Source organism: Oxyura jamaicensis, chromosome 8, assembly GCF_011077185.1.
Source record: "Oxyura jamaicensis isolate SHBP4307 breed ruddy duck chromosome 8, BPBGC_Ojam_1.0, whole genome shotgun sequence".
NCBI lineage: Eukaryota > Metazoa > Chordata > Aves > Anseriformes > Anatidae > Oxyura > Oxyura jamaicensis.
In genome coordinates this window covers 22,250,266-22,355,540 of record NC_048900.1, presented here as the reverse complement: position 1 = coordinate 22,355,540, position 105,275 = coordinate 22,250,266, and the positions used below count along the sequence as shown (strand labels likewise).

Genomic DNA, 105,275 nt, shown 5'->3' with positions numbered 1-105,275 from the left:
TTTTTTTTTTTTTTTTTTTTTTGTGTGTGTGTGTGTGTGTTTTTTTGTTAGGTTTTTTTTTTGGTTTTTTTTTTTTGGACAAGCCATGTATTTCTTCGCTTCTGCTTGAGAACAAAAACAATGCCCAGTTGTCAGGTTTCTGCACATCAACAAGGCTCAAGCACAAACTGGAAGTCTAGAGTCAGCAGACTCCTAAGCAGAAGTGTCTGCTAAACTGGCAGAGAGCTGTGAACAGATTCTCCTCTGTCCTAAAAACAAGGATCAATGCAAGGGCCAAAGAACACCCAAATAATTATATATTGTATATTCAGTTACATATAATAACTGAATGCATAATTTAACTTTTATGGTTAACTATTTTTGCCATCATGGTGACACTGCACTGGTCCACTATAAGTCATTTGATTTGTTCAACACACAAACAGAGAAAAAGGCTACCTGTAGGTCACTGCCACCAGCTACATCTCAATGTTTAAATGCCTAAATGCCTTTGGTCACTGCATTAACTTTGCAACTTGTTTATAGCTTCCCTCATAATAGTGACCATAATTTATTTATTTGGACACTTCACATCAGTTCTGACCACTTGGTTCAAATTTCAATAGTTAAATAGTACTCAAATAACTTATTTTGGCTTTATACTGTTAAAAATGTTTATGGTGCATTACTTGTGACAACATATAGTAAAAAACATTAGAGCAAATGTTCCTATATAGACTGTTCGTGAAGATGTGTATACTGAATCAGAAGTCAAGTTTCAAAAATTCTTGAATTTCCCACAGCTCAACATTTATCTCAGCACCCTAATCCTATCAGTGGTATCTGCTTCTGGAAATTTAAACAACTACATGGAATGCTTTAAAATTTCATCTTGCTCTTACATCTGTGAAAATCCACACTAGCCAATGTCTTCAGAAAATATTTAGTTAGGTTTTTTACTATAGGTATAATAATGAATATGTAACTATATATTATAGGTATAGCATAACAAAAAGTACAAGTATTTACTACACAATTCTAATAGCAGAAGAAAAAAAAAATGTTTATTTTGCCTGTTATTTTTCTTTTTCTTGAAAAGAAAAAATGCATTAGCCTATTTTCCACATAATGAACTACCACCAATTTCAGAGCAATTCCAAACAGCAAAAAAAAATAAAAACTTACGAGCTAGACAGCCATTTTATTATGGTATTATTATTATTGGGTTTTCAGCCATCCGCTCTCTTCCCTCACTGCAACGTAGCATGTATTTATAACAGAGTATTTTAAAATAATTTGATTGACTACTAGATTTGCGATTCATGAAACCTAAGCTTAAGTCAGACAACACACTATCACAAATACATAGCTTAGAGAAACAGCAAATAAAAAGCAACATGTTTTAAAGCAGGTTTTATAGGCAACAACACAGCTACTTCATTACAAACCAAACAAGGCCTTTGGAGCTTTTTAATACACTGAGATAACACAGAGCATCAGTTTCCTATAGCCAAAGAGTGGCACTTAGCAAGGCACCAAAAAAAAAAAAGATGTTGAATTCTCCTCAGATGAAACAGATTTTTGTACTTCCTCAAAAAAAGGCAGGTTTCTGATTGGCTACGGACTTGGTTTCTTCCTCTAACAATCAGCATTTTGATCAGGCTTCCAATAGTACTACATCACCACAAAAAGACTAATCACAGCACAACATAATTTGATGTGGGAATCAAACTGTATATGATTTGTCTACTTAACTGCTGTGGTTATTGAGGAACAAGTTTCTGATGGGTGATAAAGGTTTTTGGTTTAGTCTCATACAGCTCACTAAGTCGGCAGTCTTCACTGCTTCCTGAGCTTTGGCTACTCAGGTTCCGTGAGTAAAAATTAAAGAGTGAAAAAAAAAAAAACAACTCATACATACATAGTTTAAATAAGCACCTATCATCATACCATATAATAATTCACTGCATTTCTTAAAAGCACCAAAGCTATCTTGGCTGATGGAGCACAACAGGTAATATTTATTGCCTGAGCTGCCTATTGGGGAAAAATAAAGAACTGCCTCTTCTAGAGCCTCTTAAGAACTACCTCGTCAGGCAGGACAACACTGAAATTGTTTGCTCTGCAAGAAGACAAGTGAGCTTGCACAACAAACAAGCCAACTTCTAAGCATACAGTTAGTAACACACACCTATTCCTTCAACACAAAACACCTGGATGTTACCTGTTTTTTCAAAGCGTGCAGTCATTAATATTTCCACAGTCTTTCTGAGGCTTTTGTAGATGCCTAATCCTAGCCTTGGACATCATCTCACTTAACTTCAACTACTCTGTATCAAATACTAAGTAGCAGCAGTTTTTCCCTTCAAGCTAATAATTGTTTATGACCACAAAGAGAAGTAGTCCCACAAGAAAACCAGCCACTACTGATGAAGTCTTCTCTTGACTCCTTCACATGTATACTCTTTTGGTCAAGGAATACAAGGAACTGCTGAATTTAGAAGCAAATCATCAGCAGTATGAACATCAAGTGTGAACATATATTCTTAAGTCTCTCTGCTGTCCACTTAGCTATTCTAATACACAATATATTAATGTGGATAGTGCACAATATTTGTTCTTATTCTTCATTAGTGACAGGCAATTTAAACCTCACATGGGCAAGCTGAATCATCTGTGCTGATGATGCAATGTCTACCCACTTATCGATTACAGAAACAATTTACGCTTGTCCATTAATATGCAACTTTGAGGGACATTATGTTTTTATGGCACCAGACCAGAGAGGTGCCGTATGCCCTTTGGCTCCACTTTGCTATTATCTAACAAGCCCATAGCAGAATCAGTCCCTTTACAACATTACCTTTTGCCTCCTTTTAGATGAGTCTTTTCTTCACTTTATTTTCTTTGCTTCCAGACATTAGCATGAACACACAAGTGAACTCAGAGTGCTATGTTGCCAGCAGCTGCCATTGCTGCCTGACCAAAATACAAAAAAAATCAAAAAAAAAAAAATGGCTAGTGAAGACAGTGAGCAGGAGTGGCTGTGGCATCAACAAGAATCTGAAGAGGGTTCAAGAAGAATCAGCTGGTGGAAGGTGGTGACACGTACCTACAGAACACAGCGGGGGTTTGTTATCTGACTCTTCTCACTTCCTCAGAAAACGGGAGAACAAACAGAATCATGCATATTGCAGGGAAGAGCTCCCTCCTCCCTTGCTATGCTCTGGCTTCTTCACTACCTTTATTTTCCGACAGAGGAGTGGATAAATTCAAGAAATTAAACTCTGAGATGAGTAAGAACTCCCGCCAAGCAACCATACAAAGAAGCTGCAATCTGGTTCACCGTATTATAAGCTTTATGAGCTAGAACTTGGCATCTTCTCAGATCAAAAACAAAAAAAAAAAAACTTTTTTGTTCTCCTACTAAAATGAGAAAAAGTTCTGTAAGACAGCAAAGAAAGGAAGATGGGAAGAGGAAGTCTGAGGTCTAGAAAAAACAACCCTGAGTTTTTAATGGTAAGTCATGTCGACAGCTCATAATTTGGGAGTCTTTACCAATGTCTTCTGCAAGTATTTCCTTTAGCTTCTCTGATGAAAAAGACACAGGACAGAATTGCCCTGAAATCAACCCTAAGCAGCAGGAACATCCCAAAATTTGCAGCTAGGTGTATTTCCGTAACAAATGGTTTCTGATCTTCTAGCATTCAGCAAACACCATCCCTCCTTTGATAAGATGGGGCAACAATGTTCATAGAACATATCTGGCTATTTTTAATCTATATTTGCCTTCATGGTATTTGCAATGTGTATAATAAAAACTGCATTGCTAGTGGTATGTCCACTTGATTGTTTGCTTGCTTGGATTTTGGAAAAACTTTCACCTTCTTCACATCAGTTTCAACCCACTTTTACATTTCGATATGAAATTACAATTTAGTGTGTTGTGAGCTATTAACCACTGGGTCCATGGCTGACAGAGCAGAACAGCAGTTGCAACAGAGCCCTTAGCAGCAGCCTGAGAGACAGAGGAGTATAGAAAGCTTGGAAGCAAAGCGCCTACTGAACTCCAAAAGCTTGCTTCTTCACCTAGCAAGCAAAAGGGAAGACCCATAGCAAAAATAACCAAAGAATCCTGAACTGATAGGCAGTCTGTATAGGGTTCATCACAACAGAGGTACTGCCTCTAATAGCACTGATGGTACATAGAAGGAAAAAAAAAGAAAAAAAAAAAAGAGAGCAAAATAATTATGTTTGAAGCACAGTTTCTGATTAGGAGAAGAAAGAAAGATCTCTTCAATTTCCAGACTTGCCACACAACAGGGAAAGCATGGTAACAGCTTATTTGCAGCTGTGGAGGCAAAACAAATCTGACTAGGACTCTGGGGTTTGGCCAGTTTCTCCCTGCTGGTTACTGACTGCTTTCCAAATAAATGAACAGGATAAGAAGTCAGTGGAAAAGATCCTTTGCTGTTCCTTATTAAAAAGAAAAAAAGAAAGAGACTACATGAAAGGCGGGGGAATAAGTTTTCCAACTTATTGTTTCTAAGTAGTCTTGGACCATTTTGCACAATGTCCTGAACACAGAGAGTAGAAATATCCACATAGGCATAACGTTACAAAACTTTCTCTCCTATGACACACCCAACTGTGGTAATGCAATCCCTGAACTGTAAAAAGACAAGTATCAAAGAGTAGTTGAGAAGTAACCTCGCTTGCGATCGCAGTATTCCAAGCTGCTACCAAACTCTGCCTACTTCTGGTGCACATGCTCCAAAAACAAATAGGGGGAAAGCAAAAGAACTCTTCTTCTGTTCCAACTTAAGCTAGATTTTATATTTCAAATACTTATACATGGAAAAATTATCAGATAGTAGAGACTTTTTACTGCCTATGCTAGCACAGGCATATTCCACCACTGAAAGTTGGATGTTAGACAAAACAAGCCTTGAAATAAGATGTGGTTTAGTTTCCTAACTGCAGGAATAATTAAACATTGGCAGAGGTGACAGACACACCATGATCTAAGCTTAAGATAAGATCAATTTCTAAGAGAGATTTTTAAATTTCTCTCTCGGGAAAGTTCCATGGCCTGGGCATGTGGAGAAATCACACTTGATAGCCACAATAACCCATGTGGGCTTTGGGATCTATAAAACTACAAAGCTGCAAAGATGTGGAGAGAAAGGAATACTGCTGCTACTCTCAAAAGGTTTGTAGTGTTACAGTTCCAAATGACTGTAACAGTTAAAAGACTTGACCTTGTTCAGAGGTCAAGAAACACTTTCCTCCAATGCAGAAGTGACAAAATGTGTTTGTCTGGGGAACGCACAAGGTCTCAATTTCTTTGGTCACATCAAAATTTACAGCTGGAAATAGCCTACTGCACAGACTGCCATATACAAAGTAATCTCAGAACATAAAGCTAACCAGGAGTAAGGAGGTTTTTCATCTTTCTCTATTAGGTATGTAGCTTGCCTGCTGGCATCAACTGAACATCTCCCATACAACGAATGCAGACATAGCAGAGGAACTTCAGGCTTTAGCAACATTTCTGTCTGACTCCTGGTCAGCAGCAGCCAAGTTAAACTGCATACAAGACCAAGGGTCCATCTAACACAGAAGGCTCCCTCTACAACTCGCAGTCCCTCTATCAGCCCCTTGAATTATTTGTTCAGATTTTGCTACTGTATTCCCCTTCATCTCTTTATTATCCTACCAGGCCACATAAAGTCATGGAATCTACTCATAAATCTCCTGGCCATGGTCATCCAGAGTACGAGAAGGAAGCTTGACAGAAGTGAAGGTGGAGCACTGACAAGCACGGGATCTGCTTCTGTTCCCTTATCCCCGCATATGTCCAAGCCAAGCACCCACCAGCTCCCTGGATACATTTAGACAGCAGTGCACACTCTTTGTGGATACTCAGTACTCAGCATCCTTGATTTTTATTCTTGCAATGCTCAACCTCTACCCTTCTATACTCTCCACAATACTTCAGCTTTCCTCACATCTGTTTATCTTCCCCCTGCTTTCAGAGGAAGACAGGATTTAGTTTTGTTAGGGAGAGGCTAACACCCACTCCTCCTGGAAATAAAACATACAAACAGCGACAGTCATTCCCAAGTAAAAGTCAAGTAAAAGGAGGCATCGTGTGCTTGCTCTGTTCTAAAGTTCTCCCAGACTCTAGTTAATTGCAGCTCAGTTTTCCTCAGTAGGATGCAGTCTACCTATTTAGTGATCTTCACTACACCCTTCCCCCAGCACTTGAAATCTGAATGCTTTTTGCATCCATAATTTCCATTGGCAAACAAAAAATCATATGCCCATCACTATTTGCATGAAGATCCACCTCTTTTTTTTTTTTTTACAAAAAAAAAAAAAACCTCTGACTAGCTTAATACTAGTGGAAGCATTCAGCTGCTGCATGCTACCTACGCTCTACGTACCAACCATGATCTTGTACACCTTCATCATAAGCCCCTCAGTTCCTATCTTCTAGACACTGAAGACTCCCTTATGAGAACTTTCACCTTTGATTTCTACCTGAAGTAGAAAACAACAACAAAAGAAACACTGACAAACACTGACTACAGTTCACAGATGATCTTTGACAATAAATATCACAGTGTCTCAAAGTAATTATGTAGGCATCATATAGAAGCAATTTAATGCTTGTAATATGCCTCTGGATGGAGGTGACTGTCATCATTCTTAAACAACATTAACTTTTACTTCAACTTTCTATTCTTCTATATAGTCAGTAAACATATGATGAGTATGCTGATACAGCCCACTTGCATTTCTGTAGTCTTTGACAAAAATGCCTTCAACGCAATGAAACAAAACTGTCATTGGATAGTAAGGACAATTCAACTACGAATTGACTGATCAACAGATAAAAAATAAGAGGCTGGAACAACTAGCCTTCTTCACAAAAAAGAAGGATCGCCAGTGGAACTCCACAAGGATCTGTTTCAGGTTCAATACCTTCAGCATTTTAAAGCAAGATCTAGCAAAGAAGCTTAACGTTTACAAGACAAAGTTTGCTGACAATGCTTAGTTTTCAAGGTTGCAAAAGTGATGGCCAAAGATCTGAAGATGACCTTAATGATAATGTTTGAGTAGGCTGTAAAATAGCAGGTAAGATTAAACATAGATAAATACAGTTAAGCAAATAAAAAAAATTACACTAAATTTATGTACACAGTGAGAAACTCTGAACCAGCTATTACCACTTAAAGGAGTGTTTGTGGAGTTATAATAATTCCTCAAAAGTGCCCACTCAATAGTCAAAGATTGTCAACATAAAGAAAAAAAAAAAGTACAGACAGAAGATTAAAGAATAAAACCCAACAAACTATATAAATGTACAGGGTGTTATATGCTGAAATACTGTATCAGTCCTGGTTATTGTTCCCCAACCCTGCTCCTCTGATCATCATCGTCTCCAAGAAGGAACAGACCTGCAAAAGATGCAGAGTACACAGGACAATGACAAGGACAGTCACCTCTTTCTAGAACTCCTCTGGAAACAAGGGACTAGTAAGTAAGAGTTATCAAGCCATAAGCTACACAGAAGAACGTGGATTCTTTTTTTCCACTGCCTCTTCCAATACAAGAACTAAACAAGGGATGAAACAAACAGGTAGAAAGTTGGAAAACAAACAAAAAGGGGATGGTTTTTCCCCACACAAGTTGTGCCTAAGCTATACAACACTCAGCCAGCGGATGTTGTGGATGCTACAAGTATACATGGCTTCAACTACTGATTGGACAAATTCATAGAAGAAGAAACCCACTGGGGGCACTAAAAACAAGTATCACCTCCAGTTCCGGAAATCAGAGAGCCACAAATTACTGGAGGCTAGGAAAGGTATTTCCTCAACATACGCTATGCTCTTCTCTAAGCATCTGCTTTTGGCAGCTCAGAAAGGCACGTTACTGGGCTAGCGGGATCGGTAGCGTGACCAAGTACGGTCATGTTAATGTTCTTATATAACACCTAAAAAGAAGTGAAAACATTAATTGTATGTACAAGTCAAATCTATAAGCACAGCACATTAAAGGATCAGATTTTCAAAGGCCCAAAGGTCAGTACAGCGATTAACTACCATGGTCACAGTCTGATAAGTACTTTTTCCAACACTAGAGTAGCTTAGTCTTCCCCAGCCACAAACTTGTGAAACTGTATGGCAAACAAACTGTGAAATCTGAATTTAATCCCCAGCAGTTCCCTGCAGCTGTGCACACTGTTGCATTGGTCCTGGCTCCAGACAAGAGCTACTTAAAACAGAAGCGGCCCCCAAAGGAAAGATTTGTCAAGTTGCATCAGTGGAAAGAGTATCAAGCTTTCTTGAGCATCTCCAAAGGCCCTTTCCACCACCCCCTGCACTAGCAGCTCCTGACCTTTAAAGAAATACTGAATTATTGAGATTAAAGACAGATTCTGTGAGAGGGATCATTTGCTCTGTTTATTGAAGTTACCCAACATGTCTACTTATTCCCAGTTGTTTGCTGCATTTACAAAACTTCTACCACTTCAAATGGAAGACCAAAGGGAGAGGGGCTGAGACGTTCTCCTTCGAAGCTTGGGGTTTCTTGCACAGATCAAGTAGAAGGTTTCCAAGTTTTAGCTGCTCATCTCCTCAAAGGCTACATCCCACCAAATACTTGACAGCACAGAGATCTTGTTCCTGCAAGTCATATTGGTATGAAGGTTTAGTCAGAGTACCTGAACTAAAAACACACTGCCAGCATCTCCCATTTAAAAGGCTTGTGAATCTCAAATATTGGTGTTTCTGAATTTGCAGCCCTGTTTTGCAATAATAATGTTGTTCTGATGCAGCTCCCTGAGAGGTCGATACAACATGATACAGTACATAGCACATTCTGTATCCATGGTTTGTAACAAGTCTGGTTAACAAGTACCAAGAATAGAAGCAATTTCCTCCAATTTCCATGTCAATATACCATACACACGGTGTCATAACAGTACAGCAAGCACCTTGCTGTTGCCTACAAGAGTTCTACCAGCCGCTATTTTAATGGGCAGTTTAGAAGAGAAACGGTCACCTCTTCTGTTTTTAAGGCTTTTATTTTGGCCTGAATAAGCACATCAGCGTTCTTCAGTTATTTCAGAAAGCAATAAGCATCAGAGGCAGCAGCACCTCTGCCCTCTTAAGTACCTGGTTTTATAAGGCACTAGTGAATAATATTAAATGGAAAAAAAAAATCACTACACTAGATGTCCCTTCTTCCAGATCCCAGTCCAAGAAAGTCTATATTCAAGACACCCACCAGTCAAAACTAAAATGCAAGTCCACTATGACTGAAGGCAGTGTCTGGTTTCCAAGACTCCCAACAGCATTTTTTCTTCTGGAAGGTCAGGACAGGTTCTGAGCTCAGCAAGACTGCATACATCCCTGGGGCTTCTAGAGCAGCCTGACATTTGAATACTTCTCCCAGCTAGCAGATCCCTGATAACCAGTTAAATCCAGAGGAAGGCTCACAGTTTAACTAAAAAATAAAATTTTCCAATAAAACTAAGCAAGTATTCATGTTTCTGACCTAGAACTCAACAATGGTCATTTCTGTTCTGAAATAAAGTTTCTCAAAGTATCCACCTTTCCCACCCTTCCCCATTTAAATACACCCAAGTACAACTTTCACATAGCTAGCAGTGGGAGAACAAGCATCAACAAATGCTGGTCTCTGAGTTACAGAGACCAGTAAGTTAGGAAAGTTGTCCTGTACAACAGTTACTAATATATAATCTTCCCAAGTCTTTGCAGTAATTTCAAATGAACCAACGGCAGTTAGTATTATTTCCAGCGCTTACGTTCATAGTGCTGTATAGACATGAAGTCACCTTCATGCGCATAATGCAGCTCTTCCGGAATAACCTAAGAAATTGTTTTAAAAAGCTACAGAGTAAACCTGAGCATCCGAAATAATGATGCAAACTTAAGACACCTTTTTGACAGGGAATGTCAAAGAACAGTTCTTCTCTTCGCTCCTAAAAATGGCAAAACAAAGCAATGAATTACTGCATCGTGGGAATCCTTATACTTGTGATGCTTTCTTCTCAAAAAAAAAAAAAAAAAAAAAAAAGGCATTGGTTGTCACCTGCATTTTTAAACTGCTAAGTCTCATCTCACATTTTCTTTCATCTAAAACGAGGAATATCAAAATGTATCCAAAAGAAAGCTTAAGATCTAGTGGGTCTCTCATCCCTGCAATCTTAAGTAGCAACCAGGAGATCCTTTTCTGCAGGGGTGAAAGATGTGAGTGTATGCACTGAACATAAATGCTCTTATTTTTAATAAGCATATGTATTTTTAATAGCTACAAAATTTAGACTTCCCAAATAAATCACTTCTTGTGTTAAGAATGAAGACAAAAACGCTAAAACATGTGTCACAAATAGTGTTACGCTGAGGAGTGACCTGCGGGAGGTTCCCAGGAAGGGTTCCGCACTAACAGCAGCCAGCACATAACACCAGCTAGATGTCACCGCATCCTCCCTCCCTCCATCAGCACGCAGGCAGGACTCCGGGCACGGGAAGCCTCGGGGCAGCCCCCCACCACTTCCTCCGCCTGCCTGACAGCCCCCAGCCAGCCGGCGAGCGCCAGCTTCACCCTTTTTCCCCCTCCCCGGGCCGAGGAAACGCGCTCCACGTGGAGAGATGCCGGCAGGACGCCGTCCCCACGGAGAGCTCAGCCTGCCCTCAGCCCTCAGCACCTCGACCCCCGGCCTCAGCCCCACCCCCGGCCCCCAGCCCCCCTCGTTGCCATGCCAACGCCCCCCCCGCCGTTACCCTGTCCGGCGCCCCCGCGGCCTCCGGCTCCTTCCTGCCGCCCCCCAGCAGGGTGGCTCTGCGCTCCGCCGCGCTGGCGGCCACCGCCCGGCCGCCTTCCCTCCGCGGCGGCGGAGGAGGAGGAGGAGGAGGCGCCGCCGCTTTGTCCCCCCGGGAGCGGCCCTTCCTCATCGCGGCGGCGCCTTCTCCTCAGCGGCGGCTGCGGCGCGGCTCGGGCCCCATGGAGAGTCACGGAGAGCCGGGGCGGCGCCGCCGCCACCGCCGCCACCACCGCCGCCGCCACCACCTGCGTGCGGGGCGGAGGGACATGCCCGGCCCCCGGCCGCCTGTCACGGAGCGCGGGCGCAGCGGCTGCCGCGGCGCCGCCCCCCCCCCCGGCGGCCACCTCCTCCTCCTCCTCCTCCGCCTCCTCACGGCCCGCCCGCCGCCGCCTATCGCGAGAGCAGCTCCCTCAGAGCGGGAACAGGCGCGAGATCTGGGTGGGGGGGTGGGAAGGGGACGAGCGCGAGACTCGGCCACGAGGGGCGGGCGGGAAGGTGCGAGGCGGGAAAGGCGCGCGGGCCCCTGAGAGGAGCCCCGGGGGTCGCTGCGCAGGGGCTGGTGCCTGGGATAATAAAGACATTTAGAAACATGGATCCATTCCGGGTGGAAAAGACCTCCAAAAGCATCTGGTCCAACCATTCCACCGTTACCCCTACTAACCCATGTCCCTAAGCACCACGTCCAACCTCTCCTTAGACATCCCAGGGACGGTGATGCCACCACCTCCTGTTTACTCATGGGCAACGCCATCTCCATCGAGTCCCTCCATGCACTTTTTAGTTGGAATGAGATCACATCAAGGAGCAGATTAAGGTGTAATTCACTGTCTCCTCAGTAGAGGAAGACAAACCTACAGATTCATTACCTGAAGGAGTAATCAGAGCATGTATCATCTTGTGTTTCATCTCTGTAATTCACACCCTTGCTGCATTTTTGCCTTTGCAAATCATTTCCTGGGGGTGTAAGTTACCAGTTTCTGCATCCATTTTTCACAAAATAACTTCAGAGTTGCCTTTTTCCTGACTACATAAGAGAGAAACTTTGCCACTACTGCAGGAATATATATATATATATATATATATATATATATATATATATATATCTGTTTAGCAAGACGAAAAGATTCATACATCCTTCAAGCAGAAAGTCTGATTTTATAAATTATTTATTAATTTTGTACAAGCAAAGACAACAAAACTACCCTTTTAAATGATTTATTGATGTACATGAGTGGGAGCATTTTAAAATAATTATTGAGAAAATTTAAATTATTGCTGAAAACCATTTGAGGATGCTGGATTAGTCACAGAGATCTTTTTCGATTATAATTGTATATGAGGGAGATGGACAATCATGTGGAATTTCCCAGCTGGGAATCCTGCCCTAAGTAAATGTAAATAATGCAAATTTATGGAATCTTGGCATCCGCGATAATGTCAGTCTATTAGGATGGCACAGTGCCTCGTCATAATTTGGCTGGATCTTTTCCCTGTTGCAACAGAGATGCCAATTAGTTATGTGTTGGTTGTGGCCTGTGGGCCACCTTGCACTGGCTCACACCTGTTCTCTTCATGTGCCAAAAAAAGAATTCAGAGGAAGAAAAGTCGCAATGAGAATTTGAATAACGCAACCTGCCTTTGAAACATATTTAAAACAAATCTTCACTTGTGACTTTTAGACAGAATTATAAATAATTGCCTTCTGGTCTTGTATTTTTCTCAAAACAATTTTAAAATATGTTTTATCATCCTGGATCAAAAAGCCACTTGGGGTTTGATAGGACATTTTGCTTGTAAAAGATTGTGTTCAGTTTGCTTTGGGATTATTTACTTCTCAGTTTAATCCCTGTTTAGTATGTTGGACTCAAGGTATCTTTTCAATATTTTTGAAACAAAAGAACTGAGGTTTCATGTTGAATGAGTAGGAAAAATACTCATTGTACCGATTTTCTCATATTTTTTCAATTTAAACTCTTCACTGAAGATGGCCTGAATCTGCAGACCAAGCTGATTGACCTGACGTTTCTTTTCCATATGAGCTTTGTTTGAACTTTCTTCTTCCAACTTTGGGTAAAACTTTGAGGCTTAGCAGGGAAAAAGGTAAGGATGAATGAGGCAGAGCATGGTGCGTACCCACCTGTGCACACACTTTTTGTCTCCAGCGATACTTCATCACATACAAAAAGATAGAAGAGTAATTAATGAAGGCTTATGAAGGGGCTGATTCTTCACATTATCCAGACTGTCTAACATAGAGCAAAAGCAGGGGACCACAGAGAGCCAGCGTGGCTTACTTACAGATACTCACCTAATTAAATCTGTTTCTCTCTGCAGCTCCAGATTCTTCCTTGCCCTGGCTTCCACCTTCTTTTTCAACCATACAAAGAATGTCTGAACATGATTTTCCAATTCAGAAGGTAGCTGGAACAGTGCTATCCAGGAAGAATTCCCTTATGTTCTCCCCTTGCTGGTTTAAAGGGACTTTGCTATGACAGAACACAAAATCCAGTCCAGCTTATTTCCTAATATTTTCAGAAAGGACAGAAATCTATCTGGAGCAATTTTATGACTGCTGAGCACACTGCTCCAGTAGTAATTCCTGGAGCTGGAGTAGAAATACGCAGTTTGCAGCTGCAAGTTTAAAACCTCTTTATTCCAAACAGAAAATGCAAAATAGTAGTGTTGTTAGGGTGCTGCTGAGCAAGAGAATTTCCTCTGCAAAATGAAATACTTTACCCGATCATTTGGATTCCTGTTAAAGTGAATTCCAATGTTTAGCAAAACCAGTGCAGCACAACAGCCAGCTGATCACCGATTTTCACTGTTTCCAAGGCAGAACTGCATCACTAATGCCACCAAACGAGTATATTGTTAACGCCTGTCATATGTCATTCTCCTCACGCAATATCCATAATCTTCACTCTCAGTATTTCTGCTCTGTGTGAGATGGAGGAAATGGCTTTAGCTGTTCTGCATGTTAAGCTGTCACGCACCTTCTGTTAGTGACCCAGTTCTAATGGTATTCACAGTGAAGTTTTGGTCTTTACGCTGGAATACTAATGTTTGGCAATTGGCAATATGCTGCCAGCCCTGAAGACAGCACAGTACTGTGGGATATGTTGTACTATACCTGCGCAGAATGTCTGTAATGACAAGTAATTATGCAGGATGCCTGTCGTCAACGTGACTCCTGGCTATTTCCTTAGCTTCACCTCTGTGACAACATTCTTTTTTCAAGATTCACTAGGAAAACAGCATGATACAACTACATACCAGTGGTGAGCAAACCAAAGAAATTAGGATAAAAAAATGTAGTTATGTAGACCGCAGGAAGAGTAAGAGTTGCTAGGAAAAGGTTTGACGAAGGCTAATCAGTCTTTATAGAATGATGCCCCACTTTGTTCAGCAAAAAGCAAGACACCAGTGCCAGCTCTGCCAGACTAGCCAAGCAATACATGCTGCCTGCACAGCTCAGAACTGCAGCCAGAGTACAGCTCCCCACCACTAACCCCAAACTCCAGGAAAATGGTTAAAAATATAGGATTTTCCAAAATAATGCAGGAGATTTTTTAAGTACAGAACTTTGACACACTCTAGTCAAAATTTATTCATGATCTGGATCTAGTGAAGTCTGCTATTTGAGAAGTTCTGCGTTAGACTTTTGTGTAATTAATAATTCTCATAATTACATGCAGACTGTTTTTACAGGAAAGATAAACACTCATAAGGCAGAAGCTATTCTGCCTAGAAGCTTAGTTCAGTCCCTGAACTAAGGAAGAGTAGGAAGGAATTTCTTACAGGCAGGCTATTCCATAAGATTATATCATATATATTGTGTCTTTACTGGAAACTAATACTATTATTCAGTCCCTGAGACTGACTAATGCAGTAAACCAACTGACAACCTGGTCCAGGATGGCAATTGCTGGATCTATATATAGAAGAAGTTGGGTCATAACACAATATGATTTCCTTTCCAATTGTTATTTTCCTTCTTTATATACTGTGAAGGACATTTATCCTTGTTTACAGTGATGCAGTATGTCATAGTGACAGCTTTGCACTGCTGTAACCTTGTTCTAGATACCACATTTACATCAGGTAAGGAGCTAGAAGATGTAAATACACAAAACCTGTGAGATTTAGGGAGAGCTCAGTGCAGTAGCTAAGTTAACAGCACTTCTTAGCAACAAAAACTCAGCAAACACATCACAGCTTTAAGGAGACGGATAGAGTCCAGTGAATACACTGCCTTTGCAGTCGGCTTGGACTTGATTGTACAGCAATTGCCACAGTGGAGCTGTTACCCCTAGGGCTAACAGAATACAAATTCCATATGTGTATAAATATGTATATTTGTGCGTATTTCTAGAAGGTCCAGAGAAGGAAGCACGTGGGGAACAGAGAGATGCTGGCCAGCAGAAGTAGCATCAGATCCTATCTGTCGTCACCTTCTCTTTGGGCACCCAAAGAAAGATGAGTTTTAAGGAGGGCTGGAGGAGGATGACACAAGGTGATACGGCTGTTTATAGAAATGCCTCCCAAATATGAGATGGCATACAAGAAAGTAAGTCATTGGAATCCAACAAGTGTGCAGTGGAGACTGGCGCTGCAACACTTCTAGGGACTTAACCTGTCTGTATTGAAAGAGAAGAGAGAGAAAGGTTGTAGATAAACTACGAAGGGATTGGAAATGAAAGAAGTTTTTGACTGATAGAGAGGAGCCATTTGAGAGATGCAGAGAGAGAGGTGGCAATGTAAAGAAACAAACTGTGAAAAAAAAAAATACCTTTTCTGGGAGTTCTGTGGTCAATTTTCTAACCAGAGATTCACCACTAGGTAATGAATGAGCAAAGCTTTCTAGAACTAATAAGGCATGCATGGGAGTCATTCCTCACAGAAGTCAGCAGAGACGCTACAATGACCTCAGCTGTGTCCTACTTAAAACTCATCCCTGCTCTGATGCTAACAGGAAAAGCTCAGCAATGATTAATCTGGTGGTTTCCTGCCATCGCCTTTAATATGCTGACCAGTATGAGCTCACTGTTACCTTGTGTTTGCATTGTTTCCTTTATAGACCTGTCGGCTCTAAATTTTGATTACAAGGTGTGAAATGTACCAATGAAGAAAAAACAGAACACTCACACAATGGGGCTCAGAGGCTGGCAGTTCTGACTTAAAGTACTGCCAGTCCTACCCGGCACCGTTCGTCTCTCTCATTGTGATATACCGCCCTTTCCCTCACAGCAACACAACTGTTTCTACAGCTGTGCTATAAACTGGACTGGGAAATTGATTTGGCTAGGAACACTGGAGGCGGGGAATTGCTGGATTTTGATTTTTTTTTCTGGATCAGTTCCCCCATCTGCTTGGGAGCACAACCCTATCTGGGTTGTGCCAGCACAGTGAAGGGAATGGGGCAGCACAGGGTGAAGGTACAAAAGGGGGCTGTGGGACGTGGCCATCCATCACCCAGTATTGGCACCAAGTATTTCCAAACGCTACGTCACAACTTTACTCAGGGACATCTATTATTACCTCTTTACACTCATAATTACAAACACTTATAATTAAGTGTAAATTTAAAAAATAGTATTCATACTCTTCTGAAAAGAAATACATCATAAGTAATTGCAGACAATTCAATCAAATAGTAACAGTCTAAACCAGGGACAAGATTGCGATTGGTGAATTCTGGAGTGTAGGTCAAGCTGGACCCGCATTTTCTTTGTCACTTGTGAGAGCCCACATCACAGCACACAGTCAGTCAGTAGCTATCCTAGCCAGAGCCTACTCTTTGTTAAAAAAAAAAAAAAAAAAAAAAAAGCAATAATTGCTAGTGGTTCAAGGAACCTCACAGTAACAGACGAGCAGAACATGAAAGGCAAATGAAAGACTAGGGTAAAGGAAGAGCATTCAGTTAGGCTTTCAAGAGGTTCTCTCAGCTCAGCAATAAGGTAAAATAAGAAGGTTTTTGTCCCCTTTAATTTTGAAAAAAATCTAACATGGGGCTTAAAGTAACATTTTTATAATGATGATTTTGTTGTTTGGGTTGTGATTGGTTTTTAAGCCTACTATTCACTGAAATCTCTACTTTTTTTTGCCTTTTTTCTTCCCCCACTGACTCACTCTCTTGGTTACATAAAATTACTGGTGCTTTTGTCATTTCTGTGCTCTTTTGGAGAACTAGCACAACAACATTTGTGTACTCAAAACAAGGCAAGTAAACCTTACTTCATGCCATAATACAATATTTACACAGGCAAAATAAAAGGAGAAATACTGGCCCCACTGAAGTGAACAGAAACAAGTTGCACCTTGAATTCAGCAGCGTTAAGATTTGACCTCAGCTTTTTGTTTCAAGCCAGGAGTGCCAGACTGAGTCCATCTGGAGTGTCTCCTTTGGCATTCAGCTTGACTTGTGACATGATGCGTTCAGCAAAGAGTTGTGAATATGAACCCACAGTTCTGAAGTCTAACAAAATAAAAGTCAATAATGTACACTTAACTGGTCAGCAAATAATATGCGACTTATTGCAACTTTAAGTGCAGTTCTGCAAAGGAGCTTCAGGAATGACATTAAATTAGATAACAACCTGTGTTCCTCATTACATTTCTTGTTGCAGTTAATGAGAAAAACACTTCCATCTTCTGAGCGTGCAGGCTCATACTGAGATATGAGGAACAAGCAGATTAATTTCATTAACACCCACTGCAATCTATAATAAATTTGTAACAGGCCAAATACTCTCCTTTTTGCTCCTGAAACTCCATCTCACTCCAGACCCTGTGTTGTTGCACTTTCAGGATGCCAAAGAGGGAAACAGATCTGGCAATTGTCACAGGATGGATGTGCAAACAATTTTCCCCTTAACCACATAAAACTTTGCAGAGTTAAAAAGAATATAAAACCGTAAAAGCTTACTTCAGTCACTAAAGAGATCTGACTCACTAAAAAGGAATTGCTCTGTTGAGTTAGGAGACGTCAATTGACATACTTACTAAATTGATAGCCAGAAGCCAGGAAGATAGCAGCTAGCTAGAGTTGCTTTATTTCTTATACTTTTTTAACCTAATGGCCCACAAGGCTCTTGCCAGAAGAAATTTACTCAGGTAGATGGCTCCTGAGCCCTTGCATAGCAGTGTTGTGATTTTGGAATAGATACATACTTCTACTAGTGTCACAGGCCGTTACCAATCAGATCACCAGCTGATAATGGAATAATAATAATTTAATGTAGTATTGCCAGAATTACTGTCTGTAGCGACATCTTTAACATCATACATGCTTTAACTCTATATAGAAACTTTGAAAAGATTAATAAAAGTTCACAGGGCAATATTATTAACATTAAAATTAAATGGTAATAGAAATAACCCATTCAAGTATGGGAAGGTGTAAGAAATTCACTTTATCAAATCTCTTAGTATAATGCATCACAGAAAACTACCCAGAGCGTACTTTAAGAAAAAAAGAATCAAGATTCTTTTCTCAGGTGATGGAGATGTATAGCTGAGATCTCTAAAAGCCCCTGAGCCTGAGCCTGCTTACATGAATTGCTAACCAAACCCAAGTCTGAGAAATCACAAACATATGACAATTTTCCTTCCTGCTGCTAGAAACTCTGCCTAATCTCCCAGCAAGTGGTCCCATTTGGCTCGTATTCCAAGCCTGAAAAAGATCCCAGTTTCCTATAGTTTAATATAATTTGTATGTCAATTCTGTAAACAGAGGCATGAAAAGAAACCTCTGGCATGCTAACACCTTTACAAGTGTGCACGCATTTCAGGCAAACCACGGAGAAAGGCACAGAATATGTACTATTTCTGTGCCTTTTACCAGGCTGGTGAGTCCACCCATTCATCCCAGTGTTTAAAGTGAATGTTTATATTGCACAGCAGTCTTCATTTTGTACGAAGACACAGAACAAAATACCAAGAAGTATGTACAAGTCCTTTACGTTACAAATGAGCAAGGAGCAAGGAGCTCCTTTAGTTTCAGCCAACACAAGGTCAAGCCACTTGAGGTGAAGGCATAGGTAATAAGGTAGCAGATTTACTTCAGTTTTTTCTATAGTTACTTTATGCCTCTTTAAACTTGTCTTAGGTGAATTCATTCTTTAAACTTGTCTTAATTAAATTCATTCCAGAAAAAAAATGTTTCAACTGATCTGAAAATAGCTTTTTTAAACCAGCAGCACTTTTGCCTCACAGCACTTTTGCTAGAGCCAGAAAATAGGAATCAATGCTTACAGCTTAATAGAGATTGGTTTATTATCATACTCAGTAAGTTTGCTCAATGAGATTCATCCCACACTTCCACTGTGCCAATCTTCGCAAAAAGGTTTGTAAATACTGACCCCAGAGCATTACCGGACAAACCACTGTTGTGTTTTAAACACAGAAACAAAAGATTTTGTTTATTGAGATTTTGTGCTATTTTCCTTACACACCTAAGTAATTGCAGGGTAGTCAGTGGTGTTAGAGAAGTCAGTGAGATTTGATCAAAGTACAACTATTCGTAATCACCACATCTGCCTCCTGTGATGGTTTATGTCCAGATGCAGAATCCTCCCTGCAGAAGGCACACCTTGCAGGGACATCCAGTCAGGAATCACTATCAAAGAGACAAGCAACAGCTTCTTCCAGTGCTTGTGACCCCACCTGGAAGCTTATATATAAGGCAGGTAGAGCAAGTGGAGTGAACAGCGGCAGGTTAAAAACAGAATCTTTTGAACAAAGAGCAAGGGTCTGGGAATTAGGAGATACGGGTTTTCTTCCAGGGGCTGCAGTAAAATTACTGTGTAACCCAAAGCAAACTGCCGTATCTATAGTCAAAATTAAGCCAGTCAGGCTGAAATATGAAGTGTTGTTCGCAATGTCTCTAATTCAGTGAAATCTGTGATAAAAGCCTAATGAAGCTGGTGTAAAATGAATCTAATAATTAATAACAAATCATTGCAAAATGAGACGGGGGATAGTTGTATTTGATATACAGGAGAGCTGTTGTTTTTCTAATTCAAACCTGTGTTTGTACTTTCCTGTTTATCATGTCCACATTTGCAAGCAATAAAAGGGCATTATGTGCTGGTCATTCCATCTGCTTTTGAGATAAATCTATGTTAGCATTTCAAAGGGTCAAGGAACTCTCCAGGGCAAACAAATTCTGGAGCCCTGATGCCAGATGGTGTGTATATAAAGCGGAAAATGAGAAAAGCAATTTACTCTGTTTCTGTTCCGGGGAGAAGTGTCACCCAGAAGGACAGCAAAAGAGGTGAGAAACTACTGAGGAACTGTACAGGCAATTCCCTTCTTCTGTATCATGTTGTTTTCTTTACATCTGAAAAGTTTAGGTACATACAAGAGCTGTGGTTCTTATTCAGGCAAAACTTCCAAAAAGATACTAAGATATGTAACTAAAAAATTCGGGGTTAAACTAATAACTTGTATGAAGAATTATGCATTAAATTGCGTCGCATGTTCTAGATTTATCTGTATAACTAACTCAATATGTAGTCTTTTAGAGAAATTTTAGTCTTAGACAAAATGGCTTTTATCTTCCATTTTTGACTGAACTCTACAAGAGAGGCAGAAAATAACTGATCAGATTCTTAAGAATAAATTAGCATAGCCTCAATGAAGGTAAGGTGGAATTTATTCACCTCAGGTGCTGACCACCATCTTATAGACCACTGTTAGCTCATTTGTGGCTGTATTAAGTGTTTAATGTCCCAGTGAGCAAAAGAACTGTGCAAGTCTTAGGATTAATCAATCTTTTCTTCAAATCTAGTGAAGCAGTGGAATGTCTCTTGGAAGATAAATTCATCAGTATAAGAAATTTAAAATCATTTTATTAAATGCTGAAAATAATAATATAGTTTTATTAACAGCCTGAACTAATGCTTTTTTTTCATTGACCACAAAATGTCAAAAATATGTAGCAGAAGTTTTTAGACATGAGCAAAGGAAAGGGAGAATGAGTGTCCTAATATTTATATGTGCATCTCTGCAGAGCATATTTTTGTTGTTTGTATGTGTGGCTTTTCTTAAAGGAGACCTTTGACTTTCCCTAGAAATAAAGGACACCAGTGAAGACTTCCCTCCATATAGGAAAAGAACTGAAAAATGATACTGAGGGTTGCTGTCACCATCTTCGCTGTCATAACATCATCTACCTGCCAAAAATATGGATGTCTGGAAGGGGACACCCACAAACTGAAGCCAAGTCCTGAGCCAGATATGCATGACTGCACGCTGTATTCAGAATGTAAGAGTGGAAATGTTTTTGCTGGAGCTAGCCTGGAAGTCCAGCTCTGTACACGCTAATTGTTCTGGCCATTCCTGTAGTTTCTTAAAAACATTTAAGATTCAGTATAAGTTGCATTTGAAAAACCTCCCTCAATGGCATTTTGCTTGCATGCAAATCAAGAATAAGATTCTGGTTCTTAACAAAGTCAGCTGCAAAACTCCCACTGGCTTTATCATCTTTTAAAAAACCTGATGCAGTTTACTTTTTTTATATCTCCATCTGCTTGAAAAACTTTAAAGCAAAGTTGGCCCCCTGTCATTAAGTGTAAAATATATATATATATATTAATTTAAATGTATTTCCCTATTGATTGTACAAGTGAATTAACTGCTGTCCCTATTAAATAATTAAAAACAGCACTCTTTAATTAACTGTAGCAGATTACAATTGTGTGTAGTTTTCCACACCAATTGGAAACAGTTAAATTTCTATCATGAGCAAATTTCATATCATAAGCATGTTTAGTACATTTCTTCAGTTCTCTTTTTCTGTTTGGTAACTTTTAAAACAAGTATCCCTCAGCATATAACATCTGGCAGAATACTAGTAGACTTCATGGGGCTGCCTGAGCACCCCTTTACAAAGCAGTGTTGGTGCCAGTCCCTCTCACTTCTTGTTCACACTGCTGCTTCCAAAACCAAAAATGTAAGAGCCTGGGTGCATCTGGTTAGTACCAAGAGACTTTATCATGTTATGGACCAAAACAATTCATCTTACATTTTTAGTCTTCCAAACATAGCGTTAAAGAAAATCCTTACTGTAAGATCTTTGTTTCATTCCTAACAGCTTCCTGTTGCTATGCAAACTTCACAGAGCAATTGGCTCATTCCCCAGTAATTAAAGTAAACAACAGCTACTGGAACAGATGTGGGCAGCTCAGTAAATCGTAAGTCAGCTTTGATGTTGTCTATGTCCTGGTTCAACAGAGCTGTGCTGTGGCAGCCACACAACGAACGTTAACTCCCTGCAGATGGACTGTCCCTAGGTTGCCCTAGAGAGAATGCCACCCAGTCCCCTTCCCATCACCTCCCCTCTGTATCTGACCAACATCGACCTCTTCTTTTTCTCCTCTCACAAAGCCCATCAATCCCTAAGTACACACTGTTTGTGCAGAGGGATTTATGCCTTTTTATCAATAAAAGGTTATGCTTTTTAAAGTTTGCTTTCAGCATAGAACCAGATCGGGCATTGCAAAGCAGTCATAAACCCAGCAGGTAACAAGCACGCTGCACCTCTGTACCGCTACAACGCAACCGGCACACAGCAGCGAGTGTGAGCCCTTCTCAGCACAGGCCAGGTTCCTCTCCTTGTTGGGAAAGCTGATCAACTAGATGATTAAATCTTCCAAACAAAATTCACAAGGGGACAGAAATAAAAACTTCTGAATACTTAGAATAAAAATTCTTGTAGTCCTGTGGGTTTTGTAACCATGAAGAATGTCTTCATAATTAAGATTTTTAGTACCCTGTTAAATGTTAGAGCTGTGAAACATGGCAAGATACAGAAATGAAAGAATGAAAGTACAAAACAATTAAGCAAAAACAGATGTGCAGAAGTCACAGCTATTGCCTGCCACTCCCAAAAGAGCTGTGTTTTTAAGTAACTTCAGCTGGCTGTGGGAAAATCTAAAGATTAGTGAAACCATTAGACTACGACTTAGAAAAAAATATTGTACTATAGTTTTAAAATATTTTATTATTGCCTTGAATCATCCATGCCAGGAAAACTCAAGGCCTCGAAAGTTTATGGAAAGCGTACACAAATAGGGCTGAAATATGCATGGAAACATTTGTGCAGTCTTTAGTTGGCTGCGGTAATTGCACGGTCAGAGCCTGTACACAATGCCAAAAGAATGAGTTTGGAACCTAGCTACAAACAGGACAAAACGATACTTTTTTATGTTTTTCTCCTAATCTGTAGTATTGTATCCACATCAAAGCAGGACTAGAAAATTGAAGTTATAGCCCTGATGCTGAGAAATGTGTTTATTTGTGGCTTTTCTCACCCACCACAGCTGTGAAGATTTCACAAAGAAAATTGAGTGCTTTTACCGGTGCTCTCCACATGCTGCTCGCTGGATCCATCCCAGCTACACTGCTGCTATCCAGGCTGTTCCACTGTGTAAAAGCTTCTGTGATGACTGGTAGGTTCACCTTGTTATCAAAGCATCTTTATTTAGTTTTAATATGCCTGTGCTATTCAGGTGTCAGAAAGCACAGGTGCATGAAGCACAGACTTCCTGAGCAAGTAGCAATAACATTTTATAGTGCTGCAGCACCTTTATGGCTTTTCACTTGTTTTTCCTGTTTGTTTCTTGTTTGCCATCTCTACCTTTTCTTCTGTTAAGCTACTGCCTCCAAAACAATAACGTCACAGGCTGAATGCAGGATAGAGTCATTTTTTGTCACAGTTTAGTGACTCAGAGACAGCACCACCCTGCTCCCCATGAGGAAGAGTGATGCAGTGGCATCAGAAATGACATGACAGTGTGACGTGAGAGAGCATTCCCCACATGCACAGGCACTAAGAGCAGTGAGGGTCCGTCCACCCCTTGAAATATCTATGTCTGTGAGTTAGCATTTATGCAGTTAGTGTTTTAAGTCTAAATACTTGATCATGAAATGACACGTTTGTGTGTATAAAAATGCACTGCAAAATCATGAAAGCAGCCAGGTCATGTATATTTTAATTTTTAATATATAATTTAATTATATTTAGCTTTTTCTTTCCTTCCATCATCCCTGTCTCTAAAGTCACTTCTAAAGCTTCAATCTCAGAGGAACATGCAGCCAAATAATGCTAATAATAATAACAGTAACGAGCAAGCATAATAGCATTTAATTTTGTTTCCCAAAATAGAGCATCAGGGAATCATGTTACTTTTTGAGTGCAAGACATGTACTGGGACAATGCAGCACGCCTGTCTGTCCTTAGCCTTGGAGTAGGAGCATCATATCCAGGTGGGCTGCTGAGATTTATTCAGTGGTCCGTATCCAGCATGTATCTCTCCCTCCCTCCCTGAGATGTTCCATCATAAATAATGTCATCGTGCCTCATTCAAGTCCCAGCATCACATTCGTGTTGTGCCTACTAACTACAGTAACTTGTCTGTATGGTTAAATTGGTGTGAAGCATGGTACGAATAGCACAGACTGTGATCACACTATGGGATTGTCACTGCTGGTGTCCCTTGAAGGTAGTGAACTGTGAATGTCTGAATCACGTAGGCTGCCCTGAAAATGATGGAAAACTGTTTTCATACTTTAAAAATGTTACCAAAGAGTTCTTGGAAGCACAGAACATACAGAACACATGGTAATATACAGCCACGGTCTCTTTTGTGCAGCTCTGTAGTAAAGCTCATGCAACTTCAATATTATTGATGCATGGATCCATTTTCACTTTCATCTCCTCTCCAAGGGGAAAGTCATGCATGCAACGCAGTATTTTGGTACAATTTGTCTTTAAATATGTCTACATACGCCTTCTGCCAAGGAAGGAAACAAGAAGCATGGCTTGTAGTTGTAATGGAAGATAGTGAGAAGGTCTGGTCTATTTCTCAGCTTCCCTAGAGTTTCCTCTAGTGATGAATTTCATTTCTGTTAGGAAATTCCATGTGCCTCAGTAACAGATGCGTCATGTGCAGTCTTCCTGCCTACATTTCTGGTAACCTTCTAAACTAAATCCAGATTATTGACCTCCTAGAAGATAGAAGACTGACCTTGAATTTGCCTCAGTGCTCAGAATCTTAAACCTCAGAACTAAATATCACTGAAATGTGAATGCATTTGGATATCAAAGCATCAGAGGTGCCATTGGGCTTTAAAGCATACTAACAGGCAAAGTGATAGAACACCAGTATCTAAACCAGATGTATCCTAAGACAATATAAGTAGGATCCACATCAGTAACACACAAAATCATCAAATTATTACATTCAGTGAAAATGTAATGATGAAAGAAAATAGACCCTGTAGGTTTAGTTTGCATCCATTCAAAATCCTTTTCACAATGAACTGGTTTAAGCCAGCCTTAGTATAAATGAGATTTATACCCAAAGTGTACATGGTGGGTGAGTATTACGTCATAAAATCCTCAGTGTCCCCTGGGCATTACCAGAACATCCAGGTAAACAGCATTTTTAACTTTCATTGTTGAAAAGTACGTGTGTATGTGATCGAGAGCTGCTGCACAGGGAAAAGCAGCTAATTTGCCAGAACAGAGAGCCTCCTGGTAAAGAGTAGGCTCTGCTCAAAGTAAATACTGAACAATGATCTATTGCCCTTGCTGGCGTCACAGATGCCTGGCCTGAATCAAAAATGTAAAGATGCCCCATTACTGCGCATGCTGCTTCGTACGCCTGCCTAATGCCAATGTCAAACCCATTCCCTCACCCTGCTTAAGGCCTGAGGCTAGAGAAGAGCTTGGACAGAATTCCTACCCTTTCTGGTGATTTAAAGTACCATTTTTTTTCATGTTCTGTTCATTGGAGTCCCTTTAGCATGCTGTAGCACTGTTAGGGATGTGACCTACTTTCTCTACATGCCGCGAGTGTGCCTGCTGCATACTGTATCTCTTTGTGGCGAGAAATGTGCAGAGGACTCTGAATGAGCAGTGACTTCATTTAAAAGAAATTCATCTGACTGGCTTGAGGCCTTCTTTTTCTTCCTATTGTCTTAGAATTTCTTGCTCCCTCTAGTCCTAAAACTATTGCTTTTAAAAGAGCCTGAGGTACAAGCCATTTTCTGGTCCACCTGTGAAATGGCCCTGTGCCATTTAACAGAGAAACAGCTGATTATAAAGGAAAAAACAAACAAACAAACAAAAACTTTAATATAAAAATATCCTACCCACTGCGCATAGGTTGCTGATATGTTTGGAGAGGATCTTTTAAGTATTTATGTTCATGTTTCTCATGGGTTGTAATTAATGTTTGAAGAAACCACTCATGGATTTTTGGACAGCAGTAATCAGATTTTTCAGAAGTCATGATTTTTCATAAACTTAGCTTCCTAATTACTTCCATAGGGAAAGAAAAACCGATGAAAATAGAGTTATCCCTTGCTACCTACTTATATAACAAACCGCAGAGTCAGGCAATAATCATAATTAGGAAACATCTCATCTGACAATTCTGTAGGTAACAGTGAATAAAAATTCTTTAATAATCATGTTTTATTCAGATTCCCAAGGAAGACAGAGGTATGATATGAATACCCCAGTTCAGTAAAACTCTGAAATTTGAAAAGTACAACTGAATGTGACACTAATTAGAAAGAAGAAAACAAAGGGAAAAAAAAAAAAAAAAAAAAAAAAAAAACAGTTCTGCCCCCCCCCTAAACCCCAAGGGCCGCTCATTCTTTTCCCATACCCTATCCCCATCCATGTGCCAGGAGCACTTTTGAGAGGCCATGAAACATTCCCAGTCAGGGAACCCACGGGGCTGAAAAATACTTAGCTAAATAAAGGAAGGAAACAAAATAAGTAATTAAATAAATAAATAACAGGAAGCCCATGGGAAGGGCACAACTGCTTTCGGTGGAAGTGTTAGTATTAGGCAGCTCATAGTAGATATTGATCTACTTTGCTGAAAAGCAATGGATTTAAGTGCATGAATAAAGTGAAGGACATGCATACGTGGCTTGAAGAATCAAGGGCTAATTGTTGAAGCTGATGCTGGTATGTGGAGAGTTCATAGATGGTGATTAACAAAAAGTTTGCATTGCTGCTCAGAACTCTGGCATGTATTCAAGCAGGTAAAGTGACCAGCACTAGAGAAACAGCTGGCACTGGGGAACTGCCTCTCTCTGTCTTTCTCAGTCAGGCTACCCACATCAGCTAGCAACAAACCAAATATTCTAACAGTCTCTAATTGCAAATCCAGTCATGTCACAACCTGGTAGGATCTGCCTATTGGTATCAGATTATATTAATTTATCAAATTGCAGCCTGTATTTCCAGCAGAGCTCCTAGATCTGGCAGCAGATTCATGGATAAACACATTTGAGCACACAAGTCTCCTGCCCCAGAAACTTCAATGTGAAAATGAGAAGCAGGAATATTTTAATCCTAATGTATGGTTTCTGTGTGCACTGCAAATATACTTAAAGTCACTTCAGCCACCACAGCAATAAAAGCGCTAACAGTTAAGTTCAAATGTGCCTGTACCAGTCTACGCTCTTGTAATTAGCACTTGTACTTGAGCAACACCTGAAGTCCTGGTGCTGGCTGTGACCTAATTTTCCAGGCACTGTGCAGTGAAGGTTCTGCAGATGTACACATCCTCGCCTTTCTGCAACTGTAAATGTACTGCAAGGTCTAGTTCCTGTAATTCTGTGACTATGTGACAACCTCATATGTCACTGTAAAATATAAGGCTGCTGTCCTTGTGATATCAAAGTAGTTTTGGAAACATGACCCTGAAGATTAAAAAAGACAAACGGAAAATACATCCAAAAACATTCGTTACAAATGTTATGTTGAACAACTCTTACTTTTTGAAAGATGTGCTTCATGGTTTTGGCACTCTCAATTACTGGTGTGAATAGTATGCCTGAAGCCATTGAGACTAAATTTAAGTAGACGTTAACTGATCTGCAGGAAGTGATCCTTAGGAAAGGTAAGAGCCAAAAAGCAGAACATAAAAGAAGTGGAAGGAAGGAAGGAAATGATGTAGGATAATGGTAAATCATGAAAACTCTCACCACATAGACCAGCCAGATGCATACATTACTAGTTCCAGGCCACTTACAGGCTTTTCTTTACATGACTGCTTATGACTTAAAATTTAAAATTTTAGAACTTATACCTTACAAGTCTCTTATTTTTCCTCCTGCACTTCTAGTTTAACTTCTTTGAAAATGTTCTTAGTTTATAAGATTTTGTTGTTTCTAGTTTTACCGTCTATCAATGAGCAATCCTCATAGCAATCCTATGCCCAGGAATTATCATTCACCCTTTCCCGTATCAATTCATAAATAGGATCTTTCCCTACTTTCCTCCCAGGTGACAGTTCACTCTTAGAGTACCTGCACTATGCCACGATGCTGACAATGAGCATTCATAAACTCCTTCCCACACACTACTTTCTCACTTGGTAACATCAGCAAACTTACCCAAGCAGAAAAGAGTGTTGCTCCTCAGAATGTGAGCCCTTTACTTACATCTGTGAGTATGAAATGCAGTGGGTGAAGTGTTTATTTTTCATTGGGATTTAGTTCTTCCTGTCCAGTTCAGAGTTTATGTACATGTCAAGCTAAGGTAATGTGCACATTTCTTGCAGAACAGTTGCTGAGATGCACTGTGTGACCATATCATATTGCTAGCATAGCCCCCTAGACTTTTTGAGCTGAATCTCTATTCTACAGTTCCCTTAAAAACAGTCAGGGAAATAACTGTGTCTTCCACAATGATCTCCATGAAGGTTTGAAGCCTGCAAAGATGATTCTACATGTGTTCATAACTGGCTGACCGACTGGGAATGGAATGAAAGTGGAGAAAACCTCTGTAAGAATAAATGTATCCCATACAGTGAGGTAAGAAAACATGGTTGATTGGGGCAGAAGAAAAATGACACCGAGTTATTTTTCTGAATACGTGGGTGTAAAATGAAATATGTAACTTATTTTTACATTAGGAGTTTCAAGCTATACCTACACCATATTTTTCAAATATATACATTTTAAAGAATTTATATTTATGTAGATCTCTCATTAAATATACATACACTTAGTTAATCATCATACATATCACTTGTGATACAAGAATAAATGTTCAAGCAGTGTTTATATGTTAACCACAGTGGGGGTTGGACCATAAAAGATAAATGAACCTTGGTCATACAATAGAAAAAGACATCAAGATGCATTTTATAAGATTCCTTAGATGATGCAGGGCTTTACGTGCCCGTTTTTTTAAACTGGGATGCAAGTTCCCAAATCACTAGGAATTTTTAAGGCTTTTTTTACTTTTTAGACTTCCTTGCCTTTTTCTCTATTTTCCATTCTCATGTTCAAGTCCTTCTCCATACTCCAAATCCCTAAGTCCTTGCATTCTTCTAATTGTCTCCCTTTTATTCTCCATAGACCTGCCGTATCTCTGGTAAGGATTCTCTTTTGTGTCTGCCAGCAGCTAGACAGAGCTAACTTTGTCCTCTTTAACGCTGGAAGTTAATAAGCAGCACAGACAAGCTTTCTGGGAACTCATCCCATCTTTCTGAGAATGTTTGATAGTTAGGATAAATAATTTTATGAAGAAAAATGTATAAAAAGAGAAATTGCAAGACTTACAGGAGCAAAGTTGCCTGGAACCTGATCCACAGACTTTCAAGAGTAAGGAAGGATTTTTTTCAAGTGACTCAAGTAAGTTTAGGATCAGGGCAAGATTATACAGCTCAAAACTGCTACATTTTTTTGAATATTGTTAACAATTGAACTTCACCAAGTATATAAAAACTGTCCAAACTGAAGAAGTGAACAGAACTTAAATGCAGTGCTTAGGGACTGGTAATAAGGCTTGCAGAGATCCCACATTCATTGTTTTGAAATCTGTTCAAGTGCATGTGCTTCCAAAAGTCAGTTCAGTAACTGATATAAGTGGGAAGTCACAGTCCAGTTAGTGCAGGATTGGTGTCTGCCCTGTAGAATTGGCACTAAAAAGTAACAGTGACACTAATCAGCAGGCTCAGGAAGGTGGCCAAAAAACAAATGGGCTGCAGAAAGTTACAGCTTAATTCCCCAGATATGCTAAATCATCTGCAGTTTCAGATGAAGTGAAGGCAAAATGATAATCTCCGGAAATAATCTCCAGTCCCTGTTCAAACTGTCCCTAGTCCAGAGACAGAAGGGTTCATTCAACCTTAAATTCCCTGGTACTTATTTCTTAAAGAAAATATACCATCTGCTGGAAAAAACATGCAGCCAATCCAGAGGTCTTATCACTTGAAGCCAGATGCAGCTCTTCCTAAAATAAGTGGAACCACACCCCACATTGCCCATGTTTTTTACCAAACATAGACTTGCATGGTAAGTAAGAATAAAGATGAAGCTGCTTCAGATCAATTAAAAAAAAAAAAAAAAAACATTTCCCATATGAAAATGAGATGATATACAAACACTGGAGTAACGTGGTTTGCACCCAACTCATGGAAAAGAAAGTTACTGTTATCTGGAAGGCACAAAAGGCTCTTCGATGCCAGAGCACTGTGGACAGACCCTTGCTTTCTTTTGATGCTCTCAGCTCACACGGAGGAGCAATCAGCAGCCCTACATATGACATATGCATGTGGTTGTAAGGACTATTTGGAACAAATGATGAATATTAAGAATGTACAATGGATCGTAGCCAGTTTTAGCCTGGCTAAAGTGAAGCACGTTTTATCATTGCTCTCCCAGTGGAGTGCTTCCCAAGTGTTGTTAATGCACAGACTAGAACACTCTTCAAGAAGCTGAAGAATCAGAAGCCTTTGCAGTAATTTAGGGACATGTTTGTTAAATGGGCTGTGAGCACTGTTTTTTTGCTGCAGCATTCCAGCTATGCTCTGATCTTTACACAGTTAGGAGGAAGGCCAAAATTAAATGACTAATTTAAGTAGAAGAGCATGAATACATGTTACAGAACCTGTGGGAAATGAGAATAGGATGTAGCCATGACTCTTGCATATGGACCTAAGGAAACTCACATGACAGTGTAATATTTTAAGTGTGATTAGGTGAGAGCAGGTAGAAATCCAGAAGCTGGACAGGAACTGGAAGAAAAGGTCTCATGCTGCTTAAAAGCACAGGAATGGCTGGAAAGAAACAGCTCAGATCCAGGTGCCCTAAGAACATGAGAAGAGAACTAGATGCAGCTACCTTTCCATCTCTGACCCTGCATTGTTCCCAGCTGGCAGTACACTAACCAACCTCTGCAGTCCTCCTCCAGTAAATGGAGCATTCACAGAGCAAGCCCTTGCCAGGGCTGGAGTGAACTGAAAAGATGTATTACAGGCTAGAGATTTTGGGGCTTTTTGGAATGGATGCTCCATTATTTGTACAGGATAGATTTCTAAATCAAAAGCAGTGATTATATTTCATCTCATCTGCCTTCCTGCACAGTCCAAGTCAGCATAGTTTTGCACATGGGGAGATGAGGAGACATCTCGTAAGGAGAACTTGCAGAAAATCTGTGGAGCAGAAGCTGCAGGACTACAGATGATCAGTCCCACTTCCATACGATAGATTTAACTGTGTAATATTTAACTGTTTGTTTGCAAACAGAACACCTTCCATGCAGAAGTCTCCTGACAAAGATAGGGCACCTTCTCCTAGATTCACATTGTCAGATCTCTTTACGCACTGCTGCTGCTGATAAACCAGCACACCATCCAGAAATCACAGCACAAAGAGAAATGCTGTCACAATACTGAATCAATGTCATGTGCAAGGACTGCTTGTGCTATCACAGACAAAACATGTCTTCCTGCAGAGAGATCCTGGTGACACGGTCAAGGTGGCAAAGTGAATCAGTGACACAGTCCTGCTGCCTGGTCCCCTGTTTCAGTCATTAACGGTCTCTCTCCTTAACTCCCAAGGCTTGTGCTCCTGCCATCTACATCCTTCCACCCCCATCTTCATTCTTAGCTTTGCTTGGGAAGTATCTAAAGCTTCTTTTAGAAACATAAAAGACTGAACTTCAAAAAACACACGAGAGAAAAGCAGGCAAGATAAAGTATATATCCTGCCTGCTCTGTGCCTGGACATGATAACTCCTAAGCTAATTTTCTTTAGGCAAGCTCAACCTGGGAGGACAGAAGGTTGTCACAATGGGTGCCCGGCAAACAAAAATATCTTTGTTGTATGGCTGCATGGGTCCTGTGATGGAGAGGCCCTACAAAATGATACAGCATCAAGAACAGGATAAACTCACTTGCAGAGAGTGCAAGAAGCTGCAGTTTGCAATTTCTTGAGCCAGAAGGCCCTTTGCACCACTGGATAAAGCACAGGCAGACTGGGGGCCCACAGTTGTATGTCTTCTTTTCATCAAGCAGTTCCTGAGTTATGTCCCTTCTCTCTGTGAGGTTCTGCCTGGTCACGATGTACACTGCAGCAGGCACAGTGTGATCCCACAGAGCTGTGACTCCACTGGGCTGTCTCAAGCCTGTAAATAAAGAGATTCCAGTTTTCAAAACACTCAGTCTGGCACTTTCAGCACTACTCAGAGCCTGAGACATGTCAGAGTGCCCTGACATGCTGCAAGTCACACAGCCTCTTGTACACAGCTTTAGTCTGTCAGCCCCAGAAAGCTAGCTGGGCCAGCAGCCCCACGATGGAAACAAAGGGCTGGCTGTTCATCACATTGCACTTTGCGTAATCACTCACTCTCACAACAGGCAAATCTCTTTTGCCAGTGGTGGGACTGGATAATATTTTAAACTGATGAAGAAGTATGGCACAGAGCATGATAGTGGATGGCTGCAGACTGGTTCTTTATAATGTTGTATCAAATTTTTAAAAGTGATGTTTACCAAATTGATACTAATTGATTTAACTCAATTATTTGTGAAAGTAATTGATGCGTTTCTTACTTGACACACAGATGTATGCAAATGGAACCGACATGTGTCAGAATATGTGGGGGGAATCATTCAAGGTGAGCGAATCCTCCTGCCTCTGCTTGCAAATGAACAAGAAGGACATGATGGCAGTCAAGTATCTCCTCTCTGAAAGCTCAGAGGAAAGCTCCAGTATCAGCAGCAGTGAGGAGCATGCCTGCCAAAAGAAACTCCTGAAGTTTGAGAAAATACAGGGAGAGGAAGGGGAAGAGGCAAGATGAATGTTGGTGGATGCATGTCAGGAGGAGAGAAATCATTGTGGAGGCTGGGCTCAGGGCATCATGCCAACCTGCCTTATCCCTCACTTCCGAGAACACAATAAATCAATGGTTGGTTATATTAATCCTTCTCTGATTTTTTTGCATCTGCATCACAAAGCTCCCAGGCAAGTTAGCGCAGGTGTAATCTTGTGACTTGAACTGGAAGCCTGAAGGTAACATCAAGGGGTTGATTTTCAAAGATGAGAAACACCGGCAGCTCCTGAGGACTTAAGGTGGAACAGTAAAAACCGGAGACCTCTGGAAGGCCGTGCTAGTAATGTACTAAATCTTTAACCCAAACCCTTTGTTAGTGTAGGGACGATCACTCATGTCACAAATTCCTGTGTTCCAAATGCTGCTCAGACAAAGAAGAAGTGCTGAAGGCAGAAATAGATTGTAAGCCTGGACACGGACAACTGAAAATGTATTTATTTTGTATTAAAAAAAAAAAAAATACCACTTGCATAATGGGGGATTGTGATGTATTAGGTAAATCCCTGGATCCATACATGGCCAGTATACAGTTGGTCTGGGCTTTTACCTGAAACAAGAGCGGTACCAAAGTCTCCTACAATATGAATGTGAGCCATAATTTTGAGTGCAGTTAATCCCCTGGAACAACTACAAACAGAATGGTTTCTGACAAACAGAAGTGTCCGGCAGAACCCAATTCAGCTTTTTCCCATCAGTATTTCTGCTTGCCAGCATCACTGCTACCATCAAAGTAAAACTGCGATCTGCACCAGTCCCAGGAGAACTTATCAGGTAAAGATGAATTAAATCCTGCTTTCACTTATGCTTGCATACTTCCTCTGACATCACTGGAGAGCAGACAGGTCCATGCCATTATGTAAAGCCTTTCACTGGGGTATTAACCAGGGCAGTCATGAAAGGATTTAATTCTGAGGGTCAGATTATCACCATGTGAAAACCAGCATCCTCTCAGTGCTTGCTGTGGAGCGAGACACCTTACAACATTTAAGGATCTGGCCCACCGTTGAAACAATAACTTGGCACACCCTGTTGAACTGGGAGGATGTTAAAAATCCATCACACTCTTCACTGGGTTGTTTGTTTACTTTAGTGGTTTCACACAGCTGCAATGGTAACGCTAGACCCATGAGGTCACGCTCTGCTTCTAACCAGCTTCTCAGTATATTTAACAATGGAATAATTCCTACCAGTATTGCATTGTTTTTAGAACGATGCTTTGTCACATCTGTATTTTACGCCTACTCAGTTTGTTAGTTCTACAGTCTAAAAAGTAAGAACAAGAATTTAGCCTTCTGCAAAACTCTGCCAGCCCTTTTTCCCCTTTCACCTCATTCTTTCCTGCCCTTCTTGATTGCAGAGGCACCTGAGTCAGAGCAGAAACTTTCCTTTCTGTTTTGCTGTGCAAAATTAATTCAATAATTAATCATCCCCTTTCACTAGCATAACAACAGCTTCTTCTGTACCACCACTGCCAAAGATTTCCTTTTTATTCTGTTAAATTTAGCACAATTGTCTCTGCCTGCATCTCTGCTCTATTTTTCCCATCCCCCTTTATTCTTTGCTCTAGCTAGCTAAGTCACCCTTGAAACCATTCTCAACAAAGTTCTTCCATGCTTAGATTCAGGATGACCCATGAGACTGGCTATGCATGCTCTTGAACAGCACAGGATCCTACAGCAGCTAAGAGACCAAGACCATTTAGCTCCCTTTCAAAACTTTCCCACTGACTCATGATGTACCTTGAGCAAGACATTTAACTCTTCTGTGACCCTGGTGATTTTGCAGGGCGACTATATTTCCTATAAGCCATCTCTTTTCTAAGCCAAAAAGTCAAGACCTACCCAGTTGTCCCTAACACAGAAACTGTCTCCTGCGCTTTGGTCACTCTGATTCAGATATGTTTTGTTCAAATACAAGTTATCTTCCAGAAAGAGTTTTAGTCTTGATTCAAAACTGCAAACAAATAAGAGTGCCCAATGCACTTGACAATTTGTTTCCTCAGTGTTAAAGATTATTCCTAATTTAATATTTGTTGTGTTTCAGCTTTTTTTTTTGCTAAACCCTTTTGTATTAGAGTTCTTCAATATCCAGCACTGCTTTCCCACTCCGCAGCATATACACTTGACCAAATTGCTTCTCAGTCTTCATTCTGAACAGCTCACTCCATTCAGTTTACTTATCATTACAAGACATTCCCTCTGCCTTCAGATCATTCTTACGTTTCTTCTCTGTACCTGCTCCAGTCATGAATATAGACCCTAAATTGTACACATCAAAACTATACTCCATGGCAGCACTAAGAGTGAGCTACAAAGAGAGAACCACATCCCCGCCTCTCCAAACACTTCCCAAATTGCACAGCCCAAGCCTACAAGAGCATCATTCTGATTATTTGTATGCCTCCAGTGTCTCTGTGTTATGATTTTTTGGCATTATTCTCTTCCAGCTCCCTGATCCCAGAAGTCTGAACAGTGATCCTAACTCTCAGGTGGATTGCTTTGAACTTGGCTATACTACAAAGCCTTTGTGTGAACGGACCAATCTTCCTAAGCCACCATTTGCTCTATCTGCTGTGCACTTTCAGTATCTTACATCTCAGACAATCTCTGTGTCCCTCAGAAATGTTATCAGTGGTAATTTTAGATTTACAAAAAGGTTAGCATAAAGAGAAAAAAATAATACAAACCACTATAAAACAAACTACAAAAATATGCAGTGAAGGTTAACCAGGGAAAAGAAAGATCCAAGCTACTGACGACTGCAGACATCCCCAGCTTATGCTGACTTTATTTGGTGCCTGCTATGCATCACAGCAGAAAAGCACATGCCCTGCTTCCGGACCCACACTAGCCCAGAAAACTGAAACGTCTCTGTATTTAATGACACTACGCTCAACTAAGATCTTTATCAAAATGTCACAATGGAAGATCAAATGCTCAGTGAAACATGTTGTGAAATACGTTTCTACAGTAACCTGTTGGAACAAGTCCTACAAACTTTATCAATAAATTAACTTCCAACATGACAGTGTTGATAACAATAACAACTAGTGCCAATTATTGACTTCTCTGCTACCTGGCCATGCATCAGCTTTTCTACAGTGCTGCTTGGTGTCATGATAACCATAATACAGCTAACTGGGTCACCCTGCTTGTTCCATTTATTTAGTTTTCTTTCCTTAAATATTAGCACAATACAATGAGTCTTCTGAAATTTCACTGAAATGCCAAGAGTTATTACAGATGAGATCTCTCTGGACAAATCCATTAGAGCTCGTTAGTAGAGGTTATCTGAGCCTGCTGCTTAAAAATTATTACTGTTACTTATGATGATGAACCTCATCTTTAACTACTCGGAGACTGGACAGAACTTCATCATCCTTCTGCAATGCAAATATTTAATCCTACATTTATTTCAGTACTAGGCATTATTAACAAAACCTGCCCTCTGCATCTTGTGCCAGTGGAAGGCTTTCTTCATCAATTGTTTTCACGTTCAGTTTAGTTGTGCCAGCCACAATTTCCTGTATTGTCTCTAGAGTCCCCAGTCTATTTTAGAGTTCATAATACTCCATTGATATTGATTGCAATATAGCTTCCCTTTTAAAAAATAATAAGCATCGATAATGATGACATTTTCAACTTCTGTTGCATTTTTCATGTGCAGGTTTCACTAAGAGCATTTTATAAATATTAATTAATCTTCAAAATATACCTGAGAGGAAGATAAGTAGTGAGAAGCAAACTGAGTCACTGAGAGAGAGTCAGTAAGAAACTTATCTGATCACTGCAAGTATTGCAGAACTAGGACTAGCACGTACAAGTTCTAATTCAGAGCCTTATTTCACCCTGCAAATGAAGTTGTGCTTTGTAAGGTATTCCTTGGACTAAAGTTTTTATGTGAACATAATAAAAGAAATTTTATGAAGTAAATATCGCAAAAAAGCTCACAGTAGAACAAGCTATTAAACAAAGTATTTCCATGCAACTTGAATGATAACAAAATTATTAAAAAAATATATATCATTATGAGTTTATTTCAGACAAATAACATCAAAACAGACTAATTTCCTTTGCTGAGATACAACCAGCCTGCTAAAAAATAAAAGAAGGGTGTAGATGAGATACAGCCTTTTAAATGTTTTGATGGCATTTTTAGAACGTTCGATGTGACATCCTGATAAGGAAACAGAGAAAACCAAAGTGCAAACAAAATCAGCATAACAGAGGCACACAACTGGCTACAAATATATTAGAATATTACTGTGAGTATGTTGTCATTACATTCTTTTGCTAGGAATTGCAAAGAATCTGTTCTGATCCTAGTCCATGTTTTTATTCATGTGGACAATGAAGCAGGCATTTTGCAAGCACTTTGCAGGACAAGATTAGAGTAAAAATGACCAGAGAACTAGTCCAAGCCCCCCAAGGTGAAATTCTGTAAAGGAAAATGAAGAATGCTTGCACTGAAGAAAGGCAAATCACAGAAAAATATAATCAGGGAAATAAATGGCAAGGGAACAGCAGAACGGCCAAGGAGCTGGGATGAGTATTAGCCACCTTTACCATTTACAGTTGAAATGTTACACTGTGGAAGTTTTTATCTTTTAAGGCTTCAGTATATGCAGAACCCTGGATGTCCTGACTCACAGAGCAAGCAGATTCAGGACCTGCAGCCATCCTACTAACAGTTACTCACAGAGTTCGTGACATATCTCACATTCCACGGAGGCACTGCTTCTGGAATGACCCCACTACACGCACAGGCCGTGGAACGTGATGGGTATCAGGCAGAGTTTAACTCTATCCATCTTCTCAATGAAATCAGCTCACAAGCTCTGTCAATACAAGTGCAATACTTCCTAGGATAATTACTATATAAAATAAATAAAACTAGTGGAATTTGTGCACATTTTATGGTTATTTTCCTCCCTTTTTTTTCTGTTCAAAAGTTTTGCATAACTGGGATTCTATTTAAAATTTGTCACATGCTCTGGACAGCTCAGAGGTCTGTTGTGTGTTTGCTTTACTTTATTATCCTAGGGAACACGGTGATTTAGACAAGAAGAGTTAAGCAAAGAGTCCAAAAAGCATTAGGATTTGGATTACAATTTGAAACGTGGCCAAACTTTACTAATGGCAAGACTAAAAGTCCTATGTTCCTGAAGATTGACAATTCTCTAGCACAACTCATTTTTCCTTTTGATAAAAAAAAGACTTGCACCTTAGTTAGCAGGTCAGTGTGAAGCTGCAGGACAACTCTAGATAGACAGTGAAAAAAGAAAAAGCCAAGCTATTAAATCAATCATCTACTTCAGGTAAGTGTAAGGACACAGTGAGGATCAGACCCCAATATCAAGCACCTTCCAACACCTCCAAGAAAAGGTTGCAGAGATCCCTTCCTACTAAGATTTAACATTTCAGAGAAATGAGAGGAGGAAACTAAACTCTCCCTGCTGGACAGTTTTGCTTCCCTTTAGCTAATAAAAACATATTTCTTCTGCCTCTGTTTTGATCACCAATTGCTCTCCGAGTTTTAGTATTCTTTTGGCCTCCTTCCTTAGAAATGCAGCTCTCTGTGGAGTTTGCCTTGGTTCCCCTCTCAGACAGCTGTGGTTAATTCAATGCTCAAGCTCTTGAGTTAATTCTCTCATTAGATCACTTTCCTTCTTCATGAAATGATTATTCCCACAGGAGAAATGAGAAAGACTAAAACAATATTGTGCTAGTATCTGACACACTGCATCCAGGATGTTTACTTTAAATCAAGTTGCCTGGAATTGCTCCAGACCGATGGCTTAAACAAGAATCTTCAAACCAGTGGGGAACTAGAGCCACGCATGTTGCACAACACTCCCATTTCACTGGAATTCCTCCAAGCTTCCTGCTAGGTAAGTGTACCCAGAACACAAACCTCTCCACACAAGTAGGTCAGATGACACCATCCTTTCATTGCTAGGGCATACTTTAAGACTGAAAAGTTTTTTAGTTTTTTAGTGTTGTTTTTTTTTTGGGGGGGGGGGGTATTTTGTGTCATACACCAATCACCTTTCTACCCAACACTACTTGCGAAGGTGAATGCTGCAGCACAGGGCTGAAATACTGCCAGTGCTCCTGAAACCACAAGGCATTATCTGTGTGCTACTCACCAGGACTGTCATATTCTCTCAGGAGGCTCTTGCAGCTCGGATGTGCTCTCCAATTCTGCTGTCTGCCGGGTCACTCTGCTGGGCATGGCTGGGCATCAAAGGGCATCGCCCCATCCAACTGGGCTCCAGCACAGCCTGCTACTCTGTACCTGTGGTGCAAAGTGGATGCTCATGAGACTTTCTCAATAACCATTTTAAGAATGCTAAATCTGTCTGGACTGACAGCTGTGATATCAGGCAGTTACTTCAGCGTCACCTTTACCTGAAGCCATGTTACAGTGAGAGTAAGAAAAGCACTTAATTACTAATTCCAAAATAGACAAAAGCATTCACAAAGGCTTCTAAATATAAAAAGGAGAGGAAAGGGAAAGCATGGAGGAGAGGGGAGGTTAGAGGAGGAGAGGGGAGAAATCATTCAGCATGGCACTTCTATGAGCTTTACAATTTCTGTTAACTAATTGTTCAGCTGATAAATGGGCAGAGCCATCACCACCTTGCTGGTCATGTGAAAACTTTGGTTTCATGTAAATAATATATCCTGGGGCTACCTGTGCAGAAAGGCTAGGTTTGAAGGCCCCTCGTGCTCTCCATCTTTGATCAACTCTAGTTCAGCTCTCTACCCTGCACACAGACAAATAATTGTCAGGATTCATTAATTCTCAGAGGAAGAAAGGTAATAGCTCTTGGGCGTGGCCCAAACCTGCCACGAGAGTCTTCTCATATCTGGCTTAAGTCTGGGCAACGCGTTATTTCACTGTAAAGCACAACACCTTTTCCCACGAAGACGGGAAACATCCAGACCCTGAAGGGAAGCTTCTTCAGCCACTAAAGCTTACGTACATCTAAGCAGACAACAGGTTTGTGCAGGTATCTAATTAGAATCTAGTGCCTGTGGCTTATTAGAGGCTTTTGACTGAGAGTAGACAACATGATAACCAGTCCCATTGGGGTGATAAGGGGTTATCCACCACTCTGTCTTTCGAGAAATACCTTGAGAGTAGTCAGGGAACCTCTTCGCTTGTCCATGTTGCATGAAAGTGAACTCCAGGAGCCTCTCCCATCTTACCCTGCCAGAGGCAGCAGACTCATGCAGCAGGTGACTCCACTCCTCCACTAAAAAATCCCACATCAGCAGAGATTGCTGATCTGCATCATCACCCTGTGCCTGCAATGGCATCCAGGGTAAATGTGACACGTGGGCAAGTTTAGTCTTTAACAGAGATAAGGTATTTTAGAAGTGTAAGAAGTGTAGCTTAGTGCACTACAGATATCTCTAGTCCTCATAAACTCTTGGTGGTTCTGTACTTCTGCAACATTGGCTTCCCTGGGAGAAGTTTGAGTTCAAGTTCTCATGAAATGTAAGGAAGTGGAACAAAAATGGTTGTACCTTATGAGGGTTTTGTGACCTGGACACCAAAGCATAAAGTAAGCTTCTTTCCTTTGTAGTGAGGCTGCCCAACACCTCTCATCAGATAGGTCAAGTGTATTAAAATACTGTCAAGTACTTTAAAATACGAGTAGTAGCTACAGTGGGTAACAAAAGAACAGCTGAAAAACAGTAACTGAAAAGGCAGACTGCAACTGGCCATACCACTGAAAGATTACAACAGATGCATTGGCGCAGGGGACAAAGTCCAGATATACTCTGCAGTTTGGTACAGAAAGTTAAGAGTTCATTCCCATTGGAAACGGGGGAGGAATTTGACCTGACAAATTCTGATCGACTTGAGTGGAAAGGGATTCCCTATCACAAAACATCCCACAGGGTTTGTCATACCTGCAAATAGCCAAGGTATGAGTTTCACTTCTCCTCTGCAACAGAAAACTTTAGCAGACAACCCTCATAAGGATCACTTTGGGGATACTGCTTGAATGCTATGTCAAAATGATCCCCAAAGCTATAGGTATCATGGAGAGGCTTTTCACTGGAGGCAGAAAGGCAACATTTCAAATCAATTATCTTTTCTTGTAGGTTTTCTGAGACTAAAAGCTTTCCATCTTTATGGAGTTCGGAAAAAATAATAATAATCTTACCTAACAAAGACCTTCCTGTGACAGAGAACTGCAACACCCACACAAGTAATACCTTTTAGCCACCCATTTTTGCGGCGTGTTCAGAAAGTACCATCCTGTAGAGACAGCACCATCTGCAGGATTTGAGAGAGGGAGCACAGACACCTTACACAGCAGAACACTGCCCCGGCATCTGGAAAGGTTTTTCAGAAAAGCCTTCGGCCAGGGAAATCTGAGCAGCCACAGGACTCTGTGGGATAACGCGAGAAGGACTGCAGTCCTTCCTGGTGCTCTGGCACAGCACAGGTTTTTTGTTTTTGTTTTTGTTTTTAAGAGAAAGCCTGAGTAGCTTGTCTGTCAGATTATTCCCACTGAGGGGTCTTGGTACTGTGATGGCAGCACTTCTGTGCAAGCATGGGCAGTGGTGCACAAAGAGGAGCAGTGAGCATGCCTTTTGTGTCACCTGTCCTATATGTCAGTCAGCACTCAGCTCATTTATTGACAAATATCATGGTAGGAGTCTACTAATTTAAAATTTAAGACATTTTAACTCCACTGCAATAAATTGTCATTCTTTGGTGTGTGTTAATCAAAAGGCTCCTGGTTACACAGTATAATTTTACACTGTCAAATGTACTTTCAGACTTATTCCTGAAAATCTACAGCTTGTTTTAGGAGATGCATAATAGTATAAGGGAGCATTAGCTCCGTCTTGTATGGCTTCTATGTGGTTATAAAAAAATACGCTGAAGCAGTGCCCTCTTCAGGATGTAGAAACATCCAGCCACATTAATATAGTATAGGACAGGCCTTTGGAGCGAAATTAGCAGTCTCAGCAAAGCTATTCTGTGTCTGTAAATTTGGCGCTATGGTGTGAAATCCTAGTACTGGCTAAGTGTCTAACAGCTGACATCAGCCTGCAACTGAGCCACTGGCATTTAGGAGAATTCTAAGCCTTTTACTCACAGGCCACTTCCGATGAATAAAATGTCAGCGCAAAGAGGGGTCTGGTTTCTTTTACCAATTCATCAATGAAAGAAAATTCTCAAAGTATTTATTAGCCGAGCTCCAAATTTATGTTTCCTCATACCAGCACACATCCATCTGCGTGTGCTTGCAAAAAACTTATTTTTCTATCTAGGTCCATATTTTCTGTGAGTATTTTTTAAGGCCAGTTTGAAAGGTAATTTTACCATTCTAACGTCAAGAATGAAATGCTGATGAATGGAGAAACCAACGGTCCCCAGGGAGTATCACAGTTCAGACTCCTTCTAGAAGCACATTTAAAAGTTATTACAATGAAATGCAGAATCATGAGAAAAGCCTGAGGGGCCATGACCATTGTAACTGTAAGCAGACATGTTTTTCTTTCCCATTCTCACAATAAATAGATATGGAAGTGTTCCAAGAGGCTCTCTGATTGCTTTTTGCTTTGGCTGCATGTCACGTTGCTCGAATGGCTGTGGAAAACTCAGGAGGAATGCTTTTGTCTCTGAATCAGTGCTGGCTTTGCCAGACCCACTGACTGTGTGCATGTAACTCGGTTTGTGCTGCTCTTCCCTCAGTCAGTGCCCAGGCACGCAGTGACTCAGTGAATTACAAAAAGATGGAAGTGTGCTGTGCCTCAGGATCAGCTCTGACCCCAGGGACCCATATGGTACTTACTACAGGGCACTGTGATGAAGCATCCATGCCCGTACGAAGAGGAAGGCCCAAACACAGCAGGATGGCACACAGAAAGAAGTGTGCGGACTGGCTGTGCCTTCAGTCAGCGAGCTAAGGACGAGCACTTCCCTGGGCAGGTGCCAGCTGTGGTCTCCCCCCAGCACTGCCATGTTTTTCCCTCACAAGCACACCTTAAACTGGCTGGGAAAGACGAGCCTGAGGTAAGTATGACTGAAGTCAGTGTACATCTGCTGCTCCTCTTCAGCACTACAGGCAGCTCAAACCCCACGCAAGAAATCTTCTCAAAGAGCAGGCAACGAGTCCACGGTGCAAACAGGCTCCAGAAAGCCATATGACAGGGACAGCACAGAACCGAGGGGGCAGACAGATAGACACACCACAACGCCCGCTGAGACAGCGGAACGCCGAGCCTCACAGCCCCTCAGGGAACAGGGAGCGCCGCCGCCATTTTGCGCATGCACCGGGGCCGCCCCTCAGGGCTGCGGGCGGCGGCGCCGCCTCAGCCAGCGCCATGGCGGCCGCCGGGGCGGTGAGGAGCAGCGGGAGCAGCAGCAGCTCCTTTTGCGACCGACACGCCCGCCTGCTCCTGGCCCAGATCAACCGGCTCCGCGCCGGGCAGAGCTTCTGCGATGTGCGGCTGGAGGTGGGCCCGGAGGCGTTCGCCGTGCACCGCCTGGTGCTGGCGGCCAGCAGCCCCTACTTCGCGGCGCTGCTGGCGGGCGGCATGAAGGAGAGCGGCCGCGACGTGGTGCGCATCGCGGGCGTCGAGGCGGACATCTTCGGTACGCTGCTGGACTTCATCTACACGGGTAACGGCGGGGACGGGACGGGGTGGGACAGGGCTGCCGAGGGGACGGGGCGGCCTCCCGCCGGGGGTCGTCGCCCCCGCACGTCCCACAGCGGGGCCCCGGCGCCGTGTGCCTGCCCGCAGGGGTGGTGAGCATCGGGGAGCACAACGTGCAGGAGCTGATCGTCGCCGCGGACATGCTGCAGCTGAGCGAGGTGGTGGAGCTGTGCTGCGAGTTCCTCAAGGGGCAGATCGACCCGCTCAACTGCATCGGCCTCTTCCAGTTCGCCGAGCAGATCGCCTGCCACGACCTGCTGGAGTTCACCGAGAGCTACATCCACGCGCACTTCTTGGAGGTGCAGGGCGGCGAGGAGTTCCTGGCGCTGACGAAGGAGCAGCTGGTGAAGATCTTGCGGAGCGAGGACCTGAGCATCGAGGATGAGTACCAGGTGTTCATAGCCGCCATGCAGTGGATTTTGAAGGATCTGGGGAAAAGAAGGAAGTATGTGGTGGAAGTGCTGGAGCCTGTTCGATTCCCTCTGCTGCCAGCGCAAAGGCTCTTAAAATACATAGAAGGTAAGCGAAAAAGAGCAAGAAGGAATATCAGATGTTTGAACAACATGTGCCTTGCTTGAATACAGAGCTGTTGTATTGTGATGGATTTTGTTAGATTAATATCATGAGAAGTGAAAAGATTGACTTTATTCCAGATGAGTTGTGTCTTTTAACAAAGGAGCACAGCTTACTTTAAAAACAATGCTTTAGAAAAAGTCTTACAAAACTATACAGTCTTAATTCAGCTGCTGTTTTGAGGAGAATGCGTTAACTTTTCTACAGCTGAGTTACTGTCTATTACTTCACCATGCCTTTTCTTAATCTCCTTTTTTCCTCAAGGTATTCCAGATTTCAACCTTCGGGTGGCCCTTCAAACACTGTTGAAAGAATATTGTGAAGTCTGTAAATCTCCCAAAGAAAACAAGGTCAGCAGTTTTCTGCAAGCTTCTAAAGGTCGTCCCCGGAGGAAAGCCAGGAAGTACCTTTATGCAGTAGGTTAGAATGTGGCTGTTTGAACCTTGTAAAACAAATGATGAAGTAGTATCTCACATTACAGTACTGAAAGAGATACTGGACTATTTTCATGTAATGAGAAGATACAAAAAATAGCAATGTTATAGATTGATAGAATGATTTGGGTTAGAAGACACCTTAAAGACCATCTAGTTCCAACTCCCCTGTCGTGGGCAGGGCTTACCTGCTTTCTGTTTAGAATTAGAGCGGGATCGTTCACATTTTATGTCATTATGGCATGTTATTCAAAGCCTAGATCTACCTTTAGAAGTTACTTGCCATGGGTGGAAAGCTGTAAATCAGCAGAGGGTTTGTTCGTTGTTCCCTATTGGAAGCACATACTGGCAAATGCAATTTCATCGTGCTTGTTCTTCTGAAGTTTGAAGTTTTCTCCGTCTAGAACTTTCTGGTTCATTTGATGGGATACATGCAATTTAGAAGTTTTTACCAATGCTATAGTTTTGTATTGAAAGGGTGTTCTCTTGTTTCACCCTGTGGAAAGTAACACCATCTTAAGATGCCAAAAGCTGCTGGCTGCTCTCTGCGTTTCACTGAGGACATGAACAGTCACGTCAGTAGCGATGCAATGAAGTGTAGTAGCCCAAGTTACGTGACCTACAAGGTGACCATTGTGTGTTGAAGGAGTCGTGCAACTTGGAAAAGTCTGAATCCTGCTAACAGTAGCTAATGGCTGTTGCTGCTGTGTTTTTTGTTTGTGGTTGTTTTGTTTATGGTTTAGTTATAGGAGCATGGGATTGAGCAGGAAGCTCTCACTCAGCCGTGACCTTTCTACTTGCTTTCTAGGAGGTTACACCCGACTGCAAGGAGGACGCTGGAGTGACAGCAGAGCCCTCAGCTGTGTGGAGCGATTTGACACTTTCAGCCACTACTGGACCACAGTGTCCTCTATGCATCAGGCCCGGAGTGGGCTGGGTGTGGCGGTTGTCGGAGGAATGGTCTATGCAATTGGAGGTAACAGCTGAAACAAACACGTGCATTGGGAACCTTCATTATGCTAATAGTAGGGCCCTGGCCTGCTGTACAAAGCATTTGTCTACTTCTGAAAAGAAGCAACTGCCAAGAGAAACTTGCTGAAGAATTGGTATGCATCAGAGGCGCTGTCCTCTGTGCAGTGATTTCAGAAAGCTAAATTGATTGTGCTTATTTTAGTAGTACATGCCCTGTAGTGGCATACAGTAGATTCCTGTTTCTTAACTACAGTATCAGAATATGATTTTTGTTATCATTCTGATGGTGTTTAGGTAAGAATTTTTAGATGCAGAGGTTCATTTACTCACAGAAAGTACGCAGGAAAATCTGTCCCTTACTGACTTACTAACTTAGTAGGGATTAGTGTTGTGTGCTTTGGTTCCAGATGAGTTTATTCTTGGGAATGAGCTTTTTCTTTAAAGAAAAACTTGCAGTATTGCACGGGCATAACGTTATACAGTCTAAAATCCACTTTTCCTGACTGAATTTAGGGCCTTCAGAGACATAGGACCTCGTTTGTTATATGGGTACTGGAGAAATTGTAGATGGAGTTTTTCAAAACTGTTTTTCCTGTAAGTGGTATTGAGGAAGCTGGCAGTAGGTAATATAACTTCTACCTTTAATAACGACTGAATTAGGGTTCCTTGGTTCTCCACCATCGCTGCACTGAGTGTGCTAGTTAGGATTCCTGTTTCCTTAGTGAAACTCTTTTCCCTCATGGTATAGCAAGTCACTGGTAAGCTTGTGGACATCTTCAGATGTACAAAGAGGCGTTGAGTATTCTGCAGGCTTTGTGCACTACTAGCAATAGCATCTCTTTCCTCACTTGTAATCTAGTAGAAGCCTACAGCATGAGAAGCAATAGTACAAGACAGCCCACTTGTCTGCCTACCTGGAAAGGCTTGTTATGTACGTTTGCTCAAGGATGTGACATGTAGCTCTACCTGGCAATCATTAAAGAATGTACATGTATACTGTTTTTGTCACCGCAAAACACATTCTTTGGTCTTGAAAACCCTGCCATTTGTGCTATGGAATAAAACGTCCATAGTTACTGTGGTTGTTCACTTCTGTTTTCAGTAGTGTTTCAGAGAACTGTTGATGAAGGCTGTTTCTCGTGATGGTTCAATTCTGAGTAAAATTGAAGTTTTACTAATTTGGCTGTTTGACTAGCTGAAAGAAAAATCATATTTTAACATTGTTTGTCTAGGAAGGAGTTGAATGCTTCTATGTCTGCAGTGCTAAACATTATTCCTGTCTCTGTGCTTGCTCTAAATATGCAGGTGAGAAGGACTCAATGATTTTTGACTGTACTGAATGTTATGATCCTGTCACTAAGCAGTGGACCACTGTGGCTTCCATGAACCATCCTCGTTGTGGACTGGGAGTATGCACGTGCTACGGTGCTATCTATGCTTTAGGTAACATGTTTGTTTTTTTTTTCCTAGGTGAAATTGATTTTAAGTGTTAGTTCATGGAACTCGTGAATCAATTTATCTTAAATATTACATCTTGGTGTTGCAAATGTGCAGATTTAAAGTTTTGAAAAGGAGCTGCTTAAATGAGCGTTACTGCACCGAATATCAGTGGAATAGTTACTGTTCAGTTATAACTTGTTGCCCTAGTAGAATGCATGCTGGATTCTGAATGACTGTTGCAGGACACACCGTGTCTAAAAATGCAGCTAACATAGTTTCATATCACTAATTTTTCCCCAAATTTATTGTGATTTGCAGGAGGTTGGGTTGGAGCAGAGATTGGCAGTACAATTGAAAGATTTGATCCTGAAGAAAATAGTTGGGATGTGGTGGGAAGCATGGCTGTGCCCCGTTACTACTTTGGGTGCTGTGAAATGCAAGGTGAGTAGCTGACTTGTGTTCAAAAACAGTTCTGAGAGACATTAGGTTTTAAAGCTCTGTGTTTCAGTCATGAATTCTTACCCTTGTCTTGTCCTGAGCTGTCAGTTGCACAAGCTTGTGTGTCACTTATTTGTCCTTCTAGTACCTATTTCTACAGAAATTAAAGACCCTAAAGTTCTTTCTGCTTCCTGCCATTTACTTCATGTAAGTAGTTTCCATGTGGCTGTCAGTATGGTTATCCAGCTAATCTATTAACAGCTGATTGTCCTTCTTGGTATTGCTTTTATTTATCTCCCATATTTGTGTTCGTGTCTTTGTGACAATCTGAAGAATTACCACAGGTTATCCTAGGACAACCATGTCTAAAGACTTGATCTGTAGATCTGCTTATTAAGCGTTTGATCCAGGCCTGGTCAGCAATTGCAGCCTCCTGAATTCTCCACCCTGCACTTGATTAATGACTGCTTTCATCAGAGCTTCTAGTGCTTGAGCCTCATAGCTACTTGTTTGAAGACTTCTGTATGCAACTTGAGGACAGGTGGAGGGTTTTATTTGGGATTTGTAATGCAGACTGAAATGGGTGTTGTAAGAAAAAACTTCTGTCTTCTAAACCTTTGTATTATGAAACCTAATAGATGAAAAACTCTGTTTCTATAGGTTTGATTTATGTTGTTGGCGGCATCAGCAACGAAGGAGTAGAGCTACGTTCTGTTGAAGTCTATGACCCAATATCTAAACGTTGGTCTGAGCTTCCTCCCATGGGCACCCGAAGAGCTTATCTTGGTGTAGTTGCTCTCAACGATTCTATCTATGCTGTGGGAGGCTGGAACGAATCTCAAGATGCTCTTGCTACTGTAGAAAGATACTCTTTTGAAGAGGTATGGCAGAGTCCCTTCCTTTCAGAAACGCACGCTGAATCAACTTTGTGTAAGATACTATAGAGATAGGCTGCTTCCTTTCTTTAAAAATATAAAGAAAAATAATTTTCCAGTTTTCCTTTTCACTGCTGGCTGGTAGTATGAGTGAAATAAAGCTTCAGTGACCTCAGGGTCTGTCTGTCCTAACCAGTCTGCAGAATTTTGCTAATCTGACTCCGAGTGGAGTGTTTATGAAGGTTGTATGCATGGTTTTCAGAAACTGAAAGTTAACCAAGCGTAGCTATTCTGTAGCTTGGCAAATACTTGGTAGGGTTAAGGTAGGGAGATAGATTTGCCCCTAGTAGAATCGTCAGTCCTTTGACTAGAGAGAGAGAGAGAGAGAGAGAGAGAGAGAGAGAGAGAGAGAGAGAGAGAACACTGAAAAAGTAAGAGCTGCCCTTTGCTGCAAAAGTTGAGGGTGTGTCTTCTGCATCAAAATTATAATGGTGTTGCACCATGTGAAAAATCACTTTGAACACAAAATTAGTCCTGGCTGTTATTGCTCATGTTTATATGATGTTCTTTGGAACAGTAGCCAGTGTTAAAAGCAGCATATATTCCAGTGTGACTTTTTTTTTTTTTTTTGAGACAGACTGCATTATGCAGTGACAGAAGAAAAGAAAGGGTGCACGTAGACAGTACATGATCTGTTCTTTAGTGACTAGCATGATGTAGACCGATTGTGGAAGTGTTGTCATTACAGTATTGATAATCCTCTTCATGCTGTACACACACTGTATTTGAGCCTGTGATGTGTTTGCATAGTGTTCTCTGCATATGTTTCAATCTTTAAGCTTTAAAAGCTACTTTTATCAGAATCAGGGCATAATCTAAATCTACTTGTTGACTCTTTCACATTCTCGTTAGGAAAAGTGGGTTGAAGTTGCACCAATGAAGATACCAAGAGCCGGTGTCTGTGTTGTGGCTGTGAATGGATTTCTTTATGCCTCGGGAGGCCGAGCTCCCAGTCACGATTTCGCTGCTCCAGTAACCTCTGACTCTGTTGAAGTTTATAACCCGCATATGGACAGTTGGACTGAAATTGCCAACATGATCACCAGCCGCTGCGAAGGAGGCGTAGCTGTGCTGTAATGCACAAGGAAGAAAATTCATCCAAGGAATGAGTAAATACCCGTCTCCTCAGATTTCCAGTTTCATTGGCCAGAAACCTTCTGGCAGCAGAAGCTTCAGTAAAGACAGTGGAGAGTTAGATGAGAGGGCTTTTCCTAGGCAAAAGGAAATATTAAAACTCTTGCCCGTCAAGGTAAATTGGCTTATCCAAAGCCTGTTTCAGGAAGTACTCTGTTAAGGGTAGGAATGTCTCTTATGACTGGCTTAAGTTTAACTTAATGGCAAATTTGCCCTGTAAAAAATCTGAAGAAATAATTCCAGCATACTAGAGACATTAGTCATACTAATTCCCTAAGATGCACTAAAGTTAGCGTCTTTAGCTGGTCGTACAATCTGGAAGAAGGCTGCTATGGATGGTAGGAGTTATCTGGTAATAAGAGCAGATTGGATACTTGGTTAGCATTAGTTGTCCTTTTCTGGGAGAAAACGAGGAAAAGATGAGAGGGAAGACTTGGTACCTCTGCTTGTGACCCAGATGCATTTGAGCCTTTCTTCTGCTGCTGGGCATGGGCATTAAATGTGGATTAGATGTTTACTTCCCTGCCACTCCATTAACTGTGGTGGTAAGTGGCTGAGCATTTCCTGTTCTGTAGATTTTCCTCGCAGTTCTAATAATGTCATTCTGCTTCAGCACAGGCTTTTTTTTTTCTGTCAGTGGTGTCAGCTCTACACTCGCTGCTCCTTTTTTTGTGTAAACTTTGATTTTAAATGGAAATGCCGTTCATTAGATTAGCTGTCCTGCAGTTAGGACTGCTCTGAAACTGAAAATCTAGGGAAAGCCTTTTGCCCAATTTTCTTTTTCCTTACTTGTGTTTTACCCTGTGTGACGCATGCCAAGATTTGGCATTGGAATACATGCAAGGTGCACATGTACATCCTTGCTACATCTTGTATCCTGCCTCTTCCAAACTTTGAGTGGTTGGAGCTTTCCGTGATAGAATTAGCTGTGGTCAGCATTAAAGGGATGCTATCAGCGTGTCTTGTCTTAATGAGTTTGCATTTAGCGTGGATACACTTAGTAGGACAGTTTGAAGTTACTTCTAGATTCATCTAATTAACGTTGTACTTGAAGCTGCTTTTTGCACAACACGATTGCATTGTCTGTACAGCTATAGATGGCTGAAATAAGGCTGCTTGACCTTTGATAGTGTTACTCTAGAACACAAAACCACAACTGGAATGTTACAGAACAGGAAGCCTGCACTATGGAGACAAAGAGGCATTCATGCTGTCAAAGTCAACATCCCGTTTGTGCAATTAACAAATTAATATATGAGCAAAAGCCCCCAGAGTGAGTGTTTCAGGTACTTTAAGAATCAAGGGTTTACATTCTAATGCAGAACTGGGAGCTTGCCAGACTACAAGGTGTTAGACAATGGAGTATTTGTTTTTCAGATCACTCAATTTTATATGTTTTACTTCAAAATGACTTCTTAGGTGCATCTATTCTTTTTTCAAGTTTAAGCTTGTTTTAAACAGTTTTTCATAATAAAATGCATTTTTGTAACTTAGCGTGGAATGCTCTTAAATAAGGTGTTTTCCTATTGTAATCACTGTTGTATCATTGCTACTTTCACCTACCAGGTTGTTTTGTTTATTTTAAGTGGAAATCCCACTGCTTATAAATGTTGACCACTTTAAAGCTGCAAATAACATACTTCTGTAGTTAAATACTCCTGCGTTTTTCTTCAGCTCTGTGCAGCCATCTCTGTGATCAAATGATAGGTAATATTTCTTAAGCTTTTCTTATTTAGGTTTCAGGATCCTTCACGAGCCATTTGAGAAACGTTACCTTCGGTGTATTTTATAAGGGAACTACGTGTCCTCTTCTCATCCCTTTCAGTAAACTTCCTGGTTTAGAGTAGCTTGAGGGAATCTGCTGTTGGTATGAAGTTCCCTTCTCCAGCTTTTATGGTCAGTTTTATGATGTTGCAGTGAAGCGTGGAAATCAGTTAATTTTGGTCTCTGATATTCATCACGACTTTCCCTGACTCAGGCCAAAGACAGTAAGTACTTGTCTGAATCCATTTAAAAAAATACTATGTCTAAGAAAGAATAAAAGAACTGTTTTTATTAACAAACTCACTTTTACTTTGTTTACGGTCAGAGAACACCTAACGGTACTGCCAATTCAGGGATTTGATGCTGTTAACATGTACAAGTCAACAGGGTATGAAAGTCAGATGCTCACATGCACAGCTGCTCTTTCAGTAACAAGAAGGTATCTCTGTCTGGAGGATAGGCAGGTTTCTTAAACCGTTCTTTTGCAGATTGACAAATTTTAAGTTATGGTAGGTGATTCATTCTTTATTGAACAACTATGAAGAACTGTGTTCTAAGGCAGCCATGAGGATTACCTGAATTGGTCCTAAGAGCACGTACAGATGTCACATTGCAACTTTTTTCTTGTACCTTACACCATACTTAGGATAAAAAAGCTATAGTAAATAAATTCACATCAGGTATATGTGGCTTTTTGAGGTAGCTGAGGCTGGAAAAGGAAACTGATGATGTGCCTGGAAAAGGATGCTGTTGATTTTTCCTGTAAGTTGTATTAGGAAGAAAATACACTCCTGCAGTCTTCTTCAATGATCAGTCTGTCACAAAGAATTCACGGGGTACAACTCTATTTGTACCTGCCCAGGTTGCTCAAATAAAACTAAAGTTGAGGAGGGAGGACACACAGACTTTTTTCATATGTATTGTCTGATCCCTTAGTGCTAGCAACAGAGTCCTTGTGTGATAATCATAGCAAGCATCAGCTGACAGGAGGAACACGATGGCTCTTCACGACTGATGTGTGCAGCTTCCTCACTTAAGTAACCCTCCGTCCAAACAAAATCTAGGAACTAAGCTTTTGTCCCTTGTGGAGCTTGAAGATGGTTTTCCCTTCTAGCTGTCCCTACTAAATCACAGCATCTGAATGACATTTTAGGGGAGCGCTGACCTTGACTTGCCACTCAAACAAACCTTGCCTACACCTTGCATATCCCTTCTTATCTGACTAGTGCTTAATCACACAGCATTTAAAATATCTCAGCTGAAATAAGGTAGAGAAGTTTTGTCTCTCTTTTCTTGCATTTCCACAAAATAGGAATTGAAAGTTATGTTTCTGCACCATTCCACTTTAAATGCTAAACTTACGGCATTCATCTTGTTGTTTAGAACACATTCACGACTATACAGTTGTTCTCCCTACCACAGAATATTAGGGCATGTTAAACAAGATACTTTATAATCATTCAGAGTAGAGCAGTTCATACCTGTATTACATGAATCACCGTATTAAATCCATATGACAGTGACATCTTACCTCACTGAAGAGTGAGGCGTTGTTCTACAGGCAATAGCAGATTCATGCCTGCCTTGGAAGTGATCAGTATTTGCAATCCTTCCTTCCTAAATTTGCTATGAACTTCCTTGCTTCAAAATAAGCATCTCGATTAATGCCATTTCATGACATCTAAGCATAATTAAGTCTTCCCATGGATCTCAATACAAATACCTTATTAGCAGATAAATAGCTTTTTCCTCTTGCTTTACTGTTTTGGGTCCTGCCATCTATTTCTGCTGATAATCAGGTTCTTCTCTGAGTAAGCTTTCAGTGCTACAGTAGCTAACAGTGATAACGCCGCCACCACTGTTGCCACTATTCTCAATCCTTTAAACCAAAGAGGGTAAGTAGGAAGAAGGGAAAGGTCATAATGTAGTGCTATCCCTAAGCCCATTACCAGCATTATTGCACCATCAGTGATATCTTTAAAAAGCAGGGCTTGCCAGGCAATTAGAGGAGGAACCATACTGTTAGCCAGGTTCATCCAGTCTGGCTTGGCTGGGCTGTTTTCCGGGACAGCAAACCCCCACCTCATTCCTCCTAGGAAAGAGACGATTACAGCACCGTAGGTAACCTGAGCGAACGCCAGCTCTGGGTAGTAGGTCCCTTGGACGACCATTGACAGCGGCACAGAAACAAACGGAATTAGCCCCGCCAGGCTTAAGTAAAGGGCTGGCTTTGGAGAATCCTTCAGTGATTTCATACTTCGTCGAAACTGGCCCAAGTCTTCGGTCTCAGATTCTTGGGGGGGCTTTTTCTTTAAGAGAGGAAGAGAGGTGTGAAAAGCCTGGAGCTTGACTGCGAACACTGATGCTCTGTTGAGGCTTGGACACCTGGAGAGAAGACAAGCATCCCTCTGTAGAAAGAGGCTCGGAGAAGAGCGAGTTGTCTTATTCTTTCCATGCAGTAGTAGTCTGGGACCAGTTATCTTCTGGACCTGCAATTATAAAATTTGTTCTGAACACATAACAATATAGGCCTCCTGTCCTACAGTTAGAGTATCTGTGAAATACTGTGCTGAGTAGCTTTTTTCTGCTCAGAGAACTTCACTGAGGCCCTTCCTCTTGGCTTTCAGCTGCTTTTAATTTAACAGATCAATCTGATACAGCTTTCACAACCTAGCTGACAAAGAGCAGCTAGGCTCTTCACGGTGAACAAGCAGACCATGCTCTCAGTGAAAGGTTTGTACGTGCACTTGTTCTTCCACCCACACAAGCATTCCTTAAGCATTTTTGATTTAACACGTATCAGGCCTTTTCAGAAAAGAATATGAAGCAATTACAGAAGTAGGGCAATATGACCCCAGAAAATAGCTGCTATCCCCTCACTGCTCTGTAACAATAATAATAATAGGAGAAAAGGGATTTAGACACCAAAATTTTATTTTAAAAAAGATAGCTTTGGCCAAAGCCGTTCTAAAAATTAGGAATTTGCTTGGAAAACGTAACCGTGATAAACGTGGCTACTCTAACTTGTAAGTCACTTTTTTCCCCAATGGTCCGATCGTGATTTTTGGGACTTTAAAGAGAGAGCAAAGAAAGCTTCAGAAACTTACTCTGAAGGGTGTGTGGAAGCAGCAGCGTTGCATGAGGTGAAACATATTTGCTTTGTGGAGACCCTAAGAGAGGAAAGCACAGGCGATGGCCTGAAGCTGATGAGAAGCCGAGCTCACGCTGTGCCCGGTACGGGCCCAGGCTGGTCTGTCACCCGGCTGCCAGCCCCTTACCGCGGTGCGTTTAGCAGTAAGCGCTTCGGGCACTCTCCCATCCCTCACCCACCGCAGGACCGCTTCAGGCCGCCACCACCACGGCTCCCAGGGCAGCCGCCGGATATCCTGCGGCCCGGGGCAGCGCTCACCGGGGCTCGGCCCCGGCCGGGAACGGGTACGGGGCGGTTCGTTCCGCCGGGCGGGGAAGGGCCCGGGCGTGCGTGGCAGCGGCCGAGGCGGGGAGCCCGGTACGTGCGGGGCCGGAGGCGGCCGGGCTCGCCCGGCGGGGCAGGGGAGGCGGGCGGCGGCTGCGGGCCGGGCCGGGGCAGGCCGGGGGGCGGCCCCATGAGGGGAGCGGCGAGCCGGGCCTCAGGAGGCGGCGGGGCCGGGCACAGCTCGATGCGGCCGCGCTGCCCCGCGGCTCCCGGCGGCGAGGGAGGCGGAGGAGGGAACGGGGCGGCGGCGGCTGCCCTGGCAGTGCCGACATTTTGTCAACACGCGCGGCGAGGTGCGGCGGGCTGGGACTACAACCCCCAGCATGCCGCGCGGGCGCGGGGTGGCGGCGCGCTGCCTTGTGGGTCTCGTAGTTTCCCGCTCCGTGCGGCGGGCTTAGAATCGCTCCGCGTGGCCGGCGGCGGCGGAGCCGGGGGGTGGGCGTGTCCCTTCCGCCTCGCAGGCCCCGCCCCCCGCGCTCGCAAGCCCCGCCCCCTCCGGCCCCCGGCCGGGCAGGGCCGGGCAGCCATTTTGGGCAGAGCTTTGTTATGGTTCTGGGGCCGCAGCAGGCAGCGAGAGGGGCCCGGCCGGTGAGTGCGCCGCCAGCCCGACCCCCCCCTTCTCCCACCGCCCCCGGCTCCCCCTCACACCCCCGGGCCCTTCCCCGAGCCCCGACCCGGCCCCTCCGCACCCCCCAGCACCGCCTCGGAGCGGGCCGGGCTCGGCCTCCCGTGGGCCGGGCCCCCGCTGGCGGCGGGGAGCGGGGAGCGGGGCGGGCCGGGGGGGAGGCTCCGGGCAGCGGGACCCCGCTGTGGTCCCCTCCCGAGCCCTCAGCGAGCGGCTCCCCGCCGGGCAGGGCCGGCCGGCCGGGCCGGGGCAGGGCCGAGGCTCCGTGGTTATTGTTTCCTGCTCGGCCGGAAAGTTTGCGGCGCCTGACACGTCCCCCCCATGGCCGAGCTGAGGGGGTGGCTCCCGGCTGGCAGTAAGGGGGCTGCGGGGCCGGGGGCGGGGGGGGGGGGTCGGGCTGGCGGCGCACTCACCGGCCGGGCCCCTCTCGCTGCCTGCTGCGGCCCCAGAACCATAGGGGGGGGGGGCCCCGGGTGGCCGGTAGGGGGGGGGGGGGGCGGGGGGGGGGGGGGGGGGACCTGTGGGGGTAAAGTCCCCGTGGGGCCGGACTCGGGGCTTCCTGCTGGGCGGAGCGCCCGGGGCTGCCGCTGTTTTGGTGGCGAATTGGAAACGAAACTGGGAGAGCCGTGCTTGGTGGGGGGGGGGAGGAGAAAGAAGGGGGGGGTCGTCGGGCTGTCCCCGGGCTTTCTGGAGGGCTGGGGGGGGGGGGGGGTTGCCACCCCCACCCCCCCTCCGCTGGCTGCACGCATCCCCACGCGTGCTCCGGGCAGCCCGGGCCGGGTGCCCCCGGCTCGCTGCGGGCTGGGAAAGCCGTCAGGTGTCGGCGGAGCCCCTCGGGAGTGCTGCTCCAGGAGCCAGCAGCGAGCAGGAGGTGGCTTCTCTCGGCGTCCTCCACCCGGAAAGTTATTTCGGGGAGCCTGGTGCCTGCCCAGGTAGCCTGAAGTCTTGGTGGTTTCACGTAAACAGCGGTGTCTAGGCTCTATCAGGGCAGCTGTGCTCTCGCTTATCTTTTCAGACATTTATTTAAGGCTTTAAACCGAGTTCGGTTTAATAACGAGCCATATTGGAGCAACTTCAGCGGTTCTCGGCTGTCTGTTCGAGCCGTGAGCTCTTAAACAGCTCTGGCTGAGCAGTTGCTGTTGAAATCCTTGTAAGCGATGGCAGAATCTTTTTTTAAAGCATTGCTGCAAAATCGCTTTATATTAATATGACCAGGTAAGTCAGCGTTTCCTTCCCAGCCCCCAAGGTGTGAGTGACACAAGTGTTAGTAATGCTGATAATATTCTGGAAGGTTGGAAGTGGCTGAGTGAAGTATGTAAACAGCAGAGGGGGCGGGAGGCACGGAGGTGAGAAAACACCTGAGATAATTGAAGAGCCATCACAGATGAGTTTACCGGGGAGTTACATCGCTGCTGTAAGAGTCTGAGATGTTTATGAAAAAGGCTTGTGCAAATGTTACTTCGTGAATGAATATGCGGGTGGTATTTCAAGCGAAAGGTTCCCTGTGCGCGTGTATTTGGAGTCTGGTGTTTCAAACTTCCAGTCTCTGACTCAGGAAAGAAACAGGTGGAGAGCCTTGGGAAGAGGAAATAAAATTACTGAATTTCAGACGAGTTGTTCTGCCTTTTGCATTAGTTCAGGGTATTTCTAGAGAAAACTACAATAAAAAAAAAAACTTTTTAAAGTTTTGTGTTAAGAATAGAAAAGCTTTAGGTGATACTTTCCTCATTTTTTCACAGCTGTTTGTAAGGAAGCGCAACCTCTTCATATTTTATACATCTGGTTTGTAGCCTTAATCCTATATGACACAGAAGTTTCCATTGCAGATATTATACTAGGACTTGAAGTGAAAATATGCAGGGAACAGATGGCATTAGAAAAAAAAAAAAAGGCCCTTTTTATTTCTACAAATGTCTCTGAAATAAGAAAGAGGAGCAGAATGCAGATGTGCTAAGTATCACAAGCCAAATGGACGCTTCCTGAGTTACTAGAAAAAATGCATTACTTTGAGAACATTTTTGCAGGTTACGGTCACCTTGTCTCACAGATGTGCTTTGTACTTGGTGTTAGTGCCTCCTGACTTTCATGTTTTAAACTAGGAAATCAAGTCACTGAAGAAAAATGATCTCCGCTAGCGTTTTTACAAATGTTAAAAACATCTCAAGAACTGTGGATTTTTTTTAATAGAGAAAAATATTGTGGTTGGGTCTGTGAATTCCCTCCGTGTGGGATGTCAGTGAAGTTCTTGTCTCTGCTAAAGAAAAAAAACTTGACTGAATAAAAACTGTTGAATCAAGAGTTAGAAGTAGCTTTTTTAGTTTAATGTTCTGTTCCAGGATGTTTGAAGTTAGCTGTGTAGCTGCTGAATTGGTTTGGTTGTGAAGAGTACTTCAGGGCATGCTTTATTCATTTGCCTGAGAAGATTGGAAAAGAGCTGGTTATGTTCAGCAGAGCTAAAACATAAAGCACCTCTCTTCAGCAGAGTGCTGCTGCTTCTTGCATGGGTACAGCTTTCTCTGCCTGCTTTGTAAAAACACAAACACGGTACGATTGTTGCTGTAACTTAAACAGAGCAAGGTCATAGTTACTGAATTTTGCAGCGGGTAGGCAATCTGTGTAGCGGGGAGTTTCTCTGGGATTTTTTTCAATGTATTTATTTGGAATTCACGGCTTTTGTGATGAGGCAGGGGTGGTTTTGATTTTGCTCTGCTAACGCAGCAGTGTAGGTAGCTGTTCCAGTGTCTCTCCTGTAGTGACCAGGATACCAGCTTGGTAGTACGTGTCTTTCCGTAAGGGCAGTGCAGGCGCGGGTTCTCTTTACTTGTCAGATCTGATGAAAGGCAGTGAAGTTGGCAGAAGCGTGGTTCTGCTCAGAATCCTCCACGGATGCCAGGCTGTTGTTTAACTTGTGCTCTGCAAGGTGGTGTGTTCCTGTTAAAATGTGCCAAACTTTAATGAGTTATTGGATGGTCAGGAGATAAATTTACATTTTGGGGAGTGGACTTAGATAGAGACTGATAGCGGCTAAGCAGCCACCATCCCATGCATGGTGTGCAGTGTGCAGACCTAAAAAATTTAGGTTGAGTCAAGGCCATTAGCACAACAGTCAGCAGGAAGGGAAGTCTGTCGGTTAAATTAACCATATATATTAGCAATGGGACTGTATTACCCTAAATTGGAATTTTTTGATTAAAGCGTGCTTAACTTTTTTTCAGTTCCTGCCACCTCTAGCTGGGCTTCAAAAGTGTCTGGCAAAGAGAAGAATTTTAATACTTTACACTTCTCAGACCTTTCTGTAATTAGGCAGCAAAAAGACTTTGTGAAGTGTTGCTGTGTGCAGTTCCCTAAAATGACTAATCTGAAATAGTTGCACTCCCAAGGTCTGGCTTAACAAAAATCCTTTGAACCAGTGCATCCAGACATAACTGAGGTTTTATCCAGTAAGTGATGATCAAAACCTTTTTTTTTTCTTTTTTTTTTTTTTTTTTTTTTTCAGTGTGTGACCCTGTGCCTCTGGGGCTGTTGTACACTAGGGGGCTCACCCGGAGCTACCGGAGTTCTAGGATTTAGGGTTGTTCCAGCAAAAATGCTAGTATATTTTTTTTATTTTTTTTTCTTGGTTCTCTCCTTGAATGTTGTGATCCCTTCATATTTGGTGTTTTTGTTACCTTATCTTCCACCTTAAAAGACTCATCTCAGCTTCATGGTGTGATGTTGGTGGCTCTCACTAAGCAAAGGCATGCGCACCTAGCATGTGTTCATGATGTTGTCTTTAATGTCTTTGGTTTTAGGAAGAAGTGAAGTATTTTGAATGAACTTCCCATGGAAATCTATTTTCAGTGCCTGTTCTATGTTCAGGTAGGCAGTGTCGGGGGGACAGAATGGTATGGCCAAGACAGACTGACAGGGGACAGGCTTAGCGTGGCACAGGCTGCATTCCTGGATCGCTGTGACTCTCAGGGCATGGTTGCAGCATACGGAGCATGTGACAGTGACCATTGTGCTCTGGAACTTTGTCATCCTTCATGTGTGGTGAGCAACTCTCTTGTAAATAAAGGGCTGAGCCTGCCGTGGAGGTGTATGGTGTTATGATGGGCACGGAGATTATTGTTCTCCGCAAAGTTGCTGGTGCACTTATGGCAAGGCTTACAGCAGGTCTCCAGCCTCTCAGCAGAAAGGAGCGTTTTGCCATTGTGTTCCAGTGCCCCATCCATCATCGAGGGATTAATCAGTGTTCACGTGGGGTGGTCTGAAAAGGCCTGTGATGCTAGTCTTTAAAAACTCGGTGGGGCAACTCTGTTACCCTGCAAATGTTGAATTTCTTATGATCTTCACTTCTTGTTCTGGAAAACCTTCCTCACTTTGAACTCAGTTTAAGTAGAGAAAAACGTCAAAGACGACTTAAATGTCTTCAGAGTGGCTAGGCCTGATGGCGTGTGTCCTACAGCATTTAGGGAACTGAGAGCCTGCCTGGAACGGAAAAGTTGCAGAGTACTGAAAAGCGGTGAGGAGCACATCCACTCCCAGCCTTTAGAAAAAGGCAGGACTTGGGTGCGTTCAGCTTATCCTCACCCCAGGGGGACAAAAGAACTGAGCATTCGTATCAGAGTCTCTCCTGGGTCACAAAGTGTTTGGTGCTTCCACTTTTGTGTGTTGAGGTAATACTCTTACTAAACACACGGATTGTATGCTCTTGACAAATTCAAGAAGTGCCCTGAAATCAATACAAGGCATTTTAGTGTAGATGGGGTGCGGATTGTGTTTAGGAATATTACCTTACACAGAATTAACAGCTGGCTTGGCAGCAGTTCTGTGAGAGAGTATCTAGGGTTTATAGTGCTTCCTAAATGGTCATGAATCAGCGGCACCGCTGTCGTGAAAATTCACTTGTCATACTGGAATATGTAAAAGAGTTGTAAATATGGTAATGAAGCAGCTTTCCTGTTCTGCTGGGGAATGGTTGGTCTCCAGCTAAAAGTGACTTGTTCAATTCGTGATACTGTCATGCTCTGAGTAAGTTATGGCTAGGGAAAAAGGTCTGTAAAGAAGATAAGGTCTGGAAAGATATCCCCTGCGTGAAGGTTGAAAAATGAGGTTGTTTAGCTCTGGAATGGTTTTGTACAACTTGCGTTTCATCAGATGTTAGCAAGTAAGCTATAAAACAACTTAAAGTTACCTGCAGGTGCAAGTGGGAGCCAGCTCTGACATCCTGGCACTGTCTGCAAGCTGTCAGGCTTGGTAGCTGGGTCACATTAGTTTTTATCATCCTCAGTACTTTGAACCTAAAAGCTTACAGCTTCAGCAATAAAATTGGAGTGTTTGTGCCATTTTTTGTTTGTTTTTGGAAAATGTGGCTATGTTTGATCCCAGAATGTGCTGTTAACATCCTTTTTCTGCTGCCAAGCAGTGCTAGGATATGGGGTGGTCTGTGGGACTTTCCTTCTTTCCCTAAAAAAAAAAAAACTATTAGGATTGTCTTTTAGTCAGGGAACAGTGAAGTACTGACCTGGAGAAAGATGTTTTCCAAGGTAACTGCAGAGGGAGGTTCGGCAGCTTGCCCTGTCTGCGGTGAACAGGACAAGCAGCTGGGGGCTGAAATGGCAACCAGGGATATTTAGGTTAGGCACTGGGTGCGGGGACAGGCTTTCAAACCGTAGGAATAACCAAAACAGATTGTAGAGATACACTTGGAGAGTGCTGATACGGTAATCTTCCATAATTTACAGCTCCCCAAAATATGCCAGTGGAGGTATGAATACCTGCATAATGGCTTCCAGCCCACTGATAACAAACTTGTTTTTCTGATTCCTATTGAGACATTTTAGGATCAATTTTTGGACCTCTGCAGCCTGAAGATGACTGCACAAATTCTTTAGGGGGACGTTGCTTAATTTGTTTTCAAAGTCATCCGATGGGAGAGGGTAGAACTAAGGTCTTTTAAATCTCAGGAGAAGGGGATGATCTATGAAACCTCTCAAGGTTTTTTCCAGATGTTTTCATAGTATTCCCTAGTTTACTGTAGGACACAAGGACAGGGGAATGGCATTGTTTAACTCTTAACTTGCACGCTGTACCTGCAGCGTACTGAGACAGTAATTCTCTGCAGTAAAGACAAAGCTCAAAGCCATTGGGCAATGTGTTGTCCATAACTCCTTGATTTATTTTGCTGAATGTCTCTCAGAGCTTCACTGCCTAGATCACAGAGCTCCAGCAAAACAGCCTGAACATCCTAAGAGGATATCTCTGCCAGCTGCAGCAAATCATCTCATCACAAGGTTAGGGATCACTCCTTCTCCTTTTTTGTTTTGGAGGCCAAGACCAAACAAATGGAATAGTTATTCATGCGATTTATTTTAGATGTGTAGGCCTTGTTTCAAACTGGACTGTTTTCAATGACATTTTTGCATCAATGTTTGATGTTTTCTTTATTAGAGTGCTGAAAATTTTAAGCTAGTAGAAGGAAAATGATAGCCGAGTGGGAACTTCACAAACTGTGATGCGTGTGCTGTACATGTGCTGGGAGGTGCTGAGTGAACGTGTCTTTGTCAAGTCGTAGTCACAGATAAATAAATATTGGATTTCTTCATATTGTCCTGGACTTGAGGTAGAACAGCTTGGAAGTAATCCAACCGGAGGGAGGGGTGGAGATGGTATGATTAGTCCCACAGTCTTGGGCAGGAAGTAACGATAGCTGGAATGTACTGCCTTGCCCACTTGGTAGTACTGCTCTCGTAGGGCTGGGTAATGGTATCAAGGGGAAGTAGTACTGTAATTTTGTTTGGGAGAATGGCCTTTTACTTCTGGATGTCCTTCCATGTTCATTTTGTTGACTCTCTTTTTCAGTTTGCAAGTGACATGCCTTCTTTTCTTATCCTTCATCTGGAATGCAGATTGTACCTCTCTGTACTAGATATATAGCCTGTTTTGCCTTGAAACAAATGTTTGGTATAGTCTGGTTGTATTTAATAATCTTTAACAAAGGAAATACATTTTTCTCAGCTCCGAAATGAATATATTTAAATGTAAATGTTCTGTAGTAGTAATAACAACACCATTGGGTTGTAAAAGTACTGGGTTTCCTCTAGTGGGAAACACTCACCCTTATTTTTTTTAAGGTACAGGAGAACTTTGTTTCATTTCTGCTTACAGCCTCCATCTCCGGAAGACAGGTAGGCAGGAGGTATGCGGTGTGCAGCAGGGATAAGCCAGTAATTACATACTTGCCATTCTTTCCTTATGATGGGGAACATTATCCTGGTACATGCTGCTAAGAGGTAGGAGTGACTTGGGTCAGGAAGGCTTTGGGCAGGCCACGCAGATGTGCTCTTCATTGCCATTTCACTCTCTCTGTTGTGAGGTTTTAGAGGGGATGGTGGTACCTTTAGAGGCAGCCGTGACAAGGCGTTGTGCTTCGTAAGATTCAGGGCAGAGCAGAGCCCTGCCATGACCTCACATGCTTTCCAAAGCTCTGTAGATCAAAGTGCACTGCAGAATAGATTTTTTCATTCTCTTCTCTTGAAGAGCTAAATAGGTCTTCGGAACTGATTAAAACTAGCAGAATACATCCTCCAGGTTTTAAAATACCTCACTTTGCAAAGTGCTAAAACTGCTGGAAAGTTCATCAGAACATTGTTCACATTTAAACACTCTTTCACGCCCTTTAAATGAAGGGGGGCGGGGTGTCATTTCTTATCAGCAGTGCCAATGCATACCCTTGCTTAATAGAGGTGTATGCAATACCTGGCATCCTGTTTCTTGCAGTAGGGGACAGCAGCGAGCAGGTTTCAGTATTTCAGGTAAATACTGCAGTTCTCTAACAAACTACTACAGACTGCTAAGGGGGCACTGAAAGGCAGTAGACTCCAGTGGCACAGGAGAGGTCCGTCAGGGGTGATAGTATTTTCAGTGGCCGTACGGTATCAAAGCTCCAGGAGTAATTGTTTGTAGGCACTGTATCTAGAAAGTCTGTGCTCTCCCATTCTGTGCACGATGTTGAGTCTTCTGGCTCTTACATGTTTAACATAGCGCTATCTTTGTACTTGGGAGTAAACTCTTCAAAACCCACCGGAATGATTCAGTTACAAATGCCAAGCTGCAAGTTCACACTTGCTTGCTGAGGTTCTGAGCCTTATCATCATACACAGGCTATTGTCAGGGTTCCCCAGAAGCCAGCGTTTCTAAAATGTGTGTTGGGCTTTTGTGCAAAATACAACTTGCTTTCACAGATGAGCTTGCAGGCTCTGTCCTAGAAATCCTTTTTTCTCTATGATTTGGTTGTTGTGCTCCTGTATGTCCTTGCATCTTGGGTTGTTGTTTAGAAAGAAAGAAAACATCTCCTTTCACCAGACCTCGCTGTGTTCTAAAATATCTCTTAAGTATTCACGAGACCAGGTCGTTAAAGGCTTTGCAAGGTATGTGGTTGGATGGATGTGTGTATCCAAGGAACTTTGGGGGAGGTAGGATTTGGTCAGTGTGACCTTCGAGAAATGGGAAGCAAGCAGGTAAATGGAGAGGGTGTTTGTCGGACAGGACTGCACAGGGCACCGGGGGAGGACTGTCGGTACAGCAGAGTTTGAGGCTGTAGCTATGGCCACGTGGACCTTTCTTAACATATTTTTACTTCTCTGAAGTTAGTTATCTGATTTGCAGAAGTGGTCAGACACATAACAGTTGATGATTTTCCCCCACCCCTTACCTGTTACTATGGAAAAACTTTTGCAGGGACAGGCTGCTGGCGTGTTTTCATCTGGGAGCGTATGCATCTGCACTGTTGTTTCTGGAACACAAAACAGTTCTGATGATTCTGCAGGATGGATTAATTTGCTTTAAATGTGAAAAATAAGGTGTTAATCTTTCAGTAATTGTTTTCACAGAAACCTTTAATATCTGTGTGTACTCAGGAAGATTTTTTGATACACGATTAACATTTTAATTCATCATTTGGTGTTCTAATGGGCTCATATTTCCATAATGCTATAAAATCCAGTGAGAGTGCTGGGTGTTTTAAGATACTATTTTTTTTTCAGCAGCCAGATACGATTCAAACAACACTTTTCACGGTATTTTTAATTAATACACCTGTCATTTGTATTTGAGTAATCTGTTGGGGGTCTAGCTGTGATAGAATAGGGACGAGTAGCAGGGGCAGGTCAGAGGTAGTTTCTCTGGCACACACCACCTCAGGCTTGTGAGCAGTACCCGTCGTACGTGTCCTTCTGGAACATCCACATTTGTCCTCTCCAAATGCAGCCGGATTTCAGTAGTGAGCCAGACTGAAGGTGTGTCTAGACAATTGTATTAATGGATACTGAAAGCAAAATGAAAGTTTGTTTTGCAGATACTTTATGTAGGTGAACCTGCCATTATCTGCAGATAAATGATCTCAACTTGGGAAGACTCAGCTCAACAGTTGTTATGACAACTATTGAACCAGTAATGCTGCAGTTGTCTTTTATAGGAAGCCCTAATAATATATGCGAGGCTGAATCAAGATTTATAATTACCTTATTCTAAAAGGGCTTTGTGCACAAATATGATTATCCTATTAAATGGCATGGTTCTCATAATACCAAGCCATGTTCTGGAGTTGTTTTTTTAGTTTGTTTTGGCTTGTATTTTTGGGGGGGAGAACAGGGTAATGAAATGTCATGTTTTTTTGATATGCTTAAGGAAATCAGAAGCATGCTTTGGACTCCTAGGTTGGGCTGCAGGCTGTGACTCGCTCTTCCTGTGCAAGTACCGCATGAATCAAGACCTGTCATATTCCGGTGAAAACACAGGGAATTAATTCTTTGCCATAAACTAGCATACACCTGTTAAATGGCACTCCGCTCTGCAGAGCAGCAAAGTAGAAAGCTCTGTTGTGTGTGTTCAGGCATATCTGCTTGATTTAAAAACGAAAAGAGCTGCACAGAAAGAAAAGTGATGAGGGAAGTAAATTCTGTTCTGCCTTATGCGCCCATTAAATTGTTCACTAATTTTTCTGAATGCTTTTGCAACCCAGCTGACATCTGATCTTTAGGAATATTGCTGAAATCCCAGTTGAGTTTATAAAGATGGGCAGTTAGAAAAACAAATCTTTACTTTTAAGTAAACACGTTCTAGTTAGAGAAATACATAGAAATGCAGCGAAGTGAACTGGGATTGTGGCAGAGAGTGACAGATCCTGTCTGTCTGACCTTCTGTAGTGCTGTTTGCTGGATTGATAAATGTATAATGAAGGGTAAACGTTTAATTTTACCCTGTTTTTCAGCAGAGGCTCAAAGGCTTTGATTTGCTGTTGCAGAAGAGGAGAAATGGAATTAGGGGCTGTAATTAATAGGATTCTCTGTGGATAGCAGAGCTGAAGGGGGACCCGAGGAGGTTTGCAGGGAACACGGAGGCAGAAAAAACATGCAGTCAAACTTGTCTGTTTCGGAAATGTGCGCTGAAATGTGATGTGTGCCCAAACATGCAGTGTGAGCAAAGGTTCAAAGCACTGATTCAGGGCATCCCTGTTCAGAGGGTGCACACTAGGATGGTGCGGTGCAGCAGGAGACCCCGTGTCTGTCCAGCCACTCAGGGCTGCTCTTGCTTCCCAGTGGGCAATTACTTTGTGGGCCAAGGCAGGAGATGGAAGAGGAAGCAGTAAGAACAACATGCCGCTAATCAGGCTGATCTGTGCATTTTCTTAGGGTTTAGGAACATCATCCATTTCTGATTAGCTTGTTTCTCCTGCCTTACGTTCTGGTTGGTATAGGTCATGGCACAGCCTCCTTGGTTCATACAGCCAGGTGTATATGGAAGGCTCAGCTTGAGAATCAAAGCTTCAGAAACTCTCTGGTACCCAGATTAACTCTGGTCGTACCCGTGTTAGGAGTGAAGTGAAAGTTAACAGAAGGATTAAAACAAGAGCACTTTATGAATGGTGTGTTAGAGGATGGTTTTGACCTTAATGTGTGTTTCCTTACCATCATCTTTGTGTCGCTTTTAAATTGAATATGTCTGTATGTTCCAATTTTCATGTTAAGCTTCTAATATTTATTTAGACAAATACACAGTGAAATTTTGTTATATAAAAAAGCATCTGATAATGTTCATTGATTTTGCACTACAGTGGTGGTAGCTTTGTAGCAACAAAAGCAGGAAAAGATGTTGCTATGAAAAAAATAGATGGAACACTTTAGGTGCAACAAGTGGAAATAGATCACTTAAATGGTTTTTAAAAAGATGAATTAAAAGTGTTAGCAAGCAGAAGCCAAGTGCTAATACAGAGTTAAATATTTTATGTACTTATATTACTTGTCAGAAATTTGTCTTACGATCAATGAAAGAATATTTTGGGGAGCTTGATAGACAACTTTTTTTCTTCACCAAAGCTTATTACAGCAGGTTTAATTGTTCTGAGAAGAGGTATGGCTTTATAACGTGTCTCATTTAGTGATATTCTCATTTTCTGCTTTGTATTTCCAGAAATAATTCAAAATCAAACAGCAAGAGAGAGTAAGAATGGATTAAATTTGCATTGATGAGCACCTTTGTTTGATTTCTTTGCTTGGAACTGGGAGCGGCTACTGGGGATGATCTTTGGCCTTGCTGTTTTCCATCGTGAAGCAATTGAAGACCAGATTGGCTGAACCATAAATGCAGCATGGGAAGGTTTGGGAGCTCAGCCTTCAGAGTTTGTGTTTATTCCACACGTGTTCACGTGTGTGATCAAAGAGAGGCAGACCCATATGTACTGTGAGGAATCTGTGCAGTATTCATCACTGAATGGTTGGCAAAGGTCATTTCAGTTCTGCGTGTAGGCAAAAAGAGAAACAATACTAGTTATTAGGAAGAAAGGATAAAAAATGCAGAATTTTGCCAGTGTTTAAATCCTAGGTCTTGAACATTTTATGCAGTTTTGGTGACCTGTATCTAAAAGATATGGTAAAGGTTAGCGGGGATGATGAGAGATGTTCAGAAAGTTTCCACAAGTAGTCTGACTTAGCTTGGAATAGAAATGACTTGATGTGTATGTATGTCATATATAAAAGTCAGAAATATCTTGAAAAAGTGAATGTGGAGTGTTCAGGTACGTGGGTAACACAAGAGTGTCCAGTGTGAGAGTGACGTTTTTATCACCTCACAGTGACATTTGCATAAAGTCCAATTAAACTCTGTCCCCTCATTTGGGAGACAAAAATATATAAACGTGTTTAAAAAACAATTCGACAAATTGGCCCTGACCGATAATTAACTATAATACAAACTGCCTTAAAATTCTGCAGAATGCAGAAAGTATGCTGGAACCTCTGTTGCTATTCGTGCTTGTCCTTGCAATTCTTTCTTAAGAATTTACTGTAAGTTGCTATCAGAGAAGGTTATTGATAGACTTTGGGTCTTGCCGTTATTATTTTCTGATACAGCTGATGTCAGTTATATGGTAGGTTATAAAAGTGGTCTGTTGGTAGGTTGGCCAGGGTTCAGTGCGTGTGAGGAGGCTGGGAAATCTAGCACGTGGGCTAATCCTGGAGGCAAAAATGTAGCAGCAGTAGTATTTACAGCAAGTTTTTGTTTTAACAAAAAGAAAACATGGCATTTTAATGTCACATACCTTATTCTTTTAGTGTTATTACATGCAAGGGAAGATGATGACTGACAAGCAGTTTGTTGGAATAAGGAGCCATCTACAGGCTGTTATTGGCATACAGCCGTCAGTGCCTCGGCTCATGCCAGAAAACACAACTTTGGAAGGGCTCAAGACACAACTTTGAAGTTTCTATCTGAAGCATGTCTTCTGTGTGCTACTTGAAGAGAAATGGGTGGAGATGAAGCATCTTGCTTCAATCTGCAGCAACTTCTATGCAGATTTTCTTAAGCCTCCCAGTAACTGCAACGCCCACAAGTGAGATTGTTTCCGAGTAAAAGTTATATCAAAAGTTATAGAAGTACCAAAACACTTGATAAAGGGTTTGAGAAAATGTGGAGGTTATTCCTTTAACAAGTGTCAAGTTTTCTGATTGATCAGCGCCTGTCTGTGGGAGCTGGAGGCATGAGGCTTATAACCGTAGACAGCAGCCCGACGTACCGTGTCTGCAAGTTGCACCAGGCTGTCTACGTGCATGTTAAGATGTTGCTCCTTAATGAACTGCCCTGGGCACTGATAATCCTAAGGATATCAAAATAGCAGGTTAAGAGGCCTGAATCTTATACATTGGTGGTGGGAATTTTTGCATGGAGTTTCACCCTGGTTTGACTGTGCTGAGATACAAAAACACAGGTTTTGCCAACTGCTGGTACGCTTTCCTTTTCCATTTCTGAAAAGTATCTGAACTTTTTTTTTTGTGAAGGGGATCCTAGGCATTGTACTTCTATGGTGGTTTTATTTTTGTTGTGTATTTTGACCTAGTTCTTACTTCAAATTGCAATTCTGTGATGTACGTTTACTTAGGCACCTTTAAATGAAGGAGGTTCATTAAATCAACATCTTAATGATATGACTTTCCTCTGTCAGTAGCTTGACAGAGCTTAATTGCTCTGCAGTTTGTTCTGAAAAGCATATTTAGTCAGAGGGTGCAGTGATTAATCTTATTTAAATATATCCAACTCTGCATTGCCCGTGTCCCTGTTTTCTTCTGCTTACTACTGAAACGTTTGGTAGCAGCCTCAGAAGGTCACATCTGAAGGAGCTCTGTACCTGTGCTGAGGTCAGCATGGTAGGAGAATTGTGGTGTCTGCAGCAGGTGTGTTTCACACAGCCCTGTACACTGAAAAATTACCCATTCATGTAATGTCTTGAGAGGTTAGCACTTCTGTTGTTGGCAGTGTTGTGACACTTACTAGCTTGTGGTATTAGATGTGATGTTCAGAAAGCTTCCAGGTCAGCATTGCGTATGGCCACACGTCATCTTTCTTCATCTCTGCTGGTACTGTGTAGGGGTTGTAAGGCTTCTTGTTCCCATTCTGCTTCCAGAAATGTGATTGTGGCTCACATCTAAAGTGCCAAAATCTTTCCCTTTTCCAAACTCTCCTACACGACAGTAACATCTATTTCCAGAAAGAAAAAATGATACGAGGGTGAGGATAAAAGGTGATGATTCTTACAGTATCACCTGTGCATGTTTATTTTGAGCTTCTATCAAACAAGTCTTAAACTTGAACCAAAAAAAAAAAAAGCATGCTTAGCAGAGTGAAGAATGGCATAGCAAGTGCAGGGAAAACCAAAATTGTTCAAAGAACGGAACCACATCCAAACAAGGAAAACAAGCTTGACAAGTCAAATATTAAGGCATATAAGGCATGCCTGAAAGGATCCTGAGAAATGTCTGATGGCATAAAAACAGCAACAGAACCTCTCAGATGTTTTAGGAGCAGTAAACCTATCAGGGTTAGCTGGACTTGATAAGGTGGTTGGAGGATAAAGAGACCACAGCAAGAAAAAGCATTTTTTATTGGTGGTGGTGGTGGTGATATTTTCGACAGAGCAGCTCGTGGAATTTCCCAGTCTGGAGGCTCACCTTACAGAGAAGTTGGATTGCCTCAAACTGATGTTTAGAGATTCAGAATAATCGACAGTAAAAAATTGCTAGTGCCATGTGGCATTCATTAAAGAATATTAAAGGAACTTAGACACAAAATCACAGAATGACTGCGGTGTCAGCCTTGGTGGCCGAGGGGCGGGAGATGGTAGACGTGCCCTTTGGTTTTGAAAATGGGAAACCAAAGGCGGGGGTTTGAGACAAATTGTTTTACTTGCGGGCAGGTACTAGGATTGTTGTGGGACCCCTCTAATAAGAAAGGAAAAAAGCTTTGCTGTTTTGAGGTGTTCTGTTAGAAATTTGCAGTCTGCCTGTATCTTGAACCTTGCATAAAAGCCTACCGTCACAAAATGGTTGAGTTCAATGATATGGAGAAAGATGACAAGCATTAGTTAAATTATGGAATAGCATCTGTTCAAGGGAGCAAGAGTAGGCTAGCGTTTCAGCTTTGGGAGAAGAATGACAGGGCATAATGCCGTGTGTGACACGGAAAGGATGAGTTGGACCCGAGTATCTGTTCCTTCTGCTATTTAGAAAGAGGCTGGATGGATCTCTAGTCCTAGCCGATGCATCCGTTCTTCGCTTTCCTTACAGATACTGGTTTTGCTTCTTTAGACTTTCCGGCAAGGCACTGTTACAAATATTAGGGATTTTATTAAATAAATTGATAGTTTGTGAGACTGACTTCGAGACTGTGTACCAAGGTTTCCTATCCTGTCTTAGCACTTCAGTGTCCTCTTGAGACATCCAAGACAAACTTGTAGGTGATTTAGTTTTATATGGCTAGATTTCAGTTTTGGTTGTGACTGGAGATCAGAAAGCTTTTACACTCGCGCTACAGCTGCTCTGTTTCTCCTTCTGTTTTTCTCTCATCATACTTTGTCATGTTTCTGTTACTTGTATTGATGGTGTTTTTGTTGTGTTTTCTTATAGTGACTACAGTTCCTGTCTTACCTCTTTGATGGAAGAGGACTATGACCCAGAAGTGAACTCTCCACTGTAGAACAAGAAGCTCTTGTGGAATAATTTGTTTCCTTTTAAAAGCAGCACCCAGTCTACAAAAAGAAAAAAAAAAAAGAGTAGAAGAGATTCTTTTTAGTCCTGGCATTTTTCTGTTCTTGTGACCTATGTCTCAGCATGTAAATGGTGAAAAACGGGGATATAAACATCTGTGCCTGCTCTTGAGCTTTACATCAAGTAGTGCTTAGTTCTGCGGAGTATTAACCAAGCTACGTGAAGTCCAGAGTATATCCTACCATTCGTTTTTTTAAAAAGAAAAAAAATCTATATACCTTTTTTTTAGAAAATTTATCTGATAAAAATGAAGATTATCTTTTAAGAGCGCTTGGTCAGATGCTTCGTGTTTAGATCTCAGCATTTGGGGCAAACGTTTTTCTATAACGTGGTCCTTTTTCTAGAGTGTTCAGATTGACCTACGGACCATGAACTATCCAGCAGAGTTGGGTGTATCTGTTCAGTATTAATGATGGCGTGGTTCTGAATGTTGTCATACAGACCTGACAAACCTTTTTCTAATGTAAAAGCTGGCTTCTGTAGTACCACGACTAGAGAATATTTAATGAGGTGAACGTGGTCGTGGCTTTTTTTAAATACAAATTACCTTCTTAGGTATTTTTTTGTAGTGAGAGTGCAAAAAGAGATTAAAATGAGCAGCTGAGGGGGTGAAGGGCACAGTTGGCACGAAGTGCGGCCTCTCGTGCTCTGCTTCGAGACGCACTATTGCCTCAAGGCTGGCCTTACAGTATACTGGAGAAGAAAGGAACCAGAAGGTCAGTGAAGCAGAGAAGAAAGTGAGGACATTGGACTGCAGAGGCCAAACTCTGGGTGAGTGATCGTATGTACTTTTTTTCCTTGCTTATACGGTATTGAATTTTCAACTTTAATTCATCCATGAACAAATAAAGCAAAAAGGAAAGCTGAAGAACCTTCCACAAAAAGGCAGAATTCCATTATATCGAGTAGTAATGGAATTCTTACTGCCTTGACTAGTGGAAATTGCTATGACAAGTTGAAAAGAACAATTTGGTTTCATGTTGCTCACTGAGAAATCTGCTGGTCTTCAGTTCACCTTGCATTAAGATACAGGTCTTTCAACTGACTTGTGGTCTTTAAGTTGGGGAGTGCAGGAACTGGCATATGGTTGTCTCTCAGGTCTCTGATATGCTTTCAGTATCTCTAATATCATCGTTGGTTTGGTCGTATTTAATTTACAACCTCTGGAATAAACTGTGGTGATTGCTCCTTTGTAGATTATGAAACAAATAGCAATGAAGGAAGGTACCCCAAATTCGGGCATGTCTTGGTTCGGTGCATTGTATGGCTTATGTATGCTTTTTGTTCTGTTTTTTTTCCATCTCCAGGCCTATCCTATCATGGATTTCATAGGTGTGTTTTTAGAATGGAATTGTAAATAGGAGCTAACTGGGAATGTTCAAGTTACTATCTGGTCAGGGGAATAAAGCAGGAAAAAAATGTTAGTGTAAACAACTACAGTGCTTTTCCCCTCCTGGTAATATAGACCAGGCTTTGGGAATTAATTTGTATGATTATTTCAGTTTGATAAAGATAAGTCAGGGAATGTTCTTTTCATTTACAGATCCTGGCCATGAGGTTTGATGCCTCATTTTATTGAAGGGAGACACTGGACCTAAATGGCGCAGCATGACTTTGTTCCTGCCTGGCTTAACTTCTCAACACCACAGTCAACCAAGGTAACTAATAGTGATCACTTGTTCTTATAGCTATGAGAGTTTAAAAAGGGCAAAAAATTGCCCCAGTGTTTTTTCTTTGAACTTCAAATATTTCATTTTAACTTCTTTGGTGTTTTTAAGAAAGGCTTTTGGAAACATAAAGGTGAAAATGATTTTTATTGTTTTTGTTTCAACAAATTTCTTTTATTTCAGAGGAGGAAAGATCTGTTGCATGCAGACATAAAAGTAGTTCAGTGTCTTTATGCAGAGACTTGAATGGAATCCCAAATAGAAAATAATTAAAGTGTCCCCTAATCTGTGGTGGTCAAGTCTTGAGCTGCCACTTATAACTCAGGATATAATTCTTTGGTTTTGATTTATGAAAATAATATTGCCTTAGCTGTGTAGTGCATTGACAAAACCCTTGGTCTCTAACTCCAAATTCAGAAATACTTACTAGTTTTTTACAACTTTAAAATTAAGGCACCTTCTTTCTAAAAATGTTTTCAGAAGAAGCTAAGGTTGGCCCAGGAAGTCTGTTTTAGAACTTTTTATAAATTAAAAAAAAAAAAAAAAAAACTTGCATTACTTTCATATGGCAGTATTTAAAAATACTTTAGTGGCAAACCAGATCATGTTGACCAATATTCAGTAAAAATACAGCTTTCATCTCTATGCTTAAATACAAGGAGACAAAAGTAACTTCAGGATGTTTGCATGGTTTAAAATGAGGCCCTGCATTTTTTATGAATGAGAGGAAGTGAAGAGTAATAAATTCTCTGGAATTTTAACCCTAGAAATATTAATGTCTTATACAGAGTCTTTGTCATTTCAGCACAGAAGTGCTCTAGCTTGACTATTTCTGAATTTTAGTCAGACTGATAAGGTCTTCCGTTACTGTCTGTTCTTTTGACTTTAGGGGGAGTGAGTGAATGAGCACTTCTGTAACATAGTTTCTTAAATGAACTCTGCAGAAAGTATGTATTTGCAAGGAGGGCTGGTGAGATTATTGTATTAGGTTCTCTCTGATTCTTTGTAGGCTATGTGGAGTTGTGTGCTGTTCTGGTGAGGTTCAGGTGACTGTTGATGTCATTGGCTAGACAATGCGGGTATGGATGCTGTACTAAAAGCACAGGAGTGTGGGTCTGGGGCTGGTTTTCTTCAGTTGACAAAACATCACTGTGGGACACACAGGCTCCTGGATAGCCCTAAGGAGAGTTTTATTACATAACCTTCGTCTTTCTGCAGTCCCCTGCAGCCACCTTTGAGAAACATGGAGAGCATCTTCCACGGGGAGAGGGACGCTTTGGGGTGAGCCGTAGGAGACACAACTCTTCTGATGGATTTTTCAATAACGGGCCCCTCCGAACTGCAGGAGGTGAGTAGAATGGATTGGAATGTAATCTGAGAGCAAACATTCTGGAGTATTCTATGGAAATAAGAACTCTGCAGAATATAAACATTTTCCCAAAATGCACCTTTTCAAAACATCCTGTAAGAAACTTGTGCTATTCTCTTCTCTCATGCCATGTGCCCAGGCCTTATGGGGTTTCTGTGGTAGCTGTGTATGCCTTGTGTAGCTTGGTTTATTTTTGAGATAATCACACAGTTTATTAAGTTTGGCCTCGTAGTTACTTAGTAAACACTGATGTAACAAGAAAAACAGCCTGTTATTTCCAGTATTCTGCATACAGTGTTGACTTTTTTTTATTTGCATACTTATCTCCTTTTGTTTAGACTGCTGGCATCAGCCCTCCCTTCTCCGCCATGATTCTGTAGATTCTGGTGTTTCTAAAGGAGCTCATGTTGGGCTTTCTGGCAGTCAGCCTGGCTGGCATGGTCCTTCACGGGGCCATGATGGTGTGAACCAGCGTGGTGGAGGAGGAACTGGAGTTCATCGCCACTGGAATGGCAACTTCCATTCTCGGAAAAGTTCCGCCTTTCAAGAAAAGCTGCCTGTTGAAGCCAGGGAAGAGAAGAAGGAAGACAAAGAGCAGTTACAATTTGAGGAAGAAGACTTTGTAAGTGTGTAGCTTCTCACTACAAGTGGCAGCTGTGAGAAGTAGCTTTTCAAATCTCATTTTTATTAGCATTGATAGGTGGCAAGGATCTAGAGTTGCATTCCATTCCATGTTTCAGATCACTACAGGTTTTAACAGTGATTCCAGTACTTGCAGGATGATAATTGATACCCAGAGTCCTGGAGACTCGATGACCTTGTTGGATTATGGGTTTTGGCATGTTGTTACTTTTTGCTAAATGGTTATTAACTGAAGACAGCATTGTACCTCACAAGTCAGATCTTCAGTGCTCAAAAGGTGACAGTTTGATCTGCTACAAGAACAGTAGCTGTATTTCCTTTGTGGCTTTGCTTTCAAAGCCTTTTTTTGGTCCTAAGTACATCTATTCAGCTTATCTTCAGTCTAACTTCTGTTCCTTTCTTCTGCATTCTGGTACATATTTGGTGTACAAGATAACTACCCCATGCTTTCATGACATGTGCCCAGACCTTTGCAATCATCTGTCTGGAGTCATATGGAATCATATTTTCTTGTCAGAATTTTTTTTTTGTACCTCTCTGTAAATCTGTGGATCAGTATTTCTTCAGCTGTTTCTTCCATTGATATCTACAGTTCATCAACCTTCTTCTTTCTCCAGTATTCCGATTTACCTGGTACTGTCAGTTACAATAGTCTCATTTATCCTGGTTCTGTTTTTACTGGAACAACTTTAGTTTTCATAGTTTTGCTAAACTGTCCTCAGACATGTGGCTTTTATTCCTGCCATGTGCATTTCTTAATATTTATGCTTTAGGACGGAAGCACCAGTTCTACTTTTTCCAATTTAGTTTTTTTATCTTATTTTGATGAAGATTTTATTGTTACCAGATCATGCATTTTGTGCATCTTGTTTCTCACTTTCTCAAGGCTCCTCTTGATCATTGTAATAAGGTCGACATTATCTGTAAAGTTCTGGTAAGTCAGTCCCTCCACTTAATGTGATTCCTCTGACTTAGTCTTCAGTGCTAAAGCCATTGCTGTCTCCAGGACTGAGAGTTCTGGTGATAGTGTGCACGCTTGTGTTTATCATCTTGAGCTTTTTGCTCTCTTACTCAGCTTTTATTTCTGGAAGGCTGTTTAAAGCTAAAATTATCATGGCCATTTTGATGCTACCACTTCGGTTTGGAAGGTTAGGAGTTGGAGTCATATTTCGAGTGAAAACATAGCTGCTTCAGGCCAGAATTTAGTGACTCCACTTAAATTGCTACAGAAGCCAGCTGGATTTAAACTGCTGGGTTTTTCAGTGGAGTGCATGGGGAGTAATTGCATACTCTTGTTCAGCTGCTTCTGCTGTGGGAGTGGTGGTGGCCTGCCTCGGTGGTTGGTTAACACCTGGAGAGCAGTGATTAAGCTTACATGTAGATTACTGTTGATCTGATTTCTCAAGAATACTGTAATTCAGGATTTCTATAAGCTGGTTTTACAGACTGTCAAAAGCCTGTTGAAATGTAGAAAGCTATTGTAATGATTGTGACCATGCTGCTGTAGTCTGTCTTAGCCTAAATCATTCTTCTAAGTGGTCCTCCTTTGTTCTCTTTTTTAGTGTCTTTATAAATCTCTTTTCCCAACTACATCTCTGTGTCTTCTCTAATTACTTCCCCCATTCCCACACTTTTTTTAAGGGTGCACCTACTGTCTGGTAGCAGCCTTTACTAAATAACTCTTGTATTGTCTTTGCCATAGTGGAGAAACTGTTTTCTGTGGTTAATCATGTAGCTGTTAGGGCCTCATGGCCAACAAAATGGGAACGTTTTCCTGAAAGGTCTGCAAAACAAGCGGTTGTTCTAAGTTCTCCTGTAGTGTGAGCACCACTGCTATCAAACTGACCTGTAACTGAAAAACAAAGCACTGGAACAGGAATTTCTAGGGTCTGAGGCAGTAATTTATGCTATGGTGTAACATTTTTTTCCTAACTCTTATAGAACAGGAATGCCTACTCTTTCAGAAGCTCATTATTAGAGACTTATGTGGTAGTCATAGTAACTAACATATGAAGAATTCATTAAAAAGAGAAAGATGGCTTTATTTTGAACTGAAGTTATTTGGGACGGGGGAAGAGGAATAGCTAATCAAGAACACTTTTCTTTGAATGGTTAGATTTTCTGTATCTGCTTTGAGCTTGGGACACGTACTTAGTTGTTCCACTGAGTTCTGATACTGAATCAAAGGTAAGTCTGTGGAGAACACTGAGCCTGCATGCAGTATTGCCCTGAAAAATGGACTCTGAAACTTGACATAGCTTACATTTAGCTTTTTTATCTATAAAGATGTGATTTGGTTTTTTATTATTCCTTTATTTTAGGAGCCTAGTGTAGTTCTTTTTTTGGTTGAACTGTTAATACAGAATTATTGTATAAAAATACTTGGGAGGTGAGACTAGATACTCCATATACTGATGATGTGGATTCTGTTCTATTTCTTGAGCTGCTGATCAAATACCTAAGTCTTTCATGGGCGTGTAAGTTTGTGGAATCTGTTTATTGCATAGTAGAAGACTGAAGGGCCTATTGTAAACTTGCTGATAGTTCTGCTGGAAATACAGCAGAAGCCAAGGAGAATAACTTGAGATTTTTACATGTCTTGCGACAGAGCACTCTCTTGTTCTAATTCAGATGTTCAGAGAAATCTACCTATACTGTGGTTTCCTAGAAGCATGTTACACTAATACAGAATCTTTTTTGTTATATGCAATATAATGAATATACTCAATTGCATTATTTTTTTATTATTTATTTATTTATTTATTTATTTATTTTTTCCAGCCATCTTTGAATCCAGAAGCTGGAAGACACAACAGCCAGAACAAACCTTTAGGGACACCGTCTGGAGTATGGGGTAAGTAAAGGTATTTACATTGCTATATGGAATGCCCATGCTGAAGCAGCAAGTTGCAACTATTATTAACTGTAAATACCTATATATAAACTATTGTTAACTGTAAATAATTTTTAAGTGCTAGCTTTTTGCTCAGAGAAGATCTTAAAATCTTAAGCAGACAGTTTGCAGCTTTCTCTCCTTTGTTGTTTTCCTCCCACAATTGTTACTAATCTCTAGGTCTTTTTGTCTGCTTTAAACGTGTACTTGTCATAAAAAAAATGCTTGTGGCAGTCAGTTGTCTGCATGTGCTTTGTCTTACTGTAGTTAAAATTTCATGCAGGCATTGCTTGAAGGGCAGAGCAGATTTGAATGGAGTAGACATCAGTTTCTGAGTTGATCTTCACATTAGAAGAACAACAAAATTATTATTATTCGTTGGTTTAGATTTATCTGCTTTAAATTCAGAACTGGTTTGCTTTTAATTGTGATATGATATGGGAATCTATGCCTTAAAAAAAAAAGGGGGGGGGGGGGCAATGACTTACCAGTTCCATCAACTAAATACAGGTTTGTTAATCTCTAATTAGAATGTAATTAGATCAGTGGGGTTAAGCACTGTAAATAATAAAAATACCAGAAAGAAACAAACAAAAAAATACTTGTAAAAGGAATGCAATCTGGTCTCAGAACAAGTTTGTCAGGTACTTAGTGTTCTGCTCAAAAAATAACAACTAGCGTTTGTGGATTTTTTAGGTGTTTATGCTAATACTTAAATTACTCTGCTCCTGAAAACGTGTTGGTGAGAAATATTAATTGGGGTTCTTTGCAAAAGCACTGCATCTTCTAAGGTATAAATTATGCAAAATATTTCCTGTTAGTGAATTAACAACTGATCCATGGTTGCTCAAAGAACTGCTCTCATCTGTCCTGATTTCTGTAGTATGGTGGAAGGCTGTTAGCTGATGTCACTGTAGGTTTTTCCCTTCAGAGTCAAGGGAGCTGTTGTGGTTAAACAGAGAAAAAAAAATGGACTTTGACATCCTTATCTTTCTGCTCAAAGCTGAAACAAAAGAACAACTGATAGCAATCTCAGAATTAGACACATGCAGTTTCTAAAGTTTAGAGGGAGAAGCTGGAGCAGTGCCCTGAACCTCTTATGGAACAGAACATTTGTATTTCAGAATCTTACCTGTTTTTTTGTTTGTTTTACAGAAAACCCCCCTAGTGCCAAGCAACCTACCAAGATGCTGGTCATCAAAAAGGTTTCAAAAGAGGATCCTGCTGCTGCCTTCTCAGCTGCATTTACATCACCCGTTTCTCACCTGGCAAATGGCAACAAAGCCACCACCATTGTCCCAAGTGTCTACAAAAATCTGGTTCCTAAACCTGCAGCTCCTCCTTCCAAGGTACGGGGGTTTCCAACCAAGTTAGTGAAGGAGATGAAAGCCTCTCTCTTGATATCAGAATCAACCGTCTAAGATATAAGTGTTGGAATACAGTAGTTTCTAGGGTAGTCGCCTTCACAATAGAGGCCTGTTTATTACTATAGTTTTTCCATGTTTAAAAGTATCATTTAGTTTTGTTGACATAAAGGACTAATCTCTGTTCTGGCTATACTGATGTCTGGTTTAGTGTGCAGCATTCTGATACATTAGACAAATCCATATCTTAATTGGACAAAAATGAGCAATGCTAGAGAATAAGAATGTGTACTGAGATGTGCTTAAATTGTTCACATGACTACCTTAAATATTTATTGGGTTACAATACTATGTGTTTAAAACACAATTGAGGTTAAGATCAGATTAGACTGTAGCATTCGGCATTTCTTGGGCCTTAAAGACAACCTCAAAAAGTAATGGTGCCTTCTTTCACTGCAAGAGAGTGTTGATAGTCCAGGTATTTTAGAAGTTAAAATTATTAGTGAGACTGTTCTTTAAAAAGGTATGCAAATATTCAAGAGTATTTGCACACCTTTTTAAAGAACAGTCTCACTAAAATTTGTTAATTGCTGATGCTGGCTGCTGCATTCCAACAAAAAACTTCTGTGATAAGAGTAGAATAGTTTTACACACTTGAAAGATAAAAGCAAAGTGAGAGAGTTTAACAGAACATTTTCTATGAGAAAGCAAGTTTAGAGCTTCTTTCCCTTTCATAAGTTTTTTCTCACAAACTATTATAAAAGGTTGTTAGTAAGAATTTTCTGTTCACTGAAACAACCCATTAAGTATTTCAGTCTAGGTACGTACTTGTTTAGAATAGCTAAATAAGATGGAGCTGTAGTGCAGTGAGCCTAATGTGGCTTTTACTTGTGTTTGTACAGCTTGGTTGATACGTGTAATACAGTCTTAGCTATTTTTAGCCTGGATGTTTTGAGTCCTCTTTGAAACAAAAAGACAAAGATACAGTTTGTTGAAGCCATCAGATTGTCTCAGATTGTCTCTGATGAAGCCATCAGATTGTCTCTCTGCTTCAAAGCAAATAGTATTGTAGTGAAAAGGAGTACATACGGCTTTTCTGTCTTAGCTGCTGTTGTTGTGTACAAAGATAGTCACAGATAGAATAACTCGGGATATTATCTGTTCTCATGGTTGAAATAAGCCTTCTCATTTTTATAGATAACTTGAAAAATATGATCAGGCTTTTTGAGGCAGCCTTGTGACTGTAGTGTGGAAGTTGGGTTTGTGTCAAAATACAGGATTGTTTTTGTTTTGTTTTAGCTTGTTTTACATAGTTTTCACTTGCATTCTAGATTATGTATTTATATACAAACTGGAATTATGGCAATATGTACTTGCCTGTGTTGCCTTTTAGTGAAGTTCTGTACTGAACCAGTTACTAGGCCTGGATTACATTTGAATTCATTCAGGTGTGACAGCGCTGATAACACATGAAAAGCTTTAGGGCCAGTGGAGAAGGTATTGACTTGCAGTATGTGGGAGCTCCCAGGAGATCACAGTCATGTTCACTGTGATAAAAATGTGCATTTAGTCATTTTTAAGTAGGTTTGTGTTGACATGGTGCTGTGATGACAGGGGCAGCATGGTGCTCCTCATTGGTGAGGACTGCAATAATTCAGAATTGTCTGTCTCATCAGCAGCTCTTTTGTTAATGAATGGTGACCATTAATAGAGCTAAAGGTGGGAGATCAGTATGCTCTTAGAAAAACTGTGCATGAATGATGCCTTTTTTGAAGGTACAAACGTGAAGCAGGGATGGTAGGATGCATTATTCTGAAGACCTCAGCAAGTTGTGTGGAAATTGTAGCGCATAACATGATAGGGGGGTCGAAACACTCCCTTTGACCATGTCACCAGTCTTGGAAATCGGCTACAGGCAAACCGAATGAAATACGTTTTTGTTTCTTGCTTTAGATAAGGATAATTCCTCACAGTTGAGAAAAGCACGAAGGGCATAATCTGCAAACAATTCCTTTCGATTCCCATCTGTAACTGTTGTGCTTCAGTCTAGTGGTCTCTCTAAGAAAGTAACAGGAGTCTGTTGTTAAATTTGTCTAAGCTGCCACTTCGTGGACAGTGGGAGAATAACAATTAGCAGCCAAGAGTTAGGTACCTAAACAAGTGCAACCATGTGTACATGCAGAGGAAAAGTCCTTGTCAAAGTAATTCTTCACTCTAATTGTACTACCAGTCAATAGTAAGTTGGAGTAGAAGCCTATTGATGTGAGAGAACATACTGAAATAATGACTTCTGCTTTCATTGTTCACAGAATACAAAATCTATTTACTCTCAGATTTAACTTAATCCCACTGTGCATTAGTAATTTTGCTCTGACTTGAAACTGACTTCAGAAATCTGTCGGTTCAAATGAACTAGTATGCCTTACTGCCCTGACAGGTGTATTTCTCATGCTACTTGATACAAATCTCTTGTTAGAATCATTGTAGTAAAGACTGTCACTTCAGTCTTTGTCCTTCCTTGATGAGAGGTCCCTGAATAACATACCAAGTAACAAGTTATCTTGAAGTCTTTGCTTTTCAACAAATCGCCATTGTATCTGAAGGGATACTGCAGAGAGTATCCAGACCAAAACAGTAGGTGCTCATGCACCTAATAGAAGGGTGAACTGCCTGCTTTTCTTTTTTCTCCTCAATCAGTGCAATGATGGACGCTTTCAGAGCCCTAGGAAGTAAATAATTGGCATTCTCAGTCTGGACAGAAACATTCCTTGATGTGTTTCTTCCTTGCATGGGAGGAGCTCCTGTCAGATGATGCAAACCCTTTCTTTGTGGCACATAGTGTTCCCCTATGAAATGTGAATTTAATTGGGATATTTTACTTCCCATCTGTGTGTAGCTCCAAGATGCATTGCATCACACGGTGGTGATTCCAATTGATTAAGAGCAACACTAGATTTTCCTCTTGTGCTCTTGCAGTGTTTTATTAGAGGATGGTGCCTGTGAAGCAGAATTGTGTGTGGCTTGGGTAAAACAGAAGATGATGGGGAAAAACTAAGGGATTTAGGAGTAAACTTGTTGAGAAAGTTCTTGTAGAGGGAGGAAAAAAATCATACAACAGACAATTTCAGTCAATACAGTATTTGTGTTACTGCTTGCAAGCAACCCACTCTAGTGCTTTACCATTTATTGTATATTTTGTGTTCTTTTCAATATAGCCAAGTCCATGGAAAGCCAACAGAAATGAACATAAACCAGGCTCGCTTTCCTCCAGCCGTGACTCTGCCTTTACCAGTCCAGTGTCTGTAACCAAACCAGCGGTACTGGCAAGTGGCTCAGTCCTTACATCTCCCAAAGAGGTAAGGGATTGGGTCTGGGGATATGATGGGAACCTTATCACTGTCACCTACTATAGCTTAAACACAAGGTCCTTCCTGCATGTGCTACCTAGCTTTGTACACTTGAATAATGACTTGCTTGTGTGTTCTTAGTACATCCCGCGACATCTCTGATACACTAAAAGAAAAATGTGGTTTACCTGGATGTGAAGACAATGCCATTGGTGTTTGTCCAAATGTATTAGGATTCCCCTCAGATTTAAAAAAGAAACTAAAAAATAATTTGACTAGTGTTGCATAGCTAAACATACATAGACTTGGTGTGCTATTGGAGTGCAGATACCACGAACAGATGTGAAGCGAAAGGTAAACTGATATGGGAAAAGAAGGCAGAAGAGAAGGATCTGCTTTACTTTCTGTAGGAGAACAGCATATAAGCAGTGAGCTTTGAAGGGATTCAGCATGTCTACATGTCTTCATCTAGGTGTCTGTTTTTAACGCTGGTAGGAGGTAATCTGCTGAGGTTAAAGCTGACTTACCTCCACTTTTGGTATGAAGTGTGGAGACAATTTCTGAATGTAAATTTCTTAACACTTCAGCAGTAAGTGGGACTTGACGTGTTTTGGCCAGCATTTCTGTGGTTCATTTTTTAGCTTCTATGCAAAACGCTGTTCTGGAGCTTAAAATTCCACAAAACTTAGTAGAAAAATGTCATTGAATAACTTTGAACACTTAGAATACTTTTTTTTTTTCTTTGAATCTGTTGGGGACATGCAGTATGGAAGCACAGGACCGTGGCAGTTCTGTACAGTGCTGGTAAAAAGGCTACTTCTATCAAAAAGCTCCAGTGTTTTTAGCAGAGTATTCCAAATCACCAGAAGACATCTAGTTCTAAGTCTCCTTTGTTGATGGTTATTTTGTGTTGCTTACAGTCAAACTAATTACCATGTTTAAAGCTTTAATTTTTAAGTACTATGCCAGCTTTTTATCCTAGTATTAAGTCACTTACGCCTTGTACAATTGCTGATTTGCGCATGACAGTGTTGAATGAGGTAAAATCTGAAAAGGCTAGCTGAGAAGTGTTTACAGTAAGGCATTATTTTCAGCACACACCTCAAGGCATTATTACACACCAGTGTTTCATGTGCAACAGGCATGAGAAACATAAGCAGCAGTTGCTGCCTGTTTTTGCTTTGCTAAATATTTTAGTTCCCTTAATCTTTGCTTAGAGCACTATGCGGTATGATAAAAACACTTTGTAAAGGAGGTTTATTTTGAAGAGCCTGAATTTGAAACTCTCCCACCCTAGTTTTTTTTCTTTTTTTTTTTTTAATTAAAAAAAGCAGGAGGGGAAGCTACATGCTTTAGGAAATTGAACTCTGCTTTTGCATTGAGAAAAAGATAACCAAAGCAAGTGAAGAAAAAGAACAGCTTTGCGTGCAACATTCTGGGTCAGGCAGGTATTTATATAAGTGGCTAAATTATTCATCTTAGAGTAGCCAGATACTGTATATGATCAGAAGGTTAAGATACTGGGAACTTTCACACAGCATGTTTTGAGGTTTCTTTCCCATGTCTACTCAAAATGATGAAATGTTAAATTGAAACTCATCTTGGTTGGAAGTGTTTTAATTTTTAATTTTACTGTCACGGCTGAGGCACTGCTTATGTGCAAATTGTTGTGCCTTACGGCTGGTTCAAAGATTGATATTAAGAAAGCAAAGCACTGTGGAAGAGCCTGGGAGGTTACCTTGGGTTCAGGAATTCAGCTGAGCAGATTTACCACAGGGTCAAGGGCTGTCTGTGACTGGCCTTTAGGTCACAAAGTTATCTGGGCTGTGAGTGTTCGCAGGCAAGAATTGGCAGCACGCTCAGCAGGAGAGGATATCAAGGTTGTGGCTACCTGTTTCACATCCAGTTGGTTAAAGATGTACCACTCCCTGAAAAGAGATTACCACCCCAAAGCTTAATTTCAGGGTAGAGGCAGCCAGGATGGCTTAAGACACAAATTTGAACTGAGTCTAATCTCCCTAGTTTTTTAATTTTGTGGGCTGAGTCTTGCATGAAATTTTTCTGCCTCCGTATTCTGTTGTAGCCTCCAGCATTACTTAAGAGAGTTATGTTGCCAAGGAACAAAATAAATGTATTCATGGCCATGTGAATCAACACCTAGAGGAAGAAAAAATTAGAGTTGATAGTGATAGGTGGGAGCGTGAGCTGGTAAGAAGTGGATACACAACACCATTCAGTATTCTGATGAGCATTTGAAATCAGATTTCTTAAGGGTTTAAGAGCTAGTCTGGGAGCTGATGGGCATTTGAAGGTACAGACCCTGAAGAGGGCCTCATCTGTGTAGCAGTACTGTTTAAAGTCTCTGTATTCTACCTTCTTTGTCTAGAGTCCTTCCAGCACCACCCCTCCCATCGAGATCTGCTCTTCGCGCTTGACAAAACTGATGCGCCGCACCACTGATAAAAAGAGCGAATTCCTGAAGGCACTGAAAGATGATAGGAATGGGGAGATAACAGAGAACAGAGAATGCGACAAGCTGGATGATGTAAGATCACTGCACCCCTGTCCCGTGCTGTCCATCCGTCCTCCCCCTTCTTTCTTCATACATATATGATCATGATGTATTTAAAGAGTTGGGCACCGAAAAAAGCCGTATATATAATTCAGGCTGTGGTGGAGGAACCGAATGACTTCCATCGGTCTGATACACGTTAGCAGAGGTAGCGCACAGCACTGTGATGAAATGAGATATGTAACATGATGAAATGCAAAAGGATAAGTCATAAATGGGGGAAGGTGACAGTGCAGTTAATCTAGAGTCTTGCAAGGATTCTCTCAGGGGTTGAACAATTCCATATTTTACTTTCAAACTTCCTTGTCAAACTGCATTCATAGGAAAGCTGAATGCAGTGCTTGTAAAAAGTGCAGGATAGTGGCTTAAGCCTCGGGCCTGGACCAGAACCCTGAATGTGGAAGTCTGTGGCTTAATGTTTTATATAAAGGACATCTTTAAGAGAGGGGTTTTCTTGGTATTCTCTTTCTGAAGCCACTGATTACGGCTTTGTAATGCCAACACTTATTCCCTTTAAATCAAAGTGCAGTCTACCAAAGTGACATACCATGTTGTCTTGTCACAGGTAGAAGTTGCTTTTAAACCACTGTCAGTCCAGGCTCTGTTGAAAGCACTGACTCAAGGTGCAAAGGCTTTGATTTACCCCCAAGAGCAGAAGCTTGAACTTCAAACTGTGCTGTCAGCATGGTCTGTACACACTTCGCTTCTTTTTTTTTCTTTAGATGGAGAGCAACAGCACACCAGAACCAAAGGAAAATTGGGAAGAGAATTGCCATCAAAATGGCCTTTCTCTTCCTTTGCCGGAGGAGGGAGAAAACCTCTCTCACTCATTGGAAGCAGAACACAGGTGAGGAAGTGGAGAAAAAAAAAAAAAAAACAAGGTGTCTGGAGTAAAGGTGGGTGAGTCCTTGGACTGTGTGAGGAGAAAAACTATTTGAAAGAAAATCCTGGAAAGTACACAAAGCTGGACTAGAGGTGTGGGCTTCATTACTAGTGCTGGGCTGGGTGGAGTCTTACTGAAAGTAAAACAAGATGCTGACAGCTGAGCCAAGACTTTGCTATGGTCTGTAATTAAGTTTCTGTACTTCTCTAGTACCACATCCTTGTGTGTTAATGCTGCTTAGATATTTACCTGCCTGCGTGGTGAGGCAGCACAAACCTAGCATGATTCTGGTTAATTTCTAAGTGAATGTCCAAAGTGTAATGATCTGGAGTATGAAGATACACCCTCACACGCACATTTCTTTTCCTGTCTGCTCTTGGCATACTTTTGTGCTGCTTTAAATGCTGTAAAGGTGGGAAAGAGTGAAGAAAATATTTGCTTAGTATCTTAGCTTGTATCTTGCTTCAATGATTAAGCAGTGTGTGAGTATCTGGTATGAGTGGATAGTAACTTTTAGAGGATCCTAAGTTAAGGTGCTGGTTTGATTGCATCACATCCTCCTTCAGTGTCCTTGGGTAGAATTTCAAATTTTCCTTCTGCCAGACTCGTTATTTACCCATTGTACACGACTGCTGGTGATTAAATATTTGTAAAAGGCATTGAGTATGAAAAATGTTGGGTAAGCACTAAGCATTGCTGAAGTGGTCTGTAATAGAGAAGATTCCCTGGTGAATTTGAAGGAATGTAATACAGAACCTTGTGCTTCATGGACAAACTGTTCTCTCCTTTGCCTTTGTTCCCTTGCTTTAATTCCTGTGCCCTTTTTCCACAAATCAGGTTATTGAAAGAGATGGGATGGCAGGAATATCCTGAAAATGATGAGAATTACCTTCCCCTCACGGAGGATGAGCTCAAAGAGTTCCAAATTAAATCAGAGCAGGTATGTTTCGAACTCCTACTACTAGTGACTGATCTTCACCCTTTCCCTTCGCATGCATAAGTCTCCTGTAGTGTAGAAGACAACTAATGAAACTGTAGTCCGATTGATGACTCTACATTATCCAGACAGCATGTGTATATAGGGTTAAACAAATAGCTGATGTCCACACAGGGTTAGTGACAGTTACTCTCCATACTTGTGCTTACTTTAAAACTTGCTTTCATTCCTACAGCGAAGAAGAAACGGATTTGGGAAGAATGGATTTCTTCAGGGCCGCGGCTCCAGCCTGTTGTTCCACTGGAGAAGCACTTTTAAGACAAAGATTGAGGACTCAGACACAGAAACTAGTAGCAGTGAAACTTCAGATGACGATGCCTGAGACTGGGCACAAGAAAATTGAAATAAATAAAATCAACCCAATAAACTCAGTTCATAGTTCAACATGTGTTTGGGGTTGTATAAACTAAACAGAGTTTATTCTGTCTCCAGTCTGTTCAGTTTTTTCTTCTGTTGTTGATACTTCATGCACAAGGGAAATAATTGTATCCCAAAGAAGAGAGAAATTGGCTTCTTTAGCTTTTTCTTTTGGTTTTGCCCTAATGCTTATAGAAGTTTGTGCAGCTAGCAAATTTTGACAAAAATCCCTTGTGGGGCAGTGCACAAGTTCAGTCTTGTAAGCAGGATACCAGTGACTGACTGATCTTTGCAACAACAAGCTTCTAACAGTGCCGCCTGCATTACATAATGTCGTGCGGTAACAATGTGCTAAAACAATCATTGTCAATGACAAAATGGCTATTGAAGTTCTAATTATGTTAAATTAATGCTAATAACATGAATTTTTTATTTTATTTTTTTTTGGCGGCTCGGGGAGCTTCATCACTTAACCAGGCGTTTGTGGTTTTCTTTTTTTGGGTACAGCTGTAAAATATTTGGATATAGGAATTGTTTGTGTTCTTCTTCTTGCAGCCTTGATATTCAGGGTGGATTGTAAAATATAAATTTTTTGTGAGATTTCAAAGATTAAGATTATTTTGATAACATTATTTACAGATTTAAAAAAGTGACTATCACATTGAGTCTGTATGAGGGGGAAAAACTACTGCATCAAAAATAACTAACTTGGAATAAATATTTTGCATCAGTTTGCCAATTCTAATTGTCGTTCTTATGTAAGAAAAGCTTTCCTCTAAAGGGACTTGCAACTTTGGGGTTCTAATAGCACTGGGGTTAAATAGCTGCTTCTCCCACTATTTTTTCCACTTGGCAAACATTGCTGTAGTGCTCAGACTGCAGAAGCTAAATTCTTCCTTTAAAAGGGGAGAGGGAAGACAATGGTGAGATGATAGCCCATATTTGGTTTTGTCTTTTTTTTTAAAAAAAAAAAAGAAATTAAAATAATTTGAATTATCTTCCACTAAAGCAGTTTGCTTTTTTTTCCGCTTCATACAAAATAGTGAAGCTCGACTGGTCGGTGTCACTTCCTGTTCCTAGTGCAATGCTGCTGTTTATGTTCACAACATGGCAAGGGTATGTCTGAATCCAAAGCTGTTTTCATTGAAATCTTTTTTAAAAATTCATGAAAACATTTCTATTAGATTAAAAAGGATTTTACAAACAACTCAGTTGTGGCCTAAGCTATTTCACTGTCTGTTTTAAGTTCAGCTTGTACACAAACATTTTGGATCGGAAAGTATTTGCATGGTTGTCCGCTGTTTGCAAGTTGGTTGGATGGAGTTGCACATCGAATAAGAAGTCCTGGTCTCACCAAACTGAGGGGGAGACAGTCTGCCTTCAGCAGGGGCAGGATTTCACCATTGGTCTTGTTTTTCAATCCACTCCTGCTGCTCAGGCAGAAAGGATAGACGTGTAATGAAGTTACGGTGTTTAGCCATATCTCTGCATCGGTACTTGAGGGAACATTTCCAGCAGATGTTACTGTTCTAGCCGTGCTTTTAGCTCACATTATTTCTTGGACACTGATGCTGATGTTAACCTCCTGCCTGTGAGGAGGGCTGGCAGGTATTTCTTCATCCCTGCTGGCTGGAAGCTGCTCTCAAGTCACTGGGTCTACTAAGTAGCGCTCTGGGAAGTGCTTGGGCTCCTGTAAAACACGTCACAGATCATCTTATTTTATAGGTTATACCACTCGGCTCCTTTCAAACGTGACTTCTGTCTGTAAAAGCTGTATGGGTTTAGTTTAATGTGCTGCTGCTGCCCCCTCCCTGATGACGGAATTTAGGTGTAAAAATTATGAAAATATATCATTGTCAATAAGGTAGGTAAGTTTAAAACAAGTCCACTTGTAATGGGCAGAGCAGCTGTTGAAAAGCAACGGGATTGCTCTGAGTCCTGGGTACCATCGGGGCTCTGCCTGGGGCAGGGATGCCAAAGCCTGAGGTGCCTCAGGGGCCCTGGTGCCCAGCTCCATTTGGCTTCCCTACCCCTGTCCTCTGACAGGTCTTGCGGGGTTCAAACACTGGTGAAAGTACTCGGGAGGTGTGGGCTTGCTTTGGGGAATGTGGGGCAGCAAAGCGCTGTGAACCAGAGCGGGTTGTTCTGAAGCGAACTGCTGAGGGCCTGTGCCTGGTGTCGCCGGGCCGGGTGGGAGGGAGGCCGCCATCCCTGAGAGGAGCCTGTGGGCGCTCCTCACCTCACGGCTCGGAAAACAGGGCCAGGACTGAGGGCGGTGCTGAGGGAAACGTGGCTCAGGAACCCCTCGGAGCTAAATGACAGAGGTGGCAGCTGAAGAGCCGGCCAGCTGGGGCTGGCTGCAGGGCGAAGCAGGGGGAAGGCCGGGTGTGAGGCACGGTTCTTTGCAGGCTGGGGAAAGGTCCGAAACCGGCCAAGATGGAGGGGGCCGAGGCCGCCTGGCTGCTGGCTGAGGTGAGGGTGGTTTCTGCAGCGGGTTGGGGTGGGACAGCGCTGGGGGCTAGGGCCCCACAGAGGCAGCAGTGGTGTTTCCTGGACACACAGCACCACGATGGTCCTGACAGGCTCTGGGCGCCATTGGCCAGAGCTCACTGCCAGCCCGGGCAGGGCCTGCCCAGCACCTCAGCACCTCCCTTCCCACCTTGGCAACCAAACACCGCCACAGCCAGCAGCCACCTTCATCCCGAGCAGGTCAGTGCGGCAGCCCCAGGCAGAGGAGGGACCCTGACCCGGGCTGGGCTCACACGGGTGCGATGGGGGTGTTCTTTCTGCAGGGTGCCCAATGCCGGGCTCAGGAGCCTTCACCTGCCCCAGCTGCCGCATGGCGTTCAGCTCCCGGCCGCTGCTGCGGGCACACCAGGAGCGGCTCTGCGTGGGGACACCGATGGACAGCGGCTCCCATGGCCCCAGGGGGGACCAGGGCAGGGCCAGGAGGCTGCAGGACCCCTCGGTACTGCGAGGTTGGGTCAGGCGTGGGGATGGGGACGTGGGTGAGGAAATGGGGTGTCCCACTGGCCTCAGCTGGATACATTCCAGTCTGAGATGGGAGACGCTGCACCGCTCTGTGCTTAGTTTGGCAAAGACAGAAAAGTTTATGGTATTCAGCTTTTTTTTTGTTGTTTTCCTCTATGAGGTTGGGATGTCCCAACACGGGGACCATGCTGAGCAACGCCACCTCCTCCTGGTTTCCAGGCTCCCTCCAGCCACAGTGGGACAGCGGGGGCTGAGGCGAGCCCAGGGGGCACCCCTGGGGAACATCCTCACACCCCGCGAGAGGGCCCTGCTCCGTGCCACTGAGCCCCATGTCCACAGCCCCCAGCACCCCACTGCCAGCAGGCTGATGAACGAGGTGTGCTCACCCGACCATCTCTGCTCACCCACAGTGGGGTGCAGCCTTCACCCCCAGCCTTGTGGACCTCATGCCTCCTGCCCACCGCCTCCCCCTGTGCCACAGGGAGAGCCCAGCCAGCAGCCGGCCGTGCCACAGGGGCACCCACGGGCACCAGAGCTCCTGGAAGCCCACAAGCACCACGTGGCTGAAATCCAGGCCAGGACCCAGCAGCTGGAGCAGCAGAGAGCAGGTAGGCACTGGCAGAGGTTTTGGGGTGATGGGGCTGTGGTTCCTGGGGTGACCCCTTTTGACCCCCCTCTCCCCCCCCAGAGCTCTGCCGGCGCCTGGCAGTGCTGGCGGATGAGCAGCTGCAGCTGAAGCCCAGGCGATCCCCAGAGGCACTGCGGGGTGAGGCTGGACACCCACATGGAGGGTGAGTCCCAGCTGGGCAAGTAGGCCTCAGCACCCTGCCGGGGGAAGCACCCAGGCTGCTCCCCAGGAAGGCTCCCAGGTGCCCCCAGTTGGCCCATTTCCACCCCAGGACCGCCCTCCACCTCAATGCCCTCCTGCCGCCCGCCGGGCCGCTTGCTGCTGAGGCCAGGTGAGAGCCGAGAGTGGGTGGGAGCCCAGGTGTCCAGCGGAGCCCCCACCATGGCTGACACTGGTGCCATGGCAGGGCCCTGATGCTGTCCTACGTGCACAGTGGTGGCCATGACGCGGCCATCCTGGCTCAGCTGCTCGACCTCCAGGTGGAGGCCACAGCTCTGGAGAAAAGGGCAGCGCAGAGGACAGGTAAGTGGCAGTGTCGGTGCAGATCCCAGCCTGGGGTTGTGGCCCCCTGTCCCCACTGAGGGTCCCCTGGCCGTGCCATCAGAGTGCCGCAGGGCTGGCACGCAGGACCTTGATGCCATGCTGCTGGCCGTGGAGCTGGAGAACCAGCGGCTGGAGGATGAGCTCCTGGCACTGAAGGTCCGGAAGGCGAGGCAAGCTGATGCCAGTAGGTGGTTGGGAAACAGGGCACCCACTGACTGCCTCCCCACAGCACCCTGCTGCCTGTGGGCTGGCAGCCAGATGAGCACCGCGGGACCACGGTGACGAGCTCCCTTCCCCAGGCTTGCTGGCGGCCCAGCAGCACATGGAGGACCTGGCCCAGCTGCAGGCAGAGGTGGGGATGCTGAGGCGCCAGGCGGAGGGGACGGGGCCGCGGGCGATCCCCCCTGTCTTCCCACCTCCCCAGCTCCCGCCAGCCCGATCTCTGCCGGGGTTTCACATGGTAAGAGCTTCGTCCCTGGGCACAGAGGAGCCCCTCGCCTCGGGAGGGGGATTTCCAGGGTACTGGTTCAGCATTTTCTCCCTTGGCTGCAGCAGGATGTATTTTCTCCCCCGAGGTGCTGAACCATGGGCATAATTTGCTCTGCGCCCCCAATGCCCCCTTCCCAGTCTCGTTAACGCCAAGTTTCTCCTTCCCCAGGAGCCTCCAGGACCAGCCCTGGGGCCCAGCCACCCCCCAGCCCCCAGCCGCCCGCCTGCCGCCCCCAGCCTCTCCACCATCCCCATTGCAGCCCTGGAGGACCCCCCTCCTGCTCGGGAGCCGCCAGCAGAGCATGGAAACCCCTGGAGGTGAGATGGGGCCAGGCTGGAGCAGGAAATCGAGGCATTATTAAACACCAGAGTAATAAAGGGATGGCAGAAGCTGTTACAGCTGTAGGCTTGGGGCCAGCTGTGGAATGGTGGTGGTTGGGGGGATGTGCATGGGGCCACCCCAGGACCAAGGAGGCACTGGGAATTCTGGCAGCAGGGAAGGGGTGGGATGCGTTGTCAGTGCCCCCACCCAGGGATCACATTGTCCCAGTCAGCCTGGGGAACAGCAAAAGAGGAGCACAACTTTTCTTCTCCCCCCCCTTTCCCTGCTGCTCACCCCATCAGACACATCCCAAGCCACTTTTAGGAGACGCTTCACAGGCTGTACCCGTGGCTCCAGCCAGGAAGCAGCAAAAACCACAGCAAGAATTCCTCCCACATAGTGGATGCCCTGTGCTGGGTGTTTAATAAATGGCTTCCCCTGCTACTATTCACTGCTCGGCCTTCTTTTTGGACAAATGTACCCGTCCCCCTGAGACAGGAGCAGGCTGGGGGCTTGTGCCCTCTCCACCACCACATCCTCCAAGCACAGGCAGAGCAGGGCCCCTGCCCCAGTCCTGAGGATGCAGAAATTCACACCCAGCACTGAAACACGGCAAAACTTTTGAGTATAGAGAACACAACCTCCAGCACCAACACCCCTGGGAAGGGGTTGAGGGCAGGGGAAGCACCACAAAGTGCTTGCAAGGCCCCCCCAACCCCTGCTCCCACACGAACAGAGATGTTCTGGCAGAGCAGAAGGGCACTCATGCAGGGGAGCAGGCCAGGCTCAAAAACCAGCGCTGGCTGCGTGGGGCAGACAAGCTCTTATCACACCTCCCCAATACCCCCAGGGCCAGGGGAGGTGCCACAGCAGCAGGCCAGGTTTTGCCCAGGAGCAGCGAGCCCAGCAGGGGCCAGGGGGAGATCTGCACCCCCAGGGCCATGAGGAGCAGAGGGGGGAGCTTTTAAGGGGAAGGCTAAGACAAGGAGCATTTGCTTACAATCTTTATTGAAGTCATACAAAAGTTGCCAAAAAGTGAAAAAATACACTATATACAAAACCATTTTCCTTGTAAGGAGAGGAGTGTCCGAGGTTAAAGAATTATCATACTGTGCTTTCAACTGTAGCCCCTGATTCTGCTTGTGGCCTCTTCTCTGTCTAAAAGAAAAGAGAAGTATTTAAGAAACAAAACAAAACACCCTTACAGCATCAGTTCATGCAGCAGTTCACTGTTCACTGTTTTTGCAGTTTGAAAACATAACTAGGCATGCTTTGCTGGTCTTCAGAGCCCAGAACTACACTAGACATTAACAGTTGTAGCCCAGGTGAGAAATACTAAAACCCTGGAGCATTCTGCTGCAAGACCAGGCCCTGTGCTGTAGTTCAGCCCAACAAACCCCAGAGCCCCAGCACACACATTCCTGTCCCACCCGTCAGCCGTTATCGGCCCAGCTCACTTGCTGTCAGACACCACAGCACAACGTGCATCCCATCAGCTTGGAATACTCCGCATCGTGCAGGAAGACCAGCATGCAATAAAACCAGCCAGGCACAAAGCCACTCCTTAACAGAAGGGAAAGGAAAAAAAAAAAAACAACGCGAGGCACCAACTCCTGACTCTACTGCCCACCTCCTCTTCCATTTTTTCTGCAACCTCATTTCCACTGGGGGCAGCATCACCAGCACCACCATTGACAGCCAGTTCTGGTTTAGATTTCTTAGCTTCATTGTCTCCCTGGTGAGTCTCCTCCTCTGGTTTCCTCTGAGGACAAAATTGTTTAGTCTTCACTATGGACAAATTTAAGTGTTTTTAGAAAGTTAGCATTTAGATGTCATTACACATGATCTACTCAACCTCCACTTGCCAGGTTCAAGACAAATACTTAAGTATTAGGATTTAAGCAAAGCTCTGAAGCTTTGGCACAAAGGTCTCGATCACAAAGTAAAACCAGTAGGATATTATTTAAGTGCTAGTATCTATAATGCAGAATTATTCTTAGAGTTTGGCAGGGGAACACGTTACGGCTGTGATTGTAAAAATCGCTCCAGGCAAACCTGAAGCCACACAGGCCAATATAACTGACAAGGCTGTGCCACAACTCTATACAATATAAACAACAATATTCCATGTGGGATAATTTTAGCATGTTAAGAAGTTGTTCTGGAAAAAAACTATACATTGAGCACTAGGTTCTTTTAGAAGTATCTTATTTCCTCATTAAGAGGCAATTTAGCATGGCTATACAATTAGACTGGCTTTGGTATTCTGCAAGTCCAATTCTCCATTTCCACTTGGAAAGAAGGGAATCCATTTCAGCCTGGTTGACTGCCTTTACTTTATTTTCAAGATCTATACGCTGCCCTGCTCTTCTTGCAGGCTCTCAGCAGAGCAGGGCACTTATTCAGAGCACACCTCCACAAGCCACACAATTCAGCTCTGAAGTTAAACCAGTGTGGGTCAGGCGGAGAGCTGAACCATCACCAACTAGTCTCCTGACTGGATGGTTCCCAGACTGATTAGCTCCCAGTGGAAAGGGGTTTCACACAATCTCATTACTTTTGGAGTGTTTTTCCAGGTGTTATACAACTAAGTTAAGAAGAAGCTTTTTAAGAAAAAGCTTCAAGCCAAGAAATCCAATCAGAGGTTAAGCCAGCGGTATTTTAACAGCCTGTTTGTTCAACTCGTCATTTCCAAACTCACCTTTTTCCTGACCAGGTGAGAGATGTCTGTAACACACTGAGATGCTCCATCTGCTGCTTTTCTTACTGGAATCTATTGCAAAACAGACAACACCACATCACTAACAGCAAACAGCAATCTTTAAAGCAGACATGACTTCTCAACATCTGTCTTTGCTCGACTTACTGTGGAAACTGAACCACTGTCTTCACTTTGTGCAAAGCCAGACGTAGTTCCAACCTTAAGAAAAGCAGAAGAAAAACAGCTAAGCAGCACGTTCTGCCATCTATTCACACAAGGCCAAAGCACTAGTTTAGAAAGTCACAGAAAACCCAACTCTGTCTTAACTTTACATTCTGCTCCTACACTTATATACAGGATAGACAGAAGAAAGGCTCACGTAGCGATGTAACACTCATTTAAGCCTCACCTTTGACTTAATCATTTCTAGCCTTTAGGTATTTAATTACTCTAGAAGCCTACCGAAGTCCAGTTTAGTTTGGAGCAATTGATTTCAGCATATTTATTATTAATCTTTTCAGAAGTCATCTGTCTTAATTCCTTTCTTGATCTGAACTGGTTTACTTCAAATCTCACTGAAGAATGTTTGCTTAAAAGGAAACAGCAGGATGTACTCACCAGAGTTGCTTTCAGTGCCAGCTCAGCTACTCTTGCACTCTTTTGAGACTCCTTAGAATCCTCTATCTTTTCTTTGATTTCAGGGAGAAGTCCTTTTAATTCTTCGATCTCCTTCTCATCTTCAGGGGACCCACTTTCTGCCTTCTTTATTCGTTCAGTAAGCATTGCTAGAACGACATCGTTATGATGGCAAGAAGCCTTCCACACACAGTCACCGTCTAGTTATCAGTTCCCACAGAGCCAAGTGCCCACCAGCAGGTGCTGGTTTTGCTGTTCACGTGTTAGTTAGTACAGGCTGTTACCAAGCATCTGCGTGACAATGTAATAAAGCATACTTAATTGCTTTCAGGGCAATTAACAAAGTCGGTTTTGATTTGTGAAAGCTCTCCGTTTTGCTAGGCCATTTTGGACATCTACTCACCCATTCTCTTGTCGATGACTTCTACGGACTTGCCAAACTGCAGCACTGCCTCGTCGAACTGGCTGTTGTAGTGGTAGGCCAGCGCCAGCTGGTAGTGGCTTTCAGCCAGCAGGCGGTCGTGAGCCTCCAGGTATTTCTGCTGCAGGGCCAGACAGGCCTGGAACTCCTCTATAGCCTGCACATAGTTTTCTATAGGAGCAAGCCATACGGTCTTTACAAACAACACGCATTTATCTAAGCACCATCCACACCCTTATGTTCCTACATATTTCATTCCACTTCATATAGTCCAAGAAAACTACCAGTGAACGTAAGGTGAGCTCAGCGACAGGCTGCTCTATTAGCAGGTGACAGCACTCACAGTCCAACGCCGCCTTCCCCTCAGAAAAAGATTGAGGGCATCTCCTCTAGGTGCTTTGTCCATTTACAATACCACAAGAAACTAAACAGCCGCGCCAAAAGCTGGCACACTAACGCTGCTATTTTACCATGAGTTGAATATAACCAGTCAGAACTGCAGCTGATCCACAGGTGAGTAGTCCCCTGCTACCTTCCAGTCCAGCACCCCACTGAGTGCTCTGGCGACACAACACACAACCCTCCCTTTGTAACCCTTGCCCAGAAGCCTGTCACATTATTTCCAACGATGACACCCCTACTTGGATTTAACGAGATGAAATAAAAAAACATGTTTTCAAGTGAAGGGCAGACAGACACGCTAGAAGGCACAAACCTGAGGCTTGCTACCTAGTTTTCCTGGTGCACGAGGGTCTTTCCCAGCTGCACCACACTATTTTAGGAAGTCCAATAGCATCAGACATTTTTCATTCGCAGTCTTCATGTTCCAGAACTGGCTTGGCACCTGGCACTTCCCTCTGAGCTCAGTGACCGAGTACTTCCATAAGGAAAGAGTCTTGTCCAATTTCTGAAGCTAACCAAACCCATCTATGAAACAGGCTCGTGCTCTGCTTTAACACCAGCTCTTACTCAACTCTTCCTCCTGCTCTTCTGCAATAGCATGGAATATCCTGCTTAAGGAACTCACTTGTTCATCCACTGACTAAAAAAGCTTCTCATGAGGCTGTACTATTATAATTAGAAAAAATATGTGCCCCTCCATCTTATCAGACTGCAGTCACCTCTACTCATCCTGAAATATGAAATAGGAAGTGACAAAATGAAACCCAGCACTTTATACATAAGAATTAGCGCTGCTTACCAGATTCAATGCTGACTTCTCCTAGCTTTAGATGAGCCTGAGCCGCATGGAGCTGAGCTTCTTTCGTTTCTTTTCTAAATCAAGAAAAAAAGCCATTTCCATGAGAATACCTAAACACCTAGCATTACGCCTACACCACCTCCCCGCTCCCTCCCACAACACCAAATCGCAGCTTAATTTTTTACCTCTTGTAGATGACTTTTGCTAACTCCAGCATGTCCCAGGCTAGCTCAAGGTTTCCAATTTCTTCCTCCTCACTTTCCTGTAAAGACTAGAAATGCATGTTGACATCATTAGTTGATACGGCCTTTCCCCTCCTCTTCCCCAGAAATAAGAGGGCACCAAGCACCAATATTATCCTGAGAATAAGACTGAGGTTTAAGTTGCTATTAAGATGAACTAATCACTATAGGAGTTGATCCTTTTTTTTCCAAATGCTTTTGAGTTCCATTAAAGTAGGAGGCAGATATTCTCTTTAAGACAGGTGTCTGTCATGCCTCACAACATTCAGATAGGGCTCAGATTTCTTCAGTATGAACGTCTCCATCGAGCTAACTCCTCAGATTGAAGCAGCACAACACTTCCCACTGAATTCCACCTTAATTATGATTTATTGGACTGGGTGCACTCAACGCGCACAGTGAGACAACAGCAAAACAAGCCAACAAAGAACTGTTTCAAGTAAGTAGCTTTAGTGACAAACTAAAGCAGCCCTCCCTGCTGAAGCCCACCCCTGCATTTACCAGGCTGCGTTACCGGTCTATGGACTGCAGGCATTTGTTTCAGTATTAGCTAAATAAGCACAAGTTCACAGAAAAAATGAACAAGATCCTACAATACAGACTGTGCATAATGATGTCTCTTCCTTCAGCAATGCTGGTTTCTAAACAGAAGTAATTTCCTACGCAGGACTAAATAAAACAAGTGAGCTTTTACAAATTTAAAGGGACATTTAGACATTACGCTCCTTCAAGAGCACCAACATCAGAGCTCAGCAGTCTCACCTTGTCTTCCACTGTCAATTCATTCTCCTTATCATCTTCAGCTTTATCATTTTCTTTATCTTCCTCTTCAGATTCTTCTGTTTCTAGAAGGAAAGCAGTTGAATGAGAACACTTGCTGTTATGATGCTTCCTTCACGTGGAGCCAGGCAGAATATTTTATCCAGCCCTTATCCTTCCAGGGAGAGGTTAGAAGTGGGATGTGAGAAGGGCACAGGTAACACGAGATTCCCAGCAGCAGCCATCTTGCTGAAACTGTTAGCACTGTAGACTAAGGTAGTTCAAGGCAACCTTAGTCCTTGATTTAAGTTTAACTTCATACTGGAACAGAAACTTACCTAGAAGTCAGTTCTCACAAATGCATTGTGAACCCCCACTGAAGCCGTGGGATCCTGAGCAGCCCTGGAGGCACTGGTCAGTTGTTGGACTTCATGCTACAGATAACAAGCGTTTCCAGCAAGATAGCTGCCAAGCTGCGTACAGATAAGACCATTTCTGAATTCACATTCCTCATTTCAGTCCTTTCACAGGACAAGAAAGAGCGGGTAACTATTCTCTGGTTTGCATTTCAGTCACTGTGGCCAGACAGACACCCTTCTAGGCACTGCTTCACCACTCAGCGTTCACTGTGCTGAGCAGCACGAGCCCCTTCAGCACACAGAACTGTTCAGTCTGAAGCTCGCCACTCCTCAGCAAGGCTCTTCCCGTGCGGCTGAGCTGCTGACAAGCCAAGCTGCAATTAGCAGTTTATTGATTAACTTGTCCCACAGAAGGCAATGGCCTACTAAGACCACGCACGTACCACCTTAGCGAAGCGTACACGTTCTGCCAGGCAGCTTAACGTCATCCTGACAACAGCCGGAACGAAGCAGGGAAGCAGAACAGCAGAAAAAGCTAGGTGGCTGGAAGACTGCACTAGATGCAATAAGCCTTCAAGTCCCAGGGCAAATTAAGTTTAGGTTCACCGGCCAAATTGTCACTTTTAATTACTGCCAGAAAGACTCTAATGGAAAGTTCCTTCCCTGCCCCTGAAAAGTAAATTTACCATTTTGTTTTGCATTCAGCTGTTCTTATTTTCCTGCTCCACTGTTTTAAAATAAAATACAGTTATAACCAGAGGCAACGTGTGCTTCAAGTTATTGGAGGTTAGTGCAGTAAACCCAGACGCATGCAAGTGAACATCCATTCAGTATTCTCCACCAGCCTAGCCGTTACTTACAGATCTCACAGGGCTGTAAGTTTGCTTTAAAGCAAGATTTGCTTTGCAGTTAGTTAAGCGTTAGTCTAGAGAAAACTGAGACTATTCACTGTTCCTTGAAACTTTACCGAAACCAGTTACTTGGATATAAAATCCCCAAGAGCCCCTTTTCAGTGCCTTTTCCTTATTCTAAGGCAAACAGAAAATTCTGAATGGAACACTTTACCCATTGTTAGCCAAATCCATCACGTCATCCACCCACAAGTACTTTTCTCCTCACTGTTACCTTCTCCCTCTTCCATCAGGTCATCTTTCTCTTCTTTTTCTACCTTAGCACCTTCACCCTCTTCCATCAGGTCATCTTTCTTTTCCTCTTTCTCTACCTTAGCTGCTCCTTCAGCCTTCTCTTCCACATCATTAGATGGTTCACTGCTCTCTGTGGGCACTGGTTCCTTTGAGGGCTCTGTCTCTTTAGATTCAGCTGGTTTCTCTTCTGCAGCTGTCTCTGCTGGCTCTTTCTCCTCCGCCTTCTTCTGCTCAGCTGCCTCTGCCTGCCCTTCTGCAGCTTCTTTCTGCTCCGCAGGGACGGCTGCCTGCCCTTCCGCTGTCACTTCTTGTGACAGCGCCTTCTCTTCCACGGCCGCCTCTGCCTGCCCTTCTATAGCCTTGCCCTTTTTGACGGCTGCCTCTTTTTCTGTTGCTTCTGTCATCTGCTCTCCTGCCTCTCCCTTCTCTTCCACAGGTGCTTCTGTAGACTTAGCCTCTTCCACAGCTGCCTTTGGCTCCTTGTCCGACACTTCTGTCACCCTGTCCTTCTCCTCAGTTGCCTCTGCTACCTCCTCTTCATGCTTTGTATTCTGCTCTTTTTCCACTGCCTTCTCTTCCACAGCTACCTCCTCTTTTGTAGTCGTCTTTTCCACAGCTATCTGCTGCTTTTGCTCTTCTGAAATTAATTCTTTTTCCGCAGAAGCCTCTGCCTTCTCTTTAGGCTCTTCAAGCTTTACGTCCATGTCAGCAGTTGCTTCTTCCCTTGGCTTTTCTTCCGTCCCATCTTCCATTTCCACATCCTCTGTTTTGACTTCCTTCTCAGTCAGTACTGGAGTTCCTTCTGTAGACTTTTTGGCCTCTTCTTTTTCCCCCATGGCGTTATATACCTGTTCTCTCAACTCCTCCCTTGCTTCTTCTACATGATTGAGGAAGCATAAACATTTCTTCGAGTTTAGTGAGAAAGACATTAACGGGCACTGACAACACCACCCTCAGACCCTCAGCCAGCGTGTTGGTTTGTCATCAAGTTAAATGACGCTCCTAAAGACTTCATTTTCAGAACACAAGCTATTAGGATGCAACCAACATAGTTGAACTAAGCAACACCCTTCCCCTTCCCCAGACTGCATGATTGCAAGCGGCCGCTCAAGCAGTGTGCAGTTTTGCGCGCTAGCATTTTTAGTCACAGCTAAGCAAGAGATGCCAGTGCTTTAAGAGTCTGGATCGACAGGAATTCCTGTGTTACCTCCAGCTGCAGGTAGCATAATTTACAGACTGACCTGTCCTGCTACAGACACTGTACTGCCACAAGGTTACAAAGCAGTTCAAGTTGACTGTGAAGCTCAAGAAAGGAAGTCTGAACGCAGTGTTTCGGGACACAGACAACTGGTGACCCTTCACACATGCTTTTGCAATCAGTTCCTCATAGAAGTTTGGGAGGTTTTGTTCAATCTTTAAGCAAGATTAGAAGAACAAAAAAGTCCATTCTGGCTGCTAGGAGTTTTAACAGAATGCTTCTGACTAGCTGGGATACCAATATTCAGCACTCGGGCCATTTAGACAAGAGAACGCAGCTCGGTACCTCCATGGCACGACCGACAGCTTTACATACCATCAGCAGCCGGTAAGGTGGAATCATCTTCAGCTTTCTCTCCTTCCTCTTCAACTTGCACCCCTTCTAAGGCATTTCCCAATACACCGTTTTCCATTCTAAAGGGAACAAGAGTTTGTTATCCCTTGACTCCTGTAATTACACCTCTAGCTGTGGAAGCTACAACACCGTGGCCTGTTCCACCCAGCCTAACTGCATGAGGCTCTAGCACAATCCTTCCTATGCGAGGACAAAACTCTGTAACCCCAGACAGACTGGATCTGGATGCCTGACAGGCTGCATGCTTCCTTGGCAGCAACAGGTGCTTAGGAGATAAGCCTCCTTACTAACACTGTAAATGACATTTCCTTCCAGAGAAGCATGGATATTTGTCAAATGGCTCCTAAAAAAATGCAGCTACTACAAAGCATTGCTTAAATAACAGTGAACAAGCCACAGCAGATAGCATCTATATTACTTTGAAATGTTTTTCTGCCAGAAGCTTTATTTCTGACACGATTTTTCACTCTCAAAATTGAGTTTTACAGCCTCTTAAGACAGTCACTCCTATTTCTTTGGAAAAGATGCACGCCCACTACTGTTCAGCTATAAACCACCTGAAGGAAGCGTACCATACATTTAAGGACAGGCACCGTAAACGATCAACTGTTAGCATACCTTGCCAACTCCAGGAGAGATTTTCCATAATAAAAAAAAGCTTCTGCACACTCATCCGCTGTCTCACCATATTTTTTACCCCTACAAAAGTAATGAAGCATTATTTGCCTCTGCTGGTTTTGGAGGTTTTGATACCTGAACTTTAAAGCTAAGAATTCCTGGACAGGAAGAATCAGTTTCCTAAGCTCAGCTTTCATTTTCAAACAATGGATGGATGCCCCTCTCACTTATTTAGAGCTGTATCTCATAAGCATCCAGCAAAGCAAGCTAATCTGAAAACCCAAGACTTCTGGGGACTGATCAAGACTAGCAAAGAATGGGCAAGTTACACGACTCCTTTATTTTCATATTACCAAGCTACACCAGAACTATGTAAGGCAAAATAAAATATCAAATCCTTTTTCCTTCCTAGAGAATGGCATTATCAATTATTATCACTATAAAAGATGTCCAAATTACACACCAGCTATAGCATTGTCCTACAGCTAAGTACTCTCCTCAGTTGTGTTATAAATATAGCAACATAGATAATGTAAAAACCTAAATCTTGTATGAACCACATCAGCGTAGTCAAGCTGAAAGCCAGTCCTTACAAAAACACACAAAACATTTTACTACTTACAGTAAGCTTGCAGCTTCCTGGAATGCATTAACAGCAGCCGGAATATTCCCCATTACCAAGTGTTTCTGTCCTAAACCCAACAGTTTCTTGGACTCTCCATCCACATCCATACTAGGAGAAAATCAAACGCAGAGTTGTTAGTTTCCATAGTAATCAGAAAAGTACACGTCGGATTCGTACCCAGCTCTCAAGACCCAGGCAGCTCAACGTAAGGAAGCTGCAGACATTAAAGTGACTGGCAGTACCGTAATTTTATCGTAAAGTCTGGAGCAGCTTTCAGTCTCGATGCCCAAGGATAAATAGGTTAATTCTAACAACTGGTGCGAGAAGAGTGTCAGACTAGGATATGACAAAGGATGCTCAATAGAATATACCAGGGGCTGCACAGCAATGTAACACAGCGCTGCACAGGGCTTTGCCAGCTGAAAGAAGAGAAGAATAAGTGCAAGATACGGCTTCCAACAATGCACCTGAGGGGACAGACGGATACAAGCCTTGGTTTCAGTTCAGTGTATGTCAAGCAGGGAGCTGCAGAGGGCACATCCCCACCCCGTACCCCAGGACGGGACACAAGGAGATGCCCACGGGACAGCAGGACAGCCACGCACCCTCCCCAGGCAAGAGCCCCCCCAGCGCCACCTCCCTCATCAAGGTCCCAGCAGCAGCCAGAGCCCCGCTCACCCGTCTGCTTTGTCGGCGGAGGTGGAGGGGGCGGCCAGTTCCTCTTCCATCCTGCAAGGGACAGGAGGAGCAGGTCGTGAGCGTCGTCACAGCGTGGGCGGAGGCGCGAGGCCAGGGGCCGTAAGGGTACCGGTGCCCAGCCACCGCCGCCAGTCCTCAGCATTGTGGGGAGAGCGACAGGACGGGGGGTTAGGCAGTTAGTTGTACACGGGGGGGAGTTATCGATTTATTTACGTGCGTTAAGTCAAAGAGTGAGGGTTATTTACTTATTTTATGTGTGTTAAGTCAAAGACCGGGGGTTGTTTATGTATTTGTGCGCATTAAGTCAAAGACCGAGGGCTATTTACCCGTTTGTTTGTGCTAAATCAAAGACTGAGGGTTGTTTATTCGCGTTAAACTGAAGTCTGAGGGCTGTTTTCTTATTTGTTTGCGTTAAGGCAGAGTCCGAGGGCTGTTTACTCGTTCACACGCGTTAGAACGGGGTCTGAGGGTTATTTATTTGTTTATTTACGCTAAAACAGGGACCGAGCAGCAGACGCCGTGCCCGTGACAGGCCCGGCGGCCCCTCACAGACAATGGCCCCTTCCCGCCTCGCCGCCGCCCCGCCCCCGCCCTTGGCGCCAAACCCCGCCGGCGGCTCCTCACGGGCTGACGGCCCCGCGCCACGTGACCGCGCTCCCCCCCGCTCCCCCCCCCCCCCTCCGGGCAGGTTCGGCGGCGTCGGCTGCCCCCAACAAAGATGGCAGCAGCCGCGCAGGGGTCACGTGGTGCCTCGGCGCGAGCCGAGCGGGCCCAGCTGGCCGCGGCGGAGCGGGGCGGCACGTACCACCGCCCGCGGGGGAGGGGGGGGGGGACGGGGAGGTGAGGGGGCACCGAGCCCAGTCAGCGACCCCCGGCCCCACGCTCCCTCCCCCCCCCAGCTCGAGGAAGCCCGCCCGCCGCCCCCAACCCCCCGCTCCCCGGTGAGCCGCACGGGAAGCGGCCCCCTCACCCCCCCCCCCGGGGCACCACAGGCACGCAGCGGGCCCGGGGCCGGCCCCGCGCCGCCCTACCTAGTCGGGGAGGCCGACGCGGGCTCGACGCAGGGGGCAGCGGCGACGGCCGAGGATTGCATAGAAGCTGCTAGAGACAGGGGCGGCGGCGGCAGAGTGCAGACCCCTACCCCTCCGGCCGCCTATATACCCCCCAGGACACGCCCCGGCCCGCCTCGCGGCGCGCGCACGCAGCCACCGGACTACCACTCCCAGCATGCCGTGCGCATGCACACCGCCCGGCACTCAGGGCGCCGGAGCGCGGGGCTCGCTGGGAAACGTAGTCCCGATAGGTGGCAGCCGCCGCTGCGCCGCGCTGCCCGCTGGGAAATGTAGTGCCGAGCGAGGCGGGGAGGAGCGAGGGAACGGGGTTCCGGCTGCCGCGAGGCATGTTGGGAATTGTAGTCCGGAGCGCTGCGCCAGGACTCCCCCCTGGGCCGGGCCGGGCCGCGGGGCGGACATCTTGTGAGGGCACCGCCGGGAGGGGGGGCCCAGCCTCGGCCGCCCCATCCGCGCAGAGCCCGCTTAACGCTGCGGAGCTTCACTGGGCCGCCCCCCTCCCGCCCAGGGAAATAACCCCAAAAATGCCCCGGGCCCCCGCCGCGAGAAGGCTGAGGGGCAATACACGCTCGAAGCCGTGTGTGGGAGCAGTGCTGATTGCAAACGTACGGGCACACACGGGGGGAACGCGCTCGGGGCGGGCTGACGGGGGGGACACAGAGCTCCGACCCAAACCGCTCCGTGAGGAGAACCACGCTCCACAGCCCCCGCGGCTGACTGGAATAAAAGTACTTCAGGAATTAAATCACTTCAGGAAAAGCAAAGCAGGGATTGCACTTCCCTTAGGGTGAAAACGCCCAGTCTGGTAGAGTCCTGACCCTGCTGCAACGGCTTTCTGTGCTGAGGAGAACCCAGCAGGAGTAGGAGACACAACAGGCACAGAAACTTTTTACATTTTACATAGGGATTACAACATGCAATAAACAGACTCGTTCCAGTTTGGCTGCACATTATAAGGCCCAGGAGAGAAAATCCTTGCAGAAGCATTACACTTGAGATGGATACACAGTTGTAATACACACCTATAGTAAAGAGGTTATCAAAACTAAAGCAATCAAATTCTTTAACTTTTGA

At 43.1% G+C, this 105,275-nt stretch overlaps 7 protein-coding genes and 2 long non-coding RNA genes across 21 annotated transcripts in view; 4 read left to right on the top strand and 5 right to left on the bottom strand.

Annotated features, from left to right (window-relative positions):
* The window catches only part of MAST2 (microtubule associated serine/threonine kinase 2), a 189,289-nt gene extending 178,082 nt beyond the window's left edge, over window positions 1-11,207 (bottom strand). For 4 of the 6 annotated variants that reach the window (XM_035332500.1, XM_035332501.1, XM_035332502.1 and 1 more), the window contains exon 1: window positions 10,800-11,207. In XM_035332500.1, coding sequence (XP_035188391.1) covers window positions 10,800-10,970 — 171 coding nt within the window. In that variant the 5' untranslated portion in view covers window positions 10,971-11,207. The remainder of the gene's footprint in view (window positions 1-10,799) is intronic. The other 2 variants (XM_035332504.1, XM_035332505.1) reach the window with 1 other exon arrangement.
* Window positions 11,208-12,804: 1,597 nt separating this feature from the next.
* LOC118170381 lies at window positions 12,805-17,311 on the bottom strand. Its single transcript, XR_004752683.1, has 2 exons — window positions 17,158-17,311; window positions 12,805-16,630 (listed from the first exon to the last, which is right to left on the bottom strand). It is a non-coding gene; the product is annotated as an uncharacterized LOC118170381 (long non-coding RNA).
* Window positions 17,312-19,382: 2,071 nt separating this feature from the next.
* Window positions 19,383-43,088, bottom strand: LOC118170379. Of its 2 annotated transcripts, none has more exons than XR_004752681.1 (4): window positions 41,176-43,088; window positions 40,132-40,246; window positions 39,142-39,290; window positions 19,383-19,504 (listed from the first exon to the last, which is right to left on the bottom strand). It is a non-coding gene; the product is annotated as an uncharacterized LOC118170379 (long non-coding RNA). The 2 variants fall into 2 exon arrangements; XR_004752682.1 differs by having other exon boundaries at window positions 42,820-43,088.
* LOC118170377 (riboflavin-binding protein) lies at window positions 19,983-33,082 on the top strand. 5 transcript variants are annotated; one of them, XM_035332522.1, is made up of 6 exons: window positions 19,983-20,114; window positions 20,896-21,107; window positions 21,936-22,035; window positions 23,164-23,292; window positions 28,573-28,684; window positions 32,724-33,082. In XM_035332522.1, the coding sequence occupies exons 2-6, from the start codon at window positions 20,966-20,968 to the stop codon at window positions 32,958-32,960; spliced, it is 720 nt and encodes a 239-aa protein (XP_035188413.1). In that variant the 5' UTR covers window positions 19,983-20,114; window positions 20,896-20,965; the 3' UTR covers window positions 32,961-33,082. The 5 variants fall into 5 exon arrangements, with proteins under 5 accessions (XP_035188413.1, XP_035188411.1, XP_035188415.1 ...); XM_035332520.1 differs by having other exon boundaries at window positions 19,984-20,114; window positions 20,914-21,107; XM_035332524.1 differs by lacking the exon at window positions 32,724-33,082 and adding an exon at window positions 31,239-32,317 and having other exon boundaries at window positions 19,984-20,114; window positions 20,914-21,107.
* A 203-nt stretch (window positions 43,089-43,291) lies between the features above and the next one.
* On the top strand, window positions 43,292-51,281 carry IPP (intracisternal A particle-promoted polypeptide). The gene is made up of 8 exons (XM_035332495.1): window positions 43,292-43,649; window positions 43,772-44,203; window positions 44,522-44,677; window positions 45,500-45,667; window positions 46,969-47,106; window positions 47,422-47,544; window positions 48,202-48,422; window positions 49,329-51,281. The coding sequence occupies exons 1-8, from the start codon at window positions 43,352-43,354 to the stop codon at window positions 49,551-49,553; spliced, it is 1,761 nt and encodes a 586-aa protein (XP_035188386.1). The 5' UTR covers window positions 43,292-43,351; the 3' UTR covers window positions 49,554-51,281.
* Window positions 51,282-51,636: 355 nt separating this feature from the next.
* TMEM69 (transmembrane protein 69) lies at window positions 51,637-54,757 on the bottom strand. The gene is made up of 3 exons (XM_035332499.1): window positions 54,653-54,757; window positions 54,482-54,544; window positions 51,637-53,863 (listed from the first exon to the last, which is right to left on the bottom strand). Exons 2-3 carry the CDS (start codon window positions 54,524-54,526, stop codon window positions 53,132-53,134), a joined length of 777 nt encoding a protein of 258 aa, XP_035188390.1. The 5' UTR covers window positions 54,527-54,544; window positions 54,653-54,757; the 3' UTR covers window positions 51,637-53,131.
* Window positions 54,758-55,291: 534 nt separating this feature from the next.
* GPBP1L1 (GC-rich promoter binding protein 1 like 1) lies at window positions 55,292-88,099 on the top strand. Of its 2 annotated transcripts, none has more exons than XM_035332497.1 (12): window positions 55,292-55,437; window positions 70,909-71,820; window positions 72,593-72,707; window positions 73,935-74,064; window positions 74,424-74,707; window positions 77,509-77,581; window positions 78,776-78,969; window positions 82,200-82,340; window positions 84,718-84,876; window positions 85,626-85,750; window positions 86,624-86,726; window positions 86,959-88,099. In XM_035332497.1, exons 3-12 carry the CDS (start codon window positions 72,648-72,650, stop codon window positions 87,103-87,105), a joined length of 1,416 nt encoding a protein of 471 aa, XP_035188388.1. In that variant the 5' UTR covers window positions 55,292-55,437; window positions 70,909-71,820; window positions 72,593-72,647; the 3' UTR covers window positions 87,106-88,099. The 2 variants fall into 2 exon arrangements, with proteins under 2 accessions (XP_035188388.1, XP_035188389.1); XM_035332498.1 differs by lacking the exon at window positions 55,292-55,437 and adding an exon at window positions 62,623-62,643.
* A 1,880-nt stretch (window positions 88,100-89,979) lies between these two features.
* On the top strand, window positions 89,980-92,559 carry CCDC17 (coiled-coil domain containing 17). Its single transcript, XM_035333382.1, has 9 exons — window positions 89,980-90,108; window positions 90,613-90,739; window positions 90,820-90,897; window positions 90,946-91,090; window positions 91,193-91,281; window positions 91,364-91,486; window positions 91,602-91,762; window positions 91,961-92,109; window positions 92,416-92,559. The coding sequence occupies exons 1-9, from the start codon at window positions 89,980-89,982 to the stop codon at window positions 92,435-92,437; spliced, it is 1,023 nt and encodes a 340-aa protein (XP_035189273.1). The 3' UTR covers window positions 92,438-92,559.
* A 545-nt stretch (window positions 92,560-93,104) lies between these two features.
* NASP (nuclear autoantigenic sperm protein) lies at window positions 93,105-104,319 on the bottom strand. 2 transcript variants are annotated; one of them, XM_035332723.1, is made up of 15 exons: window positions 104,163-104,318; window positions 103,111-103,161; window positions 102,430-102,540; window positions 101,808-101,888; window positions 101,151-101,248; window positions 99,558-100,454; window positions 98,077-98,159; window positions 97,258-97,343; window positions 97,073-97,146; window positions 95,854-96,042; window positions 95,433-95,599; window positions 94,980-95,033; window positions 94,815-94,886; window positions 93,744-93,875; window positions 93,105-93,271 (listed from the first exon to the last, which is right to left on the bottom strand). In XM_035332723.1, exons 1-15 carry the CDS (start codon window positions 104,222-104,224, stop codon window positions 93,218-93,220), a joined length of 2,211 nt encoding a protein of 736 aa, XP_035188614.1. In that variant the 5' UTR covers window positions 104,225-104,318; the 3' UTR covers window positions 93,105-93,217. The 2 variants fall into 2 exon arrangements, with proteins under 2 accessions (XP_035188614.1, XP_035188615.1); XM_035332724.1 differs by lacking the exon at window positions 93,744-93,875 and having other exon boundaries at window positions 104,163-104,319.
* Between the last annotated feature and the right edge of the window lie 956 nt (window positions 104,320-105,275).

Bases quoted from the DNA above. Each gene is read 5' to 3' on its own strand.
- LOC118170377 (XM_035332522.1), top strand. From the start codon at position 20,966: ATGATACTGAGGGTTGCTGTCACCATCTTCGCTGTCATAACATCATCT. The intron at 22,036-23,163 runs GTAAGTCAGCTT...CACCCACCACAG, and splicing joins TGTGGGCAGCTCAGTAAATC to CTGTGAAGATTTCACAAAGA. The intron at 23,293-28,572 runs GTAGGTTCACCT...ATCTCCATGAAG, and splicing joins AAAAGCTTCTGTGATGACTG to GTTTGAAGCCTGCAAAGATG.
- TMEM69 (XM_035332499.1), bottom strand. From the start codon at position 54,526: ATGTTTCACCTCATGCAACGCTGCTGCTTCCACACACCCTTCAGA. The intron at 53,864-54,481 runs GTAAGTTTCTGA...TTATAATTGCAG, and splicing joins GCTTCCACACACCCTTCAGA to GTCCAGAAGATAACTGGTCC.
- IPP (XM_035332495.1), top strand. From the start codon at position 43,352: ATGGCGGCCGCCGGGGCGGTGAGGAGCAGCGGGAGCAGCAGCAGCTCC. The intron at 44,204-44,521 runs GTAAGCGAAAAA...TTTTTCCTCAAG, and splicing joins GCTCTTAAAATACATAGAAG to GTATTCCAGATTTCAACCTT. The intron at 47,545-48,201 runs GTGAGTAGCTGA...CTGTTTCTATAG, and splicing joins TGGGTGCTGTGAAATGCAAG to GTTTGATTTATGTTGTTGGC.
- NASP (XM_035332723.1), bottom strand. From the start codon at position 104,224: ATGCAATCCTCGGCCGTCGCCGCTGCCCCCTGCGTCGAGCCCGCGTCG. The intron at 100,455-101,150 runs GTATGTAAAGCT...TCAATCATGTAG, and splicing joins CACCTTACCGGCTGCTGATG to AAGAAGCAAGGGAGGAGTTG. The intron at 96,043-97,072 runs GTAAGCAGCGCT...TTGCTCCTATAG, and splicing joins AGAAGTCAGCATTGAATCTG to AAAACTATGTGCAGGCTATA.
- CCDC17 (XM_035333382.1), top strand. From the start codon at position 89,980: ATGGCGTTCAGCTCCCGGCCGCTGCTGCGGGCACACCAGGAGCGGCTC. The intron at 91,282-91,363 runs GTAAGTGGCAGT...CCGTGCCATCAG, and splicing joins AAGGGCAGCGCAGAGGACAG to AGTGCCGCAGGGCTGGCACG. The intron at 91,487-91,601 runs GTAGGTGGTTGG...TCCCTTCCCCAG, and splicing joins GGCGAGGCAAGCTGATGCCA to GCTTGCTGGCGGCCCAGCAG.
- GPBP1L1 (XM_035332497.1), top strand. From the start codon at position 72,648: ATGGCGCAGCATGACTTTGTTCCTGCCTGGCTTAACTTCTCAACACCA. The intron at 78,970-82,199 runs GTACGGGGGTTT...TTTTCAATATAG, and splicing joins CTGCAGCTCCTCCTTCCAAG to CCAAGTCCATGGAAAGCCAA. The intron at 84,877-85,625 runs GTAAGATCACTG...TTTTTTCTTTAG, and splicing joins AATGCGACAAGCTGGATGAT to ATGGAGAGCAACAGCACACC.